The sequence below is a fragment of the Maniola jurtina genome, chromosome 7 (assembly GCF_905333055.1).
Source record: "Maniola jurtina chromosome 7, ilManJurt1.1, whole genome shotgun sequence".
Lineage (NCBI taxonomy): Eukaryota > Metazoa > Arthropoda > Insecta > Lepidoptera > Nymphalidae > Maniola > Maniola jurtina.
Window position 1 is genome coordinate 12601978 of NC_060035.1, and position 141582 is coordinate 12743559.

The following is a 141582-nucleotide window of genomic DNA, read 5'->3' on the forward strand; positions in this document are numbered from 1 at the left end:
GGAGCTGAAGTGGCAAGACTTGTTAGCAGATTTGGTACCAATACATAAACTTGTCTAACCTGCCACTTGCAAAAGCTGGGCCGTGAACCGTTAAACAAACTATTATATTCCAATACCACGTATTTCACTGCCAATGTCATTCATCATGATTTATAATACATTTGATTGAGAGGTCATTTCCAACGCGTAACAAAACGCATAAAATTGCACTTGCAACCTCCTATGCCGAGCTTAAAAGCACACATCTACATTTGAAATACTACCTTATTTACAAGTATAATAAAGTTTAGCTTCCTTTGATGCAGTTTCTACCATTTTGAAATAAGTAGCTGTTGGCTGAAAGGATAAGCGTCGTTTAAAAATATGTTTTATTGACTAGAAGATAAGGTTGAAAGTTGAAGTTTTGAAATGAGTAATAAAGTTGTCATTGTACAGGCTTCAAGTATAACGTTCGTACTATGTCAAGAGATAAGTTTTGGGTCACGATTTGCTAAGGTCTGAGGTCCGGTCACACTTTATTGTATTTAGATTATTGTTACGAAATGTATAGAATATTGTATAGAAGTGAGGCCTACTAACACGATTATCCTTGTGGTTAATTAATTGATGCAATTTGTCCAGGGTTTATAAGGCAGACGGTAACTTGAAAGACTATTGTAAGTGAAATGTAGTGAGTGTATATTTTGAATGCAAATTGATTTAGTTGGCTACGCTTTGCATTTTACATAATAATATAACTTGATGTTATCTTTGATGCAACTATTATCTTATAAAATATATTCATATATCTTATAAAAACTACTAGATAGATTTGGTTGAAATTTGGAATAGAGATAGATTAGACCCTGTATTAACACATAGGCTACTTTTTACCTGTAAAAGCATAGAGTTATCACGAGATTTTGAAAACCTATATCCACGCGAAGAAGTCGCATGCTCATCTAGTATAATAATTGTAAAAGTTAGGATATTTGGATGTTTGTTACTAGTACTTCTTCACGTCACAATGACCCAACCCATTTGGCTGAATTTTGGAGTGGAGATAGCTTATGCTCTGAAATCGACTAGTTTTTGTCCCGGAAAACCATAGATATTCTGCGGGATTTTTAAAAACCTATATCCACGTGGATGAAGTCGCGGTCATTTTCTAGTACTTGTCCATTTTATAATTTGTATTTTTTTCATAATCATACTTTATTTATTGCAAATACAAGTTTTACAATTACAATAGGTGGTACTACCATAAATACCATCTAGAACTTATCTATTTTATAAATACTATCGTGTAATAAAGTTTGATCGATTTCGAGTGATACAAAAATAAACCCCTAATTTATTAGAACCTTCTTCTTAGACTGAGAGCTTATGAAATATATTCTTTGGCATTTATTACAACTATCAATATAACATCCGTTTTTTCTATCCATTGAGTACCTTCAAATCAACCTTTTACCACCGACGCACATTACAGATTACAACATGGGGTTATTCAAAGGGCAGACCAATAAAATCCTGATAGGCCGGCAACGCACCGGGGGTTCCTCTAATGCTGCAAATGTTCATGGGTGGCGGTAATCACTTAACATGAGGTGATCCGTCTGCTAGTTTTCCCGCTATTTTTATTAAAAAAAAATCAAGAGTGAATAATCATCTTCAGTAAGCAAGTGTTTTTCACCTTAGGCTGCTTCATCACTTACCTGCAAGTATAATTAACGCCTGGACATAAATATCTTCCTGGAGTGTGTTTTCTTTTTAAAGTAAATGATAATGAGCTGTTTTCTAGGTATTTTTTTCTACTTACTAAGAACAAGATCAACTATAAACATCACAATATTTAATATACTTGAAAGATTTTTGATTTAACTGTATTAGGCCTTTGCTGTTTTACCATATTTGTAATTCATGCTAGACATATCTATGTGCTAGACTGTGTCGCTTTTGTACTTTATTAGGGCACAAATATATTTAATGCACGTTGAGTTGAAAAGCGTGAACCTACGTTGTATATTTGTCATTAACCTGTGTAACCTTATCATTGTTTTCCAGTAAGCATGATTTCGTCAAGCACAAGCCTTGAAATTGTAAAATAAAATAAACAAAGTTGTAGGCTGAGTTTTTGTGGACTCTGCTCAAACCTGGGCGCGTTTGTAACCCTCGTAGATCTAGTTTTAAGTTTAAGTCACCATTAGTTATGTTACAAATACAACAAATGACATTCAAAGAGCGTATCTATAATGTTACCTCTTTTGACGCTGCTGTTGACGCTTAGTTGGAGAGGAAAGGGGAATATTAGTCATTTAGCATGGCTAATATTCTTTTTTTTTTTTTAAAAGAAAAAAAAGAAAAGAAAAAGAATACATGATTTGACTTTGACTTTGTTGCAGCACGATATGGTACGTGCAAGATGGTGGATAAACAGAATAAACCGATGTGCTTAATCAAGCATATGGGTATTTATTATGTAATATGGATATGTAATATGTAGGTATAAATTACTTGAATCAAATCATTCACAAACTCTTAGCCTATCAGCATTTATAGCTGTCAAATAACGGAAATAGCATCAAAACTTTACTCGGTAATAATTTATCACAACCTTCGATTTTACCTGAAACATAAGAAGTTACTCGACTTTCTCTGCCTTTTAGGGTTCCCCATCTCAAAAAGAAAAAGAAGCCCTTATAGGATCACTTTGTTGTCTGTCTGTCTGCCGTGTCTGTCAAAAAATGGAAATCAAGACCTATAGGGTACCTACTTCCCATTGAAATATACCTAATCATGAAAAAAGTGTTATATCTTGTACGGTGGTACGGAACCCATCGTGTGCGAATCCGACTCGTGCTTGGTTGTTTTGTAGCAATATCAACCGTCCCGTGCGTATCTTGAACGATATTCAGAATCCGCGACAGTAGCGATACAGAATCGTTCTGCGAAGCAGAAGTAGAAGCGTGCGAGCACCTTGGTACTTTAGTTTTTCTAAACTGATTTAAAAGATAAAAAAAATTGCAGACATTAATAAAAAGATTCCGATGAATTGAGAACCTCCTCCTTTTTTGAAGTCGGTTAAAAATACCAATTATCTAGCTTAAATACGCGCGACTTCGTCCACGTGGACTACACAAATTTCAAACCCCTATTTTTAACCCCTAACCCAAAAAGAGGGGTGTTATAAGTAATCTGTGTATCTGTCCTGTCTGTGGCATCCTAAACTAATGAACCGATTTTAATTTAGTTTTTTTTTGTTTGAAAGGTGGCTTGATCGAGCCGTTTGAAAGTTATCAGATCTTTTCTAGTTACTGTAACCTTCACTTGTCGGGGGTGTTATACATTTTTAATTTACACTTATATATTTGTTATGTTTATAGCCTCGGTAGCTGAAAGGTCGCCGGTTCAAACCCCACCCGTTGCACTATTGTCGCACCTACTCCTAGCGCAAGCTTTACGCTTAATTGGAGGGGACAGGGGAATATAACGATAAACTTGGCTAATTTTCTTTTTTTTAAAGCAAAGGAGATTTTAATAGCTTCCTATTAATTATAAAAATAAAATCAGCGTTCGCAAGTTGGCAAAGGTCGAGGTCACCTGCTGCAAATGGAATAGAGTTCGAAGAAACATCGCGTATACCGCACTGCGCCAACACTGGTCTTTTATTTTGAAAACGTTTACCTATTCGTTTAGTTATTCTACCTTGCACTTTGCAGTTATGGTACGGCTCCACTGCTTGGGATTCGGCTAATGGTTTGTGATATTGCGAATTGTGGGGCTGTCGGCAATCGTGTTGTTCCGCACATCGCGCTCTCGAATGGTAATTGGCTTTTGCGAATTTAAAAAATCTTATTAATCTACGTTGGGTACGGTATAGCTTTGCCGATAGGATGGTAACGTGCCATGGCCGAAACCCTTCCTAAAATCTTTAAAAAGACGTAAACTAAAAATGAAAAACCGGCCAAGTACGAGTCAGACTCGCGCTCCGAGGGTTCCGTACTCGGGTATTTTTCCGACATTTTTTTTGCATGATAAGTCAAGAACTATTCTGCATAAAAACTAAATAAAAATCTGTTTTAGAATGTACAGGTAAAGCCCCCTTCATATGATACCCCACTTGGTATAGTTATCTTACTTTGAAACAGAAAATACTAGTTTATTATTTGTTTATGAACACATTTTTTTTTGTGATGTAACCGAAAATTCACGGTTTTCAGGTTTTTTCTTTTACTTGAGCTACAAGACCTGCCAAATTTCATGATTCTAGGTCAACGGGAAGTACCCTATAGATTTTCTTGACAGACACGACAGACGGATAGACAGGCAGACAACAAAGTGATCCTAGACGGGTTCTGTTTTTCCTTTTGCGGTACGGAACCCAAAAAACACACTGCCCTGCCAAAAAACCAACTGAAAATTTAAAAAAAAAACACATTTGAAAATTGCGCTATTCAGCCGCCAACTCAAATACGATACATTAGCCCTGAAAAATATTCCTTGGGCGTCGCGTCGTGTTAAAAGTATATATTTTTTTAATGTTCCAACCAGAAAATGAAACAGTTACTTTTCCTGTACCTAAGGCAAAGTACTGAAATCCTACGCCGCTGAGGTCATTAAACTCTACATAAAGTTTTAAACAAAGCCACAAATTCGTAAGCTTATCTTGCTTTTAGTGGAAATTCATAAATTGCTTTTTTGCTCAGTTGTTTACTTGCATTAAGGATGACGCCTAGGTCAAAAAAATATTAGCTGATGCTAGTTATCATATAATTATAATAGGTAATATTATGATACTAGCTTATGAACCGTCCCGGCTTCAGTCGAGTAGAATTTTCGAAAATTGGTGAGGGGTACAATTTCCAAAAAAACCTTGAAATACTTACATATTTCTTCATTTTGCTCGAAAGCACACTATAGCAATTTTTATAGATATAACTTGAAAAATGGCAAACTTTCATACAAATTTCCATCTCCTATTCAACACCCACGGGGGGTGTAATTCCTAAAAAACATACAAACACACATATTTTAAGCCCAAATAGGTACCAAATATAGACCTAACTAGATTTTATTAAATTGCTTGTGGGGCATTTTCAAAAAAATTATAATTTATTTTTGTAGCGGCAAAACAAATGTAGGTACATACTTCTCTATCTATAATGGTTTATGAGATTCTGCCCGCTGGCAAACATACAGACGGGGACAGGCGAACGGACAGCGGAGTCTTAGTACTAGAGTCCTTTGGGTACGGATTACGGAACCCTAATAAAAGAGTCAAAGAGAAATATTGCTTTACTACACTTTGTCCAGTATTGAATTTTTCAAAACTTTGCAGTAATATAAACGCTGACCGCTTTTCTGAAAGAGAATTATCGCATCATAGATCCACTTTTAGAGTTTTCCTTTACCAGAAAAGCGGTTTGTTTGCAAAAAAAAAGTTGCTAATGTTTACAATTACATAAACAGTTCAGCAGTTTTATGAAAGAAAATTTAACGCCCCAAACACTAGTGCTTTTCAGACTAACTTTTAGAGGTTTAAAGTTTCAGAAACACTATTATATTTCTTACAAAATATACTACTATATACTGAATTATAAAATCCAACCACAACACTTCGGTTAATTAGATTGAGCTAGGAGTATTGTTGGGTTACATAAAAGCATCAAGAGTTTCTTGAAAATAAAACATCCACTCTGGAAGCTTTATTCAGAGAAACTCGCTAAAGCTTTTCAATTTCAGTAAAGAAGACTATCATCGCTATCAACAGTTTGGTTAGAATTTCATTAAAGTTGCATCTATTGTTATATGTTACGGTTACATAAACACTGTGGCAGATTTCCTGAAAAAATATCAACATCCTAAGTGTAATCACTATTCAGATTAACTCATAGAGCTTCTTTTCAAACAATATAACTGATATCCAAAAACCTATTAAAACGTCGATAAGAATCAAATTAAAAATTGTACGTCTGTACATAACAGTTATATAAAGAGTTCAGTAGCTTTTCTGAAAGAACACAGAAGCTTTTGAGAACAACTTTTACAGTTTTTCAGTTTAAATAAACCTGCTGAAATCCAAACAGTTAAATTAGAAAGAAAGTAAAAAAAGTTGCTTTAGTCAGTTACATAAACTTTCCTGAAAGAAAATATCGCTCGAAATCGGTGTACCTTTCTTTCAGTTTTCAGTTTTAGTTCAAAAATAGAGTCTCACTCTCAAAACAAATGAAAAGACTTGTTTTTAATAAAAATTATTCTTTATTACCAATCAATGATTCTAATTGTAATATTTTGTAAAAAAAAAAATAATGACATTGATACTTACTATAGGCATTGGCGTGCACTTCCAAAGGGGTTGAACCTTAGGGTTAACCCGGAAAAAGTATCGACAAAACACGAAACACTTACGGTGTTAGAACGGTATGCAATGTACCACACTGCAAGAGGGTTGAATGAGCACTGCGCAACTATCGACCGCCCGTGGTAGACGGAACACGCGATCCGTAGCTTACAGACTGGGACATAAGTAGGACTAATAAAATTAATTAGGTGTCGCGAGCTGATATATTGTTTTACTCATCTAGCGGGAATGCCAGAAGATCGCTTCAATTCAATAGGGTCTTGGACTGTAGTGATAAAATGATGTGACTTTTCGGGGCTCCGTACCTCAAAAGGAAAAACGGAACCCTTATAGGATCACTTTGTTGTCTGTCTGTCAGATCCCCTGTAGCATCAGGATTGAGGAGTTGGAATTCAAATTTTTTATGGAACAATGTCACAAAGTTCCTTTATCATAGGTAAAAAAACACAACTCCAAAGTTGGCTAAAAAGTAGCCTATGCTACTCCTTGGTTAATCCTTTACATGTCTGTGAAAGTCCCGTAAAAATAGGTTAAGCCATTCCGATGATTAGCCCGTTCAAACAGACCGACACTTCAATTTTATTTATTAGTATATAGATTCTTTCACGCAAAAACTAATGGATATTTTATGTCGTGAGTCCATCAACATTTCAGCAACCCAACCCTAACATCTATCGGGTTTTTGAAAGTGCCCTGGCCATTGCCATTTCATCATTCCAACCTATTGAGCTATTTTTAACCGACTTCAAAAAAAATAGGAGGTTCTCAATTCGACTCTATGTTTTTAGAATACCGTACCTCAACAGGAAAATCGGAACCCTTATAGGGCCACTTTGTTGTCTGTCTGTCTGTTCGTCTGTCCGTCTGTCGTGTCTGTCAAGAAAACCTATACCCTATACGGAACCCTCGGTGCGTGAGTCTGACTCGCACTTGGCCGGGTTTTTATTTTACTGTTATGATAACATATTATTGTAAGTCAGCGGTGGACTTTGTCTGTGTTGGTGTTAGCTGGCGGGCGTGCTCTGCCTTTTTGGAGTGTTTTTTTTTGTTAAAACTGACTGGAAAGCGCTCTAAGAGGGTGCCGTGCGTATGTCGGCGAGCGCCGGCACAGACGGGGTCCATACTTGTATAGTTTATCTAACTTGTTACAAATAACTACAAACTTGACATTGGCTAATCTTTGTAAAGCCAGACGAGAGAGAGAAAAAAAAAAAGTCAGCGGTGGATTTTTAATAAAAGTTTGAGATACCTAATATTTATTTGCCAATGATCTGAGAGAGATTGGTTTTAATTACATACGGGTAGAGTACCTAGATACCCATAATAAACAGGCAAACGTCTATAATTTTATTGAAACAGAGATAAAAAAATAAACATATTCATATTGTCAATAAAAATTATTTAATTAATAGGTAAATACAATTGATTAGGACATATAAAATCTTAACACGTTCTTAAATGCTACATAAGCTTAACACAGAATCCTTGCTAATATTTCACTTACATAAGAAAGTGTGTCTGTCTGTCAGTTACCTTTTCGCGGCTTATTCGTTCAACCGATTTTGTTGAAACTTGCTACGAACCGAGGACAGACATAGGTTAGTTTTATCCCGAAAAATAAGAGTTCCTACGCTATTAAAAAAATCTACTACTACATAACTAGCTTTTGCCAACGACTTTGGTATTAGGCTGAAAAAAAAAACACGCAGAAGTCATGTTTTACGTATAACATTTAAAATGTCCATTTTCTGATTTGTAGTCAAGTTGTATAAAGGTAACATGCAGACAGACAGACAGACAAACTTTCATGATTATAATATTAGGATTAGGAAGTATGGACTATTATTTTTAACATTATTATTCATTCTTAGTTATTCTAAATATGCTAAAAGCTTTCCTGTAGATACTTCATGGTCTTCTAAATTTTATTTTCCCTCATTTTAATTTGCCGTCCGCATCACAGTTATTGACGGTTCTTTTTTGGTTTTCTTATGTATGTCTTAAAGTAAAAGTCCAAGAACAGAACAAGCATGAATATATTTTGTGGAAGGAACACCGCTGCCGTCCATCTTGGAAATTCGCAGTCGGGTTTGAAACATATAGCGCCATAGTGTACTATGCAAAGGAAAAATTGGAGCTGAAAAGCAAAAAAAAAATTTATAAAATTATTGTTGTTAATAATATGAGATATTGTGAGATCTACTAATACAAGAATTTTGTATTATGGGGATTGGATTGGAAAGTGCAAGTTCAATCTGCAAAAACTGAAACAGCTGTTTTTAACACGGTCTTTTAAAGCTATTTCAAGTTATTTTTTTTATTTTTATCTAAACAACTTTATTGTTAACAAAATTAAAAAGAGTAGGTACAGGATATACTTAAATAACTTAAAATTTAAAAACCCCCGGCACAAAAACCTCTATAAGAAAACTAGAAAAGAGCTGATAAGTTTCGTTGTTTTTCCTGTCTGGCTGACATGTCTGTGAAGACCATCGATGTCAAGACTGGTCAGGGGAATCAAAATCTATAGAGTACTTCCCTTTGACCTAGAATTATGAAATTTGGCAGGTGGCAATGTAGCACAAGTACCTATAAGGAAAAATTCGAAAATCATGACTTTGTGTTTGTCACAAAAAATACGGAACCCTTCGTACTTTTCCTTGGTAACATGACTGCGATCTCATTTTATGCTAAGTAGTAAGTAAGTACGTACTCCTGACACAGATTGACAAACAGTGCCACCTATCAGGTACAGTAGCTGCAATCTCTAAGCCTTATGGCAGTTTAATAGACCATGGCTCTATAACCCTAATCCAATTCTAATAATATTACTGTGACATGATGATGAAGTCTTCGAAACTTCCGAGCTTTTTTAGGGTTCTTTACCTCAAAAGGAAAAAGGAACCCTAGTAGGATCACTTCGTTGTCTGTCGTGTCTGTCAAGAACACCTATAAGGTACCTCCCGTTGACCTAGAATCATGGGCACGTAGGTGAATCCGTGAAATTGTAGATACATCACAAAAAAAATTAAACTGTGTCCAAGAACAAATAATAATTAGTATTTTCAATTTTCAAAGTAAGATAACTCACAGAAGATAACTATACCAAGTGGGGTATCATATAAAAAAAGTTCTCCAAAATAATCTCGAAGAATTCTTCGAAATATTTTGGAGCTTTCCAGAATGATTATTGACGATCTACTTACAATTTGGATTTGTGTGACAAACTTCTTGAATCTCACTGATTGCTTGACGGCTGGGAAAGCGACCGTCAATGTGTAGTACGTATACATGACACAGTGCACGAAGGAATTAATTACACCGACCATAGTTGGATGGCCACCTGAAAAAAAAAACACCGTGAACAAAAACCGATTTCTGCTAAAGTACTGGGTAGATTTCTTTAAACTAAAAAAAAGGTTACGCCAAATACTTGGTGGTGAGGATAAAATAAGAAATAGCTCGCAAAAATGGCTATCATTAGTCATGACTGAACTTTACAGTACATTTGTTGTGACTTATTTAATATACCTACCCAAATCACACTAATATTATAAAAGCGAAAGTTTGTATGTGTGTGTGTGTGTGTGTGTGTGTATGTTTGTTACTCCTTCACGCAAAAACTACTGGATGGATTTGGCTGAAATTCGGAATGGAGATAGATAATATCCTGGATTAGCACATAGGCTACTTATTATCCCGGAAAACCAAAGAGTTCCCACGGGATTTCGAAAAATCTAAATCCACGTGGACGAAGTCGCGGGCGTCAGCTAGTAATTTATATTGTTAAAATGTTTACAGAAAAAAAAAAAAACAGGATCCAATTTTTTTTTTCAACTTTTTGTCGATAATAATTCAAGGTCTAGTTTTATCCCCTTTCGGGGGTGCACTTTATGGAGGGACACAATATATTATAATTTATTTATTTTATTTTTTTATTTATTTATTTGACCACTTAAAACTATCATTACAGGCTAACCTAATGCGATAGCTAAGTTAACTTAAATTATTTATATCTACTTATTATTACATACTTTTATTATGTACAACTAACTGACTTAAACTTAAATAACCTACTTTATTTAAAACTTAACAAAAACGTTGTGGCCCTTATGAACTCGCTCAGTGAGCAGCTGAACAGGTCTATGTGTTCAGCGACCGAGTTGAGCGTGCAAGTCGCTCGCGTGAGCGGCGCCCGCTGCTGCAGGCAAGTGCGAGCGCGCGGTTGCGCCAGCAGTGGTGGCCTGCGTCTGCGTGACCCACTGTCGCTCGGCACGCAAAAGCGTATCTCCTGCAGAACAGCAGGGTTATGCACCTTCCCTCTTAGCACCTTAAATACGTATGCCGCCAGGGATACTTCTCTTCTTAGTTCCAGTCTGCTGTATCCCACCATGCCCATGACAAACAGAGTGGGATACAGCAACGGGTATCCCGGATACACTCCGTACAACTTTAGGTACATAAACCTTAAAAATTTATTTTGAATGCGTTCCAGCATCACTTTGTACTTAGCTTCACCCGGTGACCATATGGATGCGTTGCATTCCAGATGGCTTTTCACCAGGGCTTCGTACAAAGCACGCAACGCCTTGATATTGGTGAACGCATTCGCTTGTCTTAGAACAAAACCCAAATTTCGATACGCTCTCTTACATGTATCGGCTACATGTTTCCGGAAATTTAAGTCGGCGCTGAAGTGAATCCCTAGGTCCCTAACCTCCGTGACCCGCCGCAGCGTCTGCCCCTCCAGCTTGTACTGATGGTGGCGCGGGGCGCGCGCGCGGCTGAACGTCATCACAGAACACTTGGAGACATTAAAATGAAGCTTGTTCTCCTGGCTCCACTTGCTGACTGCATCTATGTCTCTCTGTAGTCTATCGTGATCCGAGATCTCTTCTACTTCCATGACTAATTTCAGGTCGTCAGCAAACAACAGGCACGTCGTCTCAGTTACCACCTCCGGTAAGTCGTTTACCATTAAGATAAATTGGAGGGGCCCTAAGTTGCTACCTTGACTGACGCCTGATCTTGTATAGTAGGGCTCTGACCGGTGTCCACCACAGTCGACGTACTGACGTCTGTCCCGCAGGTAGCTGGCGAAGAAAGCGAGCGTTTTGGGCGTACAGCCCACGCGGGCGAGCTTCGCGAGTAGGACGTCGTTGTCGACCGTGTCGAACGCCTTCCTAAAATCAAAATAGGCTACGTCTACCTGCACTCCGGCATCCACCGCTGGCACCAATCGCGTCATAAGATGCAGCAAGTTGCCAGTCGTTCCCCGTCCGGGGCGGAATCCGTGCTGCGCGTCCGATAACTGAGCACTTACCTGTTCGTATAGACTGTTGTGTACCGCCGACTCGAATACCTTCGCTGGAGTGCACAGGACTGCTACGGGCCTGTAGTCGCCGGGCTCCGAACCTCCCCTGCCTTTCGGAACCGGTACTACTCGAGTGAGCTTCCAACGATCGGGAAACGTTGCGGTCGCGATACAGGTGTTGAATACGTGCAGCAACGGTTCCACTAGCACCTTGCGGCAATCCTTAAAGATAAACGGCGGTATTCCATCCGGCCCAACCGAGCGTTTCTGCGGCAGTCGCGCGAGCGCTCGCGCCACCGCGTCCGGCGGTAAGTTGCCCAGCTCCACGCGCGCCGCTCCCGCGCCGCCCGCCGCGTCCGCCGCCGCCACGCTCAGCACGGCCGGCTCTGAATTGTACACAGAATGAAAGAACGAAGCGAATTCATCGGCGCACTCTCGGTCTGGTAATATTCGTCCATTCTTCACTAATTTATTTTGGTTTATATTACCTTTTTTGGACCTCATGTAGCTCCAAAACGCTTGCGGATCCTTCGCCAAGTGGCTCTGCACGCGATCTCGGTAGCTATCGTGTGCGACCGCCGTCTCCGACTTAACCCTCGCCCTGATCTGCGCGAACGCCGCATAGTCGCTTTGCGACTTACTTTTTTTATATTTTTTATGTAATATGTATTTTTCCTTTATATCTCTTATCAGTTGAGAGCTGTACCAAACCGGGTATATATATCTGGTATTTCTAGGGAGCTCCTTTTTTAAGGGTACACATGCATCAAAAATATTTGTGATTTTAGCGTAGAAAAGGTTCAACACAGTTTCAGGGTCACTTAAATTGTAAATTTCAGTCCAGTCTTCTATTGCTATTAAATTATATAATTGGTGGAAGTCGGCCTTGTTGAAGTTCCATCGTCTAAAATATGTTGGGTCGGTTACATCGACTAGATCGGAGAGCGTATCGGAGTCGGGCGAGATGCACGAGTGGAAAAGGATCTGCAGTGTAAGAGTGGAGTGCAATGGTCTCTTTCTGTGAAATTGTGAGGCTCAATTTACATTGAAAGGTAATGGAAACCAATTTCTAAAATAATACATAGCATTCCCGCGAATTTTGGGATTTTTTTTCTCGGTAGAAATACATTGAGGAGATGGAAGTAAATATGCAGATATGTAATATTTTAGAATTTTTCTTACATTCCCGCTCAATGTATACAGCTATTAATACACGATGTTTGTTGTTGTTGTTTGTTTGTTTGTTTTTTGTGCGTTTCTTATACGATGGACGGTGCGGAATCCTTCGTGTGCGCATCCAACTCGCACTTGACCGGGTTTTGAATGGGTTTTGATGTGAGAATGTATGTAAATGTATTATACAAGCAGGCGTTATTTTGCGGAAGTCCATGATATACAAGGAACCAAAAGCTTAATTTGCTATAATCCGCTAAACCAACGAAATCTGTATGGTACGCAACACCACACAAATTCCAACAACACTCAACGCGCGTTTCGCCCCGACACCGGAGCATCCTCAGGAGATGTAGACCTTACAATATTTAATGTATGTCAAATTCAAATTCAAATTCAAAATATTTTTATTCAATTAGACTTTTACAAGTTCTTTTGAATCGTCAAAAGCATCTACCACTGGTTCGGAATGCCTTTCCTACCGAGAAGAACCAGCAAGAAACTCGGCGGTTGCTCTTTTCAATGGCAATGCTCCGGTGTCGGGGCGAAACGCGCGTCGATTGGTGTTGGAATTTGTGTGGTGCTGCGTACCATAGAGATTTCGTTGGTTTGGCGGATTATAGCAAATTAAGGTTTTGGTTCCTTGTATAGAATGTATGTATGTATGTATGTCTTTTCAAATAAATGAGTATTTACCCGGAAAGTAAGTAACAGCCCCCCATACAAGCATGACCATACCAGTGTGGTGGTACAGGTGCAGAAACGATACCTGGTTGTATTTCTTGCGCAGCACGAAGAAAATCTGGAATTAAAAAAGAAAGCTCAATTTTCTATTTTCACAAAAAAAAATCGCAAAGTGTACTGTAACGTGTATTGCCGCTATAATAATAAATCCCTACTTCCATACTAATACCATAATAATATTGCATTATAAATGCGAAAGTGTGTCTGTCTGTCTGCTACCTTTCCACGGCCCAACAGTTTAAATGATTTTGATGCTTACAGAGTAGTTTACATCCCAGGGAAGGACATAGGCTACTTTTTATCCCGGAAATCAAAGAGTTCCCACGGGAATCTTCAAGGCTCATCCGTTTATCCGATTTACATGAGGTACAGAGGTACTTAGTTTGCGTTCCGGAAATTGACATAGGCAACTTTTTATCCTGGAAAAGCAAAGAGTTCCCACGGGCTTTTACAAAAACCTAAATCCACGCAGATGAAGTTGCGGGCATTATCTAGTAATTAATAAAAATCTTTTACGCTAGAACTTATACCTGTTATTGTCTGAGATTGTCTGCCATATATGTATATCGAAATTTTCTCGGGAATAGGTAGCTACCTACCTACCTACCTCCTATTAAATGCTAAGAAACGAGATTTTACCAAGATAGTTAGAACTGAAAGCTCTAGTTTTCTTAAAACTAACTAGAAGCACATTTTGCATCTCAGCATTTGTGAATAATGGAATAAAGATTTGCTTTGAAAAGCGTTAGCGTGGCGGATTTCCGTTGCTCCTTGCCGCACTGCAGTATATCATTCTATTAAAGTAGGTATTTTTTAAGTATTTTTTCGGATACATTGCTCTTGATCAATTATTTGTTCTTGACTGCAACCTCACCTGGTGGTAAGTGATGATGCAGTCTAAGATGGAAGCGGGCTAACCTGGAAGGAGTATGGCATTTTCATTAAGCCCATACCCCTTTGGTTTCTACACGGCATCATACCGGAATTTAGCGTAGCGTAATTATTCCTGTACTTGTGCTATAATACCTACCTACCTGCCTTTCATGATTCTAGGTCAACGGGAAGTACCCCATAGGTTTCTTGAGAGACACTACGGACGGACGGACAGACAGACAGACAGACAGACAACAAAGTGATCCTATAAGGGTTCCGTTTTTCCTTTAGAGGTACGGAACCCTAAAAACATGTCTGGCTTGCTAAAAAACGAACTAAAAAATTAAGAAACCAATTTGAAAAACTAGGAATGATGGATAGACGACATCAAACAACTCGCATGCTGCTGGATTTAAGCGGCGCAAGGCCGTCCATCAAGACATCTATGTCCAGCTGTGGACGTTTATCGGTTAATAACGATGATAATGGCGATGATTATTAAGTTAATCATCGATTTTTTACACTCACTATTATCATAATAAGGATTGCATTAAAGTAAATAGCTATCGTTAGACTTAGCACTGGTAGGTAATTTAATTAAATGTGCATGAATGTTAGTAGTAGATACAACCTTCCGCATTAATGCAAGGTAGCTATACAAAAGTCTATTAAATTAATGACTAGCTACTTAGTATTTAAACATAAAGTAAGCCTAAAACAAAGGTTTCAGCGCCGGCCACATAAGCGGCGTATGCGTCGCGTAAGCGTAGACGTAGCGCGTACCATTGCGTTGTAATGTATGGAACTGTATGAGACATGGCATACGTGAACGTTTGCGTAGACGTAATGCGTGCAGTTATGTCTACGAATTCACGCGCGTCACTACGCGCGTATCACGTGTACGTGCTTGGTGTGAATCGGCTTTTAAAGTCAAAATGGGGTCCTTTAACACACACGATACTTTTAGTATCAGCGATCAGCAATTTTCCTACTGCATCGCGTTTTGACGATTTGCTGTGTTTATCCGGTATGTGATGTCACCTTACTAAGAAATTGCCATGTCGACCTGTCGCAAACTGTTGTAGCTGTATAGATGTAAAATAATATAGGAACTAGTACTAAAAATTCTTTGAGTAGCTCAGTAGCAATAGGTGTCGACAACTGGATCCATTTTAAAACAATCAGTTGGCCTCTTTGATTTAGTTTAGTGACACGTGTTTCATTAATCCAAATCATCATTAGTTGAACTGGATCACTTTTGTATTCAATGAAAGTCCAATTACCTCAAAATTACCTACCTAGTAATTAATTTGTAATCAATGTAAGTATACTTACAGGTGTACTTTAATTTAAATTTCAATGGACATTCTTGAACGAAGTTAATTTACAAGTTTGTTGAATTAATTGACTTTTGCAGGGGGAAATAAACCAATACTTTGTTTGTTTTTAATTGTCAAGGTACTAAAATTGTATTGGAGCCCTCTACATGTGCTGAAAGTAAGGCCTCGTTCAGGTGTATGCATAAAATACTTGTCCTGAATGGCACATAAAACCGTTGGGGTTAGAAGCAAGTTTTGGCAGTAGGTTCCATTTATAACGTAGACACTAAGAACGGATTTTTGGAAATTCAATAAAATTCATATTTGTCCACTAGCTGACGCCCGCGACTTCGTCTGCGTGGATTTAGGTTTTTCGAAATCCCGTGGGAACTCTTTGATTTTCCGGGATAATTAGTAGCCTATGTTCTAATCCAGGATATTATCTATCTCCATTCTAAATTTCAGCCCAATCCGTCCAGTAGTTTAGCGTGAAGGAGTAACAAACATACACACACACACACACACACACACACACACACATACAAACTTTCGCCTTTATAATATTAGTGTGAAGTGTGATCATTTTTCAACTTTCCACGTGGCATGATGTGTACAATAATATGATTTGAAAAAAAAAGATTCCGACGAATTGAGAACCTCATCCTTTTTTTGAAGTCGGTTAATAAGGTTAGAAGGTTTTTTTCGTGTAACATTTTCAAAAAATGGCCGTGAGGTGTAAACTATGACAAATACTTACAGTGTCAGCGAGGTCTGCTATTTTGAGGAGGTAGTAGAAGTAAGAGGCTTTCGCAACAAGCAATGCGTCTTCTGACATTGAGTAGTCCACTGGCTCACACACCCACCTGTATTTCTGACCGGGACCCCAGATTTTGAGTATACCCTGTAATATGTAAAAAAACGGTCAAATGCGACTCGGAATCACTCACGAAGGGTTCCGTACCATTGTGAAGGAAATAACACTTTTTGAGCTTTTATTTTCATGGCGGCCATTTTGAAGGTTTTATTATTTGTTGCTATAGCGGCAATAGAAATACCTACACATTATGTGAAAATTTCAACTCTCTGCTATTAGGTAGGTACGGTTTATGAGGTACAGCCCGCTGACAAACAGACGGCCGGACGAAGAATAGAGGTAGCTTAGGCCTTTGTTGTTTAGCACCTTTAATGGTCATATTCGCGTGGCACGGTTATGCACATGAGGTATGTGTGGCGCGTCTGTAGAAAAAGGCCATAAGTGCGATAAGCTTTTGGTGCAATAGTTTCGCGAAATAGCTACTCGAATTATGAGGCCGACTGTGCCTTCGGGGACGGAACCCTAAATATTACGTATTATTATTTCCAAGATGTACAACTAACTGCAATGTGCAACATAGCAAACGGTCGCGAAAAATAAGGGATCAATTACAAGTTTGGCGAAATTAACTTTTTTGCATAATTTCTCTTCTCAGTAGAGTTTGCTTTCCGAAACGGTGGTTGAGTCTTGCGCAATGGTAAGCGTTGTGGTCTTCTAAGAGGGAGGTCGCAGGTTCTATTCCCGGCAGGGGCAGTTTGGAAATTTATGATTTCAAAAGTGTCTCTGGTCTGGTCTGGTGGAAGGCTTCGATCGTAGCTTGTTACCACCCTACCGGCAAACTCGATACCTACATATATTTTTGATTCAAGATCATAAAATTTAGTAAGCATTTATAGGTAATTGTTTATAATTCAAAATTATAATAATACCTGTTTATACAGAGCGTGGATAGCCTACCGGTTCAGACGTCAGGAAGGAAATATCGTGAGGAAATCTGCATGTCTATGAATTAATTTTATAATGTTTTCAAAAGTAGTTGAAGTCTGCCAATTCGCATAAGACCGCGTGGTGGACTATGCCCAACCCTTCTCTTTCTGAGAGAAACCCCGTCCTCAATAGTGAGCCGGTGATGTGATGACGATGATGAAATTTTAGAAAATGGGCAAGAAATAACCGTGTCAATTAAGGTAAACCAAAAGCAAATAAATTTTAATATGTAGGCCAGTAACTTAAAGTAAATGGACGAGATTTGAAAGTCAAATCTCTACCAAAATTCCTGTTCATGCATTTAAAAATAGTAACCCAGACAGAGTATTAGTAGTCTCTTCAAAACAATAGACAATGAGTCCAATGAGTTTGATAAAATATTCAATTTCAAGTATGTTGATGTACCTAAATTGGGGTCGAAAGTAAATAATTTCTCAGTGATGATTAAATAGAGGGTCTTCCAAAATACGTAAAATCCACGTCTTTTGTTAGTTATAAATGCAATAACATTTTAAATTATCGATTAAACTAAAAAAGCACGTCACGCATTGTGACGTCACAATGCAGTATTTCACAGAAACTCACATGGACATGTTTTGAGTTTGACAAAAAGTTACTGTTTCGACTAGTTGGATACTATTAAGAGGAATTAATTTTCAGTGATAACAGATTAAAAATCAGTTAGACATTTCTGAGTTCTCTAGATCCACGCAGTCTTTTCTGTTCTACCTCTGTAGTAGGTATGTTTAAATGGGCTATACCAGGCCACTCGCTTAAACGGTCCCTTCATTCAGCTTTACCTGCTCTAACTCTGTTTTGCTACTGAGGTTACCGGCTCGCTTCGCTCACCACCTCTTCCCTTCATTCCATTCAGCCTGGTAAGCTCGCTTTATTCCAGTCGTTTTCGCGAGCTTCTGGCTTCACGCTCTATACAAACACTCTAGGGGTAGGAAAGACATGACGGCAAGGAGCAGGGGTGCTACGATTTCGTTTTACATTGGACCGAACCTTAAATATGCATTATTTAATAACTTAATGATGATTTATTCCAGTACAGAGTTTTGATCGAATTTTCAGTCAAAACTAATTTTGATCAACTTCAAGGTGAACTAATGAAGGTCATTTTGTATGGGCTATACTATATAGTCCTTTGATTGTTATTTTTTTTTATAAGAGTTTTGTATTGTAACACATTCTCTGTTTCACGTAAAGGAAGCAAGAAAGCCCGTCGAAAGTTAGAGTGACCGTGGCCGGGAATGATCATAATGTACTAGGTCAACCAGAGAGGAGTCACAACTCACAAAGACAAAAACCAAATAACTTTTCTTTCGGTGGATACATATAGACCAGTTTGTGATTAGTTGGTCATTCAAAATGGTTAATGCCCACTGACTTTTTGTCTCTGTCGTTTGTATGAGACTACGTAACAGAGAGAGCGCTTTATTAAGTTCTCTCCGTGGATATAGTCACAATACTTACCAAAACAAATATGTATGCACAGCAAATGACCTGTATAATATTGTACACGATCATAACTTTATCCAAATTGAACGGCTTTCGATTCTTCATCAGGTTGGGACCCCATTTCAATACAAACATCAAGTAAAGAGCCAAAAGTGTGATACCATGGAACGGCTTCGCCACGAAAGGCCACGATTTTGTTCTGGGATCTGAAATTTGAAAAATATTGTAAAATTAGGTACCTATTCGAAGATATCTTTAAGTAAAGTCAATGAGCCAGTGTCCCACAGCCGTACGGAATCCTCGGCGCGCGAGTCTGACTCGCCCTTGGCTGGTTTTTTAATTAATAAGTTTACTTAACATTATTTTGAAGGAGTTAGTAAGCTACTTGTAACAGTGTTCTGGCGTATCCTTTGTCACTGTACGAGCTATAGAGTAGGTATAAATTAACCGTAGCATAAGGTATGTTCAATAAGTGAACACACCCCCTATATTTCAGAATGAAACAAATTACATAGGTTATAGGCGCCTTAATGTGCCCGTCATCGATCAACGTCAATCGTTAACGTCATCGTCAAAGGCTGTCGAAGATACGGTGAATTGACTTCATGCAAGTAGATTCAAAATGACGACGGATTAAAAAAAAAATTACAAGTGTACATTAATTTATAACACCCCTGACAAGTGAAGGTTACAGTAACTAGAAAAATGCTGATAACTTTCAAACAGCTGAAACCGATTTTTTTGGATTATAGCTAAGAACACTCTCGATCAGCCACCTTCAAATCAATCAAAAAAAAACTAAATTAAAATCGGTTCATTAGCTTAGGAGCTACGATGCTACAGACAGATACACAGATACACAGTCAAACTTATAACACCCCTCTTTTTGGGTCGGGAGTTAAAAAAGGGTAGTACTTTAGACCGAGGTAAGTGGAAGTGATAGGAAAACAGCTGATCCGAGACAACTGCTAGGAAGAAAAAGAAGATTAACGATCATCACCATCACTCATCACTGAGCACTGGTCTCCTCTCAGAATGAGAAGGATTTTTGCATGAAAAGTCAGAGGTGGACGCCGAAGAATGAACCCCCAACATTCAGAATCCGACGACGTTTTCCCCACTAGGATATCACCGATTTTGGACTACCGGTACCTATTGTTCTAATCACAGAACACCCTAGGGTGGCGCGGACGCTTTCAAAATCAATGGTTCTAATTCTATAAATAACCGAAAAGATTACCTGCCATTTCATCAAAAAGAAATTTATATCCTGATATGGCTTTTCTTATAATCGTCGCCATTTTGGAAAATTTAAATCACTTATTTACACCTCATAAGAAAATAACGGTTTGTTGCTACTTATCACGCTGTTTTATTTTAAGCCTATTAATTTCACGAAATAAAAGTAAACCTTTCTCACTGAGTTACAAATGTAAAACTAAACATAATATGAGTGTCCGAGTCGGGGTACAAAATACGGCCCATATATTTGCATTTTTATTATTTCCTCTACCGATACGAATTCTTTTCTAATACCTCTACGTATGCATTGTATAAATAATTTTTTGAACTGAATTGTCTGTCTATAGAATATCTGCTTTTTTTAGGGTTCCGTACCTCAAAAGGAAAAACGGAACCCCTATAGGATCACTTTGTTGTCTGTCTGTCTGTCCGTCCGTCTGTCTGTCTGTCTGTCCGTCTGTCTGTCCGTCCGTCCACCCGTCCGTCCGTTCGTCCGTCGTGTCTGTCAAGAAACCTATAGGGTACTTTCCGTTGACTTAGAATCATGAAATTTGGCAGGTGGCAAAGTCTTAAGCACACCTAAAGGGAAAAATCAAAAAACCGTGAATTTGTGGTTACATTACATCACAAACAAAATTATGTGTTATTTCTTATACGATGGAACTCTTCATGTGTTCTACTCAAGCGAAGTCGGGTGGGACAGATAGTTAGAATCTATCTAGTGTAAACTGGAATGAGCTATACAAAATTAAAAAATTAGGTCGTGTATAAGTAACTAGGAAGTTAAACGTCTTTGATACTTTATATTTAGGGTTCCGTAGCTTAAAGGGAAAAAGGAACCCTTATAGGATCACTTTTTGTCTGTCTTTCTTTCTGACTGTCTGTCTGTCGTGTCTATCAAGACGGGTACTTTCCGTTGACCTAGAATCATGAAATTTGGCAGGTAGGTAGGTCTGTGGTAGGTCTTATAGCGAAGTAAAGGAAAAAATCCCAATACCGTGAATTTGTGGTTACGACACAAAACAAAATTAAAAAATAAATAAATTTACTAAATCATATTAACTTACATTATTCTACATAAAAGTGTTAGGTACGTATATTTTATACGATGGTACGGAACCCATGGTGTGCGAGGCCGACTCCCCTTGACCGGTTTTTTCAAAATAATGTTTTGATGAGTAAGTAAAAGAGACCGAGAATTGAGAACGAGGATTGTTTTGAAGCAAAGGTGAGTTGAAACAGCGTCAGATTTCTTGGACGTCACATTTCAGCTACTTTCCACCGCGGTACGGGTTACTCAGCTCGCCTTTACCTACTGATTTGAGGCCCGCGACCTCGAAACTGTTCCCGATAAAAGACGCCCTAAGCACGTCTTTAATGACACGGATGGCCAAATCATGGCAATGCACATTGCACCCTATCTTGTACGGCTACACACTTTAACCTCTTCTCAGCGTCTTCGCCGGCGAAGAAGTGGTCCCTGATTTCTAACGTCGCCTGACGTTGATTCACGCCACGGCCTCAGGGGCGTCCACCAACACTCCGTAGGTCGTATGAGGACGTTGCCCCCCGACCTTACCAAGTTCACTGTGCCACCCGTAGGGTTTCCAGATCCTAGCGGTTCAAATTAGAAACGAGGAGGCAAGTCCCTTCGTACGTGTCCGTGGAATTTCGACTATGTACGGGCGCAGATCTTGGCAATGCCAACTGTTTCCGGCTATACAACCTAGGCTGGTTGTTTAGGGTAAATAAATGGAATTAGCGGCCTCAAGAAATTTTACTTCACAAAGAAAAGTATTGCTCTATCGTCAATGTAGGCGTGCAAATGTCACCTCGCCAAATATGCGCCTGCGACTTCTCTGTCGCAATGGTAGGCACTGTGTTTTTTTTTAATCTTTAATCCAAGGAGTTTCTTTCTTTCGGCTGTCTTCCGGATTCGATTCTATGCTTAGTTAATTTGTTAATTTCTTGCTTCTAATAAATAGATTTAGATCTGCGTGGTGATTCGCTAACTGTGTCTAACTCATTTTTAATCCATTGAAGGTTTTCTACGACTAAACATTTTAATGTCACCAAGTAAAGCAGCAATGTAGACCCAACCGACCTCGGTAGCTATCATTAAGCGTTAGAAACTGAGCCAATCACGTAGCTGGTCTGGTAGGAGGTGGTTGAGCATTTTAGTATGACACTGAGATAACTATTATAGGAACCATTGCCGGCCCACTACTGAGAACAGATTTCCTCTCAGATTGAGAAGGGTTCAGGCCATAGTTTGGCCATAGCCCATGCTGATCAAGTGAAACTGCAGACATCACACATCTTGGAGAAATTTATGGAAAACTCTCAGGCATGCAGATTCCCTCACAATGATTTTTTTTCACCGTTAAAGCCATCCTTGATAGTTTACTTCTAACGACTGGATTATCACTAACCACTAGGTGAAATTGAAGTCAAGGGCCCATACCAGATCTTTGGTAGCCAATCTTCCATACTGATTTATTATTAATAGTACTAATATTAGATTGTTATTTACTTGGACTAATATTATAAATTAATAAAGTTCATTGTATTATTTGCTCACACTTATTGGAAATGGAGGAAAATAAAAAACCAAAAAGTAATTTTTAAATATTTTTTTTACGTTTTATAGCAGTGTTCAAATATAAATAACAGGAGCAAATTTTTTAACCTAATTATAATACAAAACCTCGTACATAATATCTTTTAAGTTGGTAGATACTTGAAAATCCTTACTTACTTATTTGACGTTAAACTAATTAATAATTTGATGTTTTGACAGCTTTGTTTTGTTTAACTTTATTGTATTTTTTAAACACATACAACAGTGTACTTAATAATATTTTAGCGTTTAAATTTAATACGTTGTACGTCAGAAACTCACATGCCAGTGCCGACAACAACTGTACAAACTTCAAATACAATCACATGAACTACGCGCGAGCGCATCGGTAATGAACATAAACATCAACTTTAAGGCCTAAGGCTAAAATCTATTAGTAGTAGTCAGTACTTTGACTTTGCTCAGACTTAAGTTACAGTAATAAGGGTTCCGTTTTTTGCCATTTGGCTACGGAACCCTAAAAATGAGACGATAAACTTATGTCATTGGCACGAATCTGCCTCGTTTCAACTCTTAGTAAAGTCTGAGCAAACTCAAAGTAATTATTAAGCTCTATAGATATCAGCTCGAGATTAATGCTCACTCCCGCTCATCAATCATTACCTATTTTAATTAACTTTTTGATACTTTAACACCCCTCGATGAAAGATGGCGGCAAAATAGCTGTTCTGTTTGGTGACCATTTACGGATGGTGGTCATTTTAAATCGCAAACGTTACTTTCGCTCAAACAATCTGAGTGACCTACTTTCAAGATCTAAGTTAACTAAAGTTTCATTTTATTTTAATCCCAATACGATAGAAACAAAAACAATTACAAAATAGGCAATGTAACTTATAATTTGGAATGAAGTAATCAGTTCTTAATAACATTTGAACTGTCAACAGGTTCAACACACGAAGATATTTTCACGCGCAAAAGACGCAACAAATAGCAAGTTTTCAATGCAATCGTAATTTTATGAATGATTTAATTTACATATTATATCTACGCTCATATCTTAAATTTTTTATCATGAATTCAAAATGTGTCACTTGTTGACATAGGTACTATAAAAAATTAAAAAAACTAAAAAAAATACGTACTTAAATGTGAAAAAAATAATAATTTACAGCACTGTTTTTAAGCAAAAAATGAAAAATAATTTTTTTATACCAGAAAATCACTGTGTTGTCGCGCGTTTTAAAAACATATATCCGCGCGGATTGTACCTTGTGGGCATCGTTTTCGCTTAGTAAGCTCATATCCGCGAGCGGTTTTCTTGGGACCCGCTTGTTTGAGTGAGCATGCTGGAATCCGACATATTTGAGCGTGAAATGTAAGCGCGCGTGTAAACGCTTATGCCAAAACGAGCGTAATACGCACAGAGAAAACATTAGTCTGAAACTGCCCTTACACTTTTTCATGAAAAACGCACGTGAAAATGCCGTCGTGTGCTATGGCACTAAAACACTACGTTACTGAGTTTTTAAATCGCTCTTTACTCCATTGCTAGTTTTGACTTTCGCATCCTTTCCATTTCTATAGTCGTCCTTTTTCGTGTCACCGTTGGATACTTTCTCATTTTTAAGTCCATTACTTTTTTCAGTATCATCTCGACCATTGTCACAACTTTCTTTAGCTAGTTTATCGTCGGCATTCTTTTCTTTCTGTTGAGGTCTCCTCACTATGTAGCAGGCGTAGTAGAATTGACCAAACATATTTATGAACACACCCGCGTATATAATCATTCCAATCTTTATCCACGTTGGGTAGCCACATTCATAAAACAAGGTGATGAACGCGTGTGATCCGACAAGTATAAATTGTGCCTGAAATGAAAAAAAAAATTGTAACGTTATTTTTGTGGTAGTAAACAAGGGCTCTTTGGAGCGTAGCAATGCAATGCAAGAAATTTTATTTATCAATGTCTAACTTTTACGTTTAATGTCTTTACAAGTGTCAATTAAAAATTTATAACACCCCCGACAAGCAAAGGTTACAGCAACTAGAAAAGAGCTGATAACTTTCAAACGGCTGAACTGATTTTCTTGGATTATAGCTAAGACAACTCTCGATCAAGCCACCATTCAATAAAAAAAAACTAAATTGAAATCGGTTCATTAGTTTCTGAGGTACGATGCCACAGATAGATACACAGATACACACGTCAAAATTATAACACCCCTCTTTTTGGGTCGGGGGTAAAAAATTACACCGAAAAATATAATATTATGGGTATCATGTCAGAAATAATGCAACAATGCCCTAATAACTCCCTAACTACATATTAGGCCGACATTTTAACTTGACTTAGTCTTAAGACGGAGCGCACTTTAACTTGGCTTAGTCTTAAGACGGAATTAGAAATGTTTTATGCCTCTGGCATAACTAAGTAATTATGTCTCGTTTTAGCTCAAAGTAAAGTTTGCGCAAAGTGAAAGTATGCTCTATAGATTCAAGCATACTTTGACTTTGCTCAGACATAAGAAACTGTTAAAACGAGACAGCGTTATATCGTTAACATAAATAAAAATATTTCGGTAAAAAAAATATCATATCTCGCAATTCAAAACAATATAGGTTGATTAACTTTTTACAATACAAATTATGAACTTGTTACAAAAGACATTACCAGTTGTAGTTCAGTGACGTGTCTTTTCCACCACAGGTATTTCTTGTACTTGTCGCCCAGGCCGGCGATGTAGTAATAGAAATACATAACCGCGTGCACAAATGCATTCACGCACCCCATGATGGCTGCTTGACCTCCTGGAATGGAGAATAAGAAAGTTTCAAAAATTTTACATGAATTTGTATACTAATTATACTTCTATATTAATCTATACATATAATAAAATTGTAGAAAAGTGGTGTCTGTACAATGGAAATATATAAAAAAAAGTAGCAGGGGTTGTTATTATATCGATGCCGAACCCGAAATTGTAATTAAATTTTTTTTTGTCTGTTTGTCTGTTTGTCTGTTTGTTTGTGCACGCTAATATCAGAAACGGCTTATTCGATTTAGATACGGTTTTCACTAATATATTGTAGTAAGCTTCACTTAATATTTAGTGTTTATTTCATGTCAATCGGTTCATAAATAAAAAAGTTATGTCAATTTAAAGAATCACGGCGAACATTTTTAACGTGCAGAGTATATGCTGCCCGAAAAGTCACTATTCCACGCGAACGAAGTCGCGGGCACAGCTAGTGGGTAATATAGTTGAAATCTCGTTCTCTTAGGTTGAATTTTATTGAGTGTACTTTGACTTTGCTCAGACTAAAGTTACATTTAAAACGAGACCGATTTATGTCACTGTTAACGCTGTCTCGTTTTGACAGTGTCTTAAATCTGAGCAAATCAAAGTTCATTCTATTTTCAGCCTTAATCAAGTTGTGAAGGAACTGGGAACCCACCGCATTATTATCACAAAAACTTCTATCACTGTGATTAATGGAAAGGGGCCATGACCCTCAGCAATGAGGAATACGAAACAGAGAGGTAGAGAGAGATACCTCTTCAGGTACCTATCTTTTCCCCTGAAGGAGGAGAAAATCCTCATGGACATCCAAATCGGATAGTGCCGGACCCTTGAAAATCCCTCCTTTCTCCAAGCAATAATAATGTTCCCGCTTTGTTGGCCAACCATTCACTGACTGTCTGACTCATCTTCCTTCTCTTCCATCCTTCTCCTTTCTTTCAATTATGGTCTCCATATATTTTGGAATTATCAGCCACTACTTTTTGTCCTCTTGTACTTATGAGGTTCTCCACTCCAAGCTAATCTCCCAGTCAAGCTGGGAGATTAGCTTGGAGTGGAGAACCACGAAATTCCCTTTTTCTTTTAGGTACTTACCTGGAAAGTATGTAACTCCGATCCAGCTTGCTAACGGCATCAGAGTGTGGTGATGCAAATGTAGGGACGTGATCTGTCTGTCTGACTTCCTCAGCACGAAGAAAACAGTATCGAGTAGGTCTACTACTTTTATCAGGAAAAAACAATATGCTGAAATTGCAATCTGAAAGAAGAAGAAATTTAAATACTAGGGTGGTATAGAGTATGGATATCTCGTTTTTAGGATTCCGTATGTATCTCCAGAGAAAAATCTGTCTGTCGTGTCTGTCAATGGAACTAAAATCTATAGGGTACTTGGGTACTTCTCGTAGGGTATACTTGTAATCATGACAGGTAAGTAGGTAAGTCTTATAGCACAAGTAAAGGGAAAATCCGAAAACCATGATTTGTGGTAATTAACATCACAAAAAAAAATGTTATAGGTATTATCTGGTAGTGATCGGTACGTTGGTAATCCTTCGTGTGAGTTTGACTCGACTGGTTCTTTTAATAATTTACATAATCTTTTATTGTATAATTATGTAGGCACTTACGTTTGCTTTTTTTAGGAGCATACTTTTTATCAATTTTATTAAAACTTTAATTGATTTTATTTAAGTATACTTAAATAGGAAGTATATGGGAAGTATATAGGAAGTATATGGGTATAATCTTCTATAACAAAATTCCTCAGTCAATTTTGGACTTGCCTTTACACAGGTTCAAAAAATCTATTAAAAATATGCTCCTGAGAAAAGCATATTATACTATCGAAGATTATGTAAATGATAAAAAAGCGTGGATCTGAACTTCGATTCGCTCCAGCAATGCGCAGGACTTCAATTGCTTGTCTACATGGCATAATATTGTATATCAAATCATTGAAAAGAGCAACCGCCGAGTTTCTTGCTGGTTCTTCTCGGTAGGAAAGGCATTCCGAACCAGTGGTAGATGCTTTTGACGATTCGAAAGAACTTGTAAAAGTCTAATTGAATAAAAACATTTTGAATTTGAATTTGAATTTGAATATTTTCAGTTTGGATACTTACATGCTGTGCTCTAGGCGTTGTCGGATCGTCGACATTTTGGCAGAGGAAAGAAAACTCTTTTGAAAATATATACATCAACCCCTGGAATTAAAATGAACCATCGATTAACAAACAATAATACAAGTGTAAATTAAAAATTTATACTTAACACCCGCGACAAATGAATGTTACGGTAACTAGAAAAGAGCTGATAACTTTCAAACGGCTGAACTGATTTTCTTGGATTATAACTAAGAACACTCTCGATCAAGCCACCTTTCAAACAGTTTTCGAATTTTCCCCTTACGTGTACCATAAGACCTACCTAGTCTTATGGCACACGTAAGGGGAAAATTCGAAAACTGTGAATATGTGGTTACATAACTAAAAAAAAAACATTTTTTACCTGTACATACCTTTACCTGTACATTCTAAAACAGATTTTTATTTATTTTTGTGTATACTTAATAGTTTTTGATTTACCGTGCAAAATGTCGAACGTACAAATTACGACTGTAGCATGTAGTACGGAACCCTCAGTGCACGAGTCTGACTCGCACTTGGCCAGTTTTATACTCTTTTCAAATTTGAAATACAATTTTTTTTTTACTTGAAATAATTCAAGCAGCCTTTGCCCTCGGCGGATTTTTACGCATATTTAAAATGTCTTTGTCGAGCAAGTTAGTATATACCTACACATAATAATGTCTATCTGTCTGTCTGTCTGTCCGTCTGTTGTGACTGTCAATGTTCTCAAATGTGTGAGAAATCTGTTAACCACCACTTGGACACCGTGACAGACTATGGCCTAAACCGTTCTAGTTCTGTAGTGTGCTGGCGATGGCTTGATCCTGATGATCCATACAAATATTATAAATGCGAAAGTGTGTCTGTCTGTCTGTCTGTCTGTCTGCTACTTTTTCACGGCCAAACAGTTTAACCGATTCTGACGAAAGGTACAGAGTTAGCTTATATCCCGGGGACGGACATAGGCTACTTTTTATCCCGGAAAATTAAGAGTTCCCACGGGATTCCTTAAGACCCGTCGGCTCAACCGATTTGTATGAAATTTGGTACCAAGGTAGCCTGCGTCCATGTTATTGATATAGACAACCAAACAGGACCAACCCACGGGATCTTCAAAAACCTAAATCCACGCGGACGAAATCGCGGGCATGCTCTAGTATCTTATAATAATCTTACCTCCGTAAAAAGGTATAAACTGGCAAGAATTTGAAATATATTGTAATATATGATGATTTGTTTCAAGTCGTAAGGCCTCTTGTTCCTCATGTACCAGGGGCCCAGCCGTGTTGAGAACAATAAGTAAACAGCTATCACGCCGATGATCTGGTATGGTCTGGCAATTAGGAACCAATTCTTAGTAATCGGATCTGGAAGTAAGGAATACAAGTGTAAATTAAAAAATAACACCCCCGACAAGTGAAGGTTACAGTAACTAGAAAAGAGCTGATAACTTTCAAACGGCTGATCTGATTTTCTTGGATTATAGCTAAGAACACTCTCGATCAAGCCACCTTTCAAACAAAAGAAACTAAATAAAATCGGTTCATTCGTTTAGGAGCTACGATGCCACAGACAGATACACAGATGCACAAATACACACGTCAAACTTATAACACCCCTCTTTTTGGGTCGGGGGAGTCCCGATTGACTTCAACACTCAGCCCAAACCTAGACCTAGAAAACTGAAACATGGCACAGAGGTCTCCTTTATCATAAAAAGATGATAATATATGTCTATCAAAGCACAGACTAAACCGCTGGGGACTAACTAATGACATCGATGCTTGTCTAAGAAGGATTTTTGGAAATTCCACTTGTAAGGGAGTTAAAAAGTATTTTTCACATTATACAATGGTGCCATCATAGAGATATTGTAATCATACATCCAAGGGCGCCATACAAACGCCACATTGAATTTTTTTTTTTCAAATAATTGTTAGCCAGTGTCAGTACAGATTCTAAGTATTCTGACTATACCCCATACATCCTTTGTACAGACATTTGAAAGTTATGGTGGAATAAATAAAGTCATATACAAATGTATACTGAAAATATTACACTTTTTTTAAGTACATATATTACTACGTACGTCATATCATTATAACAAATGTATTTCAATTTATTCCATGAATTACATATTAAGTACAACGGGTAAAAAAGCACAGTCATCAAAGAGGTCATGTGCGCTTGAAATATTATGTATTAAGGGCACTTTATTCTAAGGGGCACGCATTAATGGTATTTATGCGACTTTACACTCATTTTAATACCAGACATACACGTAGATAGTTTTACTGCAAAATTAAAAATAATTAAACGTGCTCATAACTAAAACTTCCTTTAAAAACCAACTTTTAAAGCCACTGACTACAAAATAAATAAATAAATATTTTTAAATTTTTAAACTACAAAATAAAAATATTTTTTAGCTTTTACTTATGTAAATAAACAAATTCACAATCAGCATTTTTGTAGCCCCCATTATAGAATAGAATAGAATAGAATAAAATTTATTCGTTGAAACCGACACATAAACATAGTATTACAAATAATGACGCTTATACAAAACTAAAAATAAAAAATAATAAAAATAAAAATAAAAATATATAATTGTATAGCTTATAATTATAGCTTAGTGCAGTAATGTGCAGCATCTGGATTGAAGAGTTAGGACCCGAATTTCAATCGTGAAGTCCTTGCTTGGTAGATACCTAGTACCTATAATATCTATCTATCTAATAAATTCCAATAACCTGCGCAAATAACATTTAATTTCAACCATTATATTAATTAAGTTTTCCACCATTTTTCTTAAATTGATGGATAGAACTAAAAACTAGTATATTAACATAAAATTACTTAGCTAAACGGTTTTATTGCACCAAAGATTTCGATGTATAATTATCTATAATTATTTACATAATGTAGGTAGGAGGATAAAGTTTTCCCTATAAAATCATCATTCAGAGCCATGCTGTATATTTTTTCTCAGAATGAGAAGGGTTTGGTCATTATACCACTGCATTGGCCAAGTGTGGATTGGTAGTATCCACACCTAGCCATTACACCACTGCAGTGGCCAAGTGTGGATTGGTAGTATCCACACCTAGTCATTACACCACTGCACTGGCCAAGTGTGGATTGGTCGTATCCACACCTAGCCATTACACCACTGCACTGGCCAAGTGTGAATTGGTAGAATTCACACACTTTTGAGAACATTATAGAGTATTCTTGGGCATACGGGTTCCCTTACGTTGTTTTATTTCACCGCTAAACCTCTCTAAATCATACAGGGTGCAACCGGAACGCTAGCAAAACTTAGCGTTATTAATATACTACCCATGGACGTATAAATACTATACGGACCTATTTACGTAACGTTCGTTGACCTCTAGCGGCAGTCAGAAGCTTATTTGCAATATATTGTGAACTTTAAAAATAATACCGATTTTAAATTTTTTTTAGTTTTTGTTTTATGGTATCTTATCAGTACTATCACCTGTCTTCGTTTTTGCTAACGTTCTGGTTACACCCTGTATACTCCTTTTACTTTCAAATCTTGAGCATATTTTATTCTTAAGTATATCTACTAAGAATCTGATTGGTCTAGTGAACACATCTCCACTCCGCTCCGCTTAAGTGGAAACCGGGCTTTAACCACGCAGCAGACTTGCTGGACTGAAGAAACCTTCTCTCGGCTCCGCTTAGGCTAAGCCCGCGCCTAAGGTTGAAATCTATAGACCGCACTTTGACTTTGCTTAGACTTAGGTTCCATTTAAAACGAGACAGACATATGCCAGCGGTATAGCGCTGTCTCATTTCAACAGTGTCTGGGCAAAGTCAAAGTGGGCTCTAGTATAGATCTCAGCCTAAGACTCCTAGTGTAGAGTATGACTATAGTCCAGTGGGTCACGGTTGGGGTTTGAACCTGAACTCCTTAACCTTAGAGCTATTGAGGCTTCAAGTTGTTCCGATCATTCCTTCGCAATGCATTTCGACATTGCTCTATTGAAGTGAAAACTTCTTTAATACCGGTGTGGTTTGAAAGTCAACCAGAATCTGAGACCATCCACTTGTTAGACTGTGTGGTCTTGAAATAAAAAATGAAACAGGTCAGACACACAACCCTCCTTTGGGCTTCTACGCAGTCGGGTAAGAAATGAAATCTAATGTAGGTAGAACGAAATACCTATTAAATAATAATATTATTTTCCTCATAAGGCCTTTAGGGGTGTGCTATACCTAGAATTTAAATGAAACTTACCATACTTTTAGGGTCTCGTAGTAAAATGAGGAACTCTAATCGTTTCGAACAGTCTGTCAATTCGTCTGTCCATGTTTGTGTGTCTCAGCTCACAGCCATTTTGAAAATTTTAAGGAGAATCCATACTATATACCTACTATTAGACTGTATATTTACTATATCCATATTAATATTATAAAAGCGAAAGTGTGTCTGTCTGTCTATCTGCTAGTTTTTCACGGCCCATCCTTTTAACCGATTTTGACAAAATTTGGTACGGAGATACCTTGCAACTCGGGGAAGGACAGGCAACTCTTTATCCCGGAAAATCAATGAGTTCCAACGGGATTTTTAGTAATCAAAACTCAGGAAGACGAAGTCGCGTTCGTTACCTAGTAATGTATTATGTTGAAAAGCACAGTTATAGAAACTTAATAAGTCGGTATAATATATTATAGAGCATATTTTAAATTAAAAAAAATGTAGAGTGAAAAATTGAACATGAAAAGTGAGAGTCGAAACAGGGTTTAAGTACCTACTACCTCCTTCAATAAGTATTTTTAAATCATTATTATTAGGTTATTAGTTTGAGAATAAACTACTGTTTAAAATATGACGCCAAAACGTATAGTCTTGTCATCACACTATATAATATTATAAAAAGCTAAAGTTTGTATGTGTGTGTGTGTGTGTGTGTGTATGTTTGTTACTCCTTCACGCAAAAACCACTTGACGGATTTGACTGAAATTCGGAATGGAGATAGATAGTATCCTGGATTAGCACATAGGCTACTTTTTATCTCGGAAAATCAAAGAGTTCCCACGGGATTTCGAAAAACCTAAATCCACGCGGGCGAAGTCGTGGGCATCGGCTAGTCAGTATACAATAGTTTGTAAGTATATTGTAAATGTAAAATATGTATATTATTTGTATCCCTTAATAAATAAATAAAATATAGCAACTATGTAGCCTGGCTACGGAACTCTATATGCGTGTTCTGACGCACTAGACCAGTTTTTATTATTATTAATAATGGTGACATCAAATCAACAATACGATCCGTTTAAGAACAGGTTAGGACTGTAGAAAGATGAATATTCCGTACTAATATTATTATAAAACTAGATGATGCCCGCAGCTTCATCCGTGTGGATTGGTCAGATCCCCTGCAACATTAGGATTGAGGAGATGGAACCCACATTTTTTTATGGAACGATGTCGCAAAGTTCCCTTAATGATTAAAAAAAAATTATGCAAGTCGGTTAAGAAATCTTGGAGATATCAGTGTACATAGGTAGAAAAACACAACTCCATTTTTCGAAGTCGGTTAAAAAGTAGCCTATGTTACTCCTTGATTAATCCTCTCCTTGTATGTGAAAATCCCGTCAAAATAAGTTTAGCCATTCCAAAGATTAGTCCGTTCAAACAGACACGATACTTCAATTTTATTTATTAGTATAGATATAGATAGATTATGCAAAAGTAACTCTGTTTTTCTGTTTCTTTTTCACCTTTATACCGTGAAGATTCCGGAACTGTTGGTGGGGAATTAATATAGTGGGTACCAACTACCAAATATAGTCTTCATCATTTAATTCTAGGTCCCAGCTCGTTAATCCTGATGCTGTAGAATGTAGATTACTGTACTAAGTTGTGAGGACTGTGAATTTTTAAGTTTTCCCCCACTGTTACTAGTTTAAAAGCCGATTTTTTTTTCAAAACACCTATTTCAGTCAAATTATAAAAATGTTTTTGTTTGTATGTTGAAGTCAGGTGAGCATCGTGCGTCATATATTTTGTCGCTTTATTTTAATATTGTTTTTTTTTTTGTAAAAAACCTAAATCACGTGGATGTATTTAGTTGTATACATTTTATTTATTCATGTAGGTACTAATAATTTAAAACTAAAACATATACAATGAAAAAGAAGTGCACAAAATAGTAGTATCTCTATCGGAGAGAAAAGCCCTAAAATGTGGGAAAATTTATTTTTTATAATATACTAGGCAGGTTTTAAGTACGCTCATGTAGGTAGGTATATCTAGTAATAATATTTAATTATAAGTAATTATTCTACTTACTAGGTAATTCATCAAACACATAGTTATATCCATTGTATATACTTTGCACAAGTCCCGCCATTTTTAATCGCGAATTCACTATTATATAATTCGCGATTCGTCCACACTGGCGCAGGACGCGATCAGTTTTAGTTCGAAATGAAACAACGATAGGTGTGAATCGAAATGGAATCGAATGTGCAAATTTCGATCCAGTTCATTTACATCAGTTTACATTGTCAGGCTGAGGTTCCAAAGGTTGAGCTTGAGCTAAGTAACCCGTAAACGTACCAGAATTAAATTTAAGGCTAAGAGCTTGCAGGAAATTTTAAGAAAGTGCTTGAAAAAAGTTTGAAATTCAGCATAGATCGAGACTATCCTATGGCGATTCCAGAGCTGGAATAAATGAATCTTAGATATAAGCACTCAATTTCATTGTTTGTACTGCATTTTGCTAAGACATTTTTGTACCTTCATCCTATCCAATTAATAATTAATTAATTAATACTAAAGTAGGTATGTTTGCCAATTGGATGATGGAATTTCCAAAAATAATAATTAAAATTTATTCAGTTTTCATGACAATAAAGTACCTAAAGCTGAAAATTCTGAAGGCAAGAATTGCCTGTCTTTAGAAATTTCAGCTCTACTTTAATATTCAAAAAATAGCAACTTTTGAAATCTTTATAGGACCAGCACAAACAGAGTAAAGAACCACATGAGCAATTAAATTAAGCGTCTCCTCAAAATTTCTCACAGGCTCTTGGGCTATGTTAAGTGGACTTGAACTAATAGTACTTATCTAGTTACCTATTACCTACTATTTTTTCAATCAATGATTTAAAGTTAGCCCGTGATCGACCTCAACTGCTGGTAAGTGATGCAGTCGAAGATGGAAAAGGACCGAACGGTGAAGGTGGACATACCTATAGCACGCGACAGGTCGAGATGGCAACCGGGGTGGGGACGCCCCTCACAACCGCACAGCCCCAACGCTAACACGGCGCGGGCGAGCGCGGGTGACGTGCGGGTGTGCGGGGCGTCCCCCTGATGCCATCTTGACCTGTCGCGAACTGTAGGTACTTCTTATCGGTTTCTATACGATATCTTAACGGAACGCAAAAATCACTTGCCATTTCCGATGGGCTGGTAATTCGCCGCGGCCGTAGCCTCCTACCAGAAAACAATGACAGTAATTTACAAATTGTAAATTCCCAAATTGCCCCCGCGAGGAATTGAAACCGGGATCTCCCATTTACTTCACCACTGTGCCACGGAAGTCGTCAAAAAGGTGGGTGTGATTTAAATTAACGACCTCTTGGATAGTCCACACTTTACCTCTATTAAAGACTAGCCTATGTCAACGCAGTAGTTTGAGCTGTGTGTTGATAGATCAGTCAGTCCGTCAGTCAGTCAGCTTTCTTTTTTATGGGTACTAGAGGATGCCCGCGACTTCGTCCGCGTGGATTTGGTTTTTTATAGATCCCGTGGGAACTGTTTGATTTTCCGGGATAAAAAGTTGCCTATTTCGATTACAGGAACGCAAGCTACTTCGGTACCAAATTTCATTCAAATCGGTTAAGTGGATGGGTCTTTAGGAATCCCGCGGGAACTGTTCGATTTTCCAGGATAAAAAGTAGCCTATATCCGTCCCCGCGATATAAGCTAACCCTGTACCAAATTTCGTTAAAATCGGTTACACAGTTGGGCCGTGAAAAGGTAGCAGACAGACAGATAGACAGACAGACAGACAGATACACTTTAGCATTTATGATATTAGTATGGATGGATTAAGAATTTAGATTACGATATTGAGACCTGAATTTCTTTACCTTAGTTTATCTCTCGTCAAAATTGGGTAAACGGATGGGTCCTAAAATAATAACAAACAGATAGATAAACCAACAAATTTTCGCACCGATAGTATTATTATGGATGAGCTAAACTGAATCTTAAGAGTCAATATAAACCAAACGTAACATTTTACGTTTAGTTTATATTGACGATTCAGTTACAGTTAATTCAAAAGACGTGGTTTTTTACGGTTTTCTGAATGAATTAATCAGGCAAAAAAAACAAAGCAAATTCAATTCTATTTGATTTAATTTGTTGTTCTGTTGCTTTGCCAGGCGCTTGAACTGTTTGAAAAAAACTAAGAAACAAAAGTTTAAATACTGTGGTACAATTTTCACAACAACAATTTTCAGAGGCACAACTCGATTTCAGCAAAAAAAGAAGCTCGCTATACCTACTCATAAAAAGGCAGGATTCAGGGGCTGTTTCCGTTTTGCTGCAGCTAAGGTTTGGAACGATCTCCCGCCTCCGCTCCGGGAATGGAATTATCCTACTAGCGAGAATACAATAAAAAGAAATTAAGGAATTTTTATTTAAATGACCAGATCGAGGCAGCTAAATTTATTTACACCTAACTTATTTACACGTCTTAATAATGAAATTAATGCTAGATATGCTAAATATTCTATCCTAGTCTTATTTATATACATATATCTGACTAGTGCATAATGTAAATAATTTTAGTTATATAATACATAGATACTTGATTTATTGGAACCATACTATTATTATTGTTGTCTATAATACTACTGTTTAAGTTATTAATAATATTATTCGTTAGGCCTAGCTGGGAAGGGGCATCTTGTTTAGTTTTTATTTATTTTTTTGCTTGTTATGTGTATGTGTGTGCTTTTTTCTCCTTTTCATTTTTATTTTCTACTGTACGGTTTTTTAAGTTCTTTTTTGGGTTGTACTGTATTCATTTTAATATTGATCAATAAGCAGGGAACGCAACGGGCGCGGTGCGTTTTTATTTTATTAATCAATATTTTGTTTTGGAGCAAACTGAAAACCAGCGCTGAGCATTGCCATCAATGCTCGGCCATGCTGAGTTTGCGGCCTATTGCTAATTGTTAGTTTTTTTTATAGATTTAATATACTTATAACACATGATTGTCACTAGCAATAAGAAAGCAATAAAGCCTATTTATTATTATTATTATTATTATTTTGCAGAAAATAATCATCCAAATAATCTTGACTTGAGTAGGTAAGGTCTAAATCTGAAAACCGCGAATTTGTGGTTACATCATTAAAAAAAATTAAAACGTGTTTGAATTTTCAAAGTAAGATAACTATACCAAGTGGGGTATCATAATATGAAAGGGCTTTACTTGTACATCCTAAAACAGGTTTTTATTAATTATTTTTATGTATGTTGTATTTTTGTGTATGTGTGTATATTATGGTTTGTGTTCTTGATTTATCGTACAAAATGTTGGAAAAATACGCGAGTACGAAACCCTCCGTGCGCGAGTCTGACTCGCACTTGACCGGTTTTTTTAATCTTGACTAACATCCCCCTTTCCCCTCCAACTAAGTACGAAAATAGTGCAACTTTGAAAATTGAAACACAATTAAATTTTTTTTGATGAAGTAACCACAAATTCACGGTTTTCGGATTATTTCCTTTACTTGTGCTATAAGACCTACCCTACTGCCAAATTTCATGATTCTAGATAAAGGGGAAAGTACCCTTTAGGTTTTCTTGATAGACGCAACAGAAGGACAAACGAATAGACGAACAGAGGACAGACGGATAGACATGCAGACCGACATACAACAAAGTGATGCTATAAGGGTTCTGTTTTTCCTTTTGGGGTACGGAACTCTAAAAAGGTGACTACATAAATTATCCCTAGTTTAATTTATTACATAACTAATTTCAACGTAAAATCAATCGGAAAGAAGTTATCGTCATAAATTACTGTTTTTGGACGACATTTTTCCAAGATGGCGGCGCGAGCGGCAAACAAGGTGGCAATCGGAAAGACAACATTGAAAATCTATAATATCACCAATTTTTAAAACTCCTGAAAAACTTTAAAGGTTCTTAGCCACTTTTTTTAAGCACCAAATGACTGCCATAGGTGCGTGCGAAGTCGAGCAAAAAATATAGCGAAATAATGATTGCACTGTAGGTACTAATGTTGTTTACATTATAAAGTCAGAAGATAAAGTCAACATTAACCTAAAGATCGCGCCCATGCTTAGACCTACGAGTGTAACGACTTTATATACGCGTGTGCGTGCGTGGTTTTATAATAATAATATTAGTATATTAAAAACTAAACTGTAATAGTTTGTTAAAACAATTGTTATTCTTCAAACATTAATTTTTATAAATAAGGACTTTGCTTCCATCGACTTTAGTTGGTGACCCATCATTTGTCTGCACTTTCCCTAAGAGGTTTAAGGTCAAGTTTGGCATAGACCGACAGATTAAATGATTCATTATTTGTGGTTAATTTGTTAGACATCAAAATGATCCTGGAAAACTGAGAATAGATATAAGGAAATTAACTAAAGCCCGTGACAAAAATGAAATCACTAACGTTAATAATTTTGAATTCAATAATATGCCAGTGCTATGGAGTGATTTATAAACTGAATGGTAAGCCACTTTCTTCCTTTTCTTAACTTAATGATTAGCACTTGACCTCCCTGGCGCAGTGTCTCCACAATTTGACCTTAGGGGTGGTCCCTGATTCGATTCCGGACAGAGACAGTTTCGTATCATCATACGAATGTGTGTATATTTATTGGTTTATTGATTTGTCCTTCAATCACGCCAAAACACAACGGATTAACATGGTTTTGTACTGAACCTGGAGAGTGATATAGGCTACTTTGTATCCCGGAAAAACAAAGAATTCCCACGGGATTTTTGAAAATCTAAATATTTCGGAAGTTGTACTCAGGAACTTCTCGATCTTTTCCCCACTTCAGCATTTTACCACCGAACCGCAAGACGTTAGTTGAGTTTCCATCATTATGTTGTCGTCGACATTCCATGAACACGCACGAAACGTTTTTGTCATCATTCCTCATACGCATGGCTAAGGTTTGGAATACTCTTCCGCAATCTGCGTTTCCTACCAATTACAATCCGGATATCGTTAAAACAAGAGTGAATGAGCATCTCATAGGTAAACGCGTCCCATTTTAGGCTACATCATCACTTTCCATCAGGTTAAGCGCTAGCCTAAATGCAACTAAAAAAAAAATGTTTTTTCTAGATTCCGATTTCTCCCGAATGCCGCCTATGTTTCATCTCGATGACTACGACCACTGTGTAACAAATCCTGATGGCATCTACTGCGCAGTTGACATAGACCTAGTATCCGACACTGGAAGCGAACTCTTCACTATGATGCAGGTAAGTAATACTGCAAGTGTTCATTTTCAAGTTTTCACTAACCACAAATTTACGGTTTTCAGATTTATTCCTTTACTTGTGCTATAAGACCTACCTACCTGCCAAATTTCATGATTCTAGGACAACGGGAAGTAGCTTATAGGTTTTCTTGACAGACACGACGGACGGACGGATGGATGGACGAAGAGACAGACAGACAGACAGACAACAAAGTGACCCTATAAGGGTTCCGTTTTACAAAACCTGACAAAAAATGAATGAAAAAGTAAAAATGGTCACATTTGAAAATTGCGCCAGTGTCACGAGTAATGATGGACAAACGAAATCAAACAACAAACACGGTATTGATAGGTCTATGCTCGCAAAGTGGTCCTATAAGGGTTCCGTTTTTCCTTTTGAGGTATGGAACCCTAAAAAAGTAATAAAAGTATGCTAAGCTGATTAGCTTTTCCCATTCTTCCTCATTCTTTAGCATTCTGGGTGTCAGGATACAAGCCAACATACAAACACAATTTCGGATTTATAAAATGGGTCGGGATATAGGTAGTCAGTTGGAACTGAAAGCGAACTTTAACACTGCGATACGTTGTATGTACTTGCTGAACGAATTTATTTAAATATTCATTAATTATTGTAATGAAAATTGTAGGTACCTAATAGGCATTCCTTGGAAGCATTGTTTTTGTATAGTTGTATAAGACAGTTCCTTTTTTGCCTGTTCATGCGTTATCGGCATGTTTATGTAACTAGATGCCCGTGACTTTGCTCTCTTGGATTCAAGTTATTCAAAAATCCCGTGGAAGCTCCCGTTTTTAGGAAAACCGCTAAATATACTTATACCAAAAATTGCTGGTCCGCAAAAATTCTGCCGGTTCCGCAATTTTGGATGTGTATTTAAAAATTATTTACACAACGGACATAATTTTACGTAACACAGTGGACCAAAATAGTAACTCAGAGGATCTAAAACTAGTCCTTGGAGCATGCCTGAATGTGTGTCTAAGGAACAACTATGGATAAATGTCATTTTTAGGGTTCCTCAAAAGGAAAAACGAAACCCTTATAGGATCACTTTGTTGTCTGTCTGTCTGTCCGTCCGTCCGTCCGTCCGTCGTGTCAGTCAAGAAAACCTATAGGGTACTTCTCGTTGATCTAGAATCATGAAATTTGGCAGGTACGTAGGTCTTATAGCACAAGTAAAGGAATAAATCCGAAAACCGTGAATTAGTGGTTACATCATTTTAAAAAAAATGTGTTTAAATTTTCAAAGTAAGATAACTATACCAAGTGGGGTATCATATGAAAGGGCTTTGCCGGTACATTCTAAAACAGATTTTTATTAATTTTTATGCACAGTAATTTTTGATTTATGGTGAAAAATGACGAAAAAAATACGCGAATACGGAACCCTCGGTGCGCGAGTCCAACTCGCACTTGGCTGGTTTTTTTATTCATAAAAAACTTACATTCAGTTTCTCCATTATTATCACGGGGTACTTTCTTCTAAGTTCGAGAAGTTGTATGGCTAAAATTTGTCCCAGATTGTTACATACTGGGCTATTTTCAAATGATATTAGTTGATTACAGTCTGTTTGTGATTCGTGGTTTTTGGAAAAGCTTTCCGTTTGAGTATGAGTTTAAGTTATAAATATATAGATCTAGATTTCTTATGGATACATTTTTTTCAGAATTATTCCGAATACAAGAGAAAACATTTCAACCACATCTCCCTCCACCACGGAATCTGCGTAACACAGACTTGCAAAAAATATCTAATAAGTAACACAACGGACATAATTTTACGTAACACAGTGGATGAAAATAGCAACTCACAAGACCTAAAACTAGTCCTTGAAGCATGCTTGAACGAGTCCCTATGGAACAACTATGAATTAAAGTGTAGAATAACAGCGCCTGTATATTGTAACGAAAATGAAGAACAAGTAAAAGATGGTGGTGACTTGGCTGTGGGTGCTTTTTTATTGGTTTTGCTAATAATGAATGTTATTGGGAGCCTCTATGACGTCATCGCAGTTAAAGGACAGAATAGACCAGGCAGGTAAACGTTTAATCTTATCATAAAACTTTAAGTGCGGTTTTAATAGCCGAACCCGTTTATCTCGTACAACGCACGTCAATTTGAACTGCGACTTAAAAACTTTAATACTTTGTTTATCAAATAACCTTTTAGGCTTGGACACAATTATTAAGGCGAAAGCCAATAGACAGAGTCAACCCACTTCTAATTAAAATAACGTTCAGTAGGTATGAGAATCCTTGTAAGATTAGCATGCAAAAGATGTAACTAATAAAGCGTGTTCAGAGTAAAGCTGTTGTTCAGAAAGTTCATATCATTTGCAGAGGAATAAAATTGTTCGTGACATATTTATCGATCATTCGTCAATTATTATAATATCTATTGCGTTTATCGTTTTGTATCTTACAAGTCTTCTCATAGTGAACTATAATATACATACTTTTCTACTCTTCTCTAAACTTGTATACTTTTCAGTTCGTTTTAAATTAAAATACGGAACTGTGAAACATGACTACCTACTAACTTATACGTGTACTTGAGAATTACTTCATACTCGTACTGCAAGACGTTAAACTTAAGTTCAGTTAATAGGCTGTGTTTAGATACCTCTTCAAAGGAGCGGCTTTGGTTCGGAAAAAATGTTGTACATATAAGGTCGAGTCAATTATACATAGGTAGTCGATAGTATTCTGAGCTTAAATTTTTTATACAAGGGCAAAGGTGCCTCTAGCATAACATGGGGAATTTCCACGCCCTTCTTAAAAAAATTGTTTAGAGTGATTGCGTGGTTTACTATATATTATATTAAGATGAGTATTTGCGAGCAAAAAAGGCCGGCAGATTACCTAATTGCAATTGATTTCCGCCATCTATAAACATTTTTAGCACGAAAGGAAACGCTATATGTAGCCCCCCGGCTAGAAAGTTTATCCGTCTTTTAAAACTCGCTGGGTATACTTAAGATATTTCATGTATTCTCTCTAAGCAAGGTGTTAGATATGAATGTCCGTATCATCCCGGCAAGCTGAGATTAGGATCGATGTTTAGATGTACCAAAAAAAACCGGCCAAGTGCGAGTCAGACTCGCGCACCAAGGGTTTCGTACTCGGGTATTTTTCCGACATCTTACACGATAAATCAAAAACTATTATGCATAAACATAAATAAAAATCTGATTTAGAATGTACAGGTAAAACCCATGATAGCCCACTTGGTATAGTTATCTTACTTTGAAAATTGAAAATACTAATTTTTGTTCATGGGAACATTTTGTTTTTGTAATGTAACCACAAATTCATGGTTTTCGGATTTTTTCCTTTACTTGTGCTATAAGACCTACCTACCTGCCAAACATGATTTTAGGTCAACGGGACCATAGATATAAAGTATTTATTTGGATTTCTGTGAACGGGACCATTCTAGGTCAACCCTATAGGTTTTCTTGACAGACACGACAGACGGACGGACGGAAAGACGGACAGACGGACAGACAGACAAACAACAAAGTGATCCTAAAAGGGTTCCGTTTTTCCTTTTGAGGTACGGAACGTACGGAACCCTAAAAATATTGAGCCAGTGGCTTAGATGAACCAAGGCCAGTGGTAAATAATATGACATAAAGAATTTGTTGAAAAGTCCAATGTGACAACCCTGCAAATAATTGACCGCTGAAATGAATTTATAAAAACGCCTGTGAACTCGGAGGACTTTCTATGAAGATTTAGCTGCTGTGGCCAAAATTCGTTCAGGACAATTTCAATCACATTGGCCAGTAGTGTAAAAGTATTACAATGAAGTAGGGGTACAGACATTAAATCTAACTTAGGCCGTCTCTCCCATCTTTGTCCTTGTCAAAGCCATTACTGAATAAACTCGTTATACAAAGTACCACATTATTTTAAAAGTATCCTAGGAACTTTGCTCTTTGACCTTGGTCTGTCATATCATTAGCAGTCAGCACGTATCTACTTTATATTCCTTTTTTTGAATAAATATAAAAATTCACCAACATAGGTCTCTAAAAGTAACTGCCAATTAAGGCAAGTTTATTTATTTACTTAATGGCCTAAAATAAATCTAGTCTATCATCTACGCTACACTAGGTACTGTCTTACATTTTAATAAGGGTGGTGCCTACTTTACTCTATCCACAGTAAAAAAATAAAAACCGGCCAAGTGGGAGCCAGGCTCGCGCACTGAGGGTTCCATACTCGGGTATTTTTCCAACATTTTGCACGATAAATCAAAAACTATTATGCATAAAAACAAATAAAATCTGTTTTAGAACGTACAGATAAAGCCCTTTCATATGATACCCCACTTGGTATAGTTATCTTACTTTGAAAATTGAAACATATTTTAATTTTTTTTTAAATGGTGTGACCACAAATTCGCAGTTTTCATATTAATTACTGTACTTGTACTATAAGATCTACCTACCTGCCAAATTTCGCGTTCTAGGTCAACGGGAAGTACCCTATAGGTTTCTTGACAGACAGACAGACAACAAAGTGGTCCTATAAGGGTTCCATTTTTCCTTTTGAGGTACGGAACCCTAAAAAATGATATAGAGCTATCTCTATTTATATTTATACGTAATCCCATACAAACGGGAACCAAAAAACTCAGTGGGTGGGTGAAACTAAGAAAAAAAAATCTATCCTAATTTTCACCTCTCTCTCTCCATGTATACCGCACCAGAGCACTTACTTGGCTCTGCAGGTGACAGAATGACTTATTTCTTGCGCATAGAATCAGCCCGGCTGATCAATGAGTTAATACTGCCGGTATTCTTGTTATCATTCCCCCGGATTTGTTTTCAGTTTTGTAGAGTAAGCATAGATATGTTAATCCGTAATTTCATTTTAGAGTTCCGCACTGAAGAGTGCCAACAGGACCCATTTGTACTAAGTAATAGGCAGAGAGTTTTTTCAGAGAATTGCCTGTTGCCGCTATAACAACTAATTATTATACAACTTTATAATGGCCGCCAGGCATATTAAAAAAAATAACAAATGTTTTTCCTTTACGATGGGCCTTTAACCCTTCGTGTGCGAATCTAATTCACGATTGGCCGGTTTTTTACCAAGGTTTGTAATCGTGTCATAAACAAGAAAACTTGGGCTTTCCCACGCGCTCTTTTGTTTATGTAGGTACTTTTTCATTCAACTACATCACAATTCATATTATATATAAATTTAATTATGAGAGTCTGTCCGTTTGCCTATTTCAGTAAACAGAAAGTCATGAAAAGGAAATTTATTTCCTTTTCATGACTTTTGGACTTTTGCGGCCTTTGGACTCAACCACCACACTAAGCATATCTAAATGAAATGACTGAGAGACAGTTGGCATCTTGGAAAAGATATAGCAATAGATATATCATATTTTTTATCGCGGAAAATTAAAGCATACCTATTAAGAACATCTTCATCTATACGGACGAAGTCGCGAAGATCAACCAGTCTATATATAAAAGAAAAATCCATTTTTTTAAAGAAGAGTCATTTTAATTATGACCAACATTCCCCTTTTCCTCCAACTAAGCGTAAAGCTTGTGCTACGAGTGGGTACGACAATTATAGAGCAACGTGTGGGGGTTTGAACCAACGAGCTTTCAGCTATTGAGGCTAAATTTACAGAAGCATCAACGCCCAGTCTAAATTCTTGGTCCTAAAAAACTGAATGATGATTTTGTGAATTGCAATCGTGCCAAGATGATAGGCAACTTACTTATAGTCCAGGAATGAGTAAGGCTGGATTTATTGAAATACCCACGGGATAGTGAATAGAGAGAATTTATGTTTTCACCGAGCGTAGCCGTTGGCGGTTGCTAGTGTAACCTTATAATATGACAGATGACAGTGTTAAGTATTACAGCATCCTTATTAGATGTTATTGTTAATAAGTATAGTTAGATGTAATTATTTCCAGGTAACGGTCTGCTATTGTGTTTCTCAGTGCCGCACAATTTCGCAAGACTAATCACTCCATATGCGAATCTTGGACCTCGCGAGGAGAGGTTAAAAGTCTTCCATGGTTTGAGGTGAGGACATTGTGACCTTTATAATTACTTACTCAGAGTTTTTAGGGTTCCGTAACTCGAAAGAAAAAACGGAACTCTTATAGGATCATTTTGCTATCTGTCTGTCTGGCTGTCCGTTCGTGTCTGTCAAGAAAACCTATTGGGTACTTCCCGTTGACCTAGAATCATGAAATTCGGCAGGTAAGTTGGGTCTTATAGCACAAGTAAAGGAAAAAATCTGAAAATCGTGAATTTGTGGTTATAGTTATCACGATAAATTTAATTCACTGAATTACCTACATATAAATGGCGCAGAACGTTATTAACTTGCATAGTTCTGCATAAAAGTGTTAGGTATATACTCGTATCTTGTACGATGGTACGGAACCCTTCGTGTGTGAGTCTGACTCGCACTTGACCGCTTTTTTTGATTTTTAAATCCTAATAAAAAACCAGTTTACTTATAATTTATCATAAGTATATTTTAATCGATTGCTGGGTTTTTATGGCCTCTTTCACCTATACTATGCCGTTTTGGTCCATCGGGCTATATAAAAAAAATTCGCTTGACGAACAATTTAAAGCCCAATAATGATGGCGGTTTCAAGTTTTGTTTATGCGAAAATTATACTTCGTACATAAGTCGATTGGTTTAAATCAAAAATATTCAATAATATGTACTTCTACTTATGTATGTAAACTTATGGTCTACTATTCGCAGCTCATCCCATTTGCATATCGTCCCACTCTTGTTATTTGTTATCTGCCAAAGCCACAATGATCTTGGAATGCCTTTCCTACCGAGAAGAACCAGCAAGAAACTCGGCGGTTGCTCTTTTCAAAGATTTGATATACAATATTATGCCATATCCAAACTTGAGTCGCTGACCGTTCTTCTCTGTGTTGGGGACAGTGCGCAGAGAAACATTCAGATTTTATAAAATAAGGAAGGTCTGGGCCTGACAGACTCTTTCTCTGTATGTCTAACAATCAACTCCATTTTTTTTTTCAGAACGCTAACAATAACGTGTGTGATCTTCTGCCACTCTCTCCTACCGTTTGCACTCGCACCAGAAAACGCGCATTACGTTGAAATGGTAAATCTTTGGTGCCATATACCTACTCTTCTTTCTCTCTCATCACGAAACTACATTAATCTTCTTTATAATCATATATTAGTAATTTTTTCCTTGTAATAAGGGGATGGTGATAAATTATTTTGAAGTAAACTAAAGCTACAAGGGTTCCAAATGCACTTTGGGTCTCGTCTGAAAGAAATCCATACAAATTCTGTATAGCTATATTTATTTGTTCTACCACGGTAATTGTTCAATCAAACGAAATATTCACGACCTTCGTCCGCGTGGACTACACAAAAATCCTAACTCCTATTTTACCCCTTTAGGGGTTGAATTTTCAAAAATCCTTTCTAAGCGAATGCTTGCGTCATAATAGCTATCTGCATGCCAAATTTCAGCTTAATCCGTCCAGTAGTTTGAGCTAATATTGACATACTTAGAGATTGGTGCCGGACGCCAACTTATCATGTTCTTTCTTCTGATTTTTTTAACCCCCGACCCAAAAAGAGGGGTGTTATAAGTTTGACGTGTGTATCTGTGTATCTGTCTGTGGCATCGTAGCTCCTAAACTAATGAACCGATTTTAATTTAGTTTTTTTTGTTTGAAAGGTGGCTTGATCGAAAGTGTTCTTAGCTATAATTCAAGAAAATCGGTTCAGCCGTTTGAAAGTTATCAGCTCTTTTTTAGTTACTGTAACCTTCACTTGTCGGGGGTGTTATAAATTTTTAATTTACACTTGTTTCCTATAATTCCAGCTTTACGATAACATAATGCACTTCATATTTTTGAATGGCACGATTGTTGTACAAACATTCTTCATCATATCGGGATGCCTGTTGTCTTACAAGCTCGAGCTGTACGCGGAAAAACGGAAAATCACATGGACTCTTCTGCCAGAACTACTTGTTGTAACTTGGGTGAAGTAAGTTCACATTAATTTATTCTTTTATAAAGAAAATCTGTGGTAAAAACTAAGTGTCTCTGCATCGTATTGTTGAAGGTCGGAACCCCCTTCCATTAATCACATAATGGTACCTAGGAGGTCAACGTTGCTTAACAATCGCAATAGATTGATATGACTCGTCACAACTAGACCAAATATCTCACAATTCAAACCAAGAACAAAATTCCAGTATAAAAATATTAATATAATAAAAATATACGTTATAGAATACTGATTCATCTCAATCAAGCTCTAAAACTATGACTTTGATATTGACTTTTTTACTTACAAAACAGTTACTTCTACTCTACTCCTGTCATACTCCTTTTTGTTACTGTTTTGTTCTTGAGTCTACTTCTGTTCTACAAATTTTACCTAGATTTTAATATTTCTAGGCTCACTCCATCGTACTTAGTAGTGTTGGCAATCACAGCCACATGGTTGAGGTATGCAGGATCGGGACCATTTTGGGAGGTAATTTGAATCTTACACATTTTTCTACACCAAACTGCTAATCGTCTATCTATGGAATAAGCATCACACATACAAATAAATACAAAAATGATAACAATTTCATAATAGAGAAGTTTAAATTATTTTTAATAAATTAAATATAAACAAATAAGCAAAATTTAACAAAAGTTATGGAACTTTAAAGTTGCGCTTGCAAGAACAATTCCATTTTACACGTGTTCTACGCCCAGTTTGATGTGTTCGTTGATGTCAGTCAGTTAGTTTTTCTTTTACTATTTCAGATAGCAGTAATGAGGGAAGTGGATGATTGCCGAATAAACGGGTGGAAAAATGCTTTATATATCAACAACTACTTCGATCACACGCAGTGTATGGTACAAACTTGGTAATCTCAGCAATGTATTTTTATTCATCACTAGCTGACGCCCGCGACTTCGTCCGCGTGAATTTAGGTTTTTCAAAATCCCGTGGGAACTCTTTGGTTTTCCGGGATAAAAAGTAGCCTATGTGCTAATCCAGGATATTATCTATCTCCATTCCGAATTTCAGCCAAATCCGTCTGGTAGTTTTTGCGTGAAGGAGTAACAAACATACACACACACACACACACACACACACACACACACACACAAACTTTCGCCTTTATAATATTAGTGTGATCTTCTTCATCAACTCATCGTTGGCCTACTGCTGATATTTCCTCATTAACCGACTTCAAAACAGGAGGAGGTTCTCAATTCGTGGGAATCCTTTTTTTTTATGTATGTTCCCCGATTACTCATAGACGCCTGGACCAATTTGGGATTTTTTTTTTTGTATCAAAGGGTATACTTTGCAGGTGGTCCCATATAAATCTGATGAATATCTTCGGAGATGGAGAACAGAACTCCCCAATGGATAAGAGCAAATTGCTCACGATCAGTGTAATAGCTTAGTAAACAGTAGGGTTTTAACTGGGCATAGCATATTATAGTACAGTGGGGCCACTAAAAAATGTGAAATAAAAAAAATTCAAAAGAAAATTTAGTTCACCCTCTCTCTACATTCAATAATGTCTTGTTATTTAGGTAGATTGCAGCAATTTAAGTCCAGTCTAAAAAGTTTCGTATCTCTTTTGGTCCAGTAAACAACAATTAATAATTTTATCTGTCTATTGGTCTATTCTAATTTTTGTGAGACTTTTTTTTTGTTTCAGGTATTTAGGAGCCAATATGCAACTCTACATCTTAGGATATTTTACCTGTATCTTGTTGAAAAGCGGCAAATACAGGAAAGCTGCACTAATACTTCTTTTCATTGTTGGTATTATAACACCAGTAGCACATACTTATTTTCAAGATTTGGACGCTGTGCTCATGGTGACGCCGGAGTAAGTATAAAATTTATCGATACTTATAGTAACACTAGATCAAGGTATTGTAGATATAGATAGATATTGAGTAATTCACTCTAATTGTAATTTTACTATCCATCTGTCTCCCTTTTTGCTGTTTTTCTAGACCATTCCTGTATCTACATTGAATTTTATGGCTATTTGTTATTGTTCTTGTTTTTTTTTTTTTATTCACTATAGGTAAGCGCTTGACCACAATCACACCTGATGGAAAGTGATGATGTGGTCTAAGATGGGACGCGTTTACCTAGAAGGTGCCTATTCACTCTTGTTTTGAAGATACCCGGATTGTAATTGGTAGAAAACACAGATCGCGGAAGAGTATTCCAAACCTTAGCCATGCGTTACGATTATTTACCGATGAGCGCCTGATTATTTTAAATATCAAGTATAAACGTTAGTTACAATTGCTTGCCAGTGGCTTTTCGTGTCATTTAAAACACTTTTCTAATAATTAATTTCAAATTAGGTTCAAATGCAAAAGATTCCATTTCTATCATTTTAAAAGTGGCTAGGCAAATTAAAACAACTGTCTTTACAAGATTTTTAATATGATTAACTATACTGCAACACATAAGTCATGTGAAAAACTTAATCAATGCAAAAAAGTCGATACAACTCTTTCTGTACAATATTGTAGTTTCTAACACAGCTATTGTTGTCTTTTTGATTTGTGAATGACTAGTTTTGTATTCATAGAGCCTCTAATTTAGATTAATAATGTTTTTACTTATTAAATTTTATATATCAATTATTTTAGAACAGCAAGAACTTTTATGGACAATCCGACATTCAATCATGTGTACAAAAGAGGCCATACGAATATTACAAATTTTATATTAGGAATAGCTTTAGGATTCCTAATTTATCGATTGCAGACGAAGGAAGTCGATATGCAGAAATACAAGGTATTTATTTTTTAATTGATATGTCTCAAAGGCCACATTTTGGCATATAATTTAATCTTTTTCACGATTTATCCATATATATAACGGCCCAACAGTTTAACCGATTCTGACGAAATTTGGTACAGGGTTATCTTATATCCCGGAAAATCAAAGAGTTCCCACGGGATTCCCAAAAACCCATCCGCTTAACCGATTTGTATGAAAGGTGCCCAGGTAGCTTGCGTTCCTGTAATTGACATAGGCAACTTTTTATCCCGGAAAATCAAACAGTTCCCACGGGATCTTTAAAAACCTAAATCTACGCGGGCTAAGCCGCGGGAATCCCCTAGTAATTAATAAATCATGAACCTTTTTGAATAGTTGGTTATGTAGTCAGCGGATAAATTGTTTTCCCAGAAAAATGTTAACTACTTTTTTTCAGGATACTTACCTACTAACTACAATATATTTTTTTGTTTCTGTAAGGCCGCAACTACACTTGTAAGTTTTAGGTACTTGCGTAAGTAGCTTGAGTAATTTAACCGACCACAAAACTAATATAAATGTACTTATGTTAACACTAGCTGATGCCCGCAGCTTCGCCCGCGTGGATTGGTCAGATCCCCTGCAGCATCAGGACTCCAAATTTTTTATGAAACAATGTCGCAAAGTTCCTCTATTAAAAAAGAAATGACGCAAATCGGTTCAGAAATCTCAGAGATTTCGGTGTACATAGGTAGAAAAACACAACTCCCTTTTTGAAAGTCGGTTAAAAAGTAGCCTATGTTACTCCCTGGTCAATTCTCTAATTGTCTGTGAAAACCCCGTCAAAATCGGTTCAGCCGTTCCCAAGATTAGCCTTTTCAAACAGACAGACAGACAGACAGACAGACAAAATTTTTAAAAACGTGTGATTCAGTTATAGTATCGTTCAAATAACCATATGACCTTAATATGCGGTAGTTATTTCGAAATTACAGACAGACACTCCAATTTTAATAATTATTAGTATAGATTAGTAGAGTGTTAACATTAGTAGTCGGAAGATAGTCATGTAACTACTTACGTGAGTAAAACTTACAGGCGTATTTGTGGTTTACTTATTACAGGTTATTTTATTTAAAAGTAATAAAGACTCAAGTTATAAAATTACTTTTATTGATACCTAATATACCAATATAACTACAAAATATCTTATTGAGATACTTTGTATTAATAAAACTAAGCTGTTTATTAAAGTATAATATTTCCTTTATTATTGGCATAATAATTTTATTTAAATAATTATGTTTTATTTTTCAGAAATATCGTTACTTATTCCTGTTGACTTTCCCTGCTATCTTGGGATCAATGTTTATCGGCAGTGTTTTCTATGTGGATGGCGTTCAGAAATCTATCTACTCAAAAGCTATATACTCTGGCCTGATTAAACCTACGTTTGGAATCATTTTGGCAATTCTAATTATCGGATGTGTTTTTAAAATAGAAAGTAAGTATGATCCTTTAACTTTCCTGCTATTCTTCCTCATGTTGTCTTCTTTGTTCTCACTTTCTCCATCGTAATCCTTAATGTTGAAGGTCGGGACCCCTACAATGCTGGTGAATGTTCTTGGTTTAATAATTTACCAAATTTTTGCATCTTTCGCGTATCTCTTATTGTGTATTTTGAAAGTTTGAAGTTTATTTATGAATGTTTTGAACAGCTAATTTGATTTTTAGATATATACAGAGCCATATTGGAATGGAATGGTTGGAAGATTCCTGGAAAATTGTCCTATTGCGCTTTTCTGCTGCACGTGGGGTTGGTACGAGTTGCAGCTGGAAGTCTTAAAACTCTTGTCACATTAAACAACTTACGAATGGTAAGAAATTTATTGATCTCTGTTTATTTGCATATTTCATCATCGTCATCAACCCATGCTGGCTCACTACTAAGAACAGGTCTTGTCTTAGAATGACCTTAGGCGACACGCTGGCTCGTTACTACGCATTGGTAGACTTCACACACCTTTTAGAATATTATGGCGAATTCTCAGGCAAACAGGTTTATGATATTACTAGCTATTTGTAACTACTTCGTAGGCGTCAATCAAAAAATTCTATCAAAAATCGGTTTCGTCCTAAGTATAATAGTTTGTTAGTGCACCTCTAGGGCTCTGCTCATTAATTATATTTTCTTTTTTAAAATCTTTAGAGTCACCTTTTTAGGCTGTGTTGCCTGGCATTCATAGTGCTGTTTTATATGTACCTATAATAGAAGGTTAAAAAAAGTCTTCATCATCTACTTATACAAGGTGTACCCCAAGGATGTACTCACCGTCCAATAACATTTGTGCTTTCTACAAATTGGCAATAAAATCCCTAATTTAATAATATAATAATGTTCTTTTACAGATAGAAGTCGCGATTGCTTTCATAGTAATGTCTTACTTATTAGCAATACCTTTCTGGTTATTAGTAGATGCACCTCTCACGGAGTTCCTGCTAAATCTTTTGAGTGGAAAATTGTGCCAGAGAGCAGAAAAGAGGAAAGTGATTCCGGGCAATGATATAACTTTAAAGAACAATTTGATAAAAACTAATATTGAGGAAGGAAATGCAAGATTATGATATTAAATTAAGGAACTGTCTATATTAAGCTTAAATAAAGTATGCCACGATTGAGACTAGATACGTAGTCACATAATCTGACAGAAAAGGTTTCACTTCGACTTTATTTTGTTTAAAATAGAACAAAACAAAGTAGTTAGATGCCCTTTTCAGATTATTTTAAGTAAAATTACCTAAATGACTATTAATAATACTCCCAATTTTGGTTGAGAGAATATTTTCACGGAAACTTTTGTATGTCTGTTAGCTCATCTTGTAATTATTTAGGAAATAAAGGAGTGTAATTAAAACATACATGTATAATTTACAAAATATTTTTTATTTTTATCCTTATATTTATAACAAGTCTTATCTGTACAGTAACATCCATCAATCCATTAATATTCTATATGTGTTGTCTGAGCATGAAGATTCACTCATAAGATAATAATATTTTGTTCAAAACATATTTTTACACGTCAATTTTTTTCTCGTGATTTTGGTTCTAGACTTATTATCTTATTGACTTTTAAGTTAAGTATATTAATGCATTATTGCATTTTTATGCAAGAAATCAGTAGATTTTGGTGTTTGGTCTTTTATTTGTAACAACTTTATTCAACTACCTATAATAAATCCTAAAATTATATAATTTCATTGATTACCTACCTAAATTATTGGAATAGTCGTATTAAAATAGCTCAGAGAGTACACACTTTGGAAAAAAACATTGATAATTTTTTTTATACATTTGTAAAATTTAAAATTTGGAGTGTGTCTGCATTTATATATTTTGGTTTTATCTACTATGAAGGATTAATAATATCGAGAGTTTGTGAATAATACACAGAGTGGATGTAAAACAGTATTTGAACTTATAGACGTCTACTATTACACGTTTTACTATAAACGTTTTCAACTTATTTTGTCTAGGACATCTTCGACTGAGTATACTACGAGTAAAAGTGATCACATTATTGTACTCATACCAAAAATGCCTTTAGTGACTACAAAAATACAATAGTTTTATCAAAAATAGCATATCCACATACCTAATTTTAATATTTTATCACATATACAGATATGTTTATTATATATACCACATGGTTGTCCAGAAAATTAATTAGCCTAATTTAGGCCTGATATCCATCGTAATTAGGTACTATCTCATACAGAGATCGGTTAAATTCTAATTAGCTTATATAGATGATGTCATGTATGATTTATTGAAAATAACTTTCTAAATGATACAATAGAATTAAGAAGAATTGATTAATATAATAAATAAATAGAAACAAAGTTAAGCTCATAATATATAAATAAAATAATCATTTAGACTTAAATAGAAATTATGAGTAGCCTTAAAGTATTGAAGACAATACGTAAAATTAAGAAGACCAGATGACCACCCGTCTTTAACACCGTTTACTTGAAACTCATTTAAAATGGGTGTCAATACCACTACCAAAAATCACTTTCACGCACTTCCATAGAACACAACAACAGTACAAACTTAAAAAATAAAATTGTCTTATTAGTATCACAATCAGATTCTTATCAAATAACTTGAGCAATTCACTAGCATTCTTTCGCTTTACCGTTGGCTACTATCGTTGTACCATTAGCATCAGCTACAGTCGAGAAACCATTTGCTACTACCGGTTCACCGTTCGCAATAGCGTTGTTGGAACTGTCTTTCACTTGTACTTTTTTGGTAACACCTTTTACGTAACTCCTGTAGTAAAAGTTTCCGAACATGTAAAGGAACAAGCCAGCGTTAAGAGCCAGCAAGAAGTTGATGAATTTGGGGTAGTTGCAGTCACTGAACATAACGACGAAGTTATGGTAGAAGATTATGACGAATTGGATCTGAAACAAAAGGAGATTTATTAATTGGTTGTTTTACTTAATGAATATTCTACGAATATCGTCAATGCGATGAATACTAATACACAAAAGGTTTAACCTTAAAGAGAAGAATAAACAAAAGGATATTTATAGAGAATATAAAACCAAGGGAAATTTATTAAGAGGTTGTTGTAGATAATAATATTATATCCTTCTTTATTATCAATGCGACAGTGTTTAATTGCAAGTTTGTGCTTCAAATTGTTTTATTGGTTTGATTCTATGCATGTATCTCGGAGGGAGACAAGGACTAATTATTTTTATTCCGGAAAATCAAGTACCCTAATCGAGTCTCCACTGGATTTTCAAAGCTAAATCAACGTGAATGAAATCTAAAAGATATGTATCAAATATCAATCTACAACTCAATCAACTTATTGATATAAATCATGTAAAGTATTGTTTATGAAGACACCACATAGAAAAGAAACAGACAATTTAATCGTGACTGTGTATGTAATATGTACATTCATTTATGCAAATATGTAACTATCGATAAATTGATGCTGTTTTTATCATAATAAACCATAGTGTGATTATTTTATAAAAGATGACTCGAAGTATATTTAAATTATAATACTTGTAATGCTCATTTTGAAACCATAAAATATTAAAATCCAGTAACTTATTAAGTAATTTAAAAAAAAAGCCTCGATAGCTCAACGGTTGAGGAGCGGACTGAATTCCGAAAGGTCGTTGGTTCAAACCCCACCCGTTGCACTATTGTCGTACCTACTCCTGGCACAAGCTTTACGCTTAATTGGAGGGGAAAGGGGAGTATTAGTCATGATTAGCATGGCTAATATTCTTTAAAAAAAAATTAAAACCCCGACTGAGGTTTGCACTGCACCAACATATCTAGGTGTTTATTAAATGAACAAGAATTATATAGAGATTCTGCGTCAGAACTTATAGCTAATAGTTTTTGAAACACTAGCGGATGAAGTCGCGGGTATAAACTAGTCGTCTAATAAATTGTAAGAAGGCTGACTTACCAATTGCAAGGTAGTTAAGTGCTTCTTCCACCAAATGTACTTTTGGTACTGCGGGCCAAGACCCGAGATCAGGTAGTATGTGTACATGATGATGTGGATAAAAGAGTTGATGACACCCAGCAAAGTACCGTGACCACCTGTAAAGAGGAAAAATATCCAATATTAAAGTCAAAATCTAATCATTTCAAAGTAGTTAAAGTCAAAGTCAAATCAAATCGGTTGTTTGGGATGCAGCGTGTGCAGATACTTAAGCTGCATCCCACATTCAGGCGACCTCCTTTGTGGTGGGTGCAGCGGCCATCAGCGCCGATCGGGCCAAGAGGCGCAAATATGAAAATCTCGATGGGAGCTTCATATTTGTGCCTCTTGGCGTGGATTCTTCAGGGCCGTAGGACCTGCGAGCTCAAGCTCTTTTTGAGGTTTCGAAAAGGGTTATCGAATTAAGCGGGGACTCGAGAGCTAGTAGCTACCTTGAGCAAAGAATTAGTTTGGCCATCCAAAGGGGTAATGCTGCCAGCATCTTGGGTACAATGCCTCGCTGCGGTGGTCTTGATGACGTTTTAGATTTAATTTAATTTATTTCACTTTTTAATTTTTTTTTTTTTAGTTTTAATTAAGATTTAAGCTTATTTTATAGAATTATCAATTATTATTATACCTAATTCTGTATGTTGAATGTTGATACCAAAATCAAATCATTTATTCAAAGTTGCCACGTACACTTTTCGATTGTCAATTGTTGGATTTCTGAGAGAATGATGCAATGAAAACTAAAGAGCGCATTTGGAACCAACGTAGGGTTCCAAATGCGCTCAGGTCTGAGAAGAGCCCACAACAAACTCTGCTTTGTATTCTTTTTAATATCATCACTTCAAAAAATTACTTAAACTTATTAGAAGCATCAAAGCTGTTTAGAAACTGATTCGCATTCATTTAAATAATACTTAACGTTCTAATTAATTATCTGCAGCGTGCGTTCTTGGACTTAGTACAGGAAGCATTATAAATATACGTTGCATATTAAAAACCCCAATAAATCTAGTATAAAATTAATGTATTTGTCTTCCTATTTGTTTATTATTTATGCATGCGCGCATCGTTCATCTGATTAGTTGAAACTTTGTCTATTTGTTGTTGGGACTTGCGGGAAGGTTTCTGACATAGCGCTATCAAGGTGCCTGATGAATTTCGTATGCCCGTTGTGCCAGATCCTTTTTTCCACGCATATGAAAACTGTGGAATCAATTACTCCATTCGGCGTAACAACATTATTCAAGGGGAGGACCAACAAATTCCAGAAGGGCTGGCAATGCATCGGCGGTACCTCTGGTGCTGCAAATGTTAATTTGCGGCGGTAATCACTTAATATCAGGTGACACGCCTGCTCGTTTGCTCGCTATTTTTATTTAAAAAACAGGTGGGGCGCGAGTTGCATTGTAACGTATATTAATTAATCCATACTAATATTATAAATGCGAAAGTGTGTCTGTCTGTCTGTCTGTCTGTCTGTCTGCTACGTTTTCACGGCCCAACCGCTGAACCGATTTTAATGAAATTTGGTACAGTCTTGGGATACATCCCGGGGAAGGACATAGGCTACTTTTTATCCCGGATAATCAAAGAGTTCCTACGGGATTTAAAAAAAACCGAAATCCACGCGGGCGAAGCCGCGGGCATCCTCTAGTAGTTTATAACAAAAGTAAAACCTGACAAGTGCCAATGGAATGGGTTTTGTACGATGAATAATTTGAGTTTGTTATTATAATTATTTTATTATTTGTAAGCCTACCTCTAAAATTCATTATTTTCATTTTATTTTTTAATTCTTTTTTAAGAGAGGGATGCGGGAGAGCAAATTGCCGTTAGGAAGTAACGAATTAACGAATTAAGGATCAGGCTTGATAAACATTGCGGCAGTCATAAACCTGATGTGTTTGTTTTCTCAAGACAAACGAAACGAGGGAATAGCTTCGTTGTCAACCTTGGAATGATATTTTTGTTTAGCATACGACGTTTCCGTTTTATTCAGGTTTATTTAGTTTGCAAATGTTGTCAATGAAGTGCGTAACGTTCCATTATAGATGAAGGAGACGTAATGCGGAATGTTTTGAACGCAATTTAATTTAATTGTTATCTTTATTAATGCTATTCTTTTTTTTTATATTTTTTTTTTGTTTAGGTATGCCAATTACCTACCTACCTACAATGTTTGTACTTAAATTACGCACTTAACCGATTTTATAGTAATTGCCAATTATGGTCGTAAGAAATCCTGGGACTACTTGTTTTGGATAATCTGATCTTTGTTTTTGTTCTAACAAAGATTTGTTTAAAGTGTTGAAATTGTCTTGCACGCTATTAAACTTATTCGTTACACAAGTGTAAATTAAAAATTTTCAACACCCCCGACAAATACATTTTCAAATAAATAATTATGTATATCTAGGCAACGTCCATCTTGACAGCTTGACATTTGTCAATTGACACTTGAATATTATGAACCTAAGGGTTATCTAACCTTCTTTTCTACAAGAAAACTAGAAAATAGCTGATAACTTTTAAACGGCTGAACCAATTTTTTTGGATTATAGCTAAGAACACTCTCGATCAAGCCACCTTTCAAACGAAAAAAACTAAATTAAAATCGGTTCATTCGTTTAGGCGCTACGATGCCACAGACAGATACACAGATACACAGATACACAGATACACAGACACACAGATACACAGATACACACGTCAAACTTATAACACCCCTCTTTTTGGGTCGGGGGTTAAAAAGGTTTTTCTTCGAAAATGTACTTTTTTTTGTAATTTCTTTTTTATATGTACATAGTAATTAGCATAAAGCCTCGATAGCTCAACGGTTGAGGAGCGGACTGAATTTCGAAAGGTCAGCGGTTCAAACCCATCCGTTGCACTATTGTCGTACTCTCTCTTGGCACAAGGTTTACGCTTAATTGGAGGGGAAAGGGGAATATTAGTAATATATTATTTCTAAAAAAAAATATAAAAAAAGGTATTATAGTGTATTTTACAAAACTTAAAAACTTACCCGGAAGGAATTTGGTGCCGATCCACGCACAAATAGGCATCATGGTGTGATGGTAGAGGTGCAAGAATGAGATCTGTCTATTCTTCTTCCGAAGAACAAAGAAGACCGTGTCCAGCAACTCTACGATCTTGGCGAAGAAGTACCACCAAACTGCTGCTGCCATCTGTAATATACAAGGGTAAATTAAAAATTTATAACACCCCTGACAAGTGAAGGTTACAGTAACTAGAAAAGCGCTGATAACTTTCAAACAGCAGAACCGTTTTTCTTGGATTATAGCTAAGAACACTCTCGATCAAGCCACCTTTCAAACAAAAAAAAAACTAAATTAAAATCGGTTCATTAGTTTAGGAGCTACGATGCCACAGACAGATACACAGATACGTCAAACTTATATTTTTTGGGTCGGCGGTTAAAAACTAAAGATCTTGTAAAGACAAACTAAATTAGTAACATCACATTTTTATTTTGTCGGTTAAGTTATTCTATTTTACGTTACCCTGAAGTTTATCATTTACTTAGATTCGGGATCGTCGGGTCAGATGAGAGAGATTTAAGTCTTGGATTGTGAAAAGTCCAAAATTAAAGGATAGAGGTACGGTAGGTACTTAAATAAAACCCATGACCCCATGACCAAATTCAAATTTGGTTTAATGGTTGGTTTAATTAATTCTAAGAATTAATCATCTCAACCTATCGATTTTATCGATAGATTAAGATTATATGCATTTGCATATAATATCTATAGGTATATTATATCTATAAGCTTAGTTGTTATTTTTCAAAAACTGGACCGCCATTCTAGCTAATATACCTAATATTAGCTAGAATGGCGATTGAGGTCTCAAAATGTATTTATAGAGAAATCAAAATTTATGCGTTATACTGTCTTTTGGACGAATAACAACGTTGCTGAATCTGTAGCCTATCATAAGATTACAGATTATATTGATTATTTAATTACAGCCATAGAGATTTGCGTAACTATAGCTGAATTAACACGAGTGTACTGTTTTTGATTCTTTTAGATTTGATTTTGTTAATTAAGGTTTCTTACCCGTTGTGCTTTTGGATCGTTGGAATAATCCACTGGTTGACATGAAAAACTGTAGTCTCTCCACCACCCCGAAGCTAAGCCCTGAAACAGAGGAAATGACAAAATGAATCATCAAAAAATAAATAAGTGAAGACTTAATAGGCACTAGAAATAAGTAGCTAAGCAAAACTGTAAAAGCTGTTTGTGTTCCAATAAAGAAAAAAAAAGAAAAAAGAATAAAAAAGAGCTGCCGTGCCGCCAAGCGATTTAGCGTTCCGGTACGATGTCGCGTAGAAACCGATAAGGGGACACATAAAGCCATACAAGGATATGTCAGTTTTTATGGCAAGTTACCAGCTACCACCATCGTCACTTACCACCAGGTGAGATCGCAGTCAAAGGCTGACTTGTAATGGAATAAAAAGCCTGACCGCGACTTCATCCGTGTGGATTCAGGTTTGTAAAAATAAAAAGGGAACTCTTTGATTATACGGGATGAAAAAGAACTTTAACTATACCCATTAAAAAGAAATCCCGTCGATCCTTTGTTCCAATGCAACGAGATCGAAGGATAAATCAATAAACCAACAAACAAACACACTATCGCATTTATGGGTAGTGATTCAGTAATTTGAGCAGGAATAGACATAATCAAATTTAAAAAACCGGCCAAGTGCGAGTCAGACTCGCGCACTGAGGGTTCCGTACTCGGGTATTTTTTCCAACATTTTAAACGATAAATCAAAATGTATAATAGGTACATAAAAATAAATAAAAATCTGTTTAAGAATGTACAGGTAAAGCCCTTTCATACGATACCCCACTTGGTATAGTTATCTTACTTTGAAAATTGAAACACGTTTTTTTTTTTTTAATGATGTAACCACAAATTCATCGTTTTCAGATTTATTCCTGTACTTTTGCTATAAGACCTACCAAATTTATGATTCTAGGTCAACGGGAAGTACCCTATAGGATTCTTGACAGACACGACGGATGGACGGACGGGCGGACGGACGGACGGGCGGACAGACAGACAGACAGACAGACAGACAGACAGACAGACAGACAACAAAGTGATCCTGTAAGGGTTCCATTATTCCTTTTGAGGTACGGAACCCTAAAAAAACTAAAAGGCAATGATATAGATCGTTAATTTTGATAGTTTTAAAATGTAAATGATTACATAGAAAACAGGAAACATAAAGGAATATTTCTACACAACTTAATTACAATTGTATATGTACTTGTATTGTAAGCATAATGCAAGTTGTTGGACATTACCTACTGACAGTTATAAATTGTTTTCAAAACTAAGTATATTCGAAGTGCATTATTGTTCATGTTTATTTATAGCCGTGTAGTAAAATCGCACATTATAGCAGTACAAATAAAGTATTGGATATCAATATACCTATTAGATAAATCTTCATAGCTTCGAAACATGGTGGCTACAATAATTTTATTATGGACCTGATAAGCAAGCTCAGAATTACTTAGCGGACAATAAAGAGTTCTTGCACTTGTGCTTACTTTTTACTATAAAATCGGAAAGAAAAATTTCTGACAGATTTTTAAAAACCTGTGTTTAAGTGCACGGGGCACTTAGGTGTTTTTAAAAATCTGTCAGAAATTTTTGATCAGATCAGATAGTGTATATAGGCAATTATGTTGGTGCAAGAAAAGGGTTAAATAACCAGAAATAATTTAGTAAAGATTTGCATAAATTATTCTTTCAAAGACGTAGGCATGGACGTAAAAAGTAGAACTAAAAGGATGTCAAAAGAAAAAACTGGCCAAGTGCGAGTCAGTCATAGGCACCTAAGTTTCCGTACTGTGGAAGCATTCAGTACGTATTATTAAGTGTTTATTATAATATGGTTTCATTATTCGATTGCCTCAAAAACAAAACAAAACAATTTAAAAGCTCAAAAAAGCTCTTTTAATTGTGAATTTATCGTTAATTTGAACTTTAAAAGTAACTCAAAAATTAAATGTACACTTGATAACTCAAAATTTGAAAAACACCCGACACAAAAACTTCTATAAGAAAACTAGAAAAGAACTGATAACTTTCAAAGGGTTGAACCGATTTTCTTCCTCTCGACAAAAAAAAACTAAATTAAAATCGGTTCATTGGTTTAGGAGCCACGATGCCACAGGCAGATACACAGATACATACGTCAAACTTATAACACCCCTCTTTATGGGTCGGGGGTTAAAAAACATGTTAGCCATCAAAATCAAAAAAGTAATATGTAGTTTTAATGAATATTATTTTTCTCTAAATTATGAGATATTTTTCATTTGCGCTGGGTTTGGGTACGTTTTGGGTGGTGGGCCATCTCCTATCAACTACAACTTTCAACAACTAATAACGACAATTAATACAACAATACCTCAAGCCGTTTCAGAGAAAAAATCTTCATACGCAGACATACGGACAACAAAGTGATCCGGAAACGAAAAATGAAATGGAATTCTTAGAGGATTCAATTTTATATTAGTTACCGAACCCTAAAAAGAATATTTTACACCTATTGTTGATGTTATTTCGAAATCATTCCAAAAACATCATGACGCAAATGAATAATTTCAAACAACAAGTTCTCCAACAGGATAACAGATAAAATATACCTATCTTAAGATAATAATAGAAAAATTTATTTAATTTTAGGCCAAAATAACTATATAATGATGGATAAGTGGTCGAAAAATGTCTGATTTCATTTACATACAAAAAATAATATTTTAAAAATTTCACAATGAATGCCACAAAAAATGTTTTCCAAGATTTGTCAGAAATCATTAAACTTCAACAAAAAACCCAATTAAATACAAGCAAGATAAATTATATTTTTCTTGGATTTCTAGAGATTCTAGAGTTTTTTAGCCCCTATTAGAACATAAATACTTTAAAATTTTTAGAACCAAGTATTCGACGTAGGTAATCAGTTTCTTTCCAGTACTTTTTCAACTGAATCTGCTTTTCAAACCAAATGGTAGAGTCAACCTTTCATTCAGCAAAAAAATTCTTTGCTCCTTGAATCAAATCGCGTACATGAAATAACTTAATATGCTATGACTTGATTATTTTTTACAAGAATACAAATACATAGGATTTAAAAATCTAACAAGTGTAAATTAAAAATTTGTAACACCCCCGACAAGTGAAGGTTACAGTAACTAGAAAAAAGCTGATAGCTTTCAAACGGCTGAACCGATTTTCTTGGATTATAGCTAAGAACACTCTCGATCAAGCCACCTTTCAAACAAAAAAAATCGAAATTAAAATCGGTTCATTATTTTAGGAGCTACGATGCCACAGACAGATACACAGATACACACGTCAAACTTATAACACCCCTCTTTTTGGGTCGAGGGTTAAAAATGATAAATTCGTAGGCTGTAAAAAACCTCAGTAGTAAAAATAAATTCAAAATTGCTTACCTCATAAACTAAGAAAATGCTCATCAATATCTGTGATATGTTATACCATATGATGGTATTCTTCAAGGAATATGGTTTCCGATCTCTCATGTACCGCGGGCCGACGGACGTGCAGAAGTACAGATATGAAGCCAGGAGTGTGAGGAGGGGACCAGGCCCTGACATGAGCCACCAGTTCTCCGTCCGAGGATCTGGAAACAGTGGAATGTGTTTGTTAACTAAAACCTGACTAAATTTCATATACGCAAACGTTCAAAAAAAAACCGACCAAGTGCGAGTCAGACTCGCGCACTGAGGGATCCGTGCTCGGGTATTTTTTCCAACATTTTGCACGATAAATCAAAAACTATTATACATAAAAATAAATATAAATCTGTTTTAGAATGTACAAGTAAAGCCCTTTCATATGATACCCCATTTGGTATAGTTAAATCTTACTTTGAAAATTGAAACACATTTAAATTTTTTTTTTAATGTTGTAACGACAATTCGTGGTTTTCAGATTTATTCCTGTACTTGTACTATGATACCTACCTATCTGCTAATTTCATGTTTCTAGGTCAACGGAAAGTACCCTATAGGTTTCTTGACAGACAGACAGACAGACAACAAAGTGATCCTATAAGGGTTCCGTTTTTCCTTTTGAGGTACGGAACCCTAAAAAGCACGTCACATCATTTTGACGTCACATGCCAGTATTTCATAGAAGCTGGCATACTAAACGCGTGTTTTGACATTTGAAAAAACACTGATTTTACTAGATGTCAAACACCGAATTGGACGATATACTTAATTAGTGGTATGTAGCTTGCATTACAAAATGTATGTATGGTGTGGTATGTATTAAGGTATGCAATTATTTTGCACATGAAATATTACTAAATTAATTTTTAGCTTGAATCTGAATTATTTTGTCTAATTAAAAGTTTAAAAATAACGGCATTCGAGCGTTTGCAACGGAATTTTTCGATTTGGCAACCCAAAAATAAGGCACGCGTATACATATTTAACATAATATTAGTAATGTATTTTATAAAATTGAATATAAATAAATATATTTTGCCAACTCAAGAATGCGATTGCGTAGAACTGTAACGCCATTGCGAAATGCATCCGTTCATTACGCAAAATAATTAACCAAATTAAGAATGCAGTTTGCTCAGCGTGTGAATATATTCTATAGACTGTAACGACAGTAATTTGCGACATACGTCCTATCGTCCTATGTTCATTTCACATTTGCATATTGATATTGTCAGTGTTGCAAATATGTTCTAGGCATTGAACTAAATTTGTAGGTACCAATAGAAGGGCTGTTTCTAGTAAAAATCGTTTTGCAACTGCCAAAGTTAATTTATGACGCTGGACATCAAGGCTTGGCGCTTTTGCTTATTAGCTTGCTACTCTTTTTAACGTAATTAAAACTTACGTATGTAAAATCACTGACATAGCCCAAAACGTTAGCAAACTGAAGTGACAGTGGGCAGGCCATGCCTGTCGTAGAGGCGGTGGCCGTTGAAGCCGGAAAGTCCTTGAGTGGAGCCGCGTATAGGCAAGCGTAGTATGGGATGGGCTACTATAGAGAGGTTAACGGGCGCCCTTTAGGAAAGGCCTATGTCCAACAGTGGACGTCCAGAGGCTGATGATGATGACGATGATATGATGATATAATTAGTGTTTGTCTCTGTTTATTCGATACCAGCTGTTATTGTTGAGACTTTGGGGAAGGCTTCCGACATAATCAGTACCTACCATCAACCGTTAAACGTGGCGCGAGAGTTGCATTTCAAGTTGCGACTCGTGCAAGCATTAGCAGTTATTTATATTTTCTATTATTATAATCGTATGAATAAATTATGATAATATTATAAATGGAATAAATTTTTCCAACGTAAACAAAACATTCTGGAACCACAAAACGCAATTAACACGGAAGAAGTAGAACCATGCGTGAAATAATTATGACCGTTTAAATACATTATAATATTGGTATGCGTAAAGTGCGTACATAATATTAAGTACGCAGCCGATATTCTATACTTAATGTCTAATATATTCGATACAATTATGTCATAAAGATATCTGCAGACAACACTGACTCACAGAATGGCAACCCTGACAAATAGAATTGCATATATATTGCTTTATTTAGATTAGTTTTTAAAATTTTTAGCTCCACTTTTAAATGTATTTTTAGTTTCCATTTCAAACATTATATTTTAATTTTTTAACTTTTATTTTCAATGCAAAAATTTGGTTTAATTTGCCTATAGCCGTATCTGCGTCATATAATTGTATTTTATTTGTTTGTTATGGGTTGTCTTGTGACTTTATTTCTTACTTTACTCTTTGATTTTCCGGGATAAAAAGTAGCCTATGTCCTATGTCCTTCCCAGGGATGTATCTCATGTCTTTACCTAATTACATTAAAATCGGTTTAAAGGTTGGGCCATGAAAACGTAGCAGACAGACAGACAGAAACACTTTTGCATATATAATATTAGCATGGATTTATAACTCTTTGTCATGCTGCCACGACAGTCCGTGTCACATACCTAGTCGTTTTATAACCTACATACCTACAATAACGCCTGCCTCAAGGTTTTGATACAAGTTTCATAATTACTGGCGTAAACTGTGACTGTAGACTTGGCTCAAAGGTTCAAAGGCTCTCTAGCACGCCAGGACGGGCGCGGACGGCTTGCTGTGTCTAGGTAACACAGCTCCGTGTTGTCAACGTTATTTATATCGGTTGCGTTTGATCATAATTTAATTCTAGTAGGTGTGTAGAAATAAAGGTGTGGTTATACTTCAAAACAAAATGACCAAACAAAATATTATAGTTATAGTTTTAGGGTTCCATACCTCAAGAGAAAAAACGGAAACCTTATAGCTACTATTGACTTAGTACTCTGTCTGTCTGTCTGTCCGTCCGTCCATCCGTCGTGTCTGTCAAGAAAATCTGTAGGGTAGGTACTTCCCGTTGACCAGAATCATGAAAATTGGCAGGTAGTTAGGTCTTATAGCACAAGTCCGAAAACCGTGAATTTGTAGTTACATCATTTTAAAAAATATATGTGTTTTAATGTTCAGAGTAAGATAACTAAGTATACCAAGGGCACACGATCATAAAGGGCTTTAAGTACAAGTACATTCAAAAACAGTTTTTCATTTATTTTTATGCTTAATAGTTTTCGATGAATCTTTCATTAAACCCTAAAATCTTTGGTCTAAAAATTTGCTATACCTCTTATAACCCATTAATTGAAGTAAACACTGCATGTTAAATAAGGGACCTACCGCGTTGATTACAAATCGTTTATATAATTATCACGTTTCTTGCAAATGTGTAGTACAACACATGGTGAATAATAACAATATATTTACACATAATCCTACCCTACTGCTCTTAGTGGCAAGGAAACAATGCGCATCATATTTTCATCATCGTTATCGTCATCTGATAGACATGCAATATTGGATATCGTCACTGCGCATGAAAATTGCGCTATGTGGAAAATCACAAGTTCTCAGGAGTGTATTAAGAGGGGTCTCTCCGTCACTCGCTCCATACAAACGTAGTTCCAATTTCATTTGAATATTAAGCAACCAAAGTCCATGAAATTTTGCAGACATATTCTAGAAACTAATATCCACGCCTGTGGTTTTCCAGATTTCTGTTGAAATATTCGGTTTCAAAGTTACGCGGTCTTAAAGATTCACATACAAATCTTAGAGCCCCTGTAATTTTAAAACTACATATTTTTTGAAAAATCTAAAACACCACAGGCATAGATATTAGTTTCTAGAATATTATGTCTGCAAAATTTCATGGACTTTGGTTGCTTAATATTCAAATGAAATTGGAACTACGATTGTATGGAGTAAGTGACGGAGAGAGCCCTGTTAAATCTATCTAATGTGTCGGGAGATGATCTGCAGCCACAGCGGTCTGTAAGAGATGGCAATAAAGCAATGGTACTCGTATATTTTTAGATATTTTTCGACTTTTTGGGGCAGTTTTCGGATTTTTTCTATTCATGCAATTGTATTTAATCGTGTTTGTGTTGCATGAGTTTAAAATAAAGAGCCAAAAATACTTATTATACTATTATATTATTAAGCATATTATATTATTGAAAAAAAAGTCATTCTATTTATAGTGAGTTTGTTGTGTAAATGTGGTAGGTATTTACTTAACTTCTCTATTTCTTTGGGTCCTTTATTATAATCTGATGGAACTGTTACAGCTAAATGAAATGAAATGAATTTTTAATTTTTATTTTTATCAATTTAAGTTAAATCAGGTTTGTTATGAGTTAATATTATACTTTATAGTGTTCAGTCATGTCTTTATTTAGATACTAAACGCTAGGTCATTTCATTTTTGTTTTCGTTTATTGTGGTTTATTCCACAGAGCAATTGAATTAAATGAAACCCTATTTAGCTCTCGAGTCTCGAGCTTTGACGTGGTTGAATATTAGCATTGCAAAATTCGCTCTATTAAATGAGGTTTTGACCCCAATGCGTGAAAAAGAGTGTTTTAAGAATTTTTAGTTTAGTTGGTAGATAAATTATTAATATTTAGTTTATTATTATGATATTAATATTATTTTTAGTTTACTTTGTAAATTAACGTTTTTTTACATGTATAATGCCATGAGTACAATTTAAATAATCAGTTATTTCGCACAATAAGTGCTTGGAGTATTTTTTGTTTAAAAGTGGTCAAATATATTATTTACTTTTTTTACTCAGGTCATTGATCTCTTGACCGGTCATTTCAAAGTAATAAATTAGAACTTATCTTGATGCGATGCACTTAGTAAGTTAGTTTAGGTATTTAGGTAGCTATTATTAAAATAATAATTTAAATAAAAATAAAAATTAAATGTTTTTTCTTACTCATGAAAACCAAACATATAAGACCAAATGTGACCCCAAATGGAATTATATAATATGTATGACACGTGTCTGCAAAATTTCAACCTTATCGGAAAACTAGCTGATACCCGCGACTTCGTTCGCGTGATGTAGGTTTTTTAAAATTTCCGTGGGAACTCTTTGATTTTCCGGGATAAAAAGTAGCCTATGTGCTAATCCAGAATATAATCTATCTCCATTCTAAATTTCAGCCCAATACGTCTAGTAGTTGTTGCGTGAAGGAGTAACAAACATACACACACACACACACACACACACACACACACACACACACACACACAAACTTTCTCCTTTATAATATTAGTGTGATAAATTGTCTTTTTTTTGAGACTCCACTATGGCACCTCATTATCTATTTACGAAGATATTCGTCAGATCTTCACCTTTATATGGGACCATCTGGGAAGTATATGTAATGTATATACCCTTGCAAACAAAAAAAGAATTTTCCAAGCGTCCAAGCGTCTTCGAGTAATCGAGGAAAAATAAAAAAAGGTTCTTTCAAATTGAGAACCTCCTCTTTTTTTGAAGTCGGTTAAAAACTTAGTTAAGTACTACTTATACTTTAAATTAAAGACTTACCACTGTTCCTTTCCATAAAGTTCTTATAGGAATCCACGATCGACATGTTGTAGCTTGAAGGGGCACCTGGAACAAAGAAACATCCATTAATTAGACCATAATATTTTGGATAATACAAAGTACAGAGGAGGTGGTTTTTTTTTTTTTTAAAATTCAAGTTAGCCCTTGACTGCAATCTCACTTGGTGGTAAGTGATGATGCAGTCTAATATGAAATCGGGCTCATCTGGAAAACCCATGGCAGTTATTAAATCCATACCCAACACGATATCGTACCGAAACGCTAAATTGCTTGTCGGCCGTGGCTATAAATAGCCTCCCACCAGACCAGACCAGAGATTTAGAAGTTATAAAATTCCTAACCCCTGTCGGGAATTGAACCGGGGACCTCTTACTAATAAGATCACATCGCTAACCACTGCGCCAGGCGACCTCGTCAAAGAGATATTTGTAATTATAATTATGCATCAATCGAGGAACTGGATAATATAAAAGAATCGCTAGAAACGATAGGTAGGTACGTATATAATAATAAGTAACAGTAAAAAATTTATAATTAAAAGTGTCATTTCAGGTAAATCCGGTTATGGTCAGTGACTCAAACGGAAAATACCGGCTAAGTATTATTTTCAAGTATTTTGCGTATTTTGTATCATTATACAGTAATTTTCTGGTAAGTACGGACCGATATGGTTATTAAAATAAAATTAGTTAATCATTAGCTAGAAGCATTCAATATTATTAACGAGAATGTATATTAAAGTTTTTACGGAATGAATCATGTTACAAGTGTAAATTTTATAACACCCCCGACAAGTAAAGATTACAGTAACTAGAAAAGAGCTGATAACTTTCTGAGCTGAACCCACTTTCTTGGATTATAGCTAAGAATACTCTCGATCAAGCCACCTTTCAAATAAAAAATAAAAAAAATCGGTTCATTAGTTTAGGAGCTATGATGTCACAGACAGATACACAGATACACACGTCAAACTTATAACACCCCATTTTTTGGGTCCGGGGTTAAAAAGTGGTCTAAGATCCCACTGCCGCCAGACGTTCCTTATTTTCTGAGAAACAAAATGTGTGGGATAGAGTAGTGCTAGTGTATTTTTAATGTACGCATATTTGCTAGTTTGTACCTTGGACCAATTTGAAGATATCTGTTGGCAGTGAGCAAGATGGCAGTGGGATCTTGCTCTATAATGCTACATATGCCTAAACCCTTCTAGAGGACACCCGTTCTCAGTAGTGACCCAGCAATGGGTTGATGATAATATAGCTTGAGCTTTACCAGACAGAAAAAATGAAATCAACGCCCTCTTGAATTTTTTCCGCCTTTGAACAATTGAAGCTACATACATCCACATATACATCAAACAAAGTTTAACATAAAAGTTGAATATGGCACGAGGTAAATATGAGACAAGAAAAAAAACTGACAAGCTTTTAAAAACAATACATTCTTAAAAACGGAATATTTTCAACAGAATGTTTTAAATAAAGCCAGCAAAATGTAACATCCGTTCTGCTTGTTAATTTTTATTGTAAAAACAAAACATAAAATTTCGAAACACGAAGCATTTTAAGTGGATTAATTCGTTTTTAAAATGCAAATACCAATTCCAGCTTGCGGTTCTGTCGGGACAAGGTCAAACACGAACGACCTTTGCGATTGCGACAACACTTTCATCACCATACCATAAGCTGCGGACTAAACCTTGAACTTTACATACGGGTAAAGAAACTTTATTCTCATTAAGAATCTACTTACATGAGAAAAACAATATACATACAATAGGTATCTTATTCATAAAGAACTACGATTTATACACAAGTGTAAATTAAAAATTTATAACACCCCCGACAAGTGAAGGTTACAGAAACTAGAAAAGAGCTGATAAATTTCAAACGGCTTAACCGATTTTCTTGGTTTATAGCTAAGAACACTCTCGATCAAGACACCTTTCAAACAAAAAAACTAAATTAAAATCGGTTCACTAGTTTAGGAGCTACGATGCCACAGACAGATACACAGATATACAGATACACACGTCAAACTTATAACTCTTTTTGGATCGGGGGTTAAAAATTAAGGTGAGTACAAATGAAATTATTACAAAGAAAACAAGTGGGTCGAGTGCGTGGATGTGGCGCGGACAAAATATGGATTACTACCTAGATGACGCCCGCGACTTCGTCCGCATGGATTGAGGTTTTTTAAAATCCCTTGGGAACTCTATACTTTTCCGGGATAAAAAGATGCCTCTGTCAATTTCCGGGACGCAAGCTACCAAATTTCATATAAATCGGTTAAACTTTTGAGCCGTGAAAAGCTAGCAGACTGACAGACAGACACACTTTCGCATTTATAATATTAGTATGGATAAGAGACGAGACACGGCATTACAAGAATAACTTTTGTCGCGACTTCATCCGTATAATGTAATTACTAGCTAACTCCGTCGACTTTGTCCGCGTAAACTAAACTTTCAAACCAATATTTTGCCTCCTAAGGGCAAAATTTTAAAAGCCCTTTCTGAAACGGGCACGGGTCTCCGTTCAGAGTGAGAAGGACTTTGGCCATAGTCTACCGTGCTGGCCAAGTATGGATTGGACTTTTAAAAAAATTTGAAGAACTCTCAGGCATGCAAGTTTCTCACGATGTTTTCCTTCACCGTTAAAGCAATCATTATTACTATATTGAATTACTTACTTATAAGTTATAACTTGATGACGCCCGCGATTTCATCCGCGTGGATTTAGGTTTTGTAAAAATCTGATGAACTCTTTGATTTTTCGGGATAAAAAGTAGCCTTCGTCCTTCCCCGGGATAAGTCAAGTCTGTACCTTTCATTAAAATTGGTAGAGCGGTTGGGTCGTGAAAACGTAGCAGACAGACAGACAGACAAACAGACAGACACACTTTCGCATTTATAATATTATAATAAAGTATGGATAGCATAATGACAACTAACTTGCTCACAATCGCACAAAAAATCTCTATAATAAAACATTTGTAGAACTAAGTACACACACTTACCTTAGGAGAAAATATTGAAAATTTTCAAAAAATGAAACACTTCTTCAAAACAAGTCTTGAATTCACAAAAGTAAGCTTCAATATTAGCAAAAGTAAAACCACTTAAACAAAGAACTTTTAAAAAATATCAAAACTGACACCACAGTTGCAAAAGGGAAGAATATCAAGGTCTGAGTTATGTCGAGGACGATGGAACCTTTGCAACTAGTGGTATTCTCGATCGGAAGGTAACACACATCACCTCGGCGGCCGACACTCGGAAACTGGCATTCAAAAAATATATTGATATTAAAGTTAATTAAAGTAAATTAGTCTACTACGTAAAAGGTAATTATCCTTCAGATTTCCGCGACTCAAATTGCTTTCTCTTTTTTGCGACGGCCACAAGATTCCTTCCATTTATCTAATGAGTCGTTAGCTATTGCGACAGACAATATCGTGAATTTTGTTAATTCCACGTATCATTGCCGAAATGCATTGTATTGGTACAGCATTATTACAAGCCATTACGCAAAATAATACGAAAAAAAAAAGTTAATTTATTAAGTTTAGTACTAAAATGAATCATCATGAAAATATCTTAATTCGCTCTAGAGTACTCCCTCTAGGTGTCTAAACATAGTATGAATAAATTGAGATTTTGAAAGAATATTTCAAAATCAAAATTCATGTAGTGTTTCTTATGCTAAGTGTCTTTATCACAATAATTTTATTATGTGTATCTGTGTATCTATCTGTGGCATCGTAGCTCCTAAACTTATGAACCGATTTTAATTTAGTTTGAAAGGTGGCAGTGTTCGTAGCTATTCGAAGAAAATCGGTTCAGCCGTTTGAAAGTTATCAGCTCTTTTTTAGTTTTCTTATAGAGATTTGTGTGTCGGGGGTTTTTAAATTTTGAGATATTGAGATTTTTGACACAGGTTTTTCAATTTGGTTGCTGGTGCTGCTCTAGCAAGATGATTATGGATTATGTATTTTTTGTTTTAAAATTTCAGTGATTTGTCTGTTATACACAGAGAATCCTAGTTTGGAATCCGCTAATAAATAAACTTGAGAAGTGGATTCCAAACATGGAATGGATGGAAAATACTATGAATCGGATGAACGATGCGCGATGCATAGATAACGAACAGACAGACAGGCAGACAGACGTACTTCAAAACTATTATGTCATGTTACCGATGTAATTTTCGCGTATATATGCTAAGTTTTAGGTGCTAAGTGACTCTTGAAATGGTAGTACGGAAGAGCTTTTAAGCTCCTAAGTGGCTAATACCTACCTACTATTTCTTTGGAACGTGTAAACTTGTTTCTTCACACTAGCTATTTTATAAATTTGAAATATTGGCAAAATTGAAATAACTCTTGATTTTCTAGAGCAAAATATTTAGCTAGAAAAAAATAGTTCAAGAAAGAAAGGAAAATAAGAATCGAGTCGTATCAAACTTGAGCCATTTATTCAAAATGGGTAACATTGTACACTTTTTGATAGTGAATTGTTGAATTTGTAAGGTAATGGTCGTAATTAATTACGAGAGGGTTTCAAACTTGCCCCGATCTGAGAAGAAGCACACAACCAACTGAGCCGGGTATTCTTTTCGTTAAATTTTATCAGTCACCCTTTCACAATATCTAATCGCAGCTGTACGGACCAAGCAGGAAGCGGACTTAGATATTTTATCACTAGATATTTCATAATATCAATATTTTCTCAGTTTCCTTATTTAAATTTAATGAATACATTAAATTTAAACAAGGAAACTTAATTCTTTTTGTACGAGGACAAAGGATCAACTTTATGCAAAATCGATTCGAGATTTAGAAGCGAAAACTTCTTTAGTAAGTAAGAAGGTACTGTTCTGATTTTAAACTCGATACAAAACCAAAAATCGGTCAAGTGCGATCGTACAAGAAATAATAGGCTACTTTTTGATTTTTTTTCAATTTTCATGGCGCTCATTTTGAAATTTTTTCCATTATTGTTGTTATAACGGAATTAGAAATAGTACCTACACATTTTGTGAAAATTTCAACTCTGTACTTATTACGGTTCACAAGACGGATGGGCGGACAGATGGATGTACAGACGGACGGACAGCGGAGGCTTAGCATATAGTGATAGGATTAAAAACTTTAAACTAAAAAAAATCCTTGCGTACCGGTGTTACTCGGAAATGAACTGAAACTTCAAATCAATTAATACTGCCGTCTACTATTGATAATTACGAGTGTAAATTAAAAATTTATAACACCCCCGACAAGTAAAGGTTACAGTTAGAACTAGAAAAGATCGGATAACTTTCAAACGGCTGAATCGATTTTCTTGGATTATAGCTAAGAACATTCTCGATCAAGCCACCTTTCAAAAAAAACTAAATTAAAATCGGTTCATTAGTATAGGAGCTACGATGCCAAAGACAGATACACACGTCAAACTTATAACACCCCTCTTTTTGGGTCGGGGGTTAAAAATGGATATCAATTTGCAAAATTAGCACTCGAAAACACCCATAAATGACACCCATATGCATACACACACCACTTTATAACCGTTGTTTCCTGATAAAGGTAAGTAAATGCTTTGTATCCGCATTTTTATATGGTTCCAAACAATAAACAAAGATTTGCACTACCAAATTCAAGGCCATAATATTATATCTTCATCCCACATAGCTATTTTGCTTTGGCATAAGACTGAGACACAAAATAACGACAATCTTTTTTTTTATGTAGCCTAATATACATTATTATTATAGAGGTCTATAAAAACAGCAGCAAAATTGACTCAATTTAGTTTTTACATTACATCGAAACAACATCAGATCATAACATAAAATCGAGATAATTGCTTTACGATCAGTGTATACCTACATACCTACCTTTTTTTTTCTTTTTTTTATTCACTATAGGCAAGCGCTTGACCACAATCACACCTGATGGAAAGTGATGATGTGGTCTAAGATGGGACGCGTTTACCTAGAAGGTGCCTATTCACTCTTGTTTTAAAGATACCCGGACCTAATACCATCCACGTGGATTTAGATTTCTAAAAGTCTCGTGGAAACTTTCTGATTTTCCAGGATAAAAAGCTGCATAATATATTCGTTCCTTTGATGCACTCTCTAAGGTCTAATCCTTCTCATTCTGAGCGAAGACCCGTTTTCAGTAGTGGCCTATGTGGGTTGAGATAATAATGAAATCATTGAAATTGATAATGAAAGAAAAAAACGTAATGTATATTATATATAAGAAACGTGTCTTAATTCAATAAATCAATTAATTTTAATTCAATTATACTCCAACAAAGAGCTGATCAAAATCAAATAACATAATAACAACAAAAAAAAAACTGTAACACGACACGCAATTGACCAGGCAATTGACAACAACTCAATTCATATTCACACGATAACTAACAAAAAACTGTTTCAAAACATTCCAAACTATTAAAAACTATATTTTACGAATAGGGTTGCCAACATTTTTGCGACTGATTATAGTATTTTTCAGAATAGGCGTTTTTTAGGGTTCCGTACCTCAAAAGGAAAATCGGAATCCTTATAGGATCACTTTGTTGTCTGTCTGTCTGTATGTCTGTCTGTCGTGTCTGTCAAGAAAACATATAGAGTACTTCTTGTTGACCTATAGGTATTGAAAGGTACGTAGGTACAAGTAAAAGAATAAATCCAAAAACCGTGAATTTGTGGTTATATCACAGAAAAAAAAATTAAAAAGTGTTTCAATTTATTTTGTTTCTGTTTTTAGACCATTTTTTTAGGAAAATGATTTACAAAGTAAAGGATTTGTTTATTAACAAAAAAGAATGATCCATCAAACTGAATTATAGTATTTTAAAATTCTTATAAACTTCTTCAACAGTAGGTATATATTACATAGTACAAGATAATGCCCGCGACTTCGTCCGCGTGGATTTAGGTTTTTTAAAAATTCCGTGGGAACTCTTTGATTTTCCGGGATAAAAGTAGCCTATGTCCTTCCCCGGGATGCAAGCTAACTCTGTATTTTTAATCAAAATCAAACAGACATACAGTCAGAGAGACAGACATACTTTCACATTTATAGTATTAGTATGGAAGTATGGATAAAATTGGATCAAAATTCACAAAAATGTTTGATATCATTTTACTTGAAAATCGTACGCAGGTTTCCGTCGTGAATTTTTGAAAAATGACGAAGAGTAACGAGTGATTGTGTCGGTCGGTTGTGGTGGAAAGGAGTTGAGTAGATATATAGAGTAGATATCTGTTAGTACGTATTTACCCCACGTCCGCAATTCCCCCGACGTCCCCTACACAGAACCAAAATACTTATTACTGTACAACATGCTTGGCAACCCTACTAACTTGTAACTTACCTATGTATTATATATGTATTTTACAATGTGTACCTAGTGATAATTTTTTAAATGGTGATATTTTGTAACTATGGTGGAAATGTCCATTGTTATGTGAACTAGAACTCTAACAATACGTGGCTAATTAATGCAATATGTCTCCATATTAATTCCGTTTTGTTTCTATCCACAAGCAAGCACGAAAATAGAGTTTGCATACCTACTGTACTTTACATAATAATTCCTAAGCCTCCGCTGTCCATCCATCCGTCTGTCTGTCTAGCAGAGGGCTATATCTCGTGAACCGTAATAGCTAAAGTTGAAATTTTCACAGAATGTGTATTTCTATTGATGCGATAAGCAAAATTTCCATTAAAAAAACTTTAAAAAAATTGTATTCCTTGTGCGATTGTACGGAATCCTTCATGTGCGAGTCCGACTCGCACTTGACCGATTATTTTTAAAAAAATTGTGATGTTTTTTGTTTCGACACATTGACGTCAGATGTTGGATATACATACATAATATTACTATAAATCTTGCACAGGTATTTCCAATCTTAGTACTCTTATGACGCTTTTGCCCAGCGTCATGTTGGCAAAAAGTCGTCAAAAAGGCTAACTCCAAAAAATATTTTTTGAGATATTATTACTAAAAAATGTGGAAAAATTTGATTTTTCCTGAATTAGGTGAGCGGCTTTTCAATACAAAGACCGTAGACAGGTTGACACGTTTCTTGTCTGTTAAAGACATGAAATCGTGATTGACAAAAAATCTTAAAAATCTCGCTGAGTCACGAAACAAACACTGGTTACTATAATTATAAGCCGTTATTGCATTACTATGCCCGTGACCTACCGCACCTGGTCATAATATCGATGTGCGAATTGCGTTACACAACCGGCATGCAAGTTGAAAAATGAATGTGAATTTTTAGGGTTTCGTACCTCAAAAGGAAAAACGGAACCCTTATAGGATCACTTTGCTGTCTGTCTGTCTGTCGGTCCGTCCGTCCGTCCGTCGTGTCTATCAAGAAGGGTATAGAGGGTAATGCCCGTTGACCTAGAATCATTTGGCAGGTAGGTAGGTCTTATAGCACAAGTACAGGAATAAATCTGAAAACCGTGAATTTGTGGTTACATCATTTAAAAAAAAATTTAAAATGTGTTTTAATTTTCAAAGTAAGATAACTATACCAAGTGGGGTATTATATGAAAGGACTTTACGTATACATTCTAAAACAGATTTTTATTTATTTTTATGTACTTATGTGTTGTGTCGTGCAAAATGTTGGAAAGTTTGTTTAAAGGGGGTAATCTCTGGAACTCTACATTATAGCCTTATTAGCCTGAGTAACATAGGCTATATTTTATTTTCAAAAAATTAGAGATCACTATAAAACTGTAATAAGTAACCCGTGCGAAGCCGGGGCCGGTCGATAGTTTAATAAAACAACGCTACACTTAGGCTAAAAAATCCTCACTATTTTGCTAAAGATAGGACTGAGGAGGATATGCATAAAGTATTGCAAATCGAGTCTAATATATGCAGCAAACTGTATAAGTGATTTCATAAACAACAAAAATCTTGATAATTCTAATTGTGATAGCAATCATAATTTATTCATCTAATTATGAAAGTACGATCATAATCTATACCTAATACAACAGTTAAATCGTGTCAAAGGCGAACGGGCGATTATAACAGGCCAAAGAAGCACACGATGTGTTTCATGCCTAATTGGTCGGTGACCTTTGGAGGTAGCCTTAAGGTTGCCCTTCTTACGCGCTTCTCTGATCTCTATACAACCTTATTACGCCTTTTGTTATACTAGATCTAAAACTAAGTCAGATATAATTAATTTCTTCACTAGACGATGCTCGCGACTTCAACCGGCCAAGTGCGAGTCGTACTCGCGCAACGAGGGTCCCGTGCTCGGGTATTTTTTTGACATTTTGCTTGATAAATCAAAAACACTTATGCATAAAAATAAGTAAAAAATGTGTTTTAGAATCGCGTGGATTTTGGTTTTTCGAAATCCCGTTGGAACTCTTTGATTTTCCGGGATAAAAAGTAGCCTATGTGTTAATCCAGGGTATATAGTTTATCTCTATTCCAAATTTCAGCCAAATTAGTCAAGTAATTTTTGCGTGAAAGAGTAATAAACATCCATCCATACATTCTTACAAACTTTCGCGTTTATAATATTAGTAGGATGTTATTGATTGCCATATTCATAGTACAGTAGTACTACAGCTCAAACCAATGGGTGTAGAAACTAACGATTTTGAATATTCAACGCGATATTCAACAATTGAATTACTAAATGGTTACAATGTTACCTATCACACTGATATTATAAAGGCGAAAGTTTGTGTATGTGTGTGTGTGTGTGTGTGTGTGTGTGTGTGTGTATGTTTGTTACTCCTTCACGCAAAAACTACTGTATGGATTTGGCTGAAATTTGGAATGGAGATAGATTATACTCTGGATTAGCACATAGGCTACTTTTTATCCCGGAAAATCAAAGAGTTCCCACGGGATTTTTAAAAAACTACATCTACGCGAACGAAGTCGCGGGCATCAGCTAGTTTTGAATAAATGATTTTGACTTTGACGTTGACTTTGCTGGTAGATTCATTCTGATTTGAAAAAGTAGCAGGAAAAAGCTAGATAGGTTTAAATTATTTTACTATCTCATGAGACGGTATTATTCTTTGATCATTGATAAACCACAAAATATGCACAAAATAACCAAACGAATTACTTCATGCTGCAAAGAATTTGCCAATTATGTTATCAGTTATCGTAGTTTTAATTAGAAGTTGATTATTAGTCGAATTAAGTATTTATGCCTTGTTCAAAATGAGCATTTGACTGATTTCTAAAATCAAAAATCATAAAAAGTGCCAAACAAATTATAATAATCATATAAGATTTAAAACCCGGCAGTGTTTTGCCACAAAAACCTAACCGGTTTTCTATTCCTTCCTTAAATTATGCCTCGTGGAAGAAATAATGTTTATGAATATCTACTTGTAAATGTCATTTTTGTCTTGTAATTAAACTTATACTTACTAAAATCTATTGTTCTATAAAAGCGGTTTCCAGGCTAAGATGGTCGATGGAGGAAAAACCAAATAAAAGAAAGTGAAGTTTTAACTATTGTCTAATAAGAAAATATACTTAAACGAAGTTATTCATAAAAATTAGCGTTATTATTTAAACCCAAGATAGTATTTAGAAATCCTGCACAATTTAGGATTTGAACGGGAAGTAATCTATACGTTTTGATTTATATGCGAGTGTCAAATAATATACATAAATGGCCGTATTTTTTGTTGCGTTGACTTTTTTACAGTTCCAAGGATTCGTAGATTTAATTATTTGATAATAATTTCAAACTTGATTTCTCTACGCATGACATGGAATGCGTCATGCGTAGAGAAAAAATGTCTTGACAGACAGACAACGGAAAAGTGATCCTATAAGGGTTGGTTACTTTTTCCATTTGAGGTACGGAACCCTAAAAATAATGGAACCAAAGTTAAATGAATAATCGTCCACTAATTACGTAAGATATACAATGGTCCCATCTCATGATTTACTGTTATATCGTTAATAGGTATGTGGTTTGTGTTGTGGACAATTGTTTAATATATACGGTTTTACCAACGTCTTTCTTGTACTCTTACAATGTCGTTTTATGAACTTGGTGTTTACGCCATCTTTTTATTTAAGAGGGTTATAAAATTTCATCCTTCGGTGTCGGGTCAAGGGCAAGAAGTAAGGTCTCACAGTACAAGTAAAGGAAAAAACCGGCCAAGTGCGAGTCAGACTCGCGCACCGAGGGTTGCGTACTCGGGTATTTTTTCCGACATATTGCACGGTAAATCAAAAATTGTTATGCTTAAAAATAAATAAAAATCTGTTTTAGAATTTACAAGTAAAGCCCTTTCATATGATACCCCACTTGGTATAGTTATCTTACTTTGAAAATTGAAACACATTTTAATTTTTTTTAAATAATGCAATCACAAATTCACGGTTTTCGGATTTATTCCTTTACTTGTGCTATAAGACCTACCTACCTGCCAAATTTCATGATTTAAGTCAACGGGAAGTACCCTATAGGTTTTCTTGACAGACACGACGGACGGACGGACAGACAGACAGACAGACAGACAACAAAGTGAACCTATAAGGGTTCCGTTTTTTCTTTTGAATTTTAACGGAACCCTAAAAATCTAGATTTACATGCTACAGAAAACAGAAACGCAGTCGCAAGCAAACATTAATAAAAGTAGGTATTTAGAGTAGCATTAATTACAACAGAAAATGCAATTCATAACGATATTCATTCATAACTATTCGATTTGAAGGTTCGTTTATTTAATGACAAGCATGAATCGACAGAACTGATCCATTCAAATAATCTGATCGATTTCTAAGTAACAAACTAGGCTTGCTTAGAACTGTCAATTATTATTAATAGCTCTATAATAATAAATGAGGCTTAAATGGTTTAAATTTAAGTTACGGTTAAGTGATTAGGTTTCCATTGAATATTTTTAGGGTTCCGTACCTCAAAAGGAAAATCGGAACCCTTATAGGATCACTTTGTTGTCTGTATGTCTGTCTGTCTGTCCGTCCGTCCGTCGTGTCTGTCATTAAAATCTATAGGGTACTTCCCGTTGACATAAGATCATGTTTGGCAGGTAGGTAGGTCTTATAGCACAAATAAAGGAAATGCATCTCTAGCAGATAAAATGCAAAATTCGAAACATATTTCTAATTTCAATTAATTTCAGGTACCTAGTGGTAATCGATTGTTTGAATCACAAAAATATTGTTTTTATTTCGAAATACCTTGTAAGATAATTATACCTATCTTATTATTGGAATGGCATAAAATATAAGATACTAGGCAGATAATCGTAGGTAATCAATATTTTATTGCAAGAACATGATTATTGATTATAGAGCATGCTTGCAACAATAAATTCCACAACTTTTAAACTGCTAGTTTGCTAACATTTGGGGTAATTGGCCAATCCGTGAAATATTTGTGGATTAAAAACTACTATGGTGAATACAGCAAACAGATAACACATTTTTTTAAATCCCAGTTGCTATCAAAAACAAAGCAAAATGCTGTCAATTAATGCAATTTATTAACCCCCGACCCAAAAAGAGGGGTGTTATAAGTTTGACGTGTGTATCTGTCTGTGGCATCGTAGCTCCTCAACGAATAAACAAATTTTAATTTAGTTTTTTTTTTGTTTGAAGGTGAGAGTGTTCTTAGCTATAATCGAAGAAAATCGGTTCAGCCGTTTGAAAGTTATCAGCTCTTTTCTAGTTTTCTTATAGCGGTTTTTGTGTTGGGGGTTTTTCTAAATTTTTAATTATTTATATGAATTTCTATAGAAACAATTTAAAAAAAACACTGGAAGTAAATTCACCCTTACGACCAGTGTGTCTGGTGTATTTCGACCAATAATGGACTAATTTCAGGCCCAGGATAGAAAATTTAGATTTTCATTCTTACAAGTGCTTTTGAATCGTCAAAATAATATAATTTACCAGTAGTTCGGAATGCCGTCTTTTTTTACGTAAATGCAAATAATTGTTGAACCAACTCTCTCGCTAGATTTCAAAATGGGATCAATGAATTCCTAAAAAGCCAGCAAAGCATTTGCGGTTTCTCCTTCGCTTGAAAATACTAATTGTATGTAACATTACGTAACTCGCCTGCTCGCTCACTCAAATATCATTAAAAAAAGATTTTCATCAATCTATCTGGCTTATTTATTTTACCATCATTGAAATCTAGAACGTTTAGCTTTCCCCTTAAACATAATATTTTAATTTCTTGACATATTTATTTTAGATTCTTGCTGTCACACTGTAGTACTACTATCTTGAATCAATGCAATCACTCGATATTTGTATTGGTCAGATTTTCTACTGATACTGAGTAGTGAGTACGCTTTGGACAAAACTGCGTATCATTTTGCTTTGAAATTGATTTAGGTTAATGGATTAGGTATGGTAGAGAAAATATAATATTAATTCTAGAGCATCTAGAGAAATCGAAGTCTATATTATATTTTATGAGAGGTCCTGTTTGGGACTGTGTCAAAGTCAAAGTTCTAAGAAATTAATTCTAGTATCGACTAACTTGTGAGAATAGTCAATACTAGAATTTGTTTCTTAAACTGGACCCTTTCAAGTAAAGTTTTTATATAAACCTGTGAGGATGATACTGCCATTGTCGCCATTAAAATACCATAAGCCTACGTTGTTGTAGTAGTTTACAAATTGTGAAAAACCAAATTAAATTTGAATTTCGCGGACGTCTCATGCCACTTAATCTTAATAGCCAGAGGACACTTAAGTATAACATTGCTGAAACATTTTCAACATTGCAATGAATTTCACACATAAACAATGGACGATTACGATAAGGTCAACAACTTCAAGGAATATTGTATTATCTTAACGCTCGTTCACACTTAACGTATTGTTAGTACCGACTGTGAGCGAGCGTCAGTTAAACTGCTTTTCCTTACTTCAACTTTTTGTTCACACCAACCGACAATACTCTAAACTCTAAAGCTACGCCTACACCGCGTACCATCTATAGGTGGTGAGAGTAAAACAATTACACACTTCGACCACCTACAGTGCCAGATCTTTATCCACTCACATTTTTTTAAAGAATATTTGCCATGCTAACCATGAGTAATACTCCCCTTGCCCCTCCAGTTAAGCGTAAAGCTTGTGCCAGGAGGCGGTACGACGATAATGCAACACCCGTTGCACTATCGTCGTACCCACGTGAACATTCAAACTGTGGGGTCAATTCCCTTCAGCAATTCTCTCACTAGATTACAACATGGGGTTATTCAAGGCGCGGATCAACAAATTCATGAAAAGCCAGCAACGCATTGGCGATTCCTATGGTGCTGCAAATGTTCATGGACCGCGGTAATCACTTAACATTTACATTAGTGGAATAGCTGTTCGTTTGCTCGCTATTTTTCCCCCAAAATATAAATAGGTAGGTATCCTTCTATATAACGGAAATAGATTTCTTTAACTGTTTTATATTTCAACCTTACAGTTCTTATATATTTACCTTTATAACTTAATAAAGAAACTAAATTACTATAGGTTAATTTCAAAATGGTTATGACACACAGAAGAACAAATTCTAAAAATTTTAGCCGTTTCACACATAGCACTCTTTAAAGCAAAGTTACCGTGATACACATAAACATAGGCCCTTGACACAAAGTTGTTTATGAAGGTAAAATAAGTAACAGAGATTTTTAATAGAGTTGTACATGTAACTAGGCAGTACCTACTATGTTTAACATTAATCTTGTACCCACCCACGCAAACAGTCCAATTACTTTTAATAGTTTTGATTGATTAATGAACACTTGTCAATACCATGCTACATAACTATATTTTTTTTTGCTTGATTAGTATGTTATGTCGGTTGTATGTATGTTTTAACGGTGATGGAAAACATCGTGACGGTTTCTATATGCCTGAAAGTTCTCTGTTTTGTTCTCAAAGGTGTGTAAAATCTGCCAGTGGTCTGTGGCCTAAACCTTTTTGATTCTGAGTAGAGATCCGTGCTCAGTAGTGGGCCAGCGAGGGGTTGAGAGTTTCAGATGTTAGATTGTGATCCAACTCTCAGGCATGCAGGTTTCCTCTCGATGTTTTCATCAAGTGAAATATGAGTTAGCTTTAGCTGGTATTTGAAACATAGCATCAAGAAATCCAAAAAATTCAAAATTCAAAATTTTTATTCAATTAAATTTTTACAAGTACTTTTCAATCGTGAAAAGCATCTACCACTGGTTCGGAATGCCTTTCCTATCGAGAAGAACCAGCAAGAAACTCGGCGCTTGTTCTTTAACAGATTTGATATACAATATTATGCCATGTATAAAAGTTATTGAGAAAGAAGAGGGCTCTCTCCGTCACTCGTTTCATACAATCGTAATTCCAATTTCATTTGAATATTAAGCAACCAAAGTCCATGAAATTTTGCAGATATATTCTAGTAACTAATATCTATGTCTGTGGTTTTCCAGATTTCTGTTAAAATATCCGGTTTCAAAGTTACGCGGTCTTAAAAATTTCATACAAATCTTTGAGCCCCTGTAATTTTAAAACTAGATCTTTTTAGAAAAATCTAAAACACCACAGACACAGATATTAGTTTCTAGAATATGTCTGCAAAATTTCATGGACTTTGGTTGCTTAATATTCAAATGAAATTGGAACTACGATTGTATGAAACGAGTGACGGAGAGAGCCCTGTTAAATTTGGGATTAACTGACCATTATTTTGAATGTGTACAGATCAAATGGATAAGTAAGGGCTAACAAAGACAAAGATAAAGTTCACCGGGATCTTGATTTATCAAATGTTGCAATTTTAATTAACTTACGAAGAACAATCGCGGTTGCCAAATAACAGTAAATTAAAGTTACAAGCTAAGCGTATTTTTGTTTCGTTTTCAATTAAGCAATTTAGTGATTCACTTTGACCCGCGAGTGAATGTTAGCGGGCATTGGGCAAGTAAGAGGTCAGGGCTGGCTGTGATACCTAAGGTCGAAAAGGATTAATTATCTTTTATATATATATTTTTTAATTGAATAGGCACTCTTTACACCGCTTGCTTTGAAGAAAAACATCGTGAGGAAACCTGCATACCTAAGAGTATCTCCATAGAGTTCTCAAGTTCTCAAAACTAACAAGTGTAAATTAATAATTTATAACACCACCGACAAGTGAAGGTGACAGTTACTAGAAAAGAGCTGATAACTTTCAAACGGCTTAACCCATTTTGTTGGATTATAGCTAAGAACACTCTCGAGCAAGCCACCTTTCAAACAAAATAAACAAAATCGGTTCATTCGTTTAGGAGCTACGATGCCACAGACAGATACACAGATACACACGTCAAACTTATAACACCCCTCTTTTAGGGTCGGGGGTTAAGAACTAAACTAAGTAGTTAGGAATACGAAATTTTAGTGTCATATTATACTGTACCATAACTGTGTTATGTACTATATAGCCTCTTACTGTATCTGAACAACAAATACTGAAAACAACGATTTATAAAGTAGCTTAAAAGCTGTGATTGGTCACAGCTTTCAAACAATTTTATACCAAGACGAACAATGATATTATATTAACAGACGAACATTTTTGGGATTTTCATTCCCGGTTTATTGCGATGTTCTAGTTCGGAAAAGAAATATTTCGTACACAAAATATGATAATCATAATTATGTACGAAACCTTAAAAGAGCAGCCAGTTTTTAAAAACAAAGTGTTACAATTTATATTTTTTTACAGTGTTTTACCTACACTCAAGGAAATTTCTAAATAATACACATCAATTTACAATAATTATGTACTTAAATACACAATTACATAAGCAAAAAGCTGTGGTAGCCTAGTGGTTAGAACGTCCGCCTTCGAATCGGAGGTCGGGGGTTCGATCCCGGGCACGCACCACTAACTTTTCAGTTATGTGCGCTTTAAGCAATTAAATATCACTTGCTTTAACGGTGAAGGAAAACATCGTGAGGAAACCTGCATGCCTGAGAGTTCTCCATTTTCTCAAAGGTGTGTGAAGTCTGCCAATCCGCATTGGGCCAGCGTGGCAGACTATGGCCTAAACCCTTCTCATTCTGAGAGGAGACCCGTACTCAGTAGTGGGGCGGAAATGGGTTGATCATGATGATGATGATGATAAGCAATGAAAAAGAAGTGTAACATACGGCAAAGTTCAAACGCTCAACGACTATTTACATCACATCACGGCAATGACAGTGACTTTGTCACTCTTATGTAAGCTGAACGGCTGTTATTGCGACATATAGGCAAGCCTTCGCTCTTCGCTGTTTGAATTGCGCGTGCGCAAGTCAAGCGTTAGCAAATAGCAATAACCCATTAAGAGGAGTTTATTCGTAGCATGCTCCAAACAAACGTAGTTTGATGGCCAATCAAACTCGATATAATTACAAAATTCAAAAAAAAATTTTTTTGTTTCGTCAAAAGCATCTACCACTGGTTCGGAACGCCTTTCCTACCGAGAAGAACCATCAAGAAACTCGGCGGTTGCTCTTTCTTTTATGAATAAATGAACAAAATAAAATAAATAATTCTTTAGACACTTTCCACAAAGTATTATTTATCTATGTCTGTATATCCAGAGGTCCGGTAAAATAACTAATTTAAAATCACACGGGATTAAAGATTTGTACCTATGTAAATTCTTGAGACCGTAACTTGGCAACTAAATATTTTAACGGAAATCTAGAATGTATCTACAAAATTTCATTGTGTGGAAGGGCTTCAATCTCCATACGACTCGTTTGATAGAGTATCTAACTCATTGAAATAATTAAAACCAGTTAAATGGATATCAAGTCTTAGCCCAAAAAATGTTTGTTCAGAATAACCGTCTATTGCGACTACACAGAAGTTGGTCTGTTTGTTGGTCTAGTGGAGGGGGTGTGAGGGGGTTTACCATAGACTAGAGCTGTGCTAGAGTTGTGGACTAGAAGTATATTTACTTAATATCTACATTAATTCCAAGATAATTGATCACGAGCTACTCTAATTTGCATTTGAATCTTTTACGGTAAACAAATGAACGCAAATCAAAATAAATAAAAAACATAATGGTGTTTGGAAAAGACGACGCTGCATGAATTATGAATGAATCGATCATCGCAATTACGTGTAAAATGGTCGTCTTTAAACATTATGACGAGGCAAAGGCTTATATACCTACCTAAGTAACTACATCCTATACCCATATCAATATTATGGAAATCGGTCAAGGTCGAGTCAGACTCACACACGAAGGGTTCCGTACCATCCCACAAGAAATACTTAACACTTTTTAATTTTTTGAAATTTTCATGGCGCCGATTTTTTTTTAATAATTAAATGTTATAGCGGCAAGCACCAAACACCTATATTTTTGCGCCCTTAGAGGCTGAATTTGCAAAAATCCTTTCTTAGCGGATGTTAGCTATCTGCATGTCAAATTTCAGCCCGATCCGTCCATATAGTTTGAGCTGTGCGTTTATAGATCAGTTAGTCAGTCAGTCAGTCAGTCAACTTCTACTTTTTAATATATTTAGATAAACTTAGGTTTAGCTAAGCCTTCAACTAAAACAAACTATATCAGATATATTAGCAAAAAGTCATTTCCAGATTCCAGAGGAAGTTTAATTACTAACCATATTACGTGTCTTGTCATTGCGATAGGTACTTATGTAAATCACAGACGAAGTCAAACAGCTGACAGGTACGTAAACATGCAAACAGAACATTAGAATGGTAATGTAGACAGTACACACTTGAGCGTGACACAGTGGGAAAAATATTTAACCATCGATCGTACTTTAGCACCTTCAATAGTAAGCTTTATGTCCTTACGTGCGAAGAAATTTGCGTTAGGCTTCTTGTATCTGTTGAACTAATATGTATGTAGTATAAACATGTACAGTAGATAGAGTTGGTTTATTGGTTAGTCCTTCAATCACGTCGCAACGGAGCAACTAATCGACGTGATTTTTCCGATGAGACGTGGAGAGTGACAGAGGCTACTTTTTACCCCGGAAAATCAAAGCGTTTCCACGGGATTTTGAAAAACCTAAATCCAGGCGGATGAAGTCGCGGGCATTAGCTAGTTTTGAATAATCATACGTTTGTTATGATACGTAGGTAGCATTGCAGAAACAAGGAACTTACTTTTTATATTACGATAATGAAATTTGGTTAAAATTGCGCGATGCATTTATAAAGAATATTATTTTTTCATTTTTTTATTTCCGTCATTAACACCTGTAATTTTAAAACCTTGGGTTTTTTAAATTTATTATTATCATAGATCTTTATGCATTTTAATTTCTTTGAAAAAAAAACCAGCTAAGTGTGAGTCTGACTCACTCACCGAGGTTCCGTACTCAGCAATTTTTTCCGACATTTTGCATGATAAATCAAAAACCACTATGACACGCACTATATTATTACACTTTAATTGCGCCAATGGCAATATCATCCTCACAGGTTTATATAAAAATCTTTACTTGAATGGGTCCAGTTTAAGAAATTAGCTCCAGTATAGACTGTAACTCACAAATTAGTCGATATTAGAGCAAATTTCTTAAAGTGGACCTTATCAAGTAATTATTTTTATATAAACACGTGGAAATGATACTGCGACTGTTGGAACTAGAATGCCATAAGCCGACTTTGTACTTACAAATTGCGGAAAACCAAATAAAATTTGAATTTCGTGGGCAGACCCGTCGCTTGCCCCTTAATAAGGATTTTTTGCTGATTGTTACTGTTTCGAGTTTAATTGCTTCGAATTAATAATAAATTGAGAAGTGTTTTTGTTTTTCATGTTTCAAAATTAACATAATATATACCTACGTACGAAAAAATTGAATTTTTTGCGAACGTAGTAGGTTCTATGTAAATTTTGTTATTTTAATTTGTTATTAAATCTTTATTTAATTTAAGTATATTTATATTGTCAAGCTCGATATAATTTGCAATAAATATTTTTTTCGACTTAACTGATATGACAAAATAAAATAATTGTATTTTTGTTGCAAAAATTGGTTGAATATCTTCATCATCATCATTATTGTCAATCCGTCACCAGTTCACTACTGAGCACGGGCTTCCTCTCGGAAGGAGAAGGATTAAGTCATAGTCTACCACGCTAGCCATGTGCGGATCGGCAGACTTCACACACTTTTGAGAACATAATGGAGAACTCTCAGGCATGCAAGTTGAGTATGCGTTGTTGAAAATTATTATAGGTAATGCGTAGAAAATTACTTCTCACGCGCTAAGTATTTTAAATTTATGTGTCAAATATAGTCCTTATTTTACAGGTGAACCGTACTTTTGACATGACAGTTGACCCATAGAGTTACAAGTGTAAATTAAAAATTTATAACACCCCCGACAAGTGAAGGTTACAGTAACTAGAAAAGAGCTGATAACTTTCAAACGGCTGAACCAATTTTCTTAGTTTATAGCTAAGAACACTCTCGATCAAGCCACCTTTCAAACAAAAAACTAATTTAAAATCGGTTCATTAGTTTAGGAGCTACGATGCCACAGACAGATACACACGTCAAACTTATAACACCCCTCTTTTTAGGTTAGGGGTTAAAAATGATGCGTGAGAAGTCATTTCGTACGGACTATAATACGAATCGATCGAATTCGTAGGCGTGGTCGAAAGAGTTTTCGAAACTATGATCTTGACATTAATATCGAATATCTATCAAAACATTCGGTATGTGTCCGGCGCCCTTGAAATTGTTGTTCCTCTAATTTGAATTTACTTTACGACCAGTTCTGTGACAGTGGTGTTGAAACTCTCCACGACAACGGCTATAAATCATTTTTATATGCAAATATAATAAAGATTTCATAATTGACTGGCTTTGGTCTGCAGTTTTGCTTGCGGGCATAGAATTTTGTGTCTCGACAATCATTTCGTAATCCGTGTGCAGTTGTCCCGTTGACTCTATACCCAACATAATATAGGTATTCGTAAACACGGACCAGAAAACTGCGTGGTTATAACTTCAGATAGAGTAGGCCACGTAGGCCCTACTGGCTGCTACAGCGTGGTACCGGTGCTTCGCTACGCCTACGCTTAGACTTCAATCCAAAGGCTCGAAGAAATAAGGAGAGATGGGGGGAGGGGGCAATGTCTTCCTAAAGGCCTCCTTTGATGTTCGGACCACGGCTTAGGATGATGTTGGAATGAAGCGGTATTGGTTGGACTTGATTATTCCGTATGCCCCCGAGACCATGGTGTGAGTTCATTCATGTACTTACTACTATGTGTAACTAATGTTAGGAATGGACCTCGTATTCGCTGGCGAAAATGCTGTGCAGAGTTATTGATGTATATAATATTGCTCTACAAAATAGGGTGCATTGTCAGTCATGATTTGATCTTTAGGGTGGTTAAGGACGTGCTAAGGGCATCTTTTATCGGGGGAGTCATTACGATCGGGGATGTATGAGGCTGGCGAAAGTTTAATTGAATAAAATTATTTTGAATTTTGAATTTTGAAATTTTTGATCCCGGGCACGCATTTCAAACTTTTCGGAGCTATGTGCGTTTTATGCTATTAAATATTATCTGCTATACCAGTGAACGAAAATATAGTAAGGAAGCCTACATAAACCTGCATGCCTGAAAGTTTTCAATAATGTCTGCCAATCTAAAATGGTCAGCATCTTTTCTTTTTGAGATTCATACTTAGTATTGGACTCGCGCCGATGAGTTGAGATGATGAATATTATATACTTACCTACTACTACGTGTTATTAAAAATCTACACTAATATTATAAAGAGGTAAGGTTTCTTCGTTTGAATGTAGGGAGCAATATCCGGAACTAATGGTCCAATTATGAAAATTCTTTCACTGGTCGATAGCTAGATTATTCCCGAGGCTACAAATCATAGTACATAGACGAAGTCGCGGGAAAGAGCTAGTATATTAATATACCTTTGATCTCAAGCTTTCGCAACGAGCCATTTCGAAATAGGCAAGGCCGCTATAACGTGTATCGAACTCGTGTATGGTAAATACCCGGCGATCTTGGGAGCACATAATTTATTTTATATGCCTTATTGACGCAGAAAAGCATTGTGATGGTGATCGCGCACTACGGACGAACCGCACGTATGGCTGAGTTTCGCGATCAACAGCGCGGATCACACTGTGCCTCCGTTGATTCTGCAGTCAATTGACGGACGTAATGGTGATCGCACACTACGGACGAACCACACATGTGTTTGAGATTTACAGTAAGAGTGAAGCCACACGAGTTGCGTTGGCGGTGTGCCGCCGCACGGCACGTTCGACGAACTTGAGACCAGAGAAATAAGGTGAAGAAGGGTGGTGCGTTGCAACGCCATAGGTACTTGCCGGAACTTCAACGCAGTGTGGCACCCAATACTCAAAGCCACAGCGATGCGACACCGCAACGCACCGGAAACGCATCGTGTGGCCTGAGTCTTTGCATCGCTCTCATCGCCCGGTTGACTGTAGAAAAGCGTTGTAAGGGAGATCATACACTACAGACGAACAGCTTGTTCGTGCCTTAAAGAAGGCAAGGATAAGCTCTAAGTTGGAGCACGCTTACCTAAAAGATAGATATTCACTCTTTCCTTGAACCTTGAATGCACTTAAGTTAGACAGGGTAGAAAAAACGTTGTGGGCGTCCCAAACTTTAGCCCATAATAAACTTTAGTTCATATCAGAAACGATGAGCAAACACGTTTCGCATAGTTTGACTTCTCTTTGTACTGGTGTAAAACTGTAAAAAATATATTCTAATTTTGTAGTACATATATTCTAATAATAATATTGGATGTATTCAATATCTACGTTTAGTTTTTAAGCGTTGGCAAACTAGTTAATGCGCTGATCTTTTCGAATGCGTGCGGCGTGACGCGCTAGTGGGCTATGGTATTCAGTCATATTGTTAGCACAGTAAGTTTTATGATCGCATCAGACAGGCAAAAAAGACTAAGTAATTGTCATAATGTGTAAACTTTTGTGTGTTGTTATGTCGAAATTGAAGTTACTGAGAATGGTAAAACAAAGGTTTCTGCATAGCCATTAATGCTGACCTTAGACGCGAAGTTTAGTGAGCTAGTTTTATAATAATTGTCACTCCGGCAGCTCAAGCACGATCAATGTGACAGGTTTCTCTCGCGGATTTTATGTTGAGAAAGCGTCAGAAAACTAAAGGGGGGCTATAACCATTAATTTGTGATATGCATACTGGTGTATATACTAAAGTGTGTCTGTTAGGTTTTCATGGGCCATCCGTTCAACCAATTTTGATAAAAGGAACCTACGGAGATAGTTAACGGCCACTGACATTAATTATATCTATGCCATGGACTTTTTATCATAAAAACTCAAAAAGTTCCTACGGGATTTTTTTAAAAACATAAATCTACTCGAATAAAGTCACGGGCATCTTATATAAATGATATAGACATTAATTAATTGTTACTCAAAACAATTGGAATAATTGATATTTGTTATTATTAACTTATTGTACAGATAAATAGCACAGTAATGTAATTAAATGATTTTTTGTTTTTTCAACACAGTCATCGCCATATTTAAAACATATTATGAAAAAGATCTAAACGCTTGTTTAGATCTTTTTCATAATATGTTTTAGAAATTCAAGGAATTCGTTGTAGCTACCTACTATATATTGTACATTTTCAAAAAATATTTCACTTCATGTTTGAGATTACGAAGATGGAGAAGGGAGTGGGTCCGAACCCTCAAAATTCTCCCTTTCTGAACACCATGGTAACAATATAGGATTAAACCCTACGCAAAAGCTGCGAGATAATTTTGTCGCGCTGATAGCGCTAGGGACGCCGATTTTGACAGCGGCTAACGACTTGGTTCCGTTTGCCTCTACTACAAGCAGATACATAATATTATATATAAGCAGATACCAGCGCTATACACGCAAATCCTTCCAAACGATTACCCGTTTGTTAGAACCGGCCCATGACCAGAAGGTCAACCACCTTCTGAGTCAAAAACCATTTTAACCAGTTCAGCTTTTGTTTTGCTCAAACTAATTACTGCAGATATCAAGTCAACATATTATTATACACTTATTGTTCTTCCCTGTGTCTTATTCCTCATTGCTGAGGGTCGTGACCCCGTTAATAATGTCATGAGAGTCACTCACGAGAGTGGATTTAGGTTCTTTAAATATAGTGTAGAATTTTTAATTTTCCGATTTATATTATGCTTATATTATGTATATGATTAAGGTTTTTTAAAAATCCCGTGGGAAGTCATTGCTTTTCCGGAATAAAAAGTTAATATGTCAATTTTCGAGACGCAAGCTACCTCTGTACCTTTCATATAAATCGGTTAAACGGATGGGCTTTTAAAAATCCCGTGGGGACTCTTTGATTTCCGAGGATAAAAGTAGCCTATGTCTTTCCCCAGGTTGTAAGCTACCTTTCATCAAAATCTGTTTAACTGTTGAGCCGTTAAAAGTTAGCAGACAGACAGACAGACACACGTTCGTATATTATTATAGTATAATATAGTATGGATCTAATTTAACAATTCACGTCAGTTTGTCGCTCCGTGCAGCGTGATTAAAAGACAAACACACATTCACATTTATATTATATTAATACTAGTAGGATTATTTCAATAAATACAATTATTATGCTTATCTCCTACGATTTCACCTGTTACTGAATGTTATGTAGTGATAGAAATTAATTAACATGATAAAACCTTAGAATAGATGAAACAATCTAAATGGCACGTGCTTTGTACTTAGGTAAATGTTGCAAGAGATATAGCAGTATAGGTAGCAAAATACAAAATTATTTATTTGCATAAGTCGCAGGTGAATTTTTGGTGTTATGTATACAAAATATATGGTGTTGTCTGTTGGTGGTATTAAAAGTAATACAAAGCAAAGGCTTTACATGCTTCTCTGATGGGTTCGATGCATATCGCTTACAGTCAAATCTTGTCCCCCCCCCCCCCCTGGGTTTTGAAAAACCCCGTGGGAACTCCGATTTTTCGAAATAAAATACCTATGGGATGAAAAGTATCTTTGAATAGTACCGAATTTTGGCTAAGAAGATGGGCCTTGAATAGGATTTTCGCTAGAATTAATACTCTTAGATTTTTGTAAATACCTATAAAATCCTCCTATACCACTCTTATACCACTCGATATTGTTATTTTAGGTACTTAGAAAACTCAAACCCCCGATTTCTTCCCCCTTTTTTAATTAAATTAAAAACAATTATCCTTTTTTATTAATTTCAATTATGTTGGGCTACTATTATATACAACTATTTTATGTCGATAGATTTTAATGGTTACTGAAATAATCGACTATGACAGACAGAAGGACGGACGGACGGAGAAATTCGCACCATAAGGGTTCCATTTTTAGCATTTCAGTACGGAACCCTAAAAATGTGAAAATTGACGTCAGAAATGCGTAAGTAAACCTGTTGTGATTGTTAATGGCCTGTATTTTCCCCAAATGCCTATTCATGTTCTGGTTTAGCAAGTTTTGTTCAAATTTTAAATTGCAAATTCTGCTGTGATCCATTGATTACTTTGTGAACTCAAAATGGATCACGTTTGGGTTATTTTCAGGGTTCCGTACCTCAAAGGAAAATAAGCTTGTTGTCTTTCTTTGTTGTCTGATGAGACCGTCAAGAAAAGGAAATCAAACCTCTAGGGTACGTCTTCTGTTTGACCTAGAATTATGAAATTTGGCAGGTAGCAATGTCTTATAGCACAAGTAAATGGAAATATCCGAAACCTTGAATTTGTGGTTATATAATATATGTACATTGTACATATCATAAAAAAATTAAATGTGTTCAAGAAAAAAAAAAAATAGTTTACTAAATCACATAAATTATTATGGCGCTGTCTGTGATCAACTTGCAGTGTTCTACATACAAATGTTAGGTATGATATTATGTTGTATTGTGGTACGGAACCCTTCGCGTGCAAGTTAGCCTCCCACTTGACCGGTTTTTCAAACTCTGATAGCCAACTAGGCAAAAAGTATTTATTTATGACTGTTTTTAACTCCCGACCCAAAAAGAGGGGTGTTATAAGTTTGACGTGTGTATCTGTGTATCTGTCTGTGGCGTCGTAGCTCCTAAACTAATGAACCGATTTCAATTTAGTTTTTTTTGTTTGAAAGGTAGCTTGATCGAAAGTGTTCTTAGCTATAATCCAAGAAAATCGGTTCAACCGTTTGAAAGTTATCAGCTCTTTTCTAGTTACTGTAACCTTCACTTGTCGGGGGTATCATAAATTTTTTATTTACACTCGTATACCTAATATTTTGATGCAGTGCGTAAAGACCCTAAGGATTAAAAAAATAATGATGGAACTTTCGGGAAAATTCTTTATTGTGTCTGTAGAAAGATATAGTAAACAAAGTGTTGAAGAGGTAAACAATTAAATATATATCAAAGGGTCATTAAAAGGTTGCGTCATGCTAATCTTGTGTACAATTAAAATGGCGGATCATGGAAAACAGAGCTACCTAACTACATCCGCTCGACCGCTTGGAAAATTATAACGAGTTTCCGTAATGAAAAATAGTACGTTATATGCCACTATCACGGAACTCTATAGCGATTATGATATGAACGCTATAGCGACTATGACATAATCGCTATTATGGTCAATTTTGTCGTCCACAATCTCTAAGTTAAACTAAGATATGTTAATAAGTATAGTATTATATGGTTTAGTTCATTTAGCTATTATATACACCACCTCCCACTGTCTAATTGTTTATTTTCTCCCTAGAGTTAAGGTTGTTTGGAAGAGATCGCTATTTAGCGATAAGACCGCCTTTTTATACCTTCATTTTAAGTTTTTAACCGACTTCCAAAAAAGGAGGAAGTTCTCAATTCGTCGGGATCTTTTTTTTTTTTTTTTTTATGTATGTTCCCCGATTACTCAAAGACCCCTGGACCGATTTGGACAATTTTTTTTTTGTTTGAAAGGGTATACTGTGCAGGTGGTCCCATATAAATTTGGTAAAGATCTGATGAATATCTTCGGAGATGGAGAACAGAACTCCTCAATGGATAAGAGCAAATTGCTCGCGATCACTGTAATAGCTTAGTAAACAGTAGGGTTTTAACTGGGCATAGCATATTATAGTACAGTGGGGCCACTAAAAATTGTGAAATAAAAAATTTTCAAAAGAAAAATAAAACCGACTTCAAAAACCAAAAACACTAAAAAGTAGAAAATAATTTTTGTTTAGCTACACATGTAATGTACCTAGGTATGAAGTCGGGCGAGCTTCAATCTTGGATTTCTAATTTTGTTTTAATATGCTCGCTCGACTTCATACCTAGGTACATTACATGTGTAGCTAAACAAAAATTATTTTCTACTTTTTAGTGTTTTGGTTTTTGAAGTCGGTTTTATTTTTCTTTTGAAATTTTTTTATCTTTTGGTGACTTGTCATTTGTGTTTTGTGGTGCAATAAAGTATATACAATATACATACATATTAGTCTACATACAAGCATTAAAGGCAAAAATGCATTGCTATCCTTTTCATAATGCTCCCTGTAGAAAAGGATAGTACCTACTAAATTTAGACTTATACAATTTGTTTATCTTAGAGATTGTATGAAACAGAATTATCCACATTATCTTGTTTGGTTGTAATTCCCAAATGTAACAATGTTTCATTTCAATATTTACTTTACTAGTCACTTTAGTTAGTGAGGAATGTCAATATTTGGTATGTCATGTTAAAATTCATGGTGTTTGCTTGTATTTTGTATCTACCTAGTTAACTTTTTTCTACCCTAAAAATAAAAAAACAGTATAAAAAATAGTTTTTTTTTAGGATTTTTAAAAACCCTTGGGAACTCTGACTTTCTGCGATGAACAGTATCCTATGTCATTTCTCCAATTATTTATGTACATATAGGTATCCAGGTAAAAAATCACATCCATGCGTTGCTTCATAGAGACGTAATTGAAGGACAAATTAATAAGCAAACATTTTGCATTTATAATATTACTAGAGGACCCGCAACTTCGTCCGCGTGGATTTCGGTTTTTAAAGATCCCGTGGAAACTATTTGATTTTCCGGGATAAAAAGTAGCCTATGTCCATCCCCGGGATATAAGCTGATATAAGCTAACTCTGCACATTTCGTCAAAATCGGTTAAACTTTTGGGCCGTGAAAAGGTGGCAGACACACAGACATTACAGACACACTTCCGCATTTATAATATTAGTGTGGATTAAGTAGGGATATGTAAATAATGCGTGATACGGAAATCAACAATTTACGTGTTGCATACAAAAGTTTAAAAAAAAAGTCACAATTGCAATCACCATTAGGTATCTTGATAAGGTCATACGTAATATGGTAAGGTACAAGTAGTTATTCTGTAGGTATTCTTACAAAGTTGTTTACAGGTGCATATTTATATTTTACGAGAGATGAGAAACTATAAATTGCTACATATTATTATTATTATATTCTGTGACATTAAAAAAGGTAACTGCTTATAAAAAGATATTTTTTTGTCATTTTCGTAATTTATATTTACCTACGTAAAAATTCTTATATAATAATCGTTGTGCGTTCGCGCATCGCATCGTTTATCCGATGAGTTGAAAATTTGTATAGTTGTTGTTGGCACTTGCGTGAAGGATCCGCGTACTGCACTTTCAGCGAATAATAGGTGGTAGTACGTGGATTTATATTGTTGCAGGTAAAATATACTCGTAGGTACTAACTTGCTGATGCCCGCGACTTCGTCCACATGGATTTAGGTTTTTAATCCCGTGGGAACTCTTTGATTAACCGGGACAAAACGTAGCCTATGTCACCCAAATTTTGACGCAAGTTCCAAAAACAACAATAGGCACAGTGTTTTTGATTAAAGTTAAAACTGCGTTTTTAACCCAAATACATTCTAATACTTAGGTACATTTTTCTTAGATTTTCTTTCGTTAACAATTCACTCGATTGTTATCTTTTACCTTAGTAATTAGGTAAAAAAAAAGATACCGAAGTATCTCCCATCCAGGTCAAGGCATAATATCTATAACTACAAGATTGGTAGCTAATATTATCAAGTAGGCAGGCAGTTTTCAGGTTTCAATGCCTGAACAGATTTGGATGTACGGGGTTTTGTTAGAATCCTTTCACTATCCCGACTCTGATTTTAATTTTTTTTTCATATTGCAGAGCAAGTCCTGTTTTTTATTATTTTTTATTATTACTTGTTCAAGAGTAAGTAGGGTACTATGTCGTCCTATCTTATTGATTGTAACAGTTCGGGAGGCTGGCAGTTACATTGGTTGCCAAGGCTTGGCAATCATTGGCCTGGGCGAAAGATTTAAAATTTTATTTGGATTTCTGTGGCCTGACCATTTAATGGACTGCCAGCATTCTGGATATCTTTCCTCGTCCCATTGCAATAGTTTGGATGATGTTTTTGATATTATAGAATCGGCTAGACTTCAAAATATGTGTTTTATACAATAATATACTCTACTCGACTAATACATATTCATTGTGAAAGGACATTTTTACTTATTCTTATTACCCAACTGCGGCGAAGCCCAAAAGGAGGGTTATGTGCTTGAACTGTGTGTATGAATATCTGTTCCTATGTAGTTCCTATGGTAGAACCAAGGGTTGTACAGTCTTGATATAATATCATAATATCATGCTGCTCTACGTGAAATAAATAAATTCATTTCATTTCATTATGTCCGCACGTATGACGTAACTAATCTACGGCTTAACCGATTTTTGATAAATGATATGTGATTAGATTCGTCTTGATGGCGCGAGTGTCACTCGGTATACCTAGTACGCGACAGGTCGAGATGGCATTTGGGGTATGAGTCGGGGCGCGCCCCGCACACCCGCAAGTCACCCACTCTATCCCGCAATGGGTTAGCTTGAGGGCTGTGCGGGTGTGCAGGGTTCCCACCCTGATTGCCATCTCGACTTGTTGCTATACTATATGTACCTATACTGGATAGGTACATTAAATTCTTAAAAAAACAAAATGGCGGATTTTCTGCGCTTTTTATGGCTGAAAAAGTTGCAATGCAAACGGCGCAATCGCAGTTTTTTTTGGAAAACTTTTTAAATTAGAAGTTTTGCTTTATGTCTTTTGTAGTACCACACCAGCACAATGCAGGATATTTATATCGGATCAAAAAAGCGATATCACTGAATTAAAAAAAAATATATAAAAAGGACTCACCGTTCATTTTGAAATAATTCCACACACACAGTCACAAGAAAAATATTAATCACAGTTATTAACGTCTTATTAAATGTAATTTACGAGTGGTAGTCCGTTCCAAACCACTAATCAACAATACGCGTACGAAAATTTGAATTTGGAACCGCATGCGACCCGCCTCCCTATTGGCAGGTCTTAAGATGGCGCGCGCGACGGTCTCAAAAACAGAATGAGGTTGCGCGGCGCACGCGCAGGTATAATAAAGAATCTATGATAAAGGTTTGTGTATCTCAATTCTCACGGACGATAAGTTAAACGTCACACGTTTCGTAATGTCGATCGATATGGGTGTGCTAGCGCTGGGTGGGAGCCTTAACCCCTTGTAGAAACAATGGATAGATACACTAGCGACAAAACTTGCAAAATTCGTTTACCAAACTCAAAACTAACTAAACACCGTGGTCCTTACGTAGCATTACTTTTAGAAACATTAGTTTTTCAGAATTTCCACGTTTTTCGGCGATAACTCAAAAAAATATCATTTTGCAGTTAACAGAAGACTCTCCGCCACTCACCCCATACAAACGTAGTTTGATTCTCGTTCCAATATAAACTAATCAATTTCGATGTAATTTTGTTGACACGTTTTAGAAACTAACTGGCTTATTCCCGCAACTTCGTCCGCGTGGACCATACAAATTTCAAACCCCTATTTTACACCCTTAGGGGTTGAATTTTCAAAATCCTTTCTTAGCGGATGTTTACGTCATAATCTGCATGCCGAATTTCAGCGCGATCCATCCAGTAGTTTGTTTGAGCTGTGCGTTGATAGACCGAGAGAGACGTAGATAGTCGCTCAGCCAGCCAGTCAGTCAGTCAGCTATTCATTTTTAACCCCCGACCCAAAAAGAGGGGTGTTATAAGTTTGACGTGTGTATCTGTGTATCTGTGTGTCTGTGTATCTGTGTATCTGTGTATCTGTGTATCTGTCTGTGGCATCATAGCGCCTAAACGTATGAACCAATTTTAATTTACTTTTTTTTGTTTGAAAGGTGGCTTGATCGAGAGTGTTCTTAGCTATAATCCAAAAAAATTGGTTCAGCCGTTTAAAAGTTATCAGCTATTTTCTAGTTTTCTTGTAGAAAAGAAGGTTAGATAACCCTTAGGTTCATAATATTCAAGTGTAAATTGACAAATGTCAAGCTGTCAAGATGGACGTTGCCTAGATATACATAATTACATTATTACAGTATTTATTTGAAAATGATTTGTCGGGGGTGTTGAAAATTTTTAATTTACACTTGTATATATTTAGATAGTATATTGCGTTTGAGTGATTACCGTTAAAATATTTAGTTTTAAGTTACACAGGGTTAAGTATTTACGTACAAATCTTAAATGAGTTTGATTGATTAGTATTCAAATGAGAGCCTACTTTTGTGTGGACTGCACTACGGATAGACCCCTCTTAACCCCTTGATGAAACAATAGATAAGGATACACTTGCGATAAAACTTGCAGAAGTGGGTGATTGCGGTAAATAATTTATTCTTAGCCGTTCTTACTTAAATAATTTTTGAGTTAGCGCTAAAAAACATGGAAATAATTAAAAACGTATGCTTCTAAAAAACTGGTCGAGTGCGAGCCAGACACACACATGAAGGGTTCCGTACAATCTTATTAGATACTAGTGACCCTTGCCGGCTTCATACGGGTAGCTTATTACAATTTTCATTGGGATCTCTAATTTTTTTGAAAATAAAATATACTCATGAATAATGAAGTTTTCTACTGGTTAAAGAATTTTTAAAATCTGGATTTTGTTGGTTTTGGAACAAAATCACAAACTTTATATGTCTTTATAATATTAGTATGGATAATACTTTTAATTTTTTTTCATTTGCAGAGTGGCCATTTTGAAAATTTTCATCTTGGTTTTTATAACTTAATATTATAGCGGTAATAGAAATACACACTCTGGGAACATTTCGACCTACCTATTACAGTTCATGAGATACAGCCCGCTGGGAGACTGACGTACAGACAGTGGAGGCTTAGCAATTGGGCTCCGTTGAACCCTGAAAAGGATGCTGCGTAGAGCCAAACTAAGAACTACCTAAAAACCTTGGCCCTAAGTTCTTTTTTGAAAACATTAGTTTTTTGAAAATTTCCACGTTTTTTCCACCAAAAATATTTTTTCCACTTAGAGGACGGTAGAAATATGACCTGCGTCGACCCTCATTTATTGACCTTTACTCATAGATTGGCTAAAATGCATTATTGCAGCAAAAATACCATAAATTCAGTCAACCACGACAGTTGAGATTGTAGCAATGAAATTCAAGCTTTAGTTTTAAGCCTATACTAGTTACTATATACCCACGACTTCACTCGCATAGATTCAATTTTTTTTTAAATCCTGTGGTGACAGTTTGATTTTCCGTGATAAAATTAGCCCATGTACGTCTCCAGATGCAAGTTAATGTAGAGTTCTTCCACGTGGAATTTGGTTACAGTAATTTCTATGGGAACTAAATGTAAAAATGAGTTTGTTGTTTAATCATGCCACTACATACTTTTAACTACTTTTATCCCGGCAAATCAAAGAGTTCCTAAGGGGTTTTAAAAATCTCAAACGAGGTCACGGGCATCAGCTAGTATTTTATATATAAATAACTTTTTCACCATAAAATATTTTCAGAAATAAATACCAGATATGATGCAGTGCAAACCGCAGTTGGATTTTTTAAAATTCTTAGTTCTTTTATTATCTGTTTTTTGCATCTTGTGGCTAACGGATGCGCATAAATTAATTTTGAACATTATTTTAATTATACTTCTTCGTATGGCTAAGCTTAGGGTTCCGTATCCGAAGAGTTGCAACGGGCATCTATTACTGAGCTGTCACTGCCCGTCCGCCCGTCCATCCATCTGTGAGTGAGCGGACAGTATCTCGTAAACCGTAATAGGTAGAGATGAATGTGTTCTATTACCGCTATAATAACAGATAATAAAAATTTCAAAATGGCCGCCTTGAAAAAAAACTATCCATACTAACATTATAAATGCGAAAGTGTGTCTGTCTGTCTGTCTGTCTGCTACCTTTTCACCGCGGCCCAACAGTGTAACCGATTCTCATGAAACTTGGTACAAGGTTAGCTTATATCCCGGGGACGGACATAGGCTACTTTTTATCCCGGAAAATCAAAGAGTTCCCGCGGGATTCCTAAAGACCCATCCACTTAACCGATTTGTATGTTTAGTACCGAAGTAGCTTGCGTCCCTGTAATCGAAATAGGCAACTTTTTATCCCGGAAAATCAAACAGTTCTCACGGGATCTATAAAAATCTAAATCCACGCGGACGAAGTCGCAGATATCCTCTAGTTTCTTCTACGATACTTCGTGTGTGAGTTCAACTCGAACTTGGCCGATTTTTATTACTTCCTAAGCATCTCTTGAACGCGTTAGATTGTCCGTGCTACGTGCTCCTGGGTTACCCAACAACGACTTCTATAGACTGTACAAAGCCGCCATGTTTCAAAGCATGTATCTAGGTGTCATTATACCCCTTGGAGCAATCAACAAGCCATCGTTTTTTCCAAATTTTAAGGTCAATTCACATTGGCCGCGAATCAAAACAATAAAAAAAATGTAGAGTATTAACCAGTAGGTAGGTATATTCAACACGCTGGACTGACGACCTTTTAAGGAGATAGAGGGAAGTGGGTGGATAAGAAAGAAGAAAGAAAGAAAAACTGTTTATTTGGTACCAACAATAACTTAAAATAAATAAAATATAAAATGGGACGCGTGGTGTGTGGTGCCAAAATGGACTCCACTCAGCATTTGCTGCGCCTGTGTCGGGAACGCAGGCACAGCGCTGGTCTTCCGTGAAGCCAGAAGTTTCGGACGGTAACTACCTATAGAATGCAATATACAAAATACAAATACAATACAAAATAAATAATGTGGTTAGTAGATATAGGGTTAGTACAATAATTTAATGATAAAGTAGGTATATAATAAAATAAAGTAGAATTATAAAGATGTGGGAGGACCTGAACTAAGCGCCTTCCTCACCCTTTTGCTGACGCAATAACAAAATTCTTAAATTTGATTTGAACCATGTTTTTGATTTGTTTACATCGCGCAGGGGAGGAGGCAGGTTGTTCCAGCATTTCGTAGCGGCATATTTAAAGCTACCACGAAATGCTGCGGTTACATGATGAGGAGTTTTTAGAGTCCAGACTCTGTTGGAGCGAGTGTTGGTCTTTTTGGCCCATTCGATCTTATTAAAGAGGTAGTAAGGCTTTTGAGACTGTATCACCCCAAACAGTAACGAGGCCAAGTGCAACTCCCTTCTGGTTTTCATATTGAGCAGGTTTCCTTTATTGATGTAGGGCGAGATGTGCGATCTTGGAGGAACATTATAGCAGAATCGTATACAGGCGTTTTGAATTCGCTGAACAAGCCGTTGAGTGCGACTTAACAACCTGGGACCATACAGGGCGTCGGCGTAGTTCAATCTGGAGAGAATTAATGCTTCGCAAACCTTGAGGCGAGTGTCAGTGGTAAGAAATTTACGTACGCGGTAAAGAATTTTAAGTTTATAGAAACAGGTTCGGGCTACTTGAAGTATGTGGTTCTCAAATCGAAGTTCGCTGTCAATCAGAACTCCCAGATTTCTAGCTTCTGGGGTCCGTTCCAGCACTTCACCTCTGACGCACACTGGAGGAGCATTGAGAGGAATTTTTGCTATACTCTGACGAGTTCCGAGAAACATGTATTTCGTCTTACTACAGTTTAGAACGAGCTGGTTTGAATCCGACCAGTCTGCAATACTTTCCAAGTCTTCATTAATTAAAGTTACAGCTTGAGAGATATTACTTAGTTTAAAGGATGTATATATTTGTGTATCATCAGCATACATATGGTAATTACAGTTATTTATACTCTTAATGATATCTGCTGTGTATATAATAAACAAAAGGGGTCCTAATATAGATCCTTGCGGAACGCCGTTAGTCACTGGTTTGAGTGTCGAATCTACAGTATGGCCATTAGAATGTCGCAACTGTACAAACTGAGAGCGGTCATTGAGATAACTTGCAAACCATTACAAGGAATTAGAGTCCAAGCCATAGAACGACAGCTTAGCGAGCAATAAGGTTGTATTGATGGTGTCAAAGGCACGCGAGAAATCTAGTAGTACAAGCAAACTCACTTCACCGGAATCTTGTGACGCTAGTATATTATCGACAACATCAATCAGAGCGGTGGCAGTCCCACAATTTTTTCTGAAACCAGATTGTCGCTCAGGCAGAATATCATGCTTCTCTACGTACTTAGTCAGCTGCTCACAGATTACTTTTTCAAGAATCTTTGATAGGCAGGGAAGAATACTGATAGGACGTAATTCTTTGAGAGTAGTGACATTCGCTTTTTTTGGAATCGGTCTGACTATTGCAGTTTTCCAGGCTTTCGGAAAAACACCCGTTTCAATTGACCGATTTATAATTGCAGTTATAACGCTTAGGGTTGTGGGTAAGGTTAATAAAATCATATCTAATGATATCGCGTCGATCCCAGTAGCGTTCGATCTCAGAGAACTTATGATTTTTCTTACTTCACCTTCTGTAACACAGTGAAGCTTAAACTTAAAATTGCCAAAAGTATTCGTTTTATAATAAACAATATCAGTTTCTTTGACATTTTTATGCACTTGTATGTCTAGGAAATGATTATTTATAATGTTTGGATCTTTGAATGTATTTATTATATCCTCATCAGAAGTATTGCTTTTTGGAACAACGTATTTTCTGAGGTTTTTCCATAATAGTTTTGAATCATTTATGTATTTATTTATATAATGATTATGAAAGGCCTCCTTTTCCCTATAGAGAGCGGTATTAACTATATGCTTAAGATCTTTATAATACTTCTTGCTAACTTCACAGCTAGCGTCTAGACGTGACTTTGCATGTGCATCATTACGTAATTTCATCATTTGTACAATAGTAGGAGTGATCCATGGGTAAGATTCCTCTTTAATAGTAATAGTTCTCAGTGGTGCATGGACATCAAATAACAATAAAATGTATGAATTAAAGGTCTCAAGCATGGTATTTACATCTTGCATGCCAATAATGAGATCCCATTCTATTTGGTTAAGATGTACATCAAATAAGTCCTTGTCTATATTTTTTAATGAACGAAAAGTGAGTTTCTTGGGTACTCGTTTGGTATTTACGACATCAACTTCACACTTCACAAATGCATGCCTACTCAAGTCGGGGATAAAATCAATGTGGATATTTGAGATGCTAATATCTGCACAAATGAGATCCAAAAGGGTTGAGCTATGGTCTGTAAAATGTGTCGGATCCGTGACATACTGCGTAAGATTCAAGTATCTTAAAAAGTCACTCAGCTTCTTGAAATTTGCAGTGTCGGGCTGTAACATGTCAATATTGAAATCACCTAGTAGAATAGTATGATCATAGTTCGAAAACGAACTTACCGAAGCAGTCAAAGCATCTATGAAAATAGTTGTAAGGAAGGCAGAATATCGTGTGTGGTGGCGCGCTCTTGGGAAGGCCTATGACCAGCCGTGGACGCAAACAGCCTGATTGATTGATATGCTACTAGGTACGTAAAGTAACACTCTCGCAAAAAAAAAACGTGACCATTTTGTGATTTACGTGGTGGACATAGAGCTCAATATACTAAGTAAAATTTCATAAATTTGGTTAAACAGATGGGCCGAGAAAAGGTAGTAGACCGACAAACACACACTTTCGCATTTATAACATTAGTATAGATAATGACGTCATAAAGTAACTACTCCGGGTCGATAAACTAAATAAATGAATGAATATTTATTTTCTATACCTACTTCTATAGTTTTTCCGAATAAATATATCCGTCTCTAAACCAGTTCATCAATAATAACCATTAAACAATTGAAATTTGGTTTGGCAGTATGATAATGCAACATGAATTTGGAATTTCTCGACTTGATATAAATCGGAAAAAGTTACGTATTTCAATATTGTTTCCAATCTCAACTTCGGATCACTACACCACTGGGATACCTATCTTTTACAATAATTATACATTTCTGGTTCATTTTAAAGTAATGTGATGGAAAAAATTACTTGAAATGGCAAGCGACTGGTTAAAGGTGAACGTATGTGGAAGAAGGAAATAATATATTACATACAATTATATAGTACCATAATTGACAGACTGACAACACTCAGCCTAAACTGGCGGATCTATAAACATTAAATTTTGCACGTAGGTTGTCTATAACAAAGACCTGTACAAATCTTGCTCGTCAATGCTCAACAACGTCATAAATATCGCGATAATCAACGCGTCGAACTAAGTGGCCAATACTTGAACGGTTAACGTCTAATGACACTGTGTGGCTTACATCTACGTTTAACGAGAAACGCCGTTGAACAGCGCGTTATTGGCCGTTAATGTGACTAGGACATTAGAAAGAACTTTGTAAACTTCAAACGGGATCCTTAAAAACTTAAGAAGTCACTGGACTCAGCTAGTTATAGTCCTAAGACCAAACACCAGCATATCGAGAATAGCCGAGGCAGTCCTCAAAAATGCCTCGAAATTGGCCAAGATAGTCTTCAAAAATGCCTCGAGATTGCTTGAGGTAGTCTTCAAGAATGCCTCGAGAAAGCTGGAGGTAGTCTTCAAGAATGCCTCGAGAAAGCTGGAGGTAGTCTTCAAGAATGCCTCGAGAAAGCTGGAGGTAGTCTTCAAGAATGCCTCGAAATTGCTCGAGGCAGTCTTCAAGAATGCCAAGAATGCTTAGCCAAAACCATCGGCAACTGCCTAGCAAGTTTTCAGTTCCTCAATTGTCGAAGTGCCGGATGTGTAAAAATCGCTTCCTTAGGCACGTGAAGATTTGACTACGTAGGGATGCCGACCTTTAGTGTAAATAAATACATAAAGCGAGACGATGTCCTTGATCTTTCCGAACGAACCGACTTTAGGGTCGTAGAACCTTTTATACACAAATAACTGGTCCATTACTAAGAAAAATAAATAATAACAAAACTTTGTTCTACTTCTTCATAACACTGAACCAGTAGGAAGTTAACCTACTTGTGTTTATAGTAAACAAGTGTAAATTACAAATTTATAACACCCCCGACAAGTGAAGGTTACAGTAACTAGAAAAGATCTGATAACTTTCAAACGGCTGAACCGATTTTCTTGGATTATAGCTAAGAACACTCTCGATCAAGCCACGTTTCAAACAAAAAAAAAAAACTAAATTAATCACTCTCACGCTAGCATTTGTGTCCGGAGAACTTTATTAATATACGACTCTATATATACTAATTCTGAAAGATATTATTTTAACTTACCTCAATGTAAGTAAAGCAGATTTTTTTTTCGAATTTTAATGTTTAGAATTTGTGGCCACTCGAAAGAATCCTAGATTTCACAGGACCTAAAGGACAAAAAACCCTCCGGATTCAAAAGTTTCTAGAAAACTATAATTTTTCTAGAATGTCGTTGACGTTTGCAACAGAATCCGGAAGAATAATATTTAATTGGTTTTTAACATGTTTCACCGCAGGGTCAATTATGCCGTGGTTTTAACGACGAAACGCATTCGATAAATCGATGAATGGAATTTTACCTAAGCGAAATAACTGATAATGGATAGAGCTTTTTGACGCGACTTCGTCCGCTTGGGTTTAGATTTTTACTACAAACCTAAGTCCAATTTTACTACGGATCCCTAAAAAGTTTTTAGGGATCTGTAGTAAAACAAGGAGTCCTTATTATTTGGAAGAAAGAAAAAACCGGCCAAGTGCGAGCCAGACTCGCGCACTGAGGGTTCCGTATTCGGGTACTTTTTCCCACATTTTGCATGATAAATCAAAAACTATTATACATAAAAATGATTAAAAATCTGTTTTAGAATGTACAGGTAAATCCCTTTCATATGATACCCCTTGGTATAGTTATCTTACTTTGAAAATTGAAACACATTTTAATTTTTTTTAAAATGATGTAACCACAAATTCACGGTTTTCAGATGTATTCCTTTCCTTGTACTATAAGACCTACCTACCTGCCAAATTTCATGATTCTCGGTCAACGGGAAGTATCCTATAGGTTTTCTAGGCAGACACGACGGACGGACGTACGAACAGACAGACAGATAGACAAAATAGTGATCCTATAAGGGTTCCGTTTTTCCTTTTGAGGTACGGAACCCTAAAAAGGGTCCAGCTCAGTATAATGCCGTAGGCATCTGTAGGTATGCCTTGTTCATTAGCTACAGCGCTGATGTTCAGCCGGGACCCTGATCCGAATATCCGAATATGCTACGAAAGTATACTACTAACTTTCACTAGTTTGTTTCACTCTTACTCTTTTCTCTACCCAAAAAGAGGGGTGTCATAAGTTTGACGTGTGTAGGTATCTGTATATCTGTCTGTGGCATCGTAGCTCCTAAACTAATGAACCGGTTTTAATTTAGTTTTTTTTTGTTTGAAAAGTGGCTTGATCGAGAGTGTTCTTACCTATAATCCAAGAAAATCGGTTCAGCCGTTTGAAAGTTATCAGCTCTTTTCTAGTTACTGTGACCTTCACTTGTAGGGGGTGTTATAAATTTTTAATTTATACTAATTGTTGTGTATTTGATGCTTGCATCCATTGATAGTTTTGTAAATACAAATTAATTGTTTACGCATTACTTACCATACAACCTTGTCACTCCTTTACCAACGTGGAAAAACCGAATCAGAATTTCCGCTCATTTTTTTTCAGTAAAGTTGTTATAATTAATTTTTTTGTAAAGTACGTGAGTAGTTAAACCCAGTTTTGTGTAGCATCTTCCAAAAAACGAGGAGGTTTTCAATTCGGTGCGTAAATTTTAATCTTTTTAGGGTTCCTGCGACGGTGCCAACGGGACCCTATTACTAAGTCTTCGCTGTCCGTCCGTCTATGCATCCGTCCGTCCGTCTGTCTCTCTGTCTGTCTTTCAGCGGGATGTATCTCAAGAACCGTAATACTCGTAGGTAGGCGAATCAAAAAATAATAATTAAAAAGTATGTAGTGTATCGTATCTTGTACAATGTCGGTTCAAAACTCTTCATGTGCGAGTCCTACTCGCACTTGACTGATTTTATTTTGGTTAAGTACCTAAAAAAAAAACTCAAAACTCAAAATCATTTATTCAAAATAGTACACAACTTTTTGATGGTCAGAATTGTTAGATTTGTAAGATGATATAGTGGTGATAATTAATTACGTAAAATTAAAACTAAAGCTACGAGGGTTACAAACGCGCCCGGGTCTGAGACGACACACAACAAACTCAGCCGGGTATTGTTTTTACTATCACCATTTCACAAAATCACTTAACTTATTAGAAGTATCAAAGCTGTTAAGCAACTCACTCCCAAGCTTTCTTATCATTTAAATCTTATAAGGAGTCTCAGCCACTCTTATAAGGATATCTGTGGTCTCAACATTCAAAGATGTCTTGTTCAACAAAGATACAAAACAAGTGTAAATTAAAAATTTATAACACCCCCGACAAGAGAAGGTTACAGTAACTAGAAAAGAGCTGATAACTTTCAAAAGGCTGAACCGATTTTCTCGGATTATAGCTAAGAACACTCTCGATCAAGCCACCTTTCAAACAAAAAAAACTAAATTAAAATCGGTTCATTAGTTTAGGCGCTACGGTGCCACAGACAGATACACAGATACACAGACACACAGATACACACATCAAACTTATAACACCCCTCTTTTTGGGTCGGGGGTTAAAAAACATCCTTTCTTTATGTTCTACAACTGACAACTCAGGTGTGGTCCAAAGGCCACAATATTTCAAGGCAACGATATACGACAAGGACTATTTCGAAAGAAAACTTCGACCTTTGCGCAGTGAGAGCAAACCAGACTTTTAAAACATGTATCGGATTCGAATTCGCATTGGTTTCACAACCGAGTGAAATGAGACAGCTTCTCAGGGTTACCCGGCTGGTTTGAGGATCAAGTTGTTATGATCAGTTGATCGTGACCCGGTTTTGTGTTTATCGGCAAAGCGGTTACTAAACTTATCAATTTGGACAATTAAGTCGATACATTTGATACCATCGACGTTTCTGTAGACCAACAGGCTCTATAAACTTAGCTAACATAAAGCTTTAAAGGTTATAACGCGGGTGAAGTTGCGGATTTATCCGCTATAAATCCGCAACTTCACCCGCGTTATAACCTATCTATCCATACTAATATTATAAATGCGAAAGTGTGTCTGTCTGTCTGTCTGCTACGTTTTCACAGTTCAACCGCTGAACCAATTTTAATGAAATTTGGTACAGGCTTGGGATACATCCCGGGGAAGGACATAGGCTACTTTTTATCCCGGAAAATCAAAGAGTCCCTACGGGATTTAAAATAATCGAAATCCACGCGGGCGAAGCCGCAGGCATCCCCTAGTATATAATATTATAAATGCGAAAGTGTATCTGTCTTCTGTCTGCTACCTTTTCACGACTCAACAGTATAACCGATTCTGACGGGTACAGGGTTAGCTTATATCCCGGGGACGACTCATAGGCTCCTTTTTGTCCCGGAAAATCAAAGAGTTCCCGCGGGATTCATAAAGACCCGTCCACTTTACCGAAATAGGCAACTTTTTATCCTGAAAAATCAAACAGTTCCCACGGGATATATAAAAATGTAAATCCACGCGGACGAAGTCGCGGGCATCCTCTAGTACCTAGTAAGTAGTACAGATATGATAATATGAGCGTTGTTGTTAATCTGATGAACCGGTTAACTTCGTGATTTGTTTTTAGGGTTTCGTATCTCCAGAAAAAAAGGAAACCCTTATAAGATCACTGCGTTGTCTGTCTGTCCGTCAAGACCTGTTAAGAGAATCAAACCCTATAGGGTACTGCCCGTTGACCGAGAATCATGAAAAGCAGGTAGCAATATCTAATAGCACAAGTACCTAGGTAAGGAAAAACTTAAAACCGTGAATTTTCGGTTAGGTAAATCACAAAAAAAAAGTGTTCTATCTTGGACGATGGAACGAAACCCTTTGTGTGCAAGTCTGACTCGCACTTGACCGGTTTTTTTTTTTTTTTGTAGACCTGGTAGCTACAGTGGAACGAAAAACGGAAGCCGGAAGGGCTTTGTATGGCCTAGCGATTCAACTTAAACGAGGAAACAAATCGCTTCGTAGGTCTGTATGTTTCCGTGGAATTTCAACCACGTATGGATGCAAACCTTGACCGATATGGTGTTACCACATCCATTCAACCGACGTCGATTAATTTGGCCGATCGGCGTGGACCGGTTGATTTCCCATGACGCTTTGACAGATCGGCGGATACCGGTGGATAAAACAATCAAACTTTATTCAATCGATGATGGATTGGATTAACAAGTGTAAATTAAAAATTTATAACACCCCCGACGATCCAAAGTATCTGAGTTTTCCAAAACATCATTTTCAAATAAATAATTATGTATTTAGGCAACGTCCATCTTGACAGCTTGACATTTGTCTATTGACATAATATTATGAACCTAACGGTTATCTAACCTTCTTTTCTACAAGAAAACTAGAAAAGAGCTGATAACTCTTAAACGGCTGAACCAATTTTTTTAGATTATAGCTAAGAACACTCTCGATCAAGCCACCTTTCAAAAAAAAAAAACTAATCAAAATCGGTTCATTCGTTTAGGCGCTACGATGCCACAGACAAATACACAGATACACAGACACACAGATACACAGATACACACATCAAACTTATAACACCCCTCTTTTTGGGTCGGGGGTTAAAAATCGATCGGTAACGGTGTCTGGTGCACTTCGACTGCCCGTTGTGCCAGGTCCTTTTTTCACGCACATGCAAACTGTGGAATCAACTCCCACCGGCGGTGTTCCCACTAGATTACAACTTGGGGTTATTCAAGGGATGGACCAACAAATTCCTGAAAAGCCGGCAATGTATCGGCGGTACCTCTGGTGCTGCAAGTGTTCATGGGCGGCGGTAATCACTTAACATCAGGTGTTCCACCTGTTAGTATCGACTAATGTGTCAGAATTAGTCGATACTACAGCTAATTTCTTAACCTGGGCCCTTTCAAGTAAAGATTTTTATATAAACCTGTGAGGATGATACTGCCATTGTCGCAATCGAAAATGCCATAAGCCTACGTTGTCGTATTAGTTTAAAAAATGCGAAAAACCAAATTAAATATGAATTTCGCGGGCTAAATTTCTCATGTAAGTGAATTCTTAGTTCTTAATGAGAATAAAGTCTCCTTAATATTACAATCATATCACATTTTACTAACTTTATCTATGTCAAGAGTCAGCTGACCGCTCATAATATTAAGTGCGGTCATTTTATGAGTATTTTTATCGTTGTTTTAGCTATCGTAAAACGAACGATCCTTGAGCAAGTGAGCGTAACCTCAAAAATTTCAAATATCTACATTAATATACAAAATAATATTAGTACCTAAGTGTATTATTAAATGTAAGTATATAATGTATTATTAAATGTATCTCTAATAACACTAAGTGTCTAACTAGATTAGACTTTATACTTTGATGTAAGAGGTTTTATACCTTGATTACATAATCTGTTATCTCTCAAAGCCACCATGATCCAAACTTCATAGTCGCTGATCGTTCCTCCCTGTTGTGGGGACAATACACAGAGAAACTTTCAGCTTTTATAAAATAACGAAGGTCTTGCAGGTGCTGGCTCTTAGTCCATTATAATGCATTGCCCGATGCAACATAATAATATTAAATTATGATGTCGCAGTATTATATTTTATGAGCGCCATCTACACGACAACTGACATACTGCTTAGTGAACGGCTGAAATTCTGTGACCGGTGCTGCTCAACCTTGGTTGCAACGTTGTAATAATGTTTTACCGTAGATGGCGTTAAAACAAAATTATCACAATAAAAGAATAATAAAACTATCGAGAAAGCTTTATTGAATGCATTGACTTCAATGCATTCCCTAAAGCAATAGTTTATAATTATCACACTTATCCTAATCCTAATCCTAATAATATTATAAATGTGAAAGTGTAGATGTTTGAATGTTTTGTTACTCAATCACGCAAAAACTAACGGATTTGGCTGTGGAATGGAGATAGATCATACCCTGGATTAATACATAGGCTACTTTTTATCCCGGAAAATCAAAGAGTTCCCGCAGGATTTTGATAAAGGTAAATCCACGCGGACGAAGTCGCGGGAATCAGCTAGTATAATAATTTATTATAAAACATATTTTTAGATCATGCCCGCGACTTCACCCGCGTGGGTATGATCTATATTCAAAAAATTCAATTTTCAAAATATTTTTATTCAATTAAACTTTTACAAGTAGGTACTTTTGAATCGTCATATTGTGTCTACCACTTATAGTAGGTACTCCAGGCAGAATGTTTTGACAGAAACACCCAATAAATCTTTGGTTCAACCCGGGAATCGCACCTAGGACTTCGTGTGCTGCAATCGTAAATCCCAACCACTAGACCCACGAGGCTTGATGAAGGAAGGTACCTATAGCACTAAAACGCGACAGGTCGAGGTAGCAAACGGGGTATGAGGCAGAGGGACGCCCCGCACACCCGCACGTCGCCCGCGCTCCGCACTGGGTTAGCGCGAAGGAAGTGTGGGTGTGCGGAGCGTCTTCACTCCCATTGCCATCTCAACCTGTCGCGTACAACACAAGACCAAAGTATTCATCACTCAAAGCCCCACGAATTTTCTAATCATCAATATTCTTGGTCGATTAATTCTAAATTCTCGTCCGTCCGAACTTGATTCCTCGGGATCCTGGAACGGAAAATGAATTATGGTCCTCTATACAAATGAGCCAAGGTACTATCGACCTCCTAATATAAATGGGGGTCGGAGGGGCTTGCGTAGTTAATAATTTGGTGAGCGCGATGAAAATGATGAATCCCTTGAGGTTTCGACGGCGCACAAAGGCGGCAAAGGCCCTACTGAAAGCGTCTATTTTCGATGTAAATCTAATACAACTAGAATAGATTTAGATGAAATCTTTACATATTAATATTACGCAGGTATTAATATTTACGAAGCATTTTGAAAACTAAGCTAAGCTAGCTAGCTAAGCTAACTAGCTAAGCATTGGCATCAATGCTCGGCGATGCTGAGTTTGCGATCCATTGTTTATTGTTAACTTTTAGATAGATAGATAGATAGAAACTCTTTATTGCACACAAAAACACATATAAGGATAACAACACAGTAAGAAGAAAACAGAAAAAAAACAATTGTGTGCAAAGGCGGCCTTATTGCTTGGAGCAATCTCTACCAGGCAACCTTTGCTGAAAGGAGAAGTTCTAGGAAGGAGGTTGGATAGTACCAAGTCGCAAGGATTTTTTACAAAGATTTATATATATACTAATAAACATAAAAAAGTAATTATATATATATAATATATAAATATATATGTATATGCTATATATGACAATATAGTTACTTGCATATAATATAAAAGGGATACATATAATATAAAAAATAATAATATAATAAATAAAAACAATATTTAAACTATTATGGCATAGATAAGTAGAATAAATTTAGTTTAGAAATAAGATAGTATAACTCGCTGTAAGTAAACTAGCAATAATCCTACTAACATTATAAACGCGAAATTTTATATGTATGGATGGATGTATGGATGTTTGTTACTCTTTCACGCAAAAACTATTTCACGCAAAACCCTACTGTGCTGTGGTATTCCAGCTGCGTTTCAGCATACTAGAATAATAACACAATATTATGAACAAACTAGGTACCTACTTTTATATACCTACCTTTAAGTTTTATTGTATACTAGCTGATACCCGCGACTTCGTTCGTGTGGATGTAGGTTTTTTAAAATTCCCGTGGGAACCTTTTGATTTTCCGGGATAAAAAGTAGCCTATGTGCTAATCCAGGGTGTAATCTATCTCCATTCTAAATTTCAGCCCAATCCGTCCAGTAGTTTTTGCGTGAAGGAGTAACAAACATACATACACACACACACACACACACACACACACACACATACAAACTTTCGCCTTTATAATATTAGTGTGAAGTGTGATTTTCAATAAAAAAGGTAGGTTAAGTACCTAACCTAATATAAACAGTAATTATAGAGCCGAGCCTATTGCATACGTAACATGTTTTTTCTCGTCCCGGACGGGACGGGAGGATTTCTTGAATTACTATTGGACAACTGGAACGTCTCGCCCCGTCCGTTTTCTAGTTATCTAATAGTAGTTCAAGAAATCCTCCCGTCCCATCCGGAACGAGAAAAATACGTTACGTATGCAATGATCTTTAGACTGACAATTCTACATTCCACTCCTGATTATTCTAGCTAGGACGCGCTGATTGAATTACTACATACAGCACAATAATAGTAATTAAATCCAGTCATATAATACAGAAGCCCGGCGCCGCCGCATTGCGCGAATTGAAATTAAGCAACTTAACGGAGCATTTTAATCGAATTTGGAATTTAGTTCAAATTACAAAGCGAACTCTGAATTTCAAGTACGTTCACTGGGATAAGCAACTCGAGCGAAATATAATATAAACGTTAGGGTGGCTTTTCACGGCGCGGATTGTGGAATACTGCTTATTTATAATGGCCGCCAAACAGAACGGTTGTTTTTAGGCTGCCATGTTTTATTAAGCAAATATTCTAGAAACTAATATCTATGTCTGTGGTTTTCCAAATTTCTGTTAAAAAGTTTCTAGAATATATCTGCAAAATTTCATGGACTTTGGTTGCTTGATATTCAAATGAAATTGGAACTACGATTGTATGAAGCGAGTGACGGAGAGATCCATGTTAAAGACCCATTGTAAAAATATTACGACTTTTCAAGACTTTTCATTTGAAAATTATACTTGAATGTAACTTTTTAATTGTTATAACCTTATTTTCAGTATGTGCTTTTCGGATCTTTCAAATCTAAGTTCCTCATGAACTGGAAACAATTTCCTCGATAGAAAAAAAAACGAAAATTGCTCCAAATATGTAGATTTTTTGTTTTAATCGGAAACGGCAGTTTTAATTGTTTTTGCAGTGAAAAAATTAAAAAAATTATGTAATTGTTTGTTGTTTTTAAGATGCTATACTTCGATCTCTTGGCGGCTAGTATTGCTTTATTGCCACCTCTCTTTCGCTACTCTACAGTGAATTAATCTAATCCTTCCCACTTTTCCAGCTTTATTTTCGCCTCACCACAACGTTAAAAAAGTTTTACTTCAATCTTCGCAAAGTTATTCTTCTGTACCAAGAATACCTTCCAGGAACAGACTGTACTTAAGTACTTTATTTTAATTTTTTTTGTGATATTGGAGACTTATAACTTGTCGTGAGAAGCCACCTTTAGGCTCTTAAGTGAAAATTTCCAAGGTTAAGTATAGAAATCTTTCATTGCCAAAGCTCTGAATAATACTAATAGCGTTTTACCAACAGCTAGAATTCTTTTATATTAAATCAATATTAAATTTCTTTCAACTTAAATTAATTTATTCATGCAAAGTTATTTTTATTTTTTATTTAAGTATCTTTTTTCAGGTAGCTACTGAATTTCGGTTTATTTTTATTTTATTTGAACACTCGCGACTGCCCTCGGCTTCGCTCCCGTGGGAATTTTGAATAATCCGACTATATTCCTTGTCTACATTGTAAATAGATGCTCTGTGCAAATTTTCAGTGTTCTGGGTGTAAAGGTTTTGAATGGCATTGATGAGTCAGTCAGTGAGCCAGGACTTTTCTTTTTTAGGGTTCCGTACTTCAAATGGAAAAAAGGAACCTTTGTAGAATCACCTGTTTGTCTGTCTGTCGTGTCTGTCAAGGAAATCCTATAGTAGTAAGGTATAAGTAGAGTACCTACTTCCCGTTGACCTACAATCATGAAATTTAGCAGGTAGTTAGTTCTTACAACACAAGTAAGTAAAAGAAACAATCTGAAAACCGTGAATTTGTGGTTACATCACAATTTTTTTTTATTAAAATGTGTTATTTTCAATTTTCGAAGTAAGATAACTATACCAATATGAAAAAGCTTTACCTGTATATTCTAAAACAGATTTTTATTTGTTTTTATGTGTATTAGTTTTTGATTTATCGCGCAAGATGTAGAAAAAATGCCCGAGCGCGGAACATGGCGGAACCCTCGGTGCGAGAGTCTGACTCGCACTTGGCCGGTTTTTCTTACAAAACCGGGTGGCTGATCAACGAATCTCTCTAACGTCCATCAGATTGATAGCACCGCAGGGCCCCTTTGACCTTCGTCTTCATTTTGTATCAGCTACTCGATACGTCTTCGGCTAATTTATAAGGCGCTCCATTATTCATTCCCTTTTGTGATCTACCTAAGGTCTCCGAGGACCCGAGATGACTATGAATTTAAAATTTATAGACCCATAGACCCTAGTTTTACATATTATATTTTTAGTGACCTTCCTGGCGCTGGTGAGCGCTGTGGTCTTATAAGAGGGAGGTACCGGGTTTGATTTCTGGCAGGGGCATTTTAAAATCATTTATTCAAAGTAGAGGTACTATTGCACGCCTTTTGATAGGCAAAATTGTTAGATTTTGTAAGATGAAAGCTAGGAGGGTCCAAACGCACCAAGGTTCACGTGGACGTGATTTGTAATACTATTCCAAAGAAAATATAAAAAAATTAGACTTTATACTTTGACGTTAGATTTTTTAGACCTTTATTACCTGTTATCTCCCAAAACCACCATGATCCAAAGTTCATAGTCGCTGATCGTTCTTCCCTGTGCTGGGGGCGATACGCAGAGTCAGCTTTTATTAAATAACGAAGGTCTGGCACGTGCTGGCTCTTGATCCATTCCTACATTTGACGCCGGCCTAGGTAGCCTATGAATAACCTATTTTCTTTGATTTCACGTCACCCATCACACTTCACAGTTATATTATAATTAGAAAGGCGAAAGTTTGTGTGTATTGTGTGTGTGTATGTTTGTTACTCCTTCACCCAAAATCTTCTAGACAGATTGGGCTAAAATTAAGAATGGAGATAGATTATGCTCTGGATTAGCACATAGGCTACTTTTGATTCCGGAAAATCAAAGAGTCCCCACGGGATTTTAAAAAAACCTACATCCACGCGAACGAAGTCGTGGGCATCAGCTAGTAGCCTTATATTTGACATATCGTCGATTCAGTATCAAACCGAGGGTTCCCTCACTCTAGCTCACTCTGACATATTCTTTAGATGACTTTTGCGAACCTTGAGAATTTCTAAATAGTATTTTAATTAGTTTCAACGACTGTAAACTTCCCTAGACTTTGCTAAGTTCACTCATTGTTTGCCCAAATTAATTACACTGAGTTTTGTTTTGTCTAGCTTAACTTTAAGAAGTGATTTGAATATCTTGGTGAAAACATTTATTTTAAGCACTTGAGCGATACCGAGAAACGAGACTAAAAACAAGTTGGCGAGCAAGTAAAGCGAATGTTTAGTTGGGATAGTTTGCTCGCAAGGCTATGAGCGAGTGTGCTAATGCGACGGACTGGTACCTTTTTAGGGTTCCGTACCTCAAAAGGAAAAACGGAACCCTTATAGGATCACTTTGTTGCCTGTCTGTCTGTCCATTAGTCGTATCAGTCAAGAAAACCTATACTTAGGGTACTTCCCGTTGACCTAGAATCATGTTTGGCAGATAGGTAGTTCTTATTTTTTCTTACAGTACTATTGAAGGAAAAAATCCGAAAACCGTGAATTTGTGGTTACATCACACAGAAAAAATTAAAATTTGTTCATTTTACAAAAAAAATATAAAGATAACTATATAATACCAAGTAGGGTATAATATGAAGAGGCTTTAGCATTACCCGAACATTCTAAAACTTTTTATTTATTTTTATACAATATTAGTTTTTGATTACCTATCGTGCAAAATGTCGGAAACCCGAGTACGGAACCCTCCGCACGTGACCGGTTTTTCGTGGGGAAATCCTTATGGGATACCAACGCGCTCGGGCAGGCACGGAGATTTCGTTGGACTCTTGCCGACTAAGCCCCACGGTATTACACGAATCGCTTGGTGGCTGGGCTTTGGGACCCTGCCATGCGGCGCCTGGTGAGGCCCCTCCTCCGGAAATAATAAAATCCCTAGACACCGTCTGAAGCGCACCGCCTGCACCAATCTAGTAAGTGGGTAACTCTAAAGTTATGAAATCTAAACGTCAGTTCCAACACAACGGTGCTATCATTAAGTTAGAGTCGCTAAGTTATCAGGAACAGCGTCGAGCAAGTTGGCTGCTGCCCCAGTTCACTGCTCTGGCATAATGTTACAAGTTTTGTGAATTAATTAGACTTATTCCAGTAAACTCGTGGAAAATGATATAACTACCTATCAACATCACACTATCACACTAATAAGATAGTGGATTTGCTACAGTTTTGGTATACAAACCAAATTAACCAAGTAAAATGGCAAAATGACTTTTCCGATACCTACCGGCTGAATTGCGGTGTTAGGCAGGGTGGTCTGACGTCACCAATTCTGTTTAACCTCTATGTAAACGAACTGATCGAGGAACTGAGCAGTGCTAGGGCAGGCTGCCAGATTGGAGGCGTCAGCGTAAACAATCTTAGCTACGCCGACGACATGGCCCTGCTCAGTCCCTCGGTCTGCGGCCTGCGTAGCTTAATTAACATCTGTGAAAAATATGCAGAAAAACACGGTTTGTTGTATAATGTGGCAAAAACTGAAGTGATGATATTTAAATACAAGAAAGGCCCAGAAAATGTACTGCCAATAAAACTATGCGGCTCTGAACTGCGATATGTCACTAAATTTAAATATCTAGGACATGTACTAAGCGACACGATGAAAGACAATGAGGACTTAGAGAGACAAAGACGGTCTCTGGCGGCAAAAAGCAATATGCTTGCTAGACGTTTCACCCGCTGTTCCCGACAGGTAAAAGTCACCCTGTTCAAAGCCTACTGCCAGGCGCTCTACACCTCCCAGCTCTGGTACACTTACTCCAAAGCAACTTTTGACGCACTTCGAGTGCAATACAATAATGCATTCCGAGCTCTGCTGGGGCTGCCATGGAGGTGTAGCGCGTCAGGTATGTTTGCGATGCACAGGGTTGACGATTTCTACGCTATAATGCGTAAGGCCAGGGCGGGGTTCTTGTCCCGACTGAATTACAGTAAAAACATAATATTACAAACTCTAAAATGTTATCATCATAATGACCCAAAATTTTTTCACGTCTGATAATTTCATTTTATTTTTTGGTACAATTATATACAAAATTATTGCTATAATTATTATTTTAATTTTTCATTATTTTAATTTTAAATTTTAATTGTTATATTTTAATATTATGTACTTTTAATTTATAATTTGTATAAAACTATGGACACAATTATTAATGTCTGAAATAAAATATTTTTATTTATTTTATTTTATTTATTATAAAGGCGAAAGTTTGCGTTTGTGTTTGTTACTCTTTCACACAAAAACTACTGGACAGATTTGGCTGAAATTTAGAATGGAGATAGATTATACCCTAGGTTAACACATAGGCTACTTTTTATCCCGGAAAATTAAAGCGTTCCTACGGGACTAAAAAAAAACCTCTATCCACGGGAACGATGTCGCGGGCATCGGCTAGTAAATTATACTCGTAATTATTATAAATGCGAAAGTGTGTGTTTGTTGGTTTGTTAGTTTGTCCTTCAATCACACCGCAACAGAGCAACGAATCGATGTGATTTTTTGCATGAGTGAGTAGGTATAGTTAAAAACCTGTAGAGTGACAATAGGCTAATTTTTATACCAGAAAATCAAAGAGTTCCCACGGGATTTTTAAAAACCCAAATCCACGCGGATGAAGTTATCGACATCAGCTAGTAGTTTTATAAAAACTTGGGCTGGTTTTATCTCAATTTCCATAATAAACTATTATTTTGCGGCACTTAAGTTTAATTATATTGCAAATTATCCTTTTGAACTCCCCGCCACAGCCAGTTGGCTCGGTAATGTAATAATCGACACAGTCAATACTCAATCAGTATTAACATGAACACTATGTATTATTCATGGTTCTTACCCACGCATATTCTGTAGAATACATGCCATTAAAATATTACGCAGTAGATTAAGTGGATTTCTTATTTAATCAACATCCTAAATATATAAATTGCGCCTCTAACTAACAAATCAATCTGATTTTGTCTTCCAAATCAGATCGAATTTATGGACCTCCTAGCTGATGCCTGCTCCTTCGTACTCGTAGTAAATATTCATTCCCTTCCACAACTCATAAATTTATGAGTCTCAAACTACGGACATCCATATAAAACTTTTAGACAGAGAGCCAGCGAGTGCCAGACCTTCGTTATTTTATAAAAGCTGAAAGTTTCTCTGCGTATTGTCCCCAATACAGGGAAGAACGATCAGTGACTATGAAGTTTGGATCATGGTGGCTTTGGGAGATAACGAAGCGTAAAAAAGGTGTAAAAAAATTTACCTCTTTCAGCTTTTATAAAGCAGTAACAACTCGTCCTACTTCTTGTTCAGAGAAAGTCTTTGGTTAGCACCACTAATAATAGTATAATGCACGGACTATCTTAACCAGAGTCAAATTGTTTTAGCTAACCCTCATATTATTTCAAACCAAATTATTAATAGCAAGTGTAAATTAAAAATGTATAACACCCCCGACTAGTGAAGGTTAAGGTATAATAATAATAATAAAAGAGCTGATAACTTTCAAACGGCTTAACCGATTTTCTTGAATTATAGCTAAGAACACTCTCGATCAAGCCACCTTTCAAACAAAAAAAACTAAATTAAAATCGGTTCATTCGTTTAGGCGCTACGATGCCACAGACAGATACACAGATACACAGATACACAGATACACACGTCAAACTTATAACACCCCTCTTTTTGGGTCGGGGGTTAAAAATGATCCAAATTATGTTTTTCCTTTGGGAGCAAATAAAAATTTAACAATCAATGTTACAATTTTAGAAAGCGCTTTGTGTTACAATTTCAGCTTTTATGTTAGCAAAAAACAAATGCAGGAAACGGAAGCTTAATATTTTTCAAAAACATGTGGCATCTTTTATTTATTTACAATATTGATACACCAAAGTAATCCCATGGTGTATTAACTGTATCTTTCATAAATTGAATGATATTATTGAGAATTACCATATCTGCATTAAAATAAAAGTTCTTAGTGTTATATCTTATACGACGGTACGGAACTCTCTGTATACGAGTCCGACACGCACTTGACCGGTTTTTAGGGTTCCGTACCTCAAAAGGAAAAAGAGACTCTATAATAGGATCACTTTATTGTCTGTCAGTCACGAAATCTATGGAGTACTTCCCGTTGACCTAGAATCATGTTTGGCAGATAGGTAGGTATGTAGGTCTTATAGTACAAGTAAAGGGAAAATCCGAAAACCGTGAATCTGTTCTTATGTCACAAAAAACAAACTATTCTTTCTACAGAAAAAGAGAAGAAACGTAAGCCACCATTTAGAAATGATAATATTATTGAGAAATTCCATCTGCATCAAAATTAAAATAAAAGTAGGTACCTACTTAGGGTGGAGTTCGCCGACTTTTAAAACGGCTGATTATTAGAAAACCGGCTGATTAAGTGATTTTTACTGTTCACCAGCACCTAACCGAGGTTTGCAGCCCTAAAACGGCCGTTTTACCTAACCGAGCTCGGAAGGGTCGTTTAACCGGGGTTCTCCCATTTTTACATCTGTTGTGCCTTTGTGTGCAGATCAATTTAGATTATTTTGATTTGTCTTTGCGTTGTTCATTTCAGGAGCGTGCAACAAGTGTTTAATGTAATGGTTGGAAATAATTACTTATCTTACTTTCCACTATATTTTGATATTTTAAAACCAACTCCGAACTGATGCGCTTGTCGTCACTTGAAAAATCACTTGTACACATATTTGGCCCTCCATTTTAATATTGAAATTATTTTAAACACTAGAATCTCTTAAAATCATCTTTAAATGCACGCACAAATAATTACGGCAACACGACAGCAAAAAATCAACAGTCCAACACGTGCAGGACACATGATCACGACTGTGACGTTCGGAGCCCCGAAGTTGTAAATTTGGGACGGTTACTACCTGGCAAAATTTAGAACAATAGTGTAGTTTATCTTCCCCATAGTGTCGTTGTACTTTTCCAGTTGAAAGTATTTTATTTTATGCTCCTAAATATAGGCGTCACAGTTTGTTGTGTAGAATAGTAAAGACAATGTGTCTTCGCTAACGCGTTGCGTTTTAGCGTTCGTTCGTAGCAGCAGCGTAGCTGAGAACAGATGGTGTTCCGCCGATTTAGTAACCATGCTACACTTTTACGTGATGAACAGTAAATATTAAAACGGTTGTTTAAACGACGGTTCCGAAATAACCAGCTGATTTAGCAACCGTTGTTTATGTAGCTTTCGGCGAACTCCAGCCTTAGTGTTACTTAAACGATGGTACGGAAGACTTCGTGTGCGAGTCATTTCTCTTGAACATTTTTTTAGTAATAAAACTGCAATAATCTCTTGTTAGACATCAGATATTGAAGGAAGTTCAAAACAAATTGAATTTTCCCGTGTCTCAAACGATTGCTTATTGCTGTTTGCTGCACCTTGCAGTCTCTTCACTTTGTGAATTCGCACTTTAATCTCTTAGTGACAGCTCACTGGAACGAATGTTCATATCGGCAGTATAGATAAAGATGATTACTTGGATACAGTTGCTAGTGACACGAGGTGTGGCAAATACCTCCTCCCTCCCACTCCTCCCTCCCGGATTTTGATTTCGAATTTGGGATTTGAATTGACGACCTCCCTGGCGCATTTGCATGTTGTCTTATAAACCATGCCTAAAAGTGATTAAGCGTTCCGGGACGAAGCCGTGAAGAAGCCAAAAGGGCATGGGTTTAATAAAAACTGCCGTATTCTTCCAGGTTAGCCCGCTTCCATCTTAGACTACATCTTCACTTACCACCAGGTGAGATTGCATCTTACATCGTCACTTGCCTTGCCAGCCGGTCTTATTGCAATCAAAAGCTAGTCTATGAATTAGAAAAAAAGAAGTGACGTATGCGTTCCACCAAAGAAGGATAATAATTAAAACTCCAGATAGACAAAGTTTATACATATTACTAAGCGAAAATTTCATAAAGTTTTTCATAAACAAAGTCGGTGGGTAACCGCTAGTTTCCTTGCCTGTCTTTTTGCCTTTTGTCGCCGCAGCTGCCGATTCGCGTCACTCAATACAGCGGCGCGCGCTGCGGCGGCGTTAATATTAAATCTCGATGCGTCCAGGAAATTGCTATCATACTTGATCTCAAACTGCCAATAGATGCAGTTTACACGCTGTGATAAGCGGAGCGGGTGGCAGAGCGATTCGTAAATTAAATAACACTTGCTTTAAAGGTGAAGGATAACATCGTGAGGAAACTTGCGTAAGGATGCAATGTGTGCAGACACTTTAGCTGCATCCCACATTTAGGGACCTCCTCTATTGCAGGTGTAGCGGTCACTATAGCGCCGAACGGGCCTAGAGGCGCAAATATGAAAACCTCGATGGGAGCTTCATTAATATTGGTTTTTTGTGTGGAGTCCTTAGGGCCGTAGAGCCAGAGGGCTTGAGCTCTTTTTGAGGAAATTTAAAATTATCAAGTCAACCCGGGACCCAAAAGTTGGCAGCTATCTTGGGCAAAGATTTATTTCCGTCATCTAAAGGGGCAATGCTACCAGCATTATGGGTACTAGTTATTATATGTATAGATTTCAATGATAATAAATATAACTAATATAGTTTAAAAAAATTGAAAAGTATGTTCATTTGTGAAGTAACAAGAATAGGCAGTTCGGGTTTTACGCTCGAAAATCCGAGGTTTTCGAGCCCCCCTAGTTTACAGAATATAGATTTTACATATGGCAACCCTGCTTATACAAGTGCATAAACATGTTCGGGTTTTACGCTCGAAAATCCGAGGTTTTCGAGCCCCACTAGTTTATAGAATATAGATTTTACATAATGGCAACCCTGCTTATACAAGTGCATAATTTCGTTAAAACTGTACTCGGTTTATTCGCTAATCGCTCCGCTCTACACTGGAAACACAATAACATCTATCCATTCATCTATTTCCCTTGCCATAGAAAAATGTATTTTAACCACATGTAATAAAGTCTAGTTTTAATTGAAAATTGGTTTTAAAAGAGGTGTTAATGAAATAGAAATGAGTGGCGTTTCCTCTATAGGAATCGTAGGCAAACCGATACCCTTTGTGTTTGGAGGATAATATACATTTCACACATTTCATAATAATCAGTATAAATGGGAATTTATAAATATCATGAGCCGTGATAGCCTAGTGGGTACAAGACGTCCGCCTCCAATTCGGGAGGTCTGAGATTCCAACCCGGGCAAGCACCTCTTACTTTTCGGAGTTAGATATTATTATATTGGGTGCTTTTAGCAATTAAATATCACTTTAATGATGAAAGAAAAATCGTGAGGAAACTTGCATGAGAGTTCACTTGCATAATAATAAGTTTCTTTATTGAGGTAAAAACCCAAGAAATATTATATAATTATAATATTTAATATAATTATTTATATAAAATATAAAGTAAATTAAGTAGGAATATAAAATATAATAGTATTATTTAAATTAAAAAGTTAAATAATTTAAAATTAAATTATTATTTACACTAAAAAGACTATGACATAAACCCTTGATCTTGCTGAGTAATGGCCTGACATTGGGTTGAGCATGATGATTCGTACCCTATATTCTATAGTTTATACTACCCCAAATACAGTCACACAGTCTGAACTAGTTACCTACCCCAAAAATAAAATACAATAATGCTACAAGAAAAAGTTTAAATGCGGTCTTAGTCTTAGAGACTGAAAATTAATTCAATAAGTAGGTATATTAATACTAAGTACTAGTATTATAGTAACAATCAAAAGAATTTTAGAATCTAAACCTACCTACTCTCTCTCTACTCTCTTCTACTACTCTATAACACAAAATGCAATCGAAGAAGAAAAAGGATAATGAATTTATGAGATTTTATCCCAGAGAGCTGAGCCAATCTGATTCTGAACTATTTGCAAAATCTTAAGAGAACAACCAAAATGATGACCATCTTAAGAATAAATGCAGTCTTATATAAATCAGGCTTTATTGGCACCGAGAGAGCCATATCATTTCGCAAGATATCCATTCAGGAGCCATGCCAGCCGTGCGTGGTTTGAATATGGACTGGTCCAATACCAACTTTTCTTTGCACCCAGAAAACTAACCTCTTTGAATTTCCAACTCTATGACTCTAATGTTAAAGTTAAGGGTTGTATGGCAATAGTTTCGAAGCTACATATTTGAAGAGTCCGATTTTCACGTAGCGCCGCACACTATCTGTCAAGCCACATAATAAAGTGGGAATGAGTTGGCTATTTTTTTATTCTTTATTCTTTATTCTTTATTCTTTCTTTATTTGCATTCATGTCTTCATCATAAAAAATATTATTACAACATGAAGCCCCGTCAGGGCGCTGCAAAGTATAACATTGGTGATTAAAACAATTACAATTCTATTGTTAACAATTATGAAAATTATGAAATGTAAATAACAATTTTGAGTTAATTTAACGGTAGGTAATTAATTAAAAAATACAATGTCACAAAAAAAAAAAAAAAAAAAATACAATAATTAAAAAATACAATAATTAAAAAATACAATGTCACGTATAAATAAATGTTCTTATCCATTGCTCAGAATACATCTATCGTAACAATATTCATTGGAGTACATAATTTATCGTGGAATTGAGGTCATATGCGTAAAAGTAGGTGCAGTTAGTTATGAGGAAAGTTCATTTATGTCATAAAAACAATTTAGTGTGAGCCATTGTTTGAGTTTTCGCCTAAAGGTCGTATCGTTTTTTTCATCTGTTATGTATTTTGGGATTTTATTATAAATGTTAGTAGTTCTGTATAGTGGGCCGCGGCAGGAGATTTTAAGCTTGTAAGCAGGGTATGCTAGTTTGTTTTGCAAACGTGTACTTCTTTCGTGTTTCTTTGTGTTCTCCACAGTTTTGTATAAATTGTAATGCTTCCTAACAAATAAAGCCGCCTCCATTATATAGATTGAAGGTACTGTCAGGATTTTTTTGTTTAGAAAGTGCGGTCTACAGCTATCGCGTGGTTTTATGTTGACAAGGATGCGGATACATTTTTTTTGCAGGATGAAGATATCCTCTGCATTGGTGCTTTCCCCCCAGAGGATTATACCATATCGGATCCACGAATATGCGTATGCGTAGTAGGCGGAAAGTGCAGTTTCGTAATTTGTATTTGCTTTCAGTACGCTGAGAGCATACACAAATCGCGAAAGCTTTACGCTTAGGTTGTGAACATGGCACTTCCAGTCCAGGTGAGTATCGATAGTGAGGCCGAGAAGAGTAAAGTCACTAACTTCTTGAATTTTTATGTTATTTGCAAGTAATTTGAGGTTTAGTGGATGTTTCTGGTGCGGTTTAAATTGTATGAGTTTAGTTTTATTTAGATTTATTTCGAGATTATTGTGTGATAAGTAATTTTGAATGTTTGCTAGGTTTTCCGAGATGAAATTTTCACAATCTGTCACATTGGCGCACATGGATAGGACTGACACGTCATCCGCAAACATAATGCATCGCGAGTGTGGGTTTATTATGTTAGGTAGGTCGTTGATGTATACCAAAAAAAGAAATGAATTTTCAGGGAATGCTAAATGTTGCAGTTTTTGAATGACACCCATATTTGTGTAGATGTCAGATGCAAATGGAGTAGGTACTCGGAAGCTTCATTCGCTTACAATTTTTTAACCCCCGACCTAAAAAGAGGGGTGTTATAAGTTTGGCGTGTGTATCTGTGTATCTGTGTGTGGCATCGTAGCTCCTAAACTAATGAACCGATTTTAATTTAGTTTATTTTTGTTTTATCGAGAGTGTTCTTAGCTGTAATTCAAGAAAATCGGTTCAGCCGTTTGAAAGTTATAAAACCGGCCAAGTGCGAGTCAGACAAAAGGAAAAGCTTTTACAGATACAGAATAAGAAATCATAACGGTGAAACACGGCAGTTTGGCTTTATCGCTAACATAAACAAATAAAAATGGCTTAATTTTTAAGCCTGTGAGAAAAGTCGTTAGTATTAATTTATTGCCTATTGTACAAAAATATTTCCCCGGCCGTCATTTTATAACATTTTCATTTTCTAGGGGAAGATTTATATTTTGTTGTTTATTGAAATAATGTTAATTTCATACTTCCATACTTAAAATATATAAATGCGAAAGTGTATCTGTCTGACTGTCTGACTGTCTGTGTGTCTGGTAGCTTTTCACGGCGCAATAGTTTAACCGATTTTGATGAAATTTCGGACAGAGTTAGCTTACATGCCGGGGAAGACATAGGCTACTTTTTATCCAACAAAATCAAAGAGTTCCCACGGGATTCTTAAGGGTACATCCGTCAAACCGATTTATTTGAAATTTGGTACAGAAGGCACTTTTTATCCCGGAAGTTCAAAGAGTTCCAACGGAATTTTTATAAATTAAATCCACGCGGATGAAGTCGCGGGCATCATCTAGTGTTACCTAAACAGCTTTGATAGATTATGGAAGATTGTCAAAAAGATTTATTCTGAGGTTATTGTGAACGAGAATACAAAATACTTATGGGACAAACAAGACTGCGGGGGGAGGGCACAGGGGGTACGATCACAGAATTTTTTTTGTGATCGTAGGCGTGGGGTCGGTGTGTTCAGATTTCGGTTTGGACTAGATTCATCTCAAAGTCGAAGTCAAATCTTTGATATCTAATCAGCGTTATTTATAAACTGGATAATGATTTGTTCCACCGAAGAACCTTACCTATTTATTTCACTGGTAAGATAAAAATAATCCAGCTTTTACATTATCGCGATGATGTATAATACTTAATCTTAATGGCGTAGGCCGTTAAGGGTTTGACTGAAATTTGAATGTTCCGAATCCCAACTATTGAACTTTTTGAGTGGGAGGCTTCGGCTGTAGCTATAGTTACCACTCTACCGGCAAAGACGTGCCGCTAAGCGATTTAGCGTTCCTGTACGATGCCGCGTAGGCTTTATAAAAGTACCATACCCCTTCCAAGTTAGCTAGTTTCTTAGACTGCATCATCACTTACCACCAGGTGAGATAACAGTCATAAGATAATTCGTAATGGAAAAAAAATACTGTGGCGTAGGCCGTAGACTTATGTAAATCCGAAAAAAACGAATCCCAACTATGTATTAGACTACCCACCTACCCACGTACCCACGTACGTACCTACTTTATCTTATCACTAACCATCACTTTTTAATAAAGGAGAAAATTAATTTAGAAATCATTTAGAAATATCGAAATCCCACTTCTGATAACAAAGCACAAACTCATATTTTTTATGCGACAAATATTTCTCGCACATAAAGCAAAGTGCCCCATAACATTAAAACATCGGAATAAAATCAGCGAACACAAAACTGTTATCTGCACCTAAAATCAGACTCAGGCGATAAACTTGAGATATGGTTCTCGCGTTTGAACGCACCATTTGCTGTTATGACGCTCTCTTGGTTTTCTTACCCCACACTAGGGTCTGACTAAGTGTGCAAACGGGCGGCCTGAGGAAATCGCTAATTTAACTATGCAAATTAAAAAAAAATTGAAAAGTGCAAGTGTTATTGTCTAATTGATAGGCCCATATTATCAAGCTTTTTTACACTTTAGGCACAGACTAGTATAGTATTTTTTATAATAAATACTGTGCTTCAGTTGTGCCTGTATGTACCTACCTACCTAGTCATTCTACCAATTGAAACTATCTCATACCATGGTACGAAACTACGGAACCCTTCGTGTCCGACTCGCACTTGACCAGTTTTTAATTAATTAATATTGTCTCCCAAAGGGTACAATAATTTTCTCATGAACTACGTCGCGCCTAATAACAAATTAAAGACATGTGACGAGTGATTAACTTCGAAAAACCAAAAAATAAGTGATTCCAGGAGCACATGGTACTACGACGTTGTTATTACGACACACCAGCGACGTGTCTTACGAAAAAAATAGCTACAGAGTACAGACCTTAATATGTGACGCTAACAAAAGTGAACAAGAAATAAAATGTGTTGTTCTTTTAATTTATTTCATCAACTATTTTTTTTAAAATAGTAAGTAAGGCCAATAGCTTAATTTGCATTTGAGACAATCAATTAGTTATAGAATAACATCTAAATCGAAAGAATTTTGAAAATTCAATCCCCAAGGAGGAAAATAGGGGTTTTTAAATCGTGTTGACTTGATCTAATTACGTAGAACACAGTATGTTGCAATCAGAACAGGCTCGAAGTGGGCAAATAGGCTCAAAAAAGTGCGTTTTCACGTAATATTGTTTAAAACTGAAATTAAAGGCGACAAGACAAAAAGTCTTAAAACAAAAAAACGCTAATGCGTCCACACTAATCGCCGAATTAATATGTTTTTAAAGAAAACAAGTAGGGGCGGCGTATCAAAACAAGTCAGAGTTTTTTCCGTGTTTACTTTGCCTCTAGAAACTACGGGACGAGGATTAACATTGTGACAGTTGAACGTAGATAAATCACTTTTATAATAATACTAGTTGATGCCCGCGATTTTTTTCCCGTGATTTTTTAAATCCTGTAGGAACTCATTGAGTTTCCAGGATAAAAATTAACATATGAGTTAATTCAGGCTATAATCTAGTTTTTGCGTGAAAGAGTAACAAACATCCATCCATACATTCTTACAAACTTTCGCGTTTATAATATTAGTAGGATGTAGTTAAAAAAATTAAAAAACACGACTGCGCTGCAAAAAAACTGGAGAATAAAATTTTGCCATTGGAAAATGGTGCTCTATCCGCCATATTGAATTTGTTTTCTCTCAAAACGATAGTTAGTGTCACTGGGGATTATCTAAGGATTTTAACGATACCTAAAACATCCAAATCTGTTCAGATATCTAAAGATCTAAAAGCTATAGTGGAATAAAGAAACTTACATACAATTATATGAACCCTGATAACATTACAGTTTTATACATTTTTGGGCTTTCGTGAAGAATATGGTCAGACGCTCGCGCCATACCTACTCTGCGCGAAGATGTGCTTGCTTTGCGTACTTTGCGTAATTTAACTTGTTAATAAAAAAAAACTACTTTTTAGTTTTTTGGCGTTCATATTAATTTAATTACGACTTGTTCCATGTAATGACTCCATGCGCCAAAACAAAAATACCATTCGGTTCTATAAAAACTGAAAAGCTAATAAATAATTTTATGGCCCACAAAAATATTATAAATAAAACACATTCCATAATAATGGAGATGTTATTTATGAAAAACAGCTGATAACCAGTGGGTCACACTTTTGACACGCATTTTGATATAATCTCAACTCTATTATTTTAACTTTAAAGTCTGTTTTTACTTGCAGCTTAAGGTACTGTTTCCAAAAATAGATTGATAGAGAAGTGACATTCATAAATTTGGAACCAATTAACTGTCAGATGCTAGCAATGCTGGAGCAAGAAATATGTAAAAAAACGCCTTAAAAAAATCAGATGTCGTAACATCTTTTTATGGTTTTGTAGATAAAATTCACAGTTTTAAACTACTTTTCTTTGAAGCTTTGGGTTTAAGCTGTTTATTTTTTAATACCGAGCAAACGAGCAGGCGTGTCACCACCAACTTTAATACTCCGGGCTATTTTTGAAAAATTCTTGAAGTCATTGTAACTTTTTTGGTCCCAGACAGTGCATTATTGGAAACACTCAGGTGTGGAGATAGCTTACATCCCGGGGAAGGATATTATCCCGGGAAATCAAAGAGTTCCCATGGGATTCATAAAGGCCCATTCGTTTAACCGATTTATATGAAATTTGGTTGTAGAGGTAGCTTTCACCCCGGAAATCGGCTTCGGTAACTTTTTAACCCTGAAAATCAAAGAGTTCCCACGCGATTTTTCAAAACCCTAAATCCACGCGGACGAAGTCGCGGGCATCATCTAGTAATATTATAATGTAAATAACAATCGTTAATTCAACGCGACTGCACTGGTGTTCGAAATCTCTGCCATTATAATATGTAATTTACTACACTACCTGGTACATTGTTGATGCATTTTAATTCAGAAACTTAATTAAATTCTGCAAATGGAAGTTATCTTTACATGTAACACTAGCTTGTTACCGCAACTTCGTCTGCGTGGATTTATGTTTTTTAAAGATTCCTTTGGAATTTTCAAAATGCTTTTATGTATATCGACTAAGGAACAGATAAGCATTTTTACTTACTTACTAGTCGGGCTTACATTGACTAAATACGTGAGTATAGCCGTTACTCAATATTCTATACTTACTCAATATTCTATACTTACTCAAAATTTTTACTTTTTGTTATTACATGTTATTATAGTACAAAACAAGTACGCCAATCTGAAGTTACAACATTCAGGTTTGATTGGGTTTATTATTTATTTATGATTGTTGCTTTCATTAAACAGTTTTGATAAAAGCAACAATTTATAATAGCTCGTGAACAAAGTTTTAATAGTTGATAAGCATTAATACGAAAACACATTAAATACTGCAATTGTCATGAAATGTTCACATTTATCCATTGCCTTGAAAGCTTTAATTTCATATTAATATAATATCCGATATTATGCACGATATTGCATTCGCTTTAACGCAATATACCCCCGTCCATTAAACTAGTTTTCATTTAACATAATAATATTCATGCCTGTAAAAAATCCTTCTAACAAAAATTTATTGGTTCTCATATTTTGAACATTATTAACCAATCAAACTTTAATTTTTAAGTACCTAAGAACTATAGTAATTCTGTCTGTAGGTATTATAGTTTGCCAGGTTTCCGTAAAAATATCCTAGTTTTAAAGACACACGGGTTCTAAGTTAAGGATTAGTAGGTATGTAAATTATTGGTTAGTTAGTCTTAGGTTAGCGGTTTCTGGAACGAATGTAGGTACAAAATTTTATTTCCCTTGCAGTTTGCTAACCTCTGTGGGAATTCGCCACAGCCGTGGATCTATTTAGTAGGGAGGACATTAATACTATTGGCTGGAATGCATAGCTGCAGCAAGAATACCGTGAATTCAACCAATGGAAATACTGTGATTGTGAATGTGAGTCTTCATATATTGTGCAATATTTACTTAGATTATATTAAAGACTAGCTGTGCCCGCGACTTCGTTCGCGTGGAATAGTGACTTTTCGCGCTTTATATAGCCACGGACGCTCAGGCGCGAGGCGCCGTGATTCTTTAAATTGACATAACTTTTTTATTTATGAACCGATTGACATGAAATAAACACTAAATCCTAAGTGAAGCTTACTACAATATATTAGTGAAAACCGTATCTAAATCGAATAAGCCGTTTCTGAGATTAGCGTGCACAAACACACAGACAAACAGACAAAAAAAAATTTAATTACAATTTCGGGTTCGGCATCGATATAATAACAACCCCTGCTACTTTTTTTTTATATATTTCCATTGTACAGACACCACTTTTCTACAATTTTATTATATGTATAGATAAATAATTGAATCGATAATAATCGAAACTATCGATGATACGAAACACCTAATATTAGGTTTCAACTGTGCACTGTTTACTCAGACTAGTACCAATAATCGAATCGATAATTCAATAATGTGATTGGGGCAACACTATATCAAGCTGTCAAAATGAAAATAGTGTGGTGTCCGGAGTATATCATTAATCATTATAAATTCAGTGAATCGATTTAATCTCGAGCTGAAATCGAGACGGGCATTATCGGTTCCACTTTATCGATGATCTCAAAAACCTATTAGGATTCCGCCGACGAGGTTACCTTTGAGGCAAAGGTGAGATTTAAGATGTAGACGCAGCATCTCTCTTTGTGAATTAATCATATTGCAGGAGATATGATCGATTCTGAATTTGAAATTCCCTTTTAATAGAATGTTCTCGGCGCGGACGATGCATTGGGACAGGGAATTAATAAAGAGGGAAATTGATTTAAAGATGCGCCAAAACCCATACGTGACCATCACTATATACATATTAATGTTATCATTAATGAGAAAGTGTGTCTTTAGATAGATAGATAGATAGAAACTCTTTATTGCACACAAAAACACATATTAAGGATAACAACACAGTAAGAAGAAAACAGAAAAAAAAACAATTGTGTGCAAAGGCGGTCTTATTGCTTGGAGCAATCTCTACCAGGCAACCTTTGCTGAAAGGAGGTTCCGTACTCGATGGATGCAAATTATAGAACCCTATTACTAAGCCTCCGCTGTCCGCCCGTCTTGTGTCAGCGGGCTGTATATCTCGTGAACCGTAATAGGTGGAGAGTTGAAATTGTACAGAATGTGTAACTATTTCTATTGCCGGCACCTAGGTCGGTATTCAGTTATGCTACAGTTCACAACAGTTAGGAAACTTGTAACAAAACGACGAGGCTTCGACGTCACTGCTAGGCGTCAAATGTTAGTACATTTACCATAGTAGCCTAATATTTTACATATCGTCGATTCAGGATCAAACCAAGAGTTCCCTCACCTAGTTCATTCTGGTTATTCGTTATGCAGACCTACAAGAAATCCATACTTTTTATTATGAATGCGAAAGTGTGTCTATCTGTCTACCTGTCTGTCTGGCTGTTATTAAACTTTTTACGGCTCAACAGTTTTGATGTTTGGTACGGAGTTAGCTTACATCCTGGGAATGGACATAGGCAACTTTTTGACTTAGGCAACGGGATTTATAAAAATCTAAATCCACGCGGACGAAGTAGAGGGCATCATCTAGTTTTAAATAAAATTATTCGTTTAAACTTCGAACAATCAGATTATTGAGAGATGACCCGTACCTTGAATGGTTTGACCCGATTGCATTGCCGCGTACAAACAAGCTACTTACAATAAATAAATGATAAATAAATAACAGTTAAATAGGTTAATGGATGTCATCATACCTCAACAATTAATTGGACATGGCATAACGAACTCTCTAAAGAATAAAGCAGAAATTATTGACCAATCGTCCTCGTGGCAAGCCCCTATTTAACCCCCTTAGTTTTTGAATTTTCGAAAATCCTTTGTCAACGGAAGTTTATGTCATAAAATCTATCTGCATGCCAAATTTTAGCCCGATCCGCCCAGTACTCCCCTCCCCCCTCTCCCCTATTATACCCTCATAGGGGTTAAATTTTCAAAAAGCCTTTTTAGCGGGTAACTACGTCATAATATCTGCCATCTGCATGCCAATTTCAAAAATCACAGAAAAACAAAGGAGAGTAAAATATAATCGAAAATGAACGGAGTTTCCAAACATTTAAAATCGTCTACCGACAATTCACGTACGATATGAGAATCTGAACGAACGAGATGTAGCAGATATGTATGTATCTCTGTCGAGTATCTCAAACTGGAGAACTTTAGCGTTCACCGTCGGGAACTTTGTCGTGGCAAAACCTGGCCCACATTTTATGTCGTGTGCCAAATTACTTGGACATGAAATGTGAGATTTTTAAATGTCTTGATATTTAACAGGGCTCTCTCCGTCACTCGTTTCATACATCGGTAACGGATAAATATTGAAAAAAAAATTGTCCTTACAAAAATGACACATTTTAGTGACTCCTACATAACTCCTACTACATATTAAGGCAGGAAGACGAGATTTACTAAGCTTGCGAGTTAAATATTTCTTTGTTTGCGTCGCAAGCTTCCTTTAGCGCCAGCTTTTAGGGCATTAACTATGTATACGGCTTTTACGTTAACGTGTTATATTCCAGTGTTGTCTTTGGACTTTCGTTTCCGAGAGTCCTTTGAGCTGCTAAAGTTATATTAGTAGTAGTAGAGAAAGAGTCCGTGAGGGATAGACATTCGTTATTTTATAAAAGCTGAAAGTTTCTCTGTATGTTATACCCAACGTAGGAAGGAACGATCAGCGACTATGAAGTTTGGTTCATGGTGGCTAAATTATTTACGTCTTTGACTTTGTTTTAGTGTTTTGAGTGTCATAGGCTAATTTATGGCATCATGACAAATCCAATATGATAAAATATACAAAATATAATATACGAAAATATAATAATATAATATACAAAAATTCAGATAAATAGAATGTAGGTAAATTATCGGGTTTAAGTTATAAATTATAGATATATTTTATATTCTATGTGGGTGCATAGAGTTAAATAATAAAAACTTTTTTTTATCTTTGGAGTTCAGGGATAAAAAGTACATCTAGTCTTTGTCCGTTGTCCATCTCCGACATATAGATAAGTTATATCTTTAGTAATTTTTGTCAGAATGGGTTAATATTCAGATTTGCTTTTAAAATCCCATGAGAGTTCTTTGATTTCCGGGATAAAAAAGATGGAAGCATCTTTGTACTCTTTAAAATCAGATAAACTGACAATAGACAGTCAAACTTTCGCATTTGTAAAATATATATGGATTTCGCATTTATAATATATGGATTCAGTAAGTTTGAACTAACTTCAATGTAAAGAAAACTATGGAATAATTAACAAGTAGGTATGTAAATAGAGTAAAAGTTTTGCAAGATTTGGGATCAAGACTTCTAAAACTTGGATGAAAGCTCTCTTTGTGAGGATTGAAATTGTTAGGTTTCTATTTGTTTTGTAAGGATAAATCGTAGACCTTACAATGCCTAATTGCAAAGACCTTTTTCCTTTTCAATTAGGCATTGTAAGGTCTACATCTCCTGAGGATGCTCCGGTATCGGGGCGAAACGTGCGTCGGGTGGTGTTGGAATTTGTGTGGTGCTGCGTGGTGGTGGTGCGTGTGGCTTGCTTGGTGGCTGGCTTTTCCTGCATTTTTATCAGTTGGAGGGCGGGCGGTGCATGTCGCATGCTGCATGTTGCACCATACATTTCTTTGGTTTAGCGGATTATAGCAAATTAAGCTTTTGGTTCCTTGTACATCATGGACTTCCGAAAAATAACGCCTACTTCTATACTACAGTTTTCGTTTTTGTAACCTGTCATTTGGGACAATAAAATATATACATACATACCTACATACATACGTTGATAGATCAGTCAGTAAGTTCCTCTTATTTTTAATTTACGTATTCGTAGGTTATGTTATTTCTATATAAGTAAATCAAAGGATCCAACGTTGTGGATCCCTAATTCGCAAGATTTGTATGCATTGGCTTGCCGACCCCATTTGTACGGGACCCAGCGGTCCAATCATAACTTATGTTGACATGCGATACATCAAAAATATATATTATATTATTCTCACTAATATATTTATGGACCTTGACCGTATGCATGGTAACAATATACCAACTTTTTCTTTTATTCGCTAAGAAATTACATAAACCTGTATCTAACAAATCCATATTTATCCATACTAATATTATAAACTGCGAAAGTGTGTCTATCTGCCTGACCATTTCATACCCCATCTGCTGAACTACTTTTGATAAAGGTACAGAATAGCTTGCATCCGAGAGACGGGTATACTGTTATAGATTATTTTTATTCCGGAAAATAATAAATAAATAATAGTTAATTCGCTGGAACTTAGGTACAAAGAAATCAAAGAGTTCCCATGGGATTATTATATCGATGGACGAAATCATGGGAATCATTAAACTAATTTTTTTTCTTAATAGATTCTTCTAGATTTACGTTAGTGAAATCATCCAAATGTTTTTTTAGTAGTGAATGTAGCTGTCAAACATACGTACGGACTGTGCACAGAACCTCTTTCTTTTGAAGTCGGTTAAAAATACGCACAAAAAATTCTGAGAAAGCGTTAATAGCAGGTAATTTCCTGTGACAGGATCTCGCCTCGGCTGCGATTATCAGATTTGATATTTCGAGTATGAAATAATAAGCTTTTTTCTCTTTGGGCCTATAAAAGGAAATTGTTATGGAAATGTTGGAGGCGGGGCGGAAGCAGGGTTGTCAGAGCATTGGGAAAGTCGGGAAAATATCGAGATACCTACTCTTGTACAACCCTGGTAACAGACTGCCATTTTTAGGGTTCCGTAACCGAAGAGTGCCAACGAAACCCTATTACTAAGAGTCTGTGTCCGTCCGTTCGCCCGTCCATCCGTCTATCTTTCAGTGGACTATAACTCATGAATCATAATAGGTGAGGACCTGAAATTTTATAAAATGTGTATTTCTATTGCCGCTATATTAATAAATACTAAACATTTCAAAATAACCTATTATTAATTAATCATGAAATAATTGTAGAGTGATTACTTACTTAAAATTACTAAAAGAACTTATAGACGGGTAATCGCAATGCAGCATACATACACAAGTAGGTATAATTATTGCAAACATACAATACGTCATGGTCTTTTATATTTATATCCGTGCACTCATTTCATACTATTATTCAGGCAAAATAAAAATTCACGTCGATTCAACAAACACACTTTTGGAGTTATAATATTAGCAGAGATTAGTTACTAGCTGATACCTGCGACTTCGTACGCGTGGATTTAGGTTTGTTAAGCATCCCATTTTTTCGGGATAGGAACCACAATAAAAACTAGGAACAATGGATTGTCTAAGTAGGTATAGATACTTTAGGTATCTGAGAATTGAGCAGAATTTAAGGAGGCTATACCTGGCAACCCTAGATGGAAGAAAAAACCGTGGGGCATAATTGCATTGACTTGTAAAGATTAACTTCATCCCCTCTCCTCCTACTCCGCCCTACTGCGCTCCTTTTCGATATTTTTGTGGATTTTGTTTCACAAATTGAATCCAATTTTTTATGGACTTGGAATTATCGAAGCAGCTTTTGCACAGTATCCGATCCGATATTTCTGTCTGCGTCATTGCTGAGGTTAATAAGGGTTTTCCTGGGATAATAATGAGTTGCACTCCTTCATCATTCGACACGACTAAGAGTACGTTATTTCTCTTAGATTTAATAGTTATTATCAAATGTTTAAATACTGTCGGTTTTACCTACTCTTCAAGGCTCAAAGGAAACGAAAAGGTCGAATTCGAGTCTTAAAAAGCAGTCATTCATCCACTAACTAACGTAATCAACGATGCTCCAGCCCGTATCAACTATCACTTTTGATGGCTATCCTTGCCAACGATCCCCCGTCGATTTCCTACGTATGATATTATTGTTCTTATCTCTATCTGCCCTGGTTCGTGCATTCTCGGTTCCTAGATCGGTACATTTGTGATAACCAAATTTCAAATTGCTGTGATTGGCTGAATTTACCATGTTCTTGCTGCGACAGTGAGTTTGAGCCACTAGCGGAACAATGTTAGCCGGTCAGAAATGATTGCAATTAGTCAACCTGTTTGACGTCCGTGTTCTGTTTTCGATTACAAAAAAGAAAAAATTGTTGTTGCAATCATCAATTTTAGCAAATAGTGAAAGAGAGTCGGCCAATCAGAGGTCACAACTACCGTCACACTTTCTGTCACACTATGGCAGTAGGCATACCGAGTAATGAAAACAATTTTTCATTCTGTCTAGGTCGAAGTAGGGTTGCCACCTGGCTCTTTTTGATTTACAGGCTACCACCATAAAAATACGGGGTTTAGATTTGAAGAAATTTGAAATTTTGAAGTATTTGAAGAATATATATATAGGCGGTGGTTCTCTCTGAAATGCATGGAAAGCCTATTTAGATATTTCAGTTTATTTATAAGTTTTGTATTTTTTCTCTGTATGTTGCCGTATCTTGATTGGTGAACTGTGTTTGCAATGTGGTTTTAAATAAAAGATTTATTTATTTAAATAGCTTTTAAAAACTCTTAGTGTTGTAAAGCAAAATGTTATACATTTCATGCATACAATCTTCTCATTTCAACTTAAAATTACATTTAATTTGTAATTCCACCTTCACAGTATCAATACTATGGCCGTAGCCAGGAATCGATTGCGGGAGAGGTTTTATTAGGGCCGGAACTGAATCCTGTCATGAGGAAAAAAACATTCGCTCAACTTTATGGGCTAATTACCTGGTTAGTGGAATTTCGCCTTTCAATTTGACAGTGAGATAAAATACAACAATAAAAAAGCGCGAGCGCAGTGAGCGTAAGTGTTTTTGGTTCAATACAGAAAAAATTAAAGTGAAAGGGAAACGAGTGTAGCCATAGCAAGATTTTATTTTTAAAGCTTCCTATCCATACTAATATTACGAATACGACAGTATATCTATTTGCCTATCTATTTGTTACCCTTTCACGGCCCATCTTCTTTACCAAAATTTTGGTACTTACTATTCAGAGGTAACTAATTGCATCCCAGACATTTTTTTTAGGCGGCTTTTTAGCCCGGAAAATCCCCCACGGAATTTTTAAAAATCTAAATTTATGCAAACGAAATTGCGGGGTTTACACCAAGTAATAGAAATTCAAAGCGCGAGTGAAGTGAGCGCGAAATGTTTGATATATTTCCAAAAAAAAATTGGTAAGCAAATGCAAGAAATAGTGTAAGTATTATTTTAGGCTTAGGTTTTTGACGGCTTCCCAGGCGCAGTCGCCATTTCGAAATTTCTGGTCTGGTGGGAGGCTTCGGTCATGGCTAGTTATATGGTTAGTATGGCCCTAACGGCCAAGAAATTAGACTGCATCATCACTTACCACTAGAAAAGATTAAAGTCACGGGCTAACTTGTATAAAAAAAGGCTTACATCCTCAAACCAAGCCCCGCCGCCTTGGCAACGACCATGATCAATATCGAGTGGGTTTCGGCTACGCATTGCCGCAAAAGGAAAATATTCTTTCTACTGGACATAACGTCAGTGTTTGATTTCGCCAGCCAGCTCCTGCTGAATTTGTAAAAAACCGGCCAAGTGCGAGTCAGACCCACGCACCGAGGGTTCCGTATTCGGGTATTTTTTCCGACATTTTACTCGAGAAATCAAAAACTGTTATGCATTAAAAAAATATGCATAAAAATAAATAAAAATCTGTTTTAGAATGAACAGGTAAAGCCCTTTCATATGATAACCCACTTGATATATGTAGTTATCTTACTTTGAAAATTGAAAATACTAATATTTGTTCATGAACACATGACAGACGGATAGAAGGACAAATGGACAGACGGACAGACGGAAAGACTGACAGACTGACAGACAACGAAGTGATCCTATAAGAGTTCTTTTTTGCTTTTGAGTTACGGAACCCTAAAAATATTTAGTTTTATTTGCCCCGTATTTTATTTTCATAATTACAGGTTTCTGTATCCTGAAATACGGGGTAACCAGTAAAATACGGGGCCTCTGGCAACCCTATTCGGAAAACACTGTCACATTCAAGTTAATGTCAAATA

The 141582-nt window shown here is 36.1% G+C and overlaps 4 protein-coding genes across 4 annotated transcripts in view; 1 reads left to right on the forward strand and 3 right to left on the reverse strand.

Annotated features, from left to right (window-relative positions):
• LOC123866555 (elongation of very long chain fatty acids protein 7-like) overlaps positions 1-6490 on the reverse strand; it is a 23211-nt gene extending 16721 nt beyond the window's left edge. Inside the window, exon 1 of the mRNA XM_045908196.1 lies at positions 6308-6490. The gene's annotated coding sequence lies outside the window, so the exon portion shown is untranslated. The remainder of the gene's footprint in view (positions 1-6307) is intronic.
• Positions 6491-22891: 16401 nt separating this feature from the next.
• Positions 22892-34301, reverse strand: LOC123866556 (elongation of very long chain fatty acids protein 7-like). The gene is made up of 6 exons (XM_045908197.1): positions 34117-34301; positions 28964-29154; positions 27782-27862; positions 26754-26916; positions 25529-25665; positions 22892-24725 (listed from the first exon to the last, which is right to left on the reverse strand). Exons 1-6 carry the CDS (start codon positions 34175-34177, stop codon positions 24372-24374), a joined length of 987 nt encoding a protein of 328 aa, XP_045764153.1. The 5' UTR covers positions 34178-34301; the 3' UTR covers positions 22892-24371.
• Positions 34302-38145: 3844 nt separating this feature from the next.
• On the forward strand, positions 38146-53441 carry LOC123866680 (nose resistant to fluoxetine protein 6-like). The gene is made up of 13 exons (XM_045908360.1): positions 38146-38563; positions 39189-39328; positions 41017-41383; positions 45300-45411; positions 46403-46487; positions 47226-47392; positions 47809-47887; positions 48169-48272; positions 49083-49256; positions 50041-50188; positions 51470-51656; positions 51887-52029; positions 52562-53441. Exons 1-13 carry the CDS (start codon positions 38491-38493, stop codon positions 52775-52777), a joined length of 1995 nt encoding a protein of 664 aa, XP_045764316.1. The 5' UTR covers positions 38146-38490; the 3' UTR covers positions 52778-53441.
• On the reverse strand, positions 53076-99247 carry LOC123866681 (elongation of very long chain fatty acids protein AAEL008004). Its single transcript, XM_045908361.1, has 7 exons — positions 99038-99247; positions 68728-68793; positions 63201-63391; positions 59772-59852; positions 58715-58877; positions 55660-55796; positions 53076-54625 (listed from the first exon to the last, which is right to left on the reverse strand). The coding sequence occupies exons 1-7, from the start codon at positions 99042-99044 to the stop codon at positions 54335-54337; spliced, it is 936 nt and encodes a 311-aa protein (XP_045764317.1). The 5' UTR covers positions 99045-99247; the 3' UTR covers positions 53076-54334.
• Between the last annotated feature and the right edge of the window lie 42335 nt (positions 99248-141582).

Bases quoted from the DNA above. Each gene is read 5' to 3' on its own strand.
- LOC123866556 (XM_045908197.1), bottom strand. From the start codon at position 34,177: ATGGCGGGACTTGTGCAAAGTATATACAATGGATATAACTATGTGTTT. The intron at 26,917-27,781 runs GTAAGTATCCAA...TTCTTCTTTCAG, and splicing joins CAACGCCTAGAGCACAGCAT to ATTGCAATTTCAGCATATTG. The intron at 25,666-26,753 runs GTAAGTACCTAA...TCTCCATTCCAG, and splicing joins CGGAGTTACATACTTTCCAG to GAGGTCAAGCAGCCATCATG.
- LOC123866681 (XM_045908361.1), bottom strand. The intron at 58,878-59,771 runs GTAAGAAACCTT...TGTATATTACAG, and splicing joins ACGATCCAAAAGCACAACGG to ATGGCAGCAGCAGTTTGGTG. The intron at 54,626-55,659 runs GTAAGTCAGCCT...CTTTTGTTTCAG, and splicing joins ACTTAACTACCTTGCAATTG to ATCCAATTCGTCATAATCTT.
- LOC123866680 (XM_045908360.1), top strand. From the start codon at position 38,491: ATGAAATCACTAACGTTAATAATTTTGAATTCAATAATATGCCAGTGC. The intron at 38,564-39,188 runs GTAAGCCACTTT...TGTTTTTTCTAG, and splicing joins AGTGATTTATAAACTGAATG to ATTCCGATTTCTCCCGAATG. The intron at 52,030-52,561 runs GTAAGAAATTTA...GTTCTTTTACAG, and splicing joins CATTAAACAACTTACGAATG to ATAGAAGTCGCGATTGCTTT.